We start from the raw sequence: 121,896 nt of genomic DNA, 5'->3' as shown, positions 1-121,896 counted from the left end.
ATCATGAATGAAAGAGGAGAGATCACAACTAACACCAAAGAAATACAAACAATTATAAGAACATGCTATGAGCAACTCTACGCCAACAAATTTAACAATCTGGAAGAAATGGATGCATTCCTAGAGACATAAAAACTACCACAACTGAACCAGGAAGAAATAGAAAGCCTGAACAGACCCATAACCACTAAGGAGATTGAAACAGTCATTAAAAATCTCCAAATAAACAAAAGCCCAGGGCCAGACGGCTTCCTGGGGGAATTCTAACAAACCTTTAAAGAAGAACTAATTCCTATTCTCCTGAAACCTTTCCAAAAAATAGAAATGGAAGGAAAACTTCCAAACTCATTTTATGAGGCCAGCATCACCTTGATCCCAAAACCAGACAAGGATCCCATCAAAAAAGAGAGCTATAGACCAATATCCTTGATGAACACAGACACGAAAATTCTCAACAAAATACTAGTCAATAGGATTCAACAGTACATTAAAAGGATTTTTCACCACGACCAAGTGGGATTTATTCCAGGGCTGCAAGGTTGGTTCAACATCCGCAAATCAATCAATGTGATACAACACATCAATAAAAGAAAGAACAAGAACCATATGATACTCTCAATAGATGCTGAAAAAGCATTTGACAAAGTAGAGCATCCCTTCCTGATCAAAACTCTTCAAAGTGTAGGGATAGAGGGCACATACCTCAATATTATCAAAGCCATTTATGAAAAACCCACCGCAAATATCATTCTCAATGGAGAAAAACAGAAAGCTTTTCCGCTAAGGTCAGGAACACAGCAGCGATGTCCATTATTACCAGTGCTATTCAACATAGTACTAGAAGTCCTAGCCTCAGCCATCAGACAACAAAAGGAAATTTAAGGGATCCAACTTGGCAAAGAAGAAGTCAAACTATCACTCTTCACAGATGATATGATACTATATGTGGAAAACCCAAAAGACTCCACTCCAAAACTGCTAGAACTTGCACAGGAATTCAGTAAACTGTCAGGATATAAAATCAATGCACAAAAATCAGTTGCATTTCTCTACACTAACAACAAGACAGAAGAAAGAGAAATTAAGGAGTCAATCCCATTTACAATTGCACCCCAAACCATAAGATACCTAGGAATAAACCTAACCGAAGAGGCACAGAATCTATGCTCAGAAAACTATAAAGTACTCATGAAAGAAATTGAGGAAGACACAAAAAAATGGAGAAATGACCCATGTTCCTGGATTGGAAGAATAAATATTGTGAAAATGTCTATGCTACCTAAAGCAATCTACACATATAATGCAATTCCTATCCAAGTACCATCCATCTTTTTTAAGGAAATGGAACAAATAATCCTAAAATTTATATGGAACCAGAAAAGACCTCGAATAGCCAAAGGAATATTGAAAAAAAAAAAAAAAAAAAAAAAGCCAAAGTTGGTGGCATCACAATTCTGGACTTCAAGTTCTATTACAAAGCTGTCATCATCAAGACAGCATGGTAATGGCACAAAAACAGACACATAGATCAATGGAACAGAATAGAGAGCCCAGAAATAGACCCTCAACTCTATGGTCAACTAATCTTCGACAAAGCAGGAAAGAATGTCCAGTGGAAAAAAGACAGCCTCTTCAATAAATGGTGTTGGGAAAATTGGACAGCCACATGCAGAAAAATGAAATTGGACCATTTCCTTACACCACACACAAAAATAGACTCAAAATGGATGAAGGATCTCAATGTGAGAAAGGAATCCATAAAAATCCTCTAGGAGAACACAGGCAGCAACCTCTTCGACCTCAGCCACAGCAACATCTTCCTAGGAACAACGCAAAAGGCAAGGGAAGCAAGGGAAAAAATGAACTATTGGGATTTCATCAAGATCAAAAGCTTTTGCACAGCAAAGGAAACAGTTAACAAAATCAAAAGACAACTGACAGAATGGGAGAAGATATTTGCAAACGACATATCAGATAAAGGACTAGTGTCCAAAATCTATAAGGAACTTAGCAAAGTCAACTCCCAAAGAACAAATAATCCAATCAAGAAATGGGCAGAGGACATGAACAGACATTTCTGCAAAGAAGACATCCAGATGGCCAACAGACACATGAAAAAGTGCTCCATATCACTCGGCATCAGGGAAATACAAATCAAAAGCACCATGAGATATCACCTCACACCTGTCAGAATGGCTAAAATTAACAAGTCAGGAAATGACAGATGCTCGCGAGGATGCGGAGAAAGGGGAACCCTCCTACACTGTTGGTGGGAATGCAAGCTGGTGCAACTACTCTGGAAAACAGCATGGAGGTTCCTCAAAATCTTGAAAATAGAACTGGCCTATGATCCAGCAATTGCACTACTGGGTATTTACCCTAAAGATACAAACGTAGTGACCCGAAGGGGCATGTGCACCCGAATGTTTATAGCAGCAATGTCCACAATGGCCAAACTATGGAAAGAACCTAGATGTCCATCAACAGATGAATGGATCAAGAAGATGTGGTATATATACACAATGGAATACTATGCAGCCATCAAAAGAAATGAAATCTTGTCATTTGCGACAACATGGTTAGAACTAGAGCGTATCATGCTTAGTGAAATAAGTCAAGCAGAGAAAGACAACTATCATATGATCTCCCTGATATGAGGAAGTGGTGATGCAACATGGGGGCTTAAGGGGGTAGGAGAAGAATCAATGAAACAAGATGGGATTGGGAGAGAGACAAACCATAAGTGACTCTTAATCTCACAAAACAAACTGAGGGTTGCTGGGGGGAGTGGGGTTCGGAGAAGGGGGGTGGGGTTATGGACATTGGGGAGGGTATGTGCTTTGGTGAGTGCTGTGAAGTGTGTAAACCTGGCGATTCACAGACTTGTACCCCTGGGGATAAAAATATATTATATGTTTATAAAAAATAAAAATTAAAAAAATAAATAAAAAAGAAAGAAAGAAAGAAAGAAAGCTGCCATGGAAGAAGGGCAGCTCTTTTGCTTTTGAAACTGTAGACTTTGTGGTCCAGAGCCCAAGGTTTGAAAAGTGGTCTTTGGACTCACTCACATAAAGAGTATGATGTATATGTGCACTTAAACCAGACTATAAGGTAAATGCAATAACTATTAGAGCACAAACATGATACATCATGAATAAATTCACAACGTGGATAAATACGGATCTAGGTAAGGGCACAGAGATGGATAGATATAAGGGTTGGAGAGCACTGTAGGACTTGATTTCCCCTTCTGCATGGGTATATAAAGGGATGGTACTTCCAAGATCCTGCTCTATTAAAAATCATGAGAGGGAGAATCCAAGTCTGTGTTCATTCAGTGCCTAGTACCACCCTCATTGCAATTAGGTGATTATTAGTGATTTTTCCTGATGACGATAATGTCGGGGAGAGGAATACAACCTTCTTATTAAGTCAGTACTCAGCAGTCATTACTATGATGGTGATAAAACCATGATGGGTGGTGGTTAAAAGAAGCAGGAAATCATGCGAATCCATGCCATTAATCAGAAGTTAGATCTGATTTTCCTGTCTGCTTCTAGTTTGGTGCATTTCCATCCTTCATAACACCTCATTTTCCTAAGGTTCCATAACTGATTTTATTCTAATAGTAAAACTGAACCTAAAACTGAACCTACTAGGCCTATACCCGACATTCATTTTATAATCTTACAACTAAGTCCACTTTCTATCATTAATTTATCAAAGTCTCTCTTAGTGCCTGATTTTATTAACAGGAAACCTTTGTGCTTGCTCGCATCAGATGACTGACTCTTACCAGGTTAGTTCTTAACAGAAAGTGCTTTGGGAAAAATACGGGCTTTGGAACCATCAGCTCTAAACTTGACTGTTTGCTTTGCCCCTTCCTTAGGGACAGCCTCAGCAAGACATTTAACTCCAGGTGCACACTTTCCTTATTGTAAAGTGACACTAATGTTTATTTTGTAGGACCACTGCAAGGAGTAGAGTTAGTGCATACGAAGTGACTAGCTCAGAATCTGACATACCTCAGGCACTCCTCAATCAGAGCTGTTAGTATGCTGATGACAATGACAATGCATCTGAAAAAAAGGCACATTTTAACCAAAACATTCCTGAATCACTGCCCTGTCTTTGCTGGGCAGGGAGCCCGGTGCTTGAAAAGAAATTCTTATTTATTTCGTCCTGTAGGTAAAAGATTGGATTGTCCATCTCATTGTGACTTGGTGCCCTAAGGTGGACAGTCCTGTCCTCAGTGCTTGCTCTCGGTAACAGACAGGAGCTTGGTGGAAATCAGTGCCCATGTGCGAACCCTCAGGTAATCTCTTCTCTCTGAGCACTGTCCCAGACCTCAGCACAGTGGTCACGTTGTTCTTTAAGACTGTGGCTTTGGTCTGTGTTTTTTCTTGATTTAAGTCACTGAAAAAACCAATACACACTTGTGGATGGATGAATTAGGAGCCAGAGTTCTGCCTGATATGTTTTTGTGTAGAGTGCAAAAGCCGGCATCATTCTCTGAAGAGACCTGACCCATCAACACTGACTGGAATGGAACAAAACAGAAAGGACTGGATGCACAGTTTGAGGAAGTGTGAGATTTGGTCTAATCAAAGGTTGTTTGAAGGGCAAATTTAGGGTAGGATTCCAACAACAGCACAGTGACCATTCTATATCCTTAACGGGCCTGTCTTAACAACAGCAGTAAATAGTTCTAACCTCTTCGTCCTTCTACCCTCAAATGTAAGCAAGAATGGCGATGGTGACAAGAGGTCAGGGGAAGGCAGAGCAGTCAGGCAAAATACCACCTATAACAGAAGTCCACTTAGCCAAGAGTGCTCACCAGGGAGAGGCACGGTGTTAAAGCTGATGCTGGAAAGGTCTGAGCCTCAGCACTGTGTGCTTAACTGATTCCCATCTCACGACCAGTTTCTTCACTTTCTTTTAACTGAGAATTCCACAGCTGCAAAGGACATGGAGGACAACCTCCTATCTTTATTTTATATGGTATTATTAGCCTTTCTTCCAGTTACCATTTCTGTATAATAACTGCCACTGGAATCAAGCGGTACAAAATAACCATTTTATTAGATTCCCAGATTCTTTGGTTTGTGTATGGAAATGATTGCTTATCTCTGTTCTATATGATGTCTGTTCTTCCCTAAACTGGGAAGACTGAAAGGGTCTAGAATAATCTCTCACTCACATGTTTGGCTTCTGGGTAGGAATGACTTGAACTCTGGACTGAACGGATACTGTCCTCCAAAGAGCTTATATATGGCCTTTCCCTATGGTTTGGCCTTCCTTCCTCATGGCATGGCTGCCCAGGACAGTGCAGCTTTCTACATGGAAGCTCATGGCTCTAGCAGGAGTACCTAGGAAGCAAGGAGGCAGCTGCATCCCTCTGTATGACGTAGCCTTGGAATTCATGTAGTATCATTTCCTCTGTGCTCCAGTGATACAAATAGATAATGAGTGTGCCCACTTTTATAGGGAAAGGCATATAGATCTCACCTCGCAGTTGGAGGACTGTCAAAAAGTTTTACGGTCATTAAAATAAAATGGCCATTCTATAGTTGAAGCACTTAAGGAAATATTAATAACTTATCATATAACATCTATGATAATTATAGATTTTGAATTTTTGTGCCAAAGAAAACCTTAAAGATTTCCCTAATCCAAACACTTCTTTAAATAACAAGGATAGTATCAAGACCCAGAGAGGGTGCTGTGACTTGCCCAAGCTCCCACGGCCGGGCAACGGCAGGACTGGGATCAGATCCCAGGTCATCTGACCACAAGTGCTCTCTCCATCAGAACGAATGAGTATTAGCAACTGAGCATCGCTCACTACAAACTGCTCTCTCTGACGAAAGAGAGCTTTGGAAGGGGTGATGACACCACCAGCAGGAACAGTTGCACTGAATAGGGACTGCCACTGCTACTGAAAACATGGGGGACAGAGGAAGAGCTGGGAAATCCAGCAATATGCCACCTCTTTAATAATACTGCCTTCCATCAGAGTAGCACTTTCACAGACACATACACTGACCGCCGTAATAACTAAATGATAAACAGCTACTCCCATTATTTTTTCCTCAAGGGAAACTGGGGTTTAAAGGAATTAAGTAACTTGTCCAGATTTGCATAATTAATGAATGGCACTGTGAGACTCCACACCAAGTCATCTGGCTGCACATCCTATGTCGTATTTTCCCCAATAGAAAGCTGGTTTTAATCTTTCATTTGCAACCTAAGTAGATAAGGATACCCTAATTTTATGGAAGTCTGCCTTGTGCGAGGGGAAGGCTTGAGTGTCATGGGATGCATCAGAGAACAAGGACACAAAACCAGCACTTTTGACTCCAGCTCCTGTACCTGTCTAGTGAGCCTTTCATTTCCTTTTTTTTTTTTTTTTTTTTTTTTTTTTTATTTATTTCTTTGACAGACAGAAATGACAAGCAGGCAGAGAGGCAGGCAGAAAGAGAGAAAGGGAAGCAGGCTCCCTGCTAAGCAGAGAGCCTGATGCAGGACTGGATCCCAGGACCCTGGGATCATGACCCCAGCCGAAGGCAGAGGCTTTAACCCACTGAGCCACCCAGGTGCCCCAAGCCTTTCATTTCTTAAGAATGTCCTATTTCCTTTAAAAGAGGGAAAAGGGAGTAAAAGGCAAACAATGCCATTCTTGCTGCTAGGGATGCACCCCTTTTTATGAGCATCTACTGCTGGCTTTCATGCAAATCAAGCAAAGGCATTCTGAAATGCTTGTTTGCTCCCTTGGAGAAGCCAGGCAGGGAACCTGTGGTGGTTTCTGGAAATAAGACTCTAGAAGAGAAGACCCTGGAAGTGATTTTTGTCTCATGAGCTTGAAGGGTTGTAAACTGACTCTCCAAGGTGACCTTTGACATTAAACAACAAAAAAAGAGATTAATAACAAAGAATATAAATAATACAGATAATAAAATGTTAAAATATAGTTACCGTCATATCTGAGTAGATGTTTATATTACAAGCCCTTCCCTGTTATGAAAGCTGAAGCTGTTCTTGCTCTTGCAAAAATTTGACAATGATTTTTCAAATACCTTTTGATTAGAAACCTCTTTATTCTATATCTTGATTTTGATACTTAAAAATACTTAAAAGAAAGCTGCAAAAACATTTGAGTTTTATTTGAACTCTGGTCATAGAAATCTTGCTTATATTATCTTTAATACTTTTCAAAATAACTCTCAAGATCAGATCAATCTATAAAATTCTAGGTTAAGACTAAACTTGTTTAAATACTTAGAGCTCATGATGGTTAACTAAATAGATGTAGGGGGCAGTGTAGACAGATCTCTATCTCTAGGAATATAAGACTTGGGCAAAGGACAATGTGATTTGAATTGCGTCGGTGTGTGCCTTCTTTGTAACAGCAAATTTCAGTGAAGTGTCCTTTCCTCTCAGAGACTCAGTTAAATATGACATTAATGTTTCCCCATATAGAAACACCAACTCTTTTTTTTTTAAGATTTTATTTATTTATTTGACAGATCACAAGTAGGCAGAGAGGCAGGCAGAGAGGCAAGGGGAGAGAGAGGAGAGAGCAAGCTCCCCGCAGAGCAGAGAGCCTGATGTGGGGCTCGATCCCAGGACCCTAAGATCATGACCCGAGCTGAAGGCAGAGGCTTAACCCACTGAGCCACCCAGGCACCCCTAGAAACAACAACTCTTGATCTGCTAGCTAGAAAAGGGGAAACTGAGTGTGCCCATTTATTTTATTTTTTTTAAAAAAAAATATATTTTTATTTATTTGTTTGACAGACAGAGATCACAAGTAGGCAGAGAGGCAGGCAGAGAGAGAAGGAGGGGAAGCAGGCTCCCTGCTGAGCAGAGAGCCCTTTGCAGGGCTTGATCCCAGGACCCTGGGATCATGACCCCAGCCAAAGGCAGAGGCTTTTAACCCACTGAGCCACCCAGGTGCCTCAAGTGTGCCCATTTATGAAAAGCCCCTACTAAATCCTTTTTACTTAAACTCTACAGGTATCCCGATGTGAGTGAAAACTGACAGATTACAATGCAGGAATCCCCGTGTTGGCAAGAAGCTGCCGCCAGCTCAAATATCTAGACCTCAGCTCTACAGGAATAAGCAGAAGAGGGTAGGGAAATGCAATTGTCCTCTTTTATCCAGTTGCTTTACAAAAATGAATCATGAGTTAATTATCCACTTCAGTTCGTCATTTTTTTTTTTAAAGATTTTATTTATTTATTTGAAAGAGAGACAGTGAAAGAGAACATGAGTGAGGAGAAGGTCAGAGGGAGAAGCAGACTTCCCATGGAGCTGGGAGCCTGATGTGGGACTCGATCCTGGAACTCCAGGATCATGACCTGAGCCGAAGGCAGTCGTCCAACCAACTGAGCCACCCAGGCGCCCTTCAGTTCGTCATTTTAAGGGCACCTTAAATGCAGCCCATAATGTAGACCATGAGATGGTAGGCCAAAAGGAATCTGAATTTGCTTATGGCATTCCTGGGCCCCAAGCAAGTTAAGGGATGTGACAAAATGCCTATTTCAGTGACTCTTAATATTTGATCACAGTTAATAATAGACGATATTCTATCATTGTGGTAGCGAGCTCCCAAACTAGCCCCCGAAGATTCCCAGCTCCTAGAATTCATGCCATGTGTAGGTCCTTCCAACACTGTATTAGCATTGGTCTCAGAGACCAACAGAACACAGCAGAAGTGATAGCATCTCACATCTGAGACAAGGTGATAAAAGACTGAGCCTTCCATCTAGGGCAGCTTTCTTCTCTCTCTCTCTCTCTCTCTCTCACTCATTATTTCTTGTGGGAGAGCCAGCAGTTACATCATAAGGACACTCGGGCAATCTGGGAAGAAGTCCACACTGTGAGGAACTAAATTCTCTGGGCAACAGCCAGAAAGGAACAATAACCATGTGAGTGAGCTTGGAAGGAAATCTTCCCACAGCCAAGCCTGTGGATGAGACTCAGCCCTCCCAACAGTCTGACTACAATCTCATGAGGCACCTTGAGCCAGAACCACTCAACTAAGTTGTACTTGGATTCCTGAGGCAGAGAAACAGAGATATTATGTGATATTATTTTAAGCTAAGTTTGGGAGTAACTTGGTATACACCATGTAATTAACACTCATGGAGAAGTGTTCAGAGCTGGCATTATTCCCACTTTCTGAGTAACACACTGATGACGGTTCTTGCCTAAGCCCATATATCACATCTGGTTGCTTTTATAGCTGTATATTTGAACAAAAATATTCTTGAGCTCTGAATGGGCCATCTCATCCAACAATGATTTTAAGGGATTAATTGTACTTCATTCCATCTCTCATAAACCTAATACATTTACTACACCACAGGGTCATTAGTGGGTTAGCTCCAAATCAGGGTTGATTACTTAAAAAATCTTCTTTGCCAAAGATACCTGAAAATATTTAAAAAATAAAAACAATAAAATAAACATAGAGGGGATATTGGTTTGGAATGTGAAGGGTCACACACACTTTAATAATTACTGTCTGAAGTTTTGCAACATTGCAAAGGATGCTTAAATTATTTTGTCTCATGAAAATTGAGATTTTATATCTATAAAATAATTTAGAATAATCAAACTTACAGAGAATCAACTTTTTAATGATTACAAGAAGTCAACAGATTCTCCAGCTTCTAGATATTATTACTATTACTATTTTTAGTTTTCAGGGAAGTCGGAGGACAGGGTTGTTGTGCCCAAGTTTTCACATCTGAGAGACCACCAAGGAGCCAATAGCAATGTAATCACATGAGGGTATATTTGACAAGCTTAAGCTTGGGCCCAAGTGTACCTGATGCAGCAGAGTAGGGACCTGTACCCTGAACCAGATTATAGTCAGGGTTTTTAAAGGCAGAGCAAGGGTGGACTCAGCAATGGGTGAGGACAAAGGGGGTGTTCAGAAGGGCTATCAGGATAAAGAAGACTGTCAGGATATTGGAGCCCTACTTATTATCAAGCCAAGGCCGTTTTTCCCTCTAATATGAAGACAGTTGGGAGTTTCCTGGTGGAATGTCACATTCCTCCTATCAAGCGTCCTTGTTAGTGAGATTTTGCATTGGGACATTTGTAAACCAAGGGAGACTCCTGTCTTGCAGGATTGTGATTTCTGCAAGTTAACTATTGGTTCATACATACTACTGAGGGGAGGGGAGCGAGTGGAGAAGGGGGTGCAAGGTGCCAGCTTTTGCTTTGTCAAGATGGCTGTACTTATGTCAGTGCTAGACTTGAGGTGAGTACAGCCTTGTTTTTCTTGGCCTCCACAAGGGAATGGTTTACTGGAAGCATTTTATTTTCCTGGAAACATCAAATAATGTTCTTGTACTTATTTTCTCTTACTGGTACATATCTTTAAAAATTTTCAGATAAAATATTGCTTTGTGGTTCAGCCTTAACTCCTTAGAATCACAAGAGCTGACTATTCTGGGAGTAGATGCAACAAACTCCTGCCATCGAGTTTAATCGGCATACTTTAAAAAGATCATAAATTCAAAATAATTAGGTGAGCTGTTTGCAGTAAGGGATAGAAAACAATATCCAGACAAGTACTTCCTTCAAGGTACTTACCACCTAATTTAAGAAAAGTATCTCTCTCTCACACACACACACACACACACGTAAAAATCTAAATAGCATATACATCTTTTAAGAGGGGGGGTGACTTCTGGAGAATGGTTTAACCTCAGATAATCCTTGAAGGATTGGTAGGATTCAGGTGGGCATTCACATTGTGAATGTGAATTCTTTTTTTTAAAAAAAAGAGCTTATATTTTCCAAAAGCTTTCTTACAAATCACTTAATGTACTTAAATATGAATCATCCCATAAATATAATCGTTTGTCACTTTTCCATCTAAACTTGTGCCATGTTCTCCTAATAAACCATTAATTTTCAAAAATATTATTCTGATGTTTGCTTGATATCCCATTACATAAATATGCTATACTTGATTTAAAAATTATCTTGGGCACCTGGGTGGCTCAGAGGGTTAAGCCTCTGCCTTCAGCTCAGGGTCTCAGGATCTCAGGGTCCTGGGATCGAGCCCCGCGTCCGGCTCTCGGCTCAGCAGGGAGCCTGCTTCCTCCTCTCTCTCTCTCTCTCTGCCTGCCTCTCTACCTGCTTGCGATCTCTGTCTGTCAAATAAATAAATAAAATCTTAAAAAAAATTATCTTAATGTTGGGTGTAGAGATTGCTTTTGATTTTCTTTATAAAAAATAACATACTAAAAAATATCCTCATATGCAAATATTTGCATCTTTTATTATTTCATTCATGGAAAGCCCTAAAAAATAGAATTACTAGTTCAAAAAATTAGGAAATTAACATTTCTAAGGCTTTGAAATTAATATTGCTGAAGTGCTCTCGGAAAGGCTGTACAGTGCATTCTTCCAACAGTGGTGTGTGGACCTGCCTGCCTTGCCAGTGGAGACCTCAGTGCTCTGGTACATACAGAGCCAATGTTATGGACAGCGTATTTTGCTGGTGCTTCTTTTTTTTTTTTTTTTTTTAAGATTATTTATTTATTTATTTGACAGACAGAGATCACAAGTAGGCAAGGGAAGCAGGTGGCAGAGAGAGAGGAGGAAGCAGGCTCCCTGCTGAGTTGAGAGCCGGACACAGGCCTCGATCCCAGGACTCTGGGATCATGACCCGAGCCGAAGGCAGTGGCTTAACTGACTGAGCTACCCAGGCGCCCCTTGCTGGTGCTTCTTGACATTCAATGCTTTTAATATATATATATTATTTAAGATTTTAATTTATTTATTTGAGAGAGAGGGAGACCACAAGCAGGGGGAGCATCAGAGGAAGAGGGAAAAGCAGGTTCCCCTTTTTTTAATATCCTTAATGGTATTTTGCTTTTATTTATTTCTGTGTTGTGGGGTTTCCCTTGTACTATTGAAACATATATCTTGGGGGGTGCCTGGGTGGCTCAGTCAGTTAAGTGGTTGCTTTCTGCTCAGGTTGTGATCTTGGGGACCTGGGACTGAGACCTGATTTAGGCTTCCTGCTCACCAGGGAGCCTGTTTCTACTTTTTACTCTGCCCCTCTCCCAATGCATGCTCTGTCTCTCTGTCTCTCTCTCTCAAAAAAATAAATCTTAAAAAAAAAAAAACATACATATGTGTAGCTTCATAGATTTATAAATATTCTTTATAGATATTATGGTATTAATGATCAATTTTTTAAAAATTTTGTTAAGTATTTGTTCCAGTATACCATTTCATGAAAAGTTTTCCAGGTGATTCTCAGGATTTCTTGATACACTGAATATAACTTAAAGTAGAATACCCAAATATGTATAAAATATACACACTTTACAATGTGTTACAATGATAAATACATACTGTCTTATTTTTCTAGAGCTAAGCTGCTTGATTTACTTATTTTTTATTGGAGTTTAACTGATAAATAACATTATATGAGTTTCAGGCATACAACATAAAAATTCAGTATTTGTATACTGCAAAATTATCACCACAATAAGTCTAGTTAACATCTGTTGAACTTAAAATCTCTGATTAAAGATAATATATGAGACAATCATTTATCAGTTTGGAAGAGTCACACAGCCCTTTTTATCAAATGCATTTGTTCTATGATGGTATTTTAGGGTGTGGCCCCCTGTTGGTCTACAAAAAATATAAAGGTTATACTTGGTTTCCTCCTGTGGAATTGCATCTATATACTAGATGCAGGGTCTGGAAATGGGTCTGAATGGAAATAAGAGGGGCATGTAAAATAGACATGAATTCAAACTACCCTGGTGTTTTCCATTCATTTACGACAGTATTTACCGCAGATCTATGCCCTTGGGTTAGCAGACCACTGGGCCCACACACACTTCTGCTGGATTTACAGAACCGACATGCTTCCTCTCCTCTTTGCAACTTCACCAATATCATCGCTCTTGCTCATCACGTCTGTCTATGATCGTCATAATGGATGCCGCAGTTGGTAGACAGAGGACGCTTGTCAGATCCTACAGATCTCTACATGGGAAAAATCAGTAGAATAGAATAGAAAGGAAGACATCATAAATGTACTTCATTATAGCCTTGAGGCCTGCTTTTCCTTCAGGCCCAGTTTTTATTTATGCTTAAGCCACGTTACAGATGGAAACTACACCCCCCCTCCGCCCGCTGACCTTTCTTTCATTTTGTCTTTTATCTGTGAGTATCTGGATAAAGACTGCGCTTATGATCCCGCTGATCATCTTACTATACGTGTTTGGATTTCACTTATAAATGTCTGACTGAAATATAACAAAATATAAAGTGAATATACAGTGTGCTGGGCTAATGATAAGCCACTGTTAGCTTTTACTGATTTTGTCTCTGAGACAAAAGTCACCCGTCTGGGTGATACAGAACTAACAAAAGTGTGACTTGACTGGAACCCAAGTCTTTCCTGTGTTACTGTTGGCGGGGGGCCTGCATGAATGATACACAGCTCAGGTCAGTCCCTAATTAGGAGACTACCTTCACGGTAGAAGGTTGCTGTGTCCCTAATTACACTGATATGTACCAGAGGCTTCACTTCAGAGAGGGTTTCATAAGGCTAGAACCTACTAACAGGCAGAATTAAAGACATTTTTTTTTTTTTTTTTCATTCTGGCTTGTCTCCAAAGGCTGGATCATACTAATTAAAGTACAGAGGAGAGAACAACCCCAGACTTGAGAGCTTATTTTGCTGGTTTTCACTATCTTACCGACATGGAGGTTGTAGGCTGTGTGTGTGTGTGTGTGTGTGTGTGTGTGTGTGTGTTTTTTTGGTAACTATGGCAACACCCCCATTTTTGTTGGCTCTCCTGGCACTCTTGCTGGATTATCTGCTTCATGCTGCCTCAGGATCTTCCTTTTCTATTTTACTTTGTCTCCAATAAAACATTCAGTTAATTCAAATGTGAATACAAAACCAGTTATGTTGCCTTGTTTACTGCCCCCAAGCCAGCCATTCAGTAGCTTAATTTAGAGAGAGGTGATCAAGTAGGCAAATATACGACATGAGTGGGTGTTTCATTGTTTTACTGCATCTCTCAGAGCAGGGGTACCTCTACAGCAGAGCCTATCTGAGCAGGATTTATTCGATTGTAAGAGAAAAGAATGTTCTATTCTGAAAGCAATGGGGACTTCCGGAAGTAGTTGAATAACCTGAGAGAAACATTTACAGCAATGTGAAACCTGTTCTTACATTGCCTTCCTCACGTTAGTGAACTTGTTTTCTTAGAGGAAAACATGAAACACTGTTCTCATGTTCATGAAAACATGCAACAGAAACCTGGGTCTGCATCCTGTGGTTTTTATATTATCATTGAGGTTTGGACCAGAAATGAACAGGAACAATTATCAAACAGAGTCTTGCCGACTCATTTACTGATAGACACTCAGGAATGAGAAGCAGATTACTTTTTTTTTCCTGTGAGGCGATAAGATCTCTAACTAAAATGTTCAGGAAAACACTCACATAATTCTTGTGCAAGTAGACTAAATCATTTGTTTCATTTGAGAGGCAAGATTGATTTAGCATGGACTTTGGGGCCCAATTCCCTGACCCAAACCCCAGCTCTTTTATTAGCTGGGTGACCTTGGATGAGATACTAAACCTCTCTGTGCCTCACTTTCCTCATCAGTAACATGAAGATGAAAATGATAGGTCCTGCCTCAGGGTCTTCGTGGGGACTAAGTGACTTAACTCAGGAAAAGATTTAAGGGCCTTAAATATGAAAAGCACTCTGTGTTAGGCATTATTATTTGTTTATAAATACCATTAAAATTGTTTTTGTTCAAATCATAAGTATTATTCACTATGCATACACTCATGCTACTTATTTAAGGTGGTTATTTCTTAGAAAGTAAAAATTATCATTACTCATTTTGAATAAATCCATTGTAAAGAACTTTGAATTTTCATAATTATTATAGGGAAGACTTGAGAGCACTGGTCTAATCATTCAGTGGAACCCCAAGAGATATCAGAATTTCAATATTTATGGATATTATCATGACATTTAAAGTCCTCTGATTTTTCTGTTATTAATTGAAAACTAGAGAAAGTGTCCATTTTCTTTTTTTAAAGATTTTACCTATTTATTTGAGAAAGAGACAGAGTGAGAAAGAGAGAGAGCATAAGTTGTGGGGGGAGGGGCAGAGGGAGAGGGAGAAGGAAACTCCTAGCCGAGCAGTGAAGCCCGATGTAGGACTTGATCCCAGGACCCTGGGATCATGACCTGAGCAGAAGGCAAGAGGCTTAACTGACTGAGCCACCCAGGTACCCTAAGAAAATGTCCATTTTAAAGATGAGGACATAAATTGTGGAATTTTTTGTATGTATAATGTTCTTTTAACATTGAAAAGCATAGATTTCTTATTATAGATAATGTGCTTTCACCAGTATGAAACATGGGGAACTATATCAGAGACTGTCTAAGGAAGCTTTTCCCCTTGCCCTTGTTAACATTAGGACACCTCTCCATGGTATGCTATGTAAAATATTCAAAATCCCCAAACAGATCATCTTTGATAGTGAGTACAGGCCACACATACTATCTGGGTCTATAACTGGATAGCAAAGATGATAATACTTAGCATTTAAGTTTGAAAGTTCCTTTGCTTTTAACGTTGGCATGGCTTTATTTCCATGGGACCATCTCATGTTTCTGACATTGATGACTGTCCCATTTCCCAACAGTTCTGGGGATAGTAAAAATATGTTTGCTACAGACCTACTTGCCCTAACTTTCTCCCCTTCTTGCTATTCCCCATTCTTACCTGCCTTCCCATAGTCCCCCAATTTTAGATGGAGACCTGGTAACTAGCCTAACAGAAGAGTCTGAAATGGACAGAAGAATTAATGCTTACAGAGGGCACAAATACTGAACATGGATTCTGTTAAAGCAGAATTACTATTTTTAGGAAGCCCAACTAGAAGGTCAGTAAAAACTCCTGCTTACCAGAGGTTTTTTACTTTAACCTATAGATTTATTTTCAGTAATCTGTTTCTCAGAAGTACAATTTGTTTAGATGGTAGAATCACTGACAATGATTCTCTAGCATCCATATTTGCTAATCATTGGATCCCAGGTGGATCTGCTGTGTGGCCAAGGCTGTGAACCATCGATAAGATCAGTAGTTCTCAATTTTTATGTACATCAGGATCACTCAGAAGACTTGTTAAAGCACAGGCTTGTGTGGGACCCTTAGGTGAGCATCCAACTCTTGATTTCAGCTCAGGTCATGATCTTGGGGTCATGAGATTGAGCCCCACCTCTGGCTCTGTGCTCAGAGCAGAGTCTGCTGGAGATGTTCTCCCTCTCCCTCTGTCCCTCCTTCCATGTGCTCCTGCTCTCTCTCTCTCCCTTTCTCTCTCAAATAAATATACAAAATCTTAAACAGAAATACACACACACAGACACACACACACACACACACCCCTATAGACACAGACTGGTGAGCCCCAACTCTATAGTTTCTGAGTTAGTGGATCAGGAGTGAAGCCAAATTTTCTAACAATTTCTTAGGTGATGCTGATGCTGCTGGTCCAGGAGTCATCCCGTGAGGACTAACAATTTAGGTTATACATGGATCCCTTGTCCTGGGAGTGGACATTTTACTCCCAAGATCTAGGTAGACTCTTCAACATTTCCAAAATTCCATCCTCATGATTCTGACAAATCCTGGGGTGGTGGGACTTAGACTCTCAGGTCCCCTCCTGTCTTGTGCTTCTTGGGGTCCTGCTCCCTCTCACATGCACAATGGTAACTCAGCCTCTTCTATCTCAATAGTGAGTGAAATAAACCTCAGTAGAAATGTTTCAGGGAACCCGAAGAAAGGCCTATATCACAACAAAGAGAATACCTTCTCACAGCCTCAAGTGTCCCGTCAACCTTTACCTTGCCAGCTCTGGCCTCGCCCCATTTTCTGCCTTCTGTCTCTCCCCACTCCACGGTCTTTATTTACCCAGCTGTCAGGAGGAAGAAAAACCCATCCCTGTCCATGAAGAGTGGCAGAACTATGACATGTTGTTCTGCAGGCCCTTTCCTCCTACAAACGTCTAGCACAGTATTAGCCCAAACAAAGACAGGTCCCTTCTGGGAGTAAGTCTGGTGCCAGATGTTAAGATAATGATCACTTTTACTTCATTATAACTAAATACCCATCAAAATGACAACACTGTAATAACCCTCTGGATCTATCTACTATTACCCTTTCTCTAAGTATCTCCAAGTAGAATCTGACATCTTTAGATCTTTGCCCCTGTCTTCTTTACTTTTTTTTGTTTTGTTTTTTGGTCTGGAAATTTTATTCGGTGTGTTCATTGCATGTGCTGCTGTTAGGGAACTATATTTGCAGTCTCTGTCTGGATGGGAGGGCAGGACTGGTAGGGGAGGAGGGATAGTGTGGGGTTAGTGAACATGCAAAGCCAAGGTAAATTTGGGGGCTGAGTTTTTGAAAACTTCATAAAAAAGTACACTTCACTATCTATTCTCATAACTTTTTGTTCTCTTTCTCCTTCCCAGAGTTTATTCATTGGCTAATTATTGTCACATTAGTTTGGAACATGTGAAACTCAGTTTCTGCAAGAATGTCACCCTGGACGTGGTTCAAAAACTTTGCGAAAACTGTAGTTGGTAAGAGAATGTTTATTTTTGTCCACTTGTTTCTCTTTCAGTCTTAAATGTCATCACAAAATGAAAACTTGATATCAGCTGTGCATTGGTTTGTTTAGTATTGAATATTTGTATTATTACTTATAAATCCTCAGTGTTGCTTCCATTTTATCAACACAGAATTCTAGCTATCATTAAATATTTCCCAGAAAGTAGCTTCTGGAACTTTATTTAAGACCAAACCAAGTTTTCATGACTTCTCATATAGCACAAGAAATATATTAGTTCGTTGGTACTTTGAAGTTCATTGAAAAGTTGAGGAAAAAATACTTGAGGGACATTAGATATTTTCCAGTTATGTTGGCCTCTGTCCTTGAGATACCATTTACCAGAACGATATACAAGCCAGGGGGGAGAAAAAAAAAACATTTGAGGAGTTTTTGGAGTTGAAACTACCATTTCAGATGTCCCATATTTCAAGAATTATTTGATTAATCCTAGTCTCCTCTGTGAAATCTGAACTTTTTGGAAGAAATCTGAGATTTCTATAATGAGTTAATCTTTCAGAAAATAGAGGAATCCATAGAACAAATACTTCTGCATAGAACCCCAGAACTTTTTAGGTTTCAAAACAAACAAAATAATGGAACCGTTTGAGGAAATTCAGTTTGCTGATCATCTATGTCTTATGAAAATTAACTAATAATTTGTTTATTACTAAAAATATGAATTGAGAACTCAGAAGACATAATGGAATTTACATTATTTTCCAAAATCCTAAAGGTAAGGCATTCCTCCACAAATGTGTTGGTGGGCAAAGAATTCTGTCTTCTTCCAATATCTCATTGCATGGTGCAAATGCGACCTCTTACTTTTTTTTTTCTTTTTAAGCTAGATTTCACTTTTTTCACCCATCTTCTTTAACATTAAAGAATACATGTAAGAGGGTTAGAAATCCTGATTCTGTATTTCCAATTACTACATCAGTAAAAAATTAGTGTCCTCGTTCATTGCTAAGCTGAGACTCCAGGGTATTGGTGGAAGAGACTTATTTGAATATCTCATCCTTTGAATACTGAATTATAGAATACTTTCTAGAGGAAAAGGAAGGGTTTTTGAATTTTATAGATATCTATCTGACTGATCTAGTTTTTCCCATTTTGTACTTCTGGTAACAGGAGCTTTAATCTTTCTTAGTCTAAAAAAAAAGATAAATATTTTACCATCTCCTATTATAGAATTGGGAACTTCCATGCCACATAGAAATGTACAATTCTCCATTATTTTCAATGAATATAAATGTGTCTCTGATCTAACAATGCACACATTGCATTCCCTGAGGCTAAAAGTAATTTTTGAGCATTTGAGATCAAATTCATAGGATTTCCTAAGAAGAAATCCATTGTGATCATAGAACATGATTTGTCTTTTGTTAGAATGTAAGTTTGGGAAAAAGTTGAGTGTGTCCTAGACAGTTCTAAAACAAGTAGTAGACTGAGGCACCTGTATGGCTCAGTCTGTTAAGTGTCTGCCTTTAGCTCAGGTCATGATCCTAGGGAACTGGGATCGAGTCCCATGTCCAGTTCCTTGCTCAGCAGGGAGTCTACTTCTCCCTCTCCCTCTCCCTCTGCCTGCTGCTCCCACACTTGTGTTTGCTCTCCCTCTCCTTCTCTGTGTCAAATAAATAAAAAAACTTAAAAAAAAAAAAAAAAAGTAGTAAACTAATAAGGGAATACTGGCATGATTATTGTTCCAGTACCATCAACATTAAAATGCACACAACTGCCTAATAGTTGTTTATAATTATTCCTAAATTTAAATCCTGCCTCCTTTCCAAAGGCTTTAGGACTTTTTTTTTTTTAATAGGTAAACACACAGACACATACACAAACACACAGCTGAGCAGTTTGAAATTATGGTAAAAAAAAAAAAAAAAAAAAAAAAAAAAAAAAAAGTTTGCTCAGAAACCAGGTAGAGAAACAGGAGAAATGGAACTGGGGTCAAGGTGAGTGAAGACTGAAGTTGGAACTACTGGCAGGGAAGGCAAAATGGGAAGCACCATAAAAATCATGGCCCTTTTCGCCTTCTGAAACTAGGCCTGGCAATTCTTTATCAAAGGCAAAATTAATACATCCTGAGAAGAATTTATTACTGGGTTTTTCTACAATACTGAGAAACGAAAAACCTTAACAGTCACACATATCAGCTGATTGCATAAGATTCTGCCTGGTCAGTATTTCCTTATTTTAAAAAAATGCTAAACGAGTCACCATTGATGGAGTTTCCGCATTCTTCCTTCATACTACCACTATTGCTGTGAGATGAATGCACTTCTTTCCCTGTAAGTTGAAATATTATTTTTTTATTGGATTTGAGGAATTTTCAGAAGCACGAGGTAGAGGATTAGTTTGAAAACAAGGAGATCCTTTGCTAGAGCATTTTGTCAACTTGTGCTATGAGAACATGTGAGACATGTCCTTCCCTCACTACTTCACATAAAGTAGGGTTGGAAAAATCCTTTTGTAAATGGCCAGAGAATGAATACTTTAGGTTTGACAGGTCAGATGTGCTTATTGCAACTACTCAGCTGTGCCCATCTAGCGTGAAAGTGAATGCACAGGACTGTGTTCCACTAAAACTTTTTTTATGGAGAGTGAGTGTTACAGTAGCACAGAACATACCCTTTCCTTCAGAATATAGCTGGTCTTCAACTTCAGATATTCTCACCATTCCTCACTAAGGCAACAGAATTTTATTTTTTTTTTAATTTTTTAAAAAATTTTATTTATTTATTTGACAGAGAGAGATGACAAGTAGGCAGAGAGGCAGGCAGAGAGTGAGGAGGAAGCAGGGTCCTTGCTGAGCAGAGAGCCTGATGTGGGGCTCGATCCCAGGACCCTGAGATCATGACCTGAGCCAAAGGCAAGCGGCTTAACCCACTGAGCCACCCAGGCGCCCCTAGGCGACAGAATTTTAAAATGTACTTGATGTTCTCAAGTTTGATGCTATCTTTCTCCTTGAGAAACATAAAGTACTTAACATAAATAATTTTCATACACTTACCATGCTTAGAATCTAGGCTCTACTGTCTCCACTCTACATAATTGGGGGTCTTGTCTCTTCACTTTTTTTTTAGGTTGAAGATTCTTCATCTATATGGCTGCATTGTAACTTCTGACATGTGCAAAATAAAAGAGACTTTCAAAAGAGACCAAGTATTATATGATGCTAATGTTTTCAGGAAAATAGAATTTCTAGTAATAAAGACATTAACAATATACTAAGTTAAATATGCCCAGAAATATTCCCAATTAAAGCAAGATATATATTATTTTTGACTTAAGAGGTAGACAATCAAGGAATAATTGCATGGTACTATGTTGAGATCTTATAAAAAATAATCCATTTTTGTATGTCAAACATCTCTACCCCCCCATAATAAAATAAAAATGATAAAATTTTAAATATTGGTATTTTCTTGCCAGTTTTTACTATTTGTTTATAATGAATTTAAACTTTTACCTGAGATTCCTAATTGGTAAATTGCAATCTACTTTTGAGTCACTCAGTGTGTTAAGAGAGAATCATATGTCAGTTAACTCTGGAAGGAATATTTTCCTTTTATATGCTATATATATTTAATTGTATGCACCATGGTTTATATGTAATACAGCAATGCCCAATATTTTATTTCTTTAGAACTTGTATCAGGGCATTGTAGTGACTTCTGGGAAGCCCATATATCCCACAGGGTCATGCCCTTTGACTTGAGTCTCTGTAGTGACTATTTCATGCCGAGGACGTAGGTGTACACTGTATGGCAGGTTACCCAGACACTGGGATGAGGATTCACATGGACATGGAAGGTAAGGGAAGTGGGGCAGGTAGAACAGTCAAGGGAAGGAGGATAAGCAACAGTGCACCACTGACATCAAATAACATCACCCAATGGGTAACTTTGTCTCTGTCCCAATGATGAAGATTTTACGGGTCAACTCAGAGTTGCTCTACAGTGAGCGCAAGGGGGCTTGACCACCACTACTTTCAGAGGAGATACAAATTGCTTGGTATCTACAGCTAACTAGACGTGCAGGCAAAGTAAACTCGAACAGCCTCAAGGCTGACTGTTGGGCAGAATGCATAGGGGATGGGGCCAAGCAAGAGAGCCTTTGGTACTTGTGCCATGTACAAGTGCCATGGAGCACTTGAATCGGGCAATCTGGTTTGAATCCTAGTTTGAGTAGCTGTGTGATTTTAGTCATAACACTCAATCTCAGATTTAGTTTTCTTATCTCCCAAATTGGGAAGCCTAACTTTGTGAAAGGATATTTAAAGGATGAAATATGATTGCATGGTGGCAAAATAGGGAAAGGATCCTGGGCAGAGGGAATATTGTAGATGAAGTACAGCGTCTTAAAAAGAACACTTAGGGGCACCTGGCTGGCTCAGTGGGTTAAGCCTCTGTCTTCAGTTCAGGTCATGGTCCTGGGGTCTTGGGATCAAGCCCCGCATCAGGCTCTCTGCTCAACAGGGAGCCTGCTTCCCCCTCTCTCTCTGCCTGCTTCTCTGCTTACTTGTGATCTCTGTCTGAAAAAAAAAAAAAAAAAAAAAAAAAAAAAAAAAGAATGCTTAATGTTTGGGAAAAAATATGGCTGGAGGACAGATCCGCATGTGCAGTAGGTATGGGGGTGCAAATGGGGTCCTATGGGGACACTTAGGAGGAAAGCATAATCTCTTTTTGGAAAGTCAGGGAAATGATACCTAAGTTGAGGTCTAAAACAGGTGAGGGGAATATCAGGTAAATATGGCAGCCAGAGCTGAAGTGAAAAATAGCCCATCCCACTTCAGACAGAGATATAGAAAACAAAAAGGATGAAATATAAAGCCCAACTCAAAACAAAAAAGGTGTAGTAGATTAAAGATGGTCAAAAATTCTTTACTACTCCTCACATTGAGTGATGGTGACAATTTACCATCCTTTTGAGTTGGCATTGGCCTTAGTGATTAGCTTGACCAATAGAAGGTGGCTGAACTAACACTGGAGACTTCTGAGGCTAGGTTGTAAGAAGCCTTGCAGCCTTGGCCCAAGACTCTCTGAAAACTCATGGTAGGAGCCCTGAGGCACCATGTAGGAAGTCTAACTGTCCTGAGGGAGGGGTCATGTGAGACCCCTGTGAGACCCCATGAAAGTAAAAGCTGGACTAAAATTTGAAAATTCATCAATAGAATTCATCATATTAACAGGATGATGGAGGGAAAAAACCACTATCCTCTAAATAGATGCTGAAAGCATCTAACAAAATCCAAAATCCATCCATGATAAATATTCTCAGCAATGAAGGAACAGAGGAGAAATTTCTAAACCCTATAAAAAGCATTTACAAAAACTCTATTGTTAACTTTACAATCAACAGTGGAAGAGTGAATGATTCCCCCGTGATTAGAAACAAAGCAAGGAGATCTGTTCTTACCACTGTAATTCTACATTGTAGTAGAAGTCCAAACCAGTGCAATAAAGCAAGAAAAAGAAAACACATACAGATGGGAAATGAAGAAGTAAAACTACCCTTTTCTTCCCACAGACGACATGACTGTGTAAGAAGAATATTCTAAGAATTCTACCAGATCACTAATAAGTGAGTTGATCAAAGTCTCAGAATATAAGTTTGTCAAAATTCCAAAATCAATTGAATTTTATGTGCTGGAAACAAATAAATGAGGGATACAACATGTTTATTGATAGGCAGACTTAATATTAAGATATCAATTCTCCTAAAATTGATCTACAAGATTCAACATGATCACAATGCCAGACATATAAGTATAAATTGAAAAACTGATCTTAAAATTTATATGGAAATACCTAAGACCAAGGAATATCCAAAACTATTGGAAAAAAGAAAAACAAAGCTGTAGAACTTATCCTACTTGATTTTGAGACTTACTATCAAGCAATGTGATCAAGACCATATAGTCTTGGTGAAAGGATAAATGTACAAGTCAAGGGCGCCTGGGTGGCTCAGTGGGTTAAGCCGCTGCCTTCGGCTCAGGTCGTGATCTCAGGGTCCTGGGATCAAGTCCCGCATCGGGCTCTCTGCTCAGCAGGGAGCCTGCTTCCCTCTCTCTCTCTGCCTGCCTCTCTATCTACTTGTGATTTCTGTCAAATAAATAACTAAAATCTTTTAAAAAAATGTACAAGTCAAGAAGACAGAATAAAAAGTCCAGAAATAGAGCCATACATGTATGGCCATTTGATTTCTGACAAAGGTAATTCAATAGAGAGAGAGGATCCTTTTTTCAATTTCAATCGAACCAACTCTATTGTGTTCTAAACAGTATAAACACCATTTCACAAACCAGAGCAGAGTTGACATTCCATACTAATTGTCTATAATTCATGATTTCCCAAAGTCTGATAACTGCCAACACGTACACACACACAACAAGGCTGTATATTGATTACAGAAACAATAGGCAATCAAAGAGGAAGTTCATCTAGATGGATCCATAATGCTGTATTTTCTAAAAAAAAAAAAAAAAAAATCTGACAAAATGTTCATATTTGCAATTTTGTAAATCAGTGTTACATTATTCTTTTCTCTTTTTTCCAGATTTACTTAACGATCAAGTAAATCACTATGATATAAATTTGTGGACACATTCTTTTTTTATAAAATCTTCAAAATTTTCTTGTAACTTCCTTAGAAACAGCAAGCCATGGCAGATATCCATGAGAGAACTAAGACTCAAGGTCTTGCAGAGGTGCCTATGTTTGAGAAATTTCTGAACCTCCTCATTGGTCCCTCAGTGATATGCCATTACTTGGTTATCTTGTCCCATCTTAACAGGCTCATTGGATCTCTCTGGGGCAGAGTAACTGGAATGTTAAGTGACTTTGAGGAAGGCTCTTGTACCTGAAAGAAATCCTATAGGGTAGATTACAACAGGCTTCCACTAAAAGCCTCTCCCATTTTACTGAGTAAAGAGGAAGTTAGGGGATCCTGCTAATTCCCTGTTATAAGAAATTGGGTCAATTTATGATATTGGGGCAAAGGAATAATTTCTCATGACTCATTACCCTGGTCACTGGTTTCCTGAAGAATGTTCTCAAGATCACTAACTTGGTGGAAAGCCCTCAGAAATTGAAACAAAAACCAAACCAAACCCCAAACCCTACTTTCATAGTCAAATACATTTAGGAAATTTTAGCTTAAGCAAGTATAAACTGCTTTCTTTATCTCATCCAAGAAGGGGCAGAATAGGATTCTTTTCCAAATTTATTTGTGTTTTAGAAGTGTATTAGATCACATAATATCTTTTCACTGTTTTGAGAAACACACTCTAACAAGATTATCTCTGATTTTTAAAATCCTTGGGTAGCCACAGAGCAAGCTGATCTTTCGCAAAGTCATGCTAATAAATACAGGCAAGCTCTCTTTACCTACCAATTCATTGGCTCTCAAAGGTTGCTCTGTTATCTCCAATTTCTCACTAGCTGTTTCTGGATGCTAGAACAGAAAAGAAATGCTTCCTATTTCTTTCTTTTCCCTCTTTCTTAAAAAAATTAGAGACAGATTACACAACCCTGGCCTTCCCCTGAGTATATTGCTGAAGATATTCAGAAGCATTCCTCAGTAACTTGTGAATGGCTTTGCAGAAGCATCTCATGTTTTAGATAAACTGGAGGTTCCTTACTCTTTCTATAAATCAATTATTTTCTCACTGATTTACATGACAATTTCAGATGGTTGTCAGTTTGTACTTGTGCCTAATGAATTAGTCTTATGCTTCATACCTCCTCTTCTGTTTCTCCTGATCTCCTCTGCCATATGCTTAATGCTGTATAAAAAACACTTAAAATATGAAAGGCAACCCACTAGGAACTTCAGGAATCTTTTTATAAGCCCAAGATTTCCTTCAAAATGTGATTCCTTAATAGAACTGACTAGAAAGTCCAGAAATAAACCCAAATACAGGGAGGAATTGAGTATATGTCAAAAGTGACATTTAAATCCATGGGGAAGGGACAGTTGAATAACCAGTGTTAGAACAACTAGAAAAATCACTGTAAAGTTAATTCTACAACTCATATCTGACCCAAACCAAATTCCAGACAGAATAGAACTTTAACTTGAAAAGTAAAACCATGAAAAAAAAAGGACATTCCTGAGCCTTGTTTACTTAAGCTGACATAATTCATACTAAGTAACGTCTTTGTGACAGGTCACAATGAAATTGTGGAAACTTTGGTAGGAACAGAAGGATCCAGCTCTTCCTCGAAAGCTGGGAAATGGTTTGGTTAGACAGAAGAGGGGAAAATTAAGTTTAATATTCACATTTTGTGACAATAATAAGGAGCTATTATGTTAATTACATAATCAAGGGGATAGTAGGAGCACTGATGTAATCTAAAGAGAGAGATATTGGGTATATGAAGTGGGACCAGAGGACTCTGAATGTCCAGATGAAGAGTTAACCCTTGGTTCTCTTTTTATTGGGGAACCTCTGGGAATTTATGAGCTAAGATGTAGGTTTTCTTAACCATTATTGCATTTTTGGCCAAATAACTCTTTGTCATGGGAAGCTAGCCCTGTGTATGTCAGCATGCTTTGCAGCATCTCTAGTGTTAACCTACTAGATGTTAGTAGCATCTTTCCGTTGACAAATTGTGACAACCAATAATGTCTCCAAACATTGCCAGATGTCTCCTGGGTAACAAAATTATCACAGATTGAGAATAACTGAGCTCTAGGTGACAGAATAATTGGTTTTTAAGAAGGACTGTCCAATTGTGGTTGTGTAGAATGAACAGAAAAAGGTCAGCAGGATAGGAACCTAAGAGAATGTCTTAGAGACTATCCCAGTACTTTAAGCATGATACATTGTTACAATAAGGGCCTCTAATAAAGTACAAGTCCCTCTCTCTGTGATCTTGTATGGTCCCCTCCCACACTGAGGGTATGTTGGCTTGCCTTGTTGGCCATGTTAGCTTTGCTGGCCATGTTGGCTTGCCTTGATCAATGGAATATCAGCAACCATGACATAAGCTGAGGCTTGAAATGCATTTGTGTGTTGGGACTTAGCCTCTTGGAACATTGTCCCATAAAGAAAGCCCATGCTAGCCTCTTGAAGACATATGGTCCCCCTAACAACCAACACCAACTTCAAGAAAGCACTTCTGTCTAAACAGTTAAAAATATTAACTCATCTATTTTGAAAACTACAGATATTTAGTAATTACTAACAGCATAATGATAATAATACTTCAAAGGTTGAGTTGAACCAGTCTATTTCTAAAGCTTTAAGGGCATTATCTAGCTAGCCACTTCTTCCCTTATATGGAAAAATCAATCTTTAGAATAAACAGGAAGGCACATGAACTCAAAATCAATAACAATTTATATTGTAATAATGATAAAATTCATTTTGATGTGTTAGCGTCCACTTGCATGGAACTATATTCACTTAGCAATTAGACTGCTAAGATCAGGGACTCTAATGGAATGCCTCTCATAATTTACCAGTTAAATTTATAGATTTTAATTATCAGTGATATTTATGAGCATTGACTCTGTTTATTGTACTATTCAAGAATTAACATTTCCTCAGATGGTTAGCACTTAGTCTTATGTTTAAGAACACCAGCCTGGGGACGCCTGGGTGGCTCAGTTGGTTGAGCAGCTGCCTTCGGCTCAGGTCATGATCCCAGCGTCCTGGGATCGAGTCCCATATCGGGCTCCTTGCTCCGCAGGGAGCCTGCTTCTCCGTCTGACTCTGCCTTCCACTCTGTCTGCCTGTGCTCGCTCTCGCTCGCTCTCTCTGACAAATAAATAAAAAATCTTAAAAAAAAAAAAAAAAAAAAAAAGAACACCAGCCTGGAGGGATGTCTGTCAAATCCCCTACTTTATTTTAATCATAATAAAAAAAATCAAAATAATAAGCAATGAAGAAAATCCAGAATAAGATAAAAATGGAAATACAGGGGTGCCTGGGTGGCTAAGTGGGTAAAAGCCTCTGCCTTCGGCTCCGGTCATGATCCCAGGGTCTGGGATCGAGCCCCGCATAGGGCTCTCTGCTCGCCAGGGAGCCTGTTTCCTCCTCTCTCTCTGCCTGCCTCTCTGCCTACTTGTGATCTCTGTCAAATAAATAAATTTTTTTAAAAAATGGAAATACAGAGTCATAACTAAAAGAAATGGCTGTACATAAAAGAAAGTCTAAAACGTGGAGGGAATGGATAAGTAAATAAAGTAAAAATAACCCAAATGCATTTTCACAGGCTATTAGAATCACTGGAGGGAACATCCGCATAAGTCACAAGACAGAGTAAGGAGGGTCTCTTGGAAACAGGGTAAGATTGAAAAAAAGAAAGATCAAAATGATCGAATTTTTAAGATCTAGTACTCATTAAGCAGTCAGTATTAAAGAAACAATAGCACTGCTGAAATAAGTGTTTAAAAACAAAGGGTAACATGCACGTGGACATAAGATTTCCCTAAGATTTATGTAAAAAAAAATTTAAAAATCACCCTAGTTTTTAACTATCGCTGCCTGCCAAAGAATTTTGATTACTAATTCTTTCTCAGGTTGTGGAGACAAGGACCGAGAAAAATTATTCGGATGCAGGGATCTGGAAGATCTATGTGATTTCTGATGTGTATTAACCGGTTGGAATTTAATGTTGGGAGGGCATGGATTAAGGAAAGCCAGTAAAATCGGAAAATGGGGTGTTCTGGTAAATCTCGTAGATTAGTTCGCAAGAAAACTTGTATATGCAGACGTTTACCAAAGTTCTGCAATTACAAGAGACTGAAATAACGCATAACGTTAACCAATTTGGGAGGCCTACCCCTATCCTCCTTTGCTCTTTTTGTCCAGGTAGCTTTGCACACTCCTGCTAGCCCTTTGCTTTACCTGAGCAACCAGTGTTTTACTCCAAAGAGCCTGGCAAACGCTACCGCTGAAGCCCCGGTTCTGGCCGGGTGTCCCAAGTCCAAGAGGCCCCAACCCGGGCTGGGCCGGCTGGAGCCTGGCACAGAAGAGAAATCAGACTCCGGAGGTGTGGGATCCCGAGCCACGCGCCCCTCCTACCTGGCTGGGCGGAGCCAGCCCGAGCGGAAAGTGAGGGCCGCTCCGCGGGGCGCTCAATCTCAATCTCAGGCGGCCGCTGCAGCGCTGTACGCGGAGTCCAGCTCCCGGGCCGTAAAGGGCCGCGCGGGACCAGCGTTGGAGCGCCCCGCCCCGCCCGGACATTCCTGCAAGCGGCCCAACCAGCTGGACGAGGTCCACTCCCCGCGGCTCCCGGCGGCAGCAGGTGGCCCCGGACTTTCCGCTGTCACCGCGGTCCGCGCGCCCCTTTGCGCCCCGGAGCCCTCTGCGCTACCCTCACAGGGCGGGATGGAGGCGGACGGGGACCGGGAGGAGCTGGCCCACCTGCGCTCGCTCTTCGCTGCCTGCGACGCGAACCGCTCGGGGCGCCTGGAGCGCGAGGAGTTCGGCGCGCTGTGCGCGGAGCTGCGTGTGCGGCCGGCCGACGCCGAGGCCGTGTTCCAGCGGCTAGACGCTGACCGCGACGGCGCCATCACCTTCCAGGAGTTCGCGCGCGGCTTCCGTGGGTCCTGCCGCGGGGGGCGGCACCGAGGCTGGGCTCCCTGGGAGCCCGCGTCCGCCTCAGCCCAGGTGGGACCCGACCCCGAGGACAGCCAAGAGGATGAGGGCGACGGGGACACGCTGGCAGCCCCCTGGGGTCGGGCGAGCGCCGGCCAGGCTTGGCAGGACTTCCAGGCGCGACTTGGAGACGAGGCCAAATTCATCCCCAGGTGCGTGTGTGGGTTGGCGGGCGGGAGGTGAGGACGGTGTTACCTGCACTCACCGGTGCGCTGGCGTCTCCCTCTTAACCCTTAAGATTGAGCAGACCTACTGGACCCAGCTCTTCTTTCTGAGTTGCTTTTCTCCATCCAACTATTCCGAGGGGGAGATCCCCTAGAGTTGAAGAAAGGGAGTGCGTTCAGAGTCAGGGTTTGGGAAGAAGGTTTTGCTTGCTCACTTTTGAGCCTTGCAAAAGTCACTTTATTAATTACCGGGCCCGCAGTGAAATACGCAGCATCAAGAGTTTGTTCCCAGACAGAGTTTAGCAGCGCTCTCCAGATCTCATCGCACCTTCTAGTAAGGACCCAAGAGCTGTGAGCTGCGGATTGTCAAATTGGTGCCCCTGATATGTAGTAGTTCTTGTATTTGTTGTTTTCCTACAACATAGAAGACGAAACATGTTGGTCATTTGCATTGCTGAACTTACATACTCATTGATACCTACCATGTATTAGGCATTTTACAGAAATCGTTCATTTAATTTTTGCAACAACCCCGGGATGTGGATTTTCTCATTTCTAATTGGAGAAACTTAGACCCAGAAATATAGACCCGGAAGACGTTAAGGAACTTGACTGATTAATGAAAGAGCAGGGATTTGATCCCATATGTTGTTGAACTGAAACTCTTTTATACAATGGAATAAAATGATAAATTATATAATAAATTCTCTATGACCCCGACAGAAATGATATCAAGTTACTAACTTAATTCTCAGGAGGGAAAGGAAATGCCTGCATGGCCAGGCATGGAAAGATGCTTAGGTTTTGTTCAAGAGTAATTTGTGTCCGTGCTTTCCTTCCTGTCATGGTGTGTCTTGAACTGCTGTATTCACTTCTTCCTCAGACACTCTAAACATGTTAGTGCTGTAAAATGTATTCCTGCTCTCTGTTTGGATTATGGTTGAAAGGCAGTTTGCATATCTTAGACATAAAACTCAAAACCACAGAGCCCTGGGAGGATCAGTGGTCTTGCTCACCCATCACAGCTTGAACCTGCTGGCTTGGGAGTCCCACCTCCTCCTCCCAGCTCCTCCCTCCTGTTTGGAGAGTAGGGCATGGAGAAGGACTCACTGCAAGTATGAGAAGGATGGTGGAGAGAAAGTGGGTGTGATACTCACCTTTTCTATTATTTACAAATGAGTTAAAATACAATCTCTCCATGAAGTTGTAAGTATCGCTATAAACTATACTCTTGGAATTATCTTTTATCTGTAACTTGGTTTAGGTCCAACTAATTACAAAAGGCAACAATTTTAAGAATCAGGGAAGGTGAACCCACGCGATGTTTTACACACGAACCTACACACCTATCTACTTTTCACAGTTGTTAAGTCTCAGCAGCAAATATTTGACACTTAACCTTGAAATGATTAGGATGGTCTTCTTAGTTTAAGTATAGAAACCAGATTTTAATATGACCTGGCTTCTTTATACTACCTGGTTTCATCATGACAATGACAATATCATGATATTGGTGATATTGTTATTATCATGATGCCTTTCCAAACTCTTCAAAGATTATTAAATTTAATGGGCACCAGTGTCACCTGGTAGACTTGTATTTTAAGCCACACCCCCTTGTGAGTGGAGATTAACAAGTACAATATTTGCCTTCCTGTGCTTGTTCAAGTGGAAAAGAACTAAACTGAGTTGTTTCATCTGATTGTTACCATGGCAGCCAGTAACTGTTTTTGGTAAATTCAGTTGCTTCTATTCCACTTCCTCCTACAGCTGTTCACCTTCCCTTCCTCTCATCTGAATGCGGTAAAAATTGTTTATTATCAATAATGCTGTTGGCATTATTTCAGCCAAATTAATTCTGCAGACATTCATGAGTGCTTATTTTGTGCCAGACACTGCCGTAGGTCCTGCCCTAGGTCTCTGGGGACAAAGAGAAGCATGAGATGTAGTTCATGCCTTCAAGAAGTTTATAGTGTGGGTGAAACATTTCTCAAAAATTTCATCAAAGAACATTTAAAGATAAGAGGGTTATTTGCAAGAAATTCCATTATTTTAAAAAGTTCATATGTTTGTTCATTTTAACTCCACGATATATTGGGACATATTTTAGTATAAAATATCATGTTTTCCTCCAGTGAGAAAACTTTTTCTCTAGGAATGTGTGTCATTTCATCGGGTGGCTTTTTTTCTCATCTGGCACCCCTGGTGGCTTCTTGTCCAATGCTTATCCAGGGAGTTTTGATGTCCAGGTTGAGAAGATTAACTATCAGATATTAGAATGTTTGGCTCCTATAAGGCAAAATGTGGTAGTGTTGACAGAATTTCCAGTTGTAAAACCAATCAAACCTGATTTAAAAATATTAAACACGTTTGGGTTAAACTCCCTAGTCATCAATATTGTGATCTTAGAGAAGAAATAAGGTTGCACTGTAAAAGGATGAAAATAGTCTCTGGGATGTGTGTCAACTGACTCTTCAGTTGGTTTTTTGGTAGAAGATTGAAAGACTCCTTCCCCTAAAGGGGAATGTCTTCAGTGGTCAAGTCACTGTTAGCCTGAGCTAGGGAGGTGTAAATCTTCTGCCGGGGCAGGATGGCCATCACCACTTCCTGGTGACCTGGAATTAGGTCAGCCAACAGGTGAAACTACAGTGGGCAAGGCAATGGGGTTATAGAAGAGAATTCAGGAAGGAAGATTGTGCAAGGCCAAGAACACTCCATGAAGTGGGGAGAAAATGTTGGGTCAGAGAGAACAGACTTGTAATAACCTAGTCTGGCCAATTTTTTGTGCTGGGGTGTTATGAAAGGGAGTTTTGTACCTAGTAGATACTTAATAAATGTGCTCAGTAAATGTTTGTAAAATGAACAGAATAAACTGATGTTCTTGGATTCCTTGATTCATATACTGAGAATGCAGTTCATGGTATGTGTATTTTATTTCTTTTGTTGATTCTCTCTCCCTCCCTCTCTCTCTCTTTTTTTTTTTTTTTTTTTTAAACATTCTGCTGTAACCTGGTCATGGTGTTCCAAGATTGGCAAGGAAGGAGGGAAAGAGAGGGTGTGTGTATGTGTGTGTGTGTGTGTGTGTGTAAACATTTTACCAGGGTAGTGGGATGGCAAAACTCCTTTACCTTTAGGTGGACCTGAAGTTTTTCAGAGTTTTTTCAACTCCATCTTTTGCAGTTGTAAGTATTATTTGTCAATTGATTTCACTTCAATAAATCAAGTTAGAACCGCATGTTTTTCACAAACAGAATCAAGGGGATCCAGCTGGCACGAGCACTGCCCTGGATTTGTGCATGGATATAGATATGGCCACAGTGGCCAGATCAGGGACAGACCCAGGCTGGTGCTTGTAATGTAACAGGCGTTAGTGTGATTGGTGACCTGCCAGGCAGGGCTAGGCTGCCACTGTTGTTCAGACACCAAAATCTATCCCCTCTGGTCTGCTGTATCTCTTAGTTTCTGATCCCTGCCCGCCCCTCCCCCACCACACACACACACACACACACACACACACACACACACACACACACACTGTTGAAGGGAAGGCTTTTCTTTTGATCATGTAGAAACTGAATTTAATTGAGAAGAACCAAAACTATCCACTTGTGAGCTGTGTATGGGTTGTCAAAAATAGTGTACTTCAGCATATTCATATAACTGTAGTGATGATTATAAAAATCAGGAGAAAGAACTCAGTGGCTGAACACCAATCCCACTTAAGCAGTACATTTTTAAAACAAGTAACTACAAGTAGACAGAAGGATATTTTCCACACTGGTCAGGGTTTCTTTTACATTTCCCCCTCTCGGGTTCCACGTTAGCCCTTTCCAGTCTGATTGCCTTTTTCCCTAATAACATGGTTGCTTCATGAAGCCCCTTCTTTTCCATGATGTGCTTCATAATATGGGAAGGCAGAAGGCAGATAGAGGCAGAGAAACAGAAACTCAGAAGGCTGGAGATGTGGAGTGGGAGAGGGAGACAGGTGAAGGGAAAGGAAAGACAGAGGTCAATAGACAGATGGACAGATTGGATAGTGCCTCGGTTTCCCCTCTTTTTCCACTGAACAAGTTCATTGCCATAAACCACCTTGAGATGGGGGAGGAAAATCAGCTCTTCTCTGTTTGATTTTAGCTCTTGAGTATCCTCAGAATGTGAGTACCTTGGTGCTTTGGATGGTTGTTGTAGTATTTGAAGATACATTTTTCACTCAAGTGGCCAGGAATATTATCTCCATCCAAGGAGGCACAGACTTTTTCCAGCCTTGAGGCACAGCAGTGGGTTGGAACCCCAGTCCTGGAAGAGGATTAAGCGTGTTTGTGCCAATGTGTGATATTTACCTCTGGCCCTGGCTTTGGGATCTCTCAGTGTTCTGACCACATTCTTTCCAGAATTCTCTGCTTTTCCTGGGTTCAGAAGGGGGTCTTTATAGATGTATATTTTCTAACTGTTGTTGGTCTGTTGCTTTTCCTTTTTTCCTCTTGAGTATATCCTCTACTATACTTCTATGTGTCATTACCCCACTGCTGAGTAGAAGAAGCCTGTCTGTTGAGAAGACCACAGCTCTTCTGTGGACCTTATGAGCCTTGCTCCTGGGCTTTGTGGGAGTCTGTACATGGCTTGGCTTTTACAAGCTCTACTTGCTGGTGGTCCCTCCTGGTTTTGATATTTGAATTTTATTTCAAGGAAATGACTTTATTTTGGCCTCCTGCCATCCCATCCTTGGAGGATTATGTGTCTTGCTGGATGGTTAGTGGCCCTGCTCAGACTGTGAGGTTCAGTGTTTTGATGTCAGGTTTTTGACAAGAGATTATTTATCCTGCCCTTATAGCATGGACACAAAGAAAAAGACTTACAGTGGGGTATCCTGGGAAGACTGCATTCCAGGAACCACTGTCTCTTAGCTGTCTTTTAAACTGAGGTTTTGATTGACTCCTCTTCTAAATCACTGATCAAACTCATGGTCCTAGTACTCCTGTCACTTTGAGAATGGAGACATTTTTGCCTGTTTCTTCATTTCTGTCTGGGTTACATAATCTTAACTTCATTTGGAAAATGGAAGTAGCTGTATCGCGCTGATCTGCCTTGAATGGAGGTTTGGAGGCTGCCAGCAGAAATGGGACCCTGTCGGGGATGAGAAAGAGATTCAAAAGCCTGGGGTTTTTTTCCTTCTAAAATGGTGTATAGAGTATACATTCTTGCTTCATGGGTAACTTGTTAAAGCGTGGGCAGCTCCCCATTGCAGTATGTAGTTGGACGGGAGAGATGGGAAGAGATCCCTCATCATGGATATTCAGGCTCCTTCTATCTGAGGATATTAGTCTTATGTCAGGTTGTAAAATAGAAAGCAAACACTATATTCCAGAGGAAAGTTGTCACGGGGGAATATATGTATGACACATGATCTCCTTATCAGTTCCTCAAAATGGAATTCCATTGCTTCAGCTTGTAAATATTTGGGATTTCCCAAATTATAATTGCTTTTTGTCAGAGCAGTTATAAAAGGAGCACAGTGAATTTTGACCCTTAAGGGCTTTGTATGTCTTATAAAAAGATCTACAGATGCAGTAGTTTGGACATGTTCCTTCAGTTCTTTCTCTCATGCACCCAATGTTCTTGCCAGCATCCTAGGCACTAGAGAGACTTTGTAGACCTGACCCTGACCTCCAATGAGTGTATTGTCTCAGTTTCTTAAGTAGATGGGAGTTGATACCTGAAGGACCTGGGATTGGAGTATAATCAATGAAACTATACCTCCTGGTGCATACCCCAGCCTATGCACATTTCTGAGTGGTTCTCAGATCAGGGGCTATAGACCTTTTGGGCTCTTTACACGTATACTTGGGAATCTTAGAATACTGTACGTTTTTGTTTTCATTTTGGCGAAATAAAATATAAACTAATTTGCACACATTTGGAATCATGTGGATGACTCGTAGCTTACAGAAACTCCTATGGTCATTGTAGCATTATTCACTGTAGCCAAGAGGTGGAAGCAATCTAAGTGCCCACTGACAGATGACTGGATGAAGAAGAAAACATATATACCTAGAATAGAATATCATTCAGCTTTAAGAAATAAGGAATTCCTACAATAGGCATCGTAGAGGTAATTCTTGAAGGATTATACTAAGTGAAATAAGCTAATCACAGAAGGACAAATAATGCATGATTCTATTTATATGAAGTATCCTTAGTAGTCAAACTCTTGGAAGGAGAAGTAGAAAGGTAGGTGTAGGGGCAAGGTGAGGGGAGAATGGGGAGTTGTTGTTTGATGGGTATAGCGTCTCAGTCATTCACGATGAAAGGAGATTTGCTTTACGAAAATGTGTCAACAGTAGTGTCCTGTAAAAGTTTTGTTAAGAAGGTGGATTTCTGGGGTGCCTGGGTGGCTCAGTGGGTTAAAACCTCTGCCTTCGGCTCAGGTCATGATCCCAGGGTTCTGGGATTGAGCCCTGAATCGGGCTCTCTGATTAGTGGAGAGCCTACTTCCTCCTCTCTCTCTCTGCCTGCTTGTGATCTCTGTCTGTCAAATAAATAAATAAAATCTTTAAAAATAAATAAATAAATACAAGAAGGTAGAGTTCCTGTATGTTTCTCACCACAAGAAAAAAACTTAAAAGAAATAGGAAATTTTTTTACAGAGATGAGAAATTGAGAAGGTACCAAAGTTCTATGTCTTAGCTTTTGTCTTTTGTTTTTGAGCTGTCCTAAGTACAGGTTCTTTCAAGTTTTGCCCCTTTAATGTACCCTTACTTGTTGTTTGTGGGTGAGCAGGCAGAAACACTTGAGATAATGACACACTCTTTTATTTATTCATTTAAAAGACTTTATTTATTTGGGAGAAAGAGCATGGGCGGGGGGAGGGGCAGAGGGAGCTGGAGAGGCCGACTCCCTACTGAGCAGAAAGCCTGATATGGATTCTGGGCTCAGTCCCAGGACCCAGGCACTCTGAGATATTGACACATTTTAAGGGCACCATCCCTACACACAGACAAACATATCAAGGGCAACCATTCCCTTCAAATTCAATTTTTTAGAATTTAGTTTTGGGACATTTTATGAGAAGGTTCAACCATGAAACCCCATTGTGATTATTTGCAATCATAAAATTATGGAGCATGTTGAAGTGGCTGTTTTGTTATAGTGATATCTTTGATGGAGAATATTTTTTAAATGTCTGGATATAAAGCAAAAAACACAAGTGAGTTATTCATTTGAAAACCCACGTGCCAGCGTGAAAGTGTCGCCTGCTGTCAGCGGTGTCAGCCACTTCGAAATTCTTGCCTCCACAGACCAGAGTCTCAGTCTGTTCTGGGCTGGGCTGGACGAATTCCAGAAGAGTCACCGGACATTTGCTTAGAATATCCATGCTTGAGGACATTCGTATGTCATGTTTTCTGACAGAAGTGTTATAAACCAGTGTTAGTGTTTGTGATGCAAAATACTTTTTCTTTCCCTCCTCAGGGATACATGGCACAGCACATACCTCTCTCTGGCAGATAGTGTTCGCTTGGGGATGTTAACAAATGAATTACAGTGCAGGCATTCTTGCTCGGACATGGTGCATGCATTCCCGAAAAACGCAATATTCTGCAAACACATAGGACATATGAAAAAAAAAAAAAAAAGGGTGAAGCTAACCACTCAGTATTGTACACCTTTGTAACCAGAGCACTCAAAAAAACAGTAACAATCCTAATAAGGTACTAGGACAATAAAAAAAGTCATGTTAGAGTCTTTTTTTTTTTTTTAAGATTTTATTTATTTATTTGACAGAGAGAGATCACAAGTAGGCAGAGAGGCAGGCAGAGAGAGAGAGTAGGAAGTAGGCTCCCTGCCGAGCAAGGAGCCCGATGCGGGACTTGATCCCTGAGATCATGACCTGAGCTGAAGGCAGCGACTTAACCCACTGAGCCACCCAGGCGCCCTCATGTTAGAGTCTTAATAGACATAGAGTATAACAGTCTAGGAATCCCTGTAGATAGTTTTAAAAATAAAAATACAGGATTTTGTAGTTAATTTTTTTGAAGATGAAGGAAGCTTGATGAGGAAGGTGTGTAGGTTGTGGCTACTGAGTTATGGGGCGAAGGACAAAATGTATAAAGCTCTGAGAGAACCAAGACAAAGCACGTGGACAGTCTGTGCCAACAGGAAGGCCCCAAGTAAAGTGGACGTTGTGTCCCACACTGTATTCACCTGCTGTCTGCTGCTTCAGCTTTGGGAATGAACTTGCATTTGGTGGCTGTTACTGGGCAAGAGGGGGAGGCACAGCATTAATATGTTGGGAAGTATAAGTTCTACTTTAGCATCACTCACCTATGAGCTAATTAATGCTCTAGGAACACAATTGTGGCAGAGCAGTCCTGGTCTTGAGTACAGATTCACAAGGGGCTAGAGCAAGGAACAAAGCCATGATCTTGAGTGAGGTTGGTTCTGTGTGTATAGATTTGGAGGCTTTGTACTGGTCTAAAGGGATAATGCATCACCTTGCTGCTAATAGATTACAGTGAATAAGCTGTCTCCAGGCCAGTGAAAATCTGTCAGTCTGCAAAAGTCTGCCTATCTTTCAGACAGATTGTTACAATCCTAATGAGCCCTGTCAACAATTAAAAATATTATGATCTAGCTGAGCATTTGGGCCTTAAAAAGTGACCTACTCTGCCGAATGACACTTAAAGTTGTTGCTCAGCAACTGAAAAGTAATTCAGTTCTTATTAAATTCAATTTATTCAATTGAGTAAGTTGAATAATCTTCTTTAACTCTTTTAGGCAGTGTTAGCTTGCATATTCTGTGAAGCTGGTAAATTTTTGTGAGTGTTTTTAGCACCAAAGTGTGATGATTCAAATTACCATGTTATTTAGGGTTCCCTAGAGAAACAGAAACAATAAAGTGTGTGTGTGTGTGTGTGTGTGTGTGTGTGAGAGAGAGAGAGAGAGAGAGAAGAAAATTACTTTAAGGAGTTGGCTTATTGATTGTGGAGGCAGGCGAGTCCCAGCTCTGCAGCGGGGTAGACCAGGAGGCTGGAGACCAGGGAAGAGTCAGTGTTGCCCCGGAGTGTGATGGCAGTCTGCTGGCAGAATGCCTTCTTCCTTGGCGGAGGTCAGTATTTATCTTACTGTCTTCAGGTAATGGAGTGAGCCGTGCCTGCATTATGGAGGGTAATGTACTTTACATAGAGTCTACTGATTTAAATGCTACTCTGATTTACAAAATACCTTCACAGCAATATCTGGACATGTATGACCAATATTTGAGTACAGTAGCCTCACCAAGTCGACACATAAGATGAACCACGGCCACTAAGAAACTTTTTCAGATATTCTCAGTTTTTGAGATTACCTGTGTCTTGGGAATTAGTTTTGAAAAGAGCAAAAAGCATTTTTTAAATGCTTCTAGGCTGTAAAATATGTACCAAAAATCTTTCAGTTATTTATCAGAATCTGGAAAGATCCCTGTACATCTCTTGTACCCCCTTCCAAATGCCGAAACACTCCAAAACAACATACCACATTTCTGTGGCAACTTTAATGTTATTATCATTTTTCTATCGGCCAAGAAAAGGCTTGCCCTCCATGTATTTATGGCTCTGATATGGACCCTGAAGAAATGACCTTATTTTTCTTTTCTTTTTAAAAAAGATTTATTCATTCATTTTGAAAGAGTGGGAGAGAGTGTATACATGATCGAGGGGAGGGACAGAGGGAGCTGAGGGTGAGAAGTAGACTCTGCGCTGTGTGGGGAGCCTGATGTGGGGCTCAATCCCAAGATTCTGAGATCCTGACCTGAGCTGAAAGTAAGGGTCAGACGCTTTATCTCCTGAGCCACCCAGCTACCCCCAAATGGGCTTATTTTTAAAGCTCGTCTCTACCCCCTCCCTCCTTACCCTGCAGTCCCACTCTTTATCTCAGTATCTCTAAGTCTGAACTGAGCAGCTGACAGAAGAGGCATTTTGGATTGAAGCCACCAGCATTGCACACTGCAGCCCTTGCCTGAGCAAACCATCGCTTGCTTGCTCACTTCTTTCTTCCTTCTCCTCCTTCTCCCTCATCCCCACCCTCCCTCTTGCAAATGCTGTGAGAAAGACATTATGCCAAGAAGTCCAAAGGCTGAAGTTTTAATGAGAAACAGTAGGAAATTCCTTAGAGCAGGTACATGTTCTTTCTTTACCATTTCCTACCACTAGTTTTGGTTCCTGAGTTGGTAGTTGCTACCAAGGATGCAATTTAAGAGGCATAGGGAAGCCTGGATGTGTTCCACCAGATAGAGGTCTTAAAATTCAGCCATAAGAATGCCAGTGGTTCCATGCTCATATTCTTAGAATGAGGCATTTTTTTAGTTCATCAGCAGACACTGCTTTTAAATCCCATCTTTTCTCAGGTATTGCTGTTCAAGGGCCTCAGACTGCAGCATTGGCAGCACCTGGTAGTGGTTCTAGAACTGCAGACTCCTAAGCCCCATCATAAACCTGCGGAAGGACCTGTATTTTAACAAGGTCCCTCGGTGATTTGTGCATGTTTTTAAGTCTGCCAGGGAAATGAGAAGTGACGGTGTGGGACATGGCCACGTTAGGCTGGGAATTCAGTATGAAAAGATAAAAAGGATCCAGAAAGAGCATGTTGAAGACGTAGAAGGTAGCAAAGCTGAACTTCACGTACTCCAGAATTCTGCCTTGGGTTGCCTTTGGTTGTTTGAAATCTGAGTTGTGAAGCATTCATGACTGAATTTACCCTGAAGATAATAACTGATAGTTCACCAAGGATATGGGTGTATTTTGTGAATGTAATCTTCAAAGTCAGATAGAGCACAGTGCACTGTATATAGAGGGGCTCAGTGTATTTACCCTCCGGTCCCCAACCATATGTTCATGAGCTTGGAGTTATACATCTGTCATTTCCATTGCTGTAGTGTATCCGTCTGTTGACCCATTTCTCTACTAATGGTCATTTGGGAAATTTCTGCATTGTGGCCATTACTCCTAAAATGAACAGCCTGTCCCATGTCTTTTGGTAAACGTATGGACACATACAGTGCATTGCCTTTAATAATTTCGGGCGCCTGGGTGGCTCAGTGGGTTAAGCTACTGCCTTCGTTCGGCTCGGGTCATGATCTCAGGGTCCTGGGATCGAGTCCCGCATCGGGCTCTCTGCTCAGCAGGGAGCCTGTTTCCTCTCTCTCTCTCTGCCTGCTTCTCCATCTACTTGTGATTTCTCTCTGTCAAATAAATAAATAAAAATCTTTAAAAAAATAATTTCAAAATAATTTAAGATTTCCTCGCTAACTCACGGTCATGATCGTGAAGCTTTCATCTTGGGCTGTAGTATAGTGATACCCCATGTTTGCAAAGATGGTCATTCAGCTTGGCTTTTTGGGTTCCTACATGTATTTTCTGTTCCTGCTGTAAGGTTGCTAAGTTTTATTTCATTATTGTCAGTTCTTCCTTCCTTCCTGGGTACCAAAGCACCTTCCTTGTCTGCCAAAGATACACAAAGCACATGATCCCATATTTTAGAATAGTGTTTTCAAACCCCTACAGGGTTATTCCTGTACCCACAGGTTATTCCTGTACTGAGCAGGGGTGTCTCAGAGGCTGCTTTTCATTTTTTTTGCTTTTTTCAGCCTTCTTTTGGATTCTCCATGGTGCCAGATCTCTGAATTTTAGGTGACTGGGGTACTGCTGCCATTTTGAAATCATTGTCATTATTTTTTTTTAGTCTTAATAATTTTTATTCCTGTGTTAGCCCCTTTTCCCCTCTGCTCATTTCAAAAGTTCCTCAAAGTAGACATGATAGTTCTAAATTATCTTTGTAGAAATTATGCCACTTAGATAAGCATGAACATTCAATTATATTATTATGAATACATGTGAGAAGTAGGTGTCTAGCCAAGAGTGGGTGTGGGCTTATGCTTGGATGAACCCATGGGAGTCTGGCAAGGTGTGAGCTTGCATCTGTCTCATTGGCCCCCAGCCCAACAGATGGTCACTGAAATTATTTGTAATGCTTTTTTTATGAGTCTTAAGGAAATGCTACAAAAACTATTCATGGAAGTAAACAGATACTACAGCTTTATGGGTTCTCCTTGTCCACTCAAATGAATTATTATAATAACTCTATTACGGCTCCTTCTTTAATATTTGGGTTGAAAGCAGCCATTCAACATTAATTTCTATTTTGTGTCTGGGTTTTGTACCAGTTGCACTGCCCAGAGGGGATGTTATCCACACAGATGAGAGCGGAGGTCAGTTCATGCCACAGGGAACCAGAACAGCAAACTAGGGGGGAATAAAGGTTTGGGATGAAAAATATAAACTGAGATAAATGTAAATACACAGCACATTGCAATTCCTTTTTTTCCTTTTTCTTTTTTTTTAATGTGATGAAGGGGTGAGTTAAATTGATGACTCAATTAAGAGACCAGTTTTCCTTTTCTCAGCTCTCAGAAAGGGTTGAAGTCAGATTCCTTCAGGAGATAGTGTTAGCGTATCTGAAGGTAGTTTGCTCTTTTAGTGGGCTGTGGCTCTGGGAACTCAACAGTGGATTAGTTTTCAGGGCAGCTGATCTTGGTATAAAGTGAGAAAGTCAGGTTTTAGTAGGATTTTTGGCTACCTCCTTTTTTAAAAAATTACATTCCAGAAAATCACCCTTCTGTTGTTGAGAAGATCAAATGAAAAAGTAATTAAACTTTCCTGCTGGGTACTGGGGAAGCAATGAAGTGGACAGTTGATGAGCAATGAAGTGTAGCCCGGGAAGCTTCTCCCTTGTGGAAAATATGCCCCAGGTGCCAGTGAATGAGACCAGGGGTCTCTCAGGTCTTAACTGTTGAAATGTCAAATTGATGATGTCAACAACATTTTACTTTCAAGCATTCTAGAAAATTTGTAAGGAAATCTCTATAGCTAATTTGACTTTAGTTTGGTCTTTTTGATCCAGCACTGCATAAAACAGAGACTGGAAAGCCATTATCGATTTATCTTTATGTTTGATGGTTAGGCAGGAAAGGAGATAGGTAAAAATCAATGATTCTTTTAAAAAAGTAGATTAAAAAATTCTTTGATATGCTTTTTGTGCAGGAACTCAACAAACACTACCATATGTACAAATAGTTTTAATTTAAGTTAGTTCGAGGATGCCGTGGAAAAACTCTCTCATTTAATTACATGATCTTTCAGAGCAAACTCTTGTAACCCGCAAGAGAGGTTTTTAAGAAGGCCAGAGCAGGCTGGTATGATCTGCAATAGTATCATCCACACTCCAGCATAAGGTCAAGATTCAGCTGTTGAAGAAAATGTGACTATAGCTTAGGCACCAAACAGTTATCTTTCCATGATATCTGTAATAATTTAGCATTAAATGCCAACCAATCAATAATTAGTAGTAGGTTTTTTCAATACCTATTATATACAAATTCAAAAAAATAGTTTGCTACAGAGTTCAGAGGTAGGTTGCACTTATATCCCAGAATATACTAATTTTAGTAGAGAAAAATGTGCTTCTTAGTGGTACTCATGATTCTGTGCAATATTAAGAAGTCTTTCGGGGATTTTTTAAAAAGACAGGCAAATCCTTATCTTTTATAGAAGCTGGTTGTGGGTTGTCTGTGTAACACAATATTTTAAATCTGCGTTGACCTACATAAAATCCTGCAATTTAATCTGTGCTTTAAGGACTCACATGTGTATCATAATGTTTAGAAACTTAAACGTACATAATCCTCTGTTACAAATGCATCCTTCTTTATTATTGAGGAAATATTTTCAGGATTCACAACATTAGTTCAACCATTCAGCTAGAGTTCCGAACATTAGTTCAACCATTCAGCAACCTCAGTGAACACTCTGGCCGGTAGAGTTCAGACATGCTTTCTGGAATGCCCTGCTTTCTCAGTGTTCAGAAGGGGATTGGCCCCTCTCAGCTTGGCTGTCAGATTTCCCACAGTTAGTCTTGTCCCCGACCCTGACCAACAAAGTTCATCTGCTCCGTCCTCACCACGGCCTTCCTTGGCCAGCCTCAGATCCAGCATAGAGCTCCACCCGTTCTGCTTCGGCTCCCACTGAGCCCTCCTTCCCTAGACTCTGTCCTCTTTCATTTATGCAGGATCCTGTCGGGTCAGATTTCTAGTGCTGCAAGGGATATGGAGGCTGATAGGTAACTGGGAAGGTAAGCATCTGCAGAACACTCAGTACACAGAGCTTCAGATTCAGTGTGGCAGGAGATCTGAGGGGTGAAGATTTCTTCTGGTTGGAACAGTCAGGGCAGGCTTCATGAAGGAGGCAGCTTTGGGGAGAGCCTTGACTGATGTGTAGGGTTTGGTTTCTGGACAGGAAATACAAGAAGCTGTGATTTTGATCAGAGACCAGTACTGAACTGTAATTCATCCAGGAGGGGTGAAGGTGTTTTCCCATGACATATTTGATCTGAACAATGTCTCCTTTGTTGAAAATATATGTATTATGTGTTGCACACTGTGCAAACTATTGGGGGACAGTGAGCACCTAAGAGTGCTTAGAATATGAGGAGGTTGAAGGAAATGATATAGGAAGTAGAGTGGTTGTAGAATTTATCCCCCAACCCAGAATTTTCTTGCAAATAAAATGAGGGGAATTAATATACTTAAAATTATGTAATTTATAGAACATTGTTTTTTTTGTCTGACAAATTGTGTTTTTATTTTACATGTGATCCTCTGACATAGTTTTATCAAAAAAGTTTTAAAAAGTTATTTCTAAAATGCATACATATTTTATATACATTAAGTCAAAGAAAATGTTGCGACCAATTATGTGAAGATTAAAAGAATTGTGTAAGTGGAATAGTTACTTTTGGAAAATACTTAAGTACTTTAATCGGTTTCTTATCTTTACTTGTACTTTCCTGAAGAATTTTTTTTTTTCATTGTGGTCTTCATGCTTTTTCTGCCCCATCAAATTGCTTGTAATGTTCTTTAGAAGATTTTGATTATTAATTTGAAATTATTGACATTGAACAATTGACTCTTCTCTGAAGGTCATCATGTTTTTAATGGAGAAAACATTCCCTGTCCAAGTGCTGACATACAGTCATAGGGAAAACTCTGCAATAAGCTTAGGGCAAATTCTGATAAATGGAGGATATTCTCAACTTAGTTTTGGTATTGAGAAGTGTTGATACTTACATATGTGAATATTTCTGCCCTTGATGGTCACAAGCTCTGTGTTTTCTGCCTCCCTTTGAAGAGCTTTCTTTGACACTTTGACAGATTTCTTTCTTAAGTTTTGCAAGATAAGACTTGTAGGATAAGTTTGTTTCTGTTTATGACTCTTACGAATGTTTTCCCATATTGAGATGCTTCAAAATTGTAGGCCTTTTCAATTTCATTTCATTTTGGTTCAGAGCATAAATGTAATCAAATAAAAATAGGAGGTTGAGATATTCCAAATCATAATTACGGAATTTTGGGATTGAATTTGTACAACATTTGAGCTCTCACTTCATCTGTTTAGTTCATCAGTGCCTTCCTGTTTTCAAGCTTATTTTTCAATTAATTCCAATCTGCTAACAGCTTCAAAAGCTGAAGACAGTTTTTATAAATTTGATAAAAGTTTTCCAACAGATTTTGAACAAAATGTAATGCCAACTTAGGGGGCAGGTTTACAACAAACATAGGATGATTTGCTAAGTAGTTCTTCAAAGGTTCAAATGTTTCCAAAACCTGAATGTGATAAGCCACAGAGAAAAAGCAACCACCACAAAAAATTTTAGATGCTGTAATTATATGTGTGAATATATTTGAAATTCTGATAGCAACAGCTTCTCTTTCAGTTGGTAGAATATCAAAGCCTGTCTGGATGCCATCAAATGCACCAGCACCATTTCCACTTCATAGATGGCTTAATTTAGTAAAAATTATGATAATTTTTAACCACAGTGCTTTACTTTTATATTTCACGAAATTTACAGTAACATTTGTAATAAGTTCGGAAGTTTTCTCTTCCGCAGAATGAATTTCTTAAAGCTTTACTGTGATGCCATGAAGTGGATGAAAAAAAAGAAATGAAACCATTATTGGAATGAACTCAACTGATTTTTTTTTTCGGCATTGATCAGAATGGTAACAAACTGGCCTCACTTACCTCTGCACAGTTTTTTTTTTTGGCTAATGGCACGTAAGCACCTGTCACTTCACCATGTGGATTTGTACAAGAAAACTTGAAGTGCAAATGCACAGAACCAATATAGAAGCAATGTCTTTTGATTGAAGGGAAAGGTCCTACTTTACATGCTCTCATTCTGCCAATGCATGAGTGACCTCATAGACCCTGAACAGTTTTCCTCAAAGACAGATGCTGATGCTTTTTCAGGAAATTTGTTGTCTTCTGGTTTTTGTGTGGTTAATGGTATCGTTCTGGTCCACCATGTTGGAGGCTAAATGTTGACAAACTTTAAAAAAATTCTTTTGTTTGGAATATTTTTAGATTTACAGAAAAATTGTGCAGACATTACAGAGTTCCCCTATTACGTGTACTCACTTTCCCCCATGATTTGCATCTTGTATTGGTGCTATACACTTGTCACAATCAGTGAACTGATATTGGTACATTAGTATTTATCACCATCATTCTCATAGAAAGGAAATTTGGTTCTTAACTTTTTTATTAAGCGTGCACCTTTGTTGTTCCTTGAGGTCATGGTTGCCAGAAGGGTTTATTGCAAAATAGTAAAGCCTTACCATTCAACAAAATAACTAGTTACATACATTTAAATTGTACTAACGTGGTCAAATTCTAGTAGCGGGAGCATTCCAGATACTTCCAATTGCTGTGTGGGAGGACAGTTCGACTTCTGTTTTCTGTACCCTATGCCTCTGATTTCCTTATTTCCCACTGATTTGGCCAAACAGCTGCCTGGCAGGGAGTAGCACAATGGATGGTCACCCAGGCAGCCAGCAGGGCAGCGGTCCCCAGGCTTTCTCCCGCACCCTCTGAGACCTGTGGACTTATCAGTCTCCAGCTTCTCTTATCCAAGTCTAATTTGTTTTATCAGTGAGTATTCTATTCCTGGCTCCTGAAAGCAAAAGCCTTGTTATGCTGTGTCTGAAAAGGGTCAGGAAAGGAGAGATGGGTTTATCACTGGTTGTCTTCCCATTTAGCCACGTGTTCATGAGAAGTTTCGCCACCGCAAGGGTGTGTCATACACTCCCGGGTAAAAGCTGGAGGTAAAAGGTGCAAATCCACGAGCTTCCTTTGGCTTATTGTAATGCAACTGTTAATAATTTAATGCATAATTAGTATGGAGTTCAATACCAGTTAACAGTTACCTACTCTAAATGTAGATTTTTCATGAGCATTTATCCAGAATTTTCCTTTTTTTTAGGCAAAGTGGACAAAATACAGGACAACCAAATGAGACAGATGTCATCTAAAGAAAAATTTTGTACAGGAACTGATGTGGCACTATTTTCTTCCCAACTAGTATATTTCTTACCAAAACAGAAATTTTCTGTGTAAATATACCAACTTGCACTGACATTACTAGATTGTGCCTACATTAAACTTGACTCCAGGTAAACTGATAGAAGAGAAATACTGGGAGATTGAATGTGCATTCTCAGTACTCTTAAGTAAAGGGGTACCTATTCTCACGTGTGTGTGTACACATACAGAGCACACTGACAGTGTGGTGTCCATATATAAATATAAATTGATGTGCATGTAGGGGCAGGATGTGACCAAAGCCCTGTTTCCTTGTATATAGAAGGCTAGACCTGCACTGCCCCATCCTCATTACTGTGCTCAGGGCCTTCCTTATGTTAAGACTATAACAGGGATCCAAGGAGGGCCCATTTGGCCCTCGGCCTGTTTGTGTAAATAATGTTTGATTGCAACACAGTTAAGCTTATTCATTTTGTGTGTTGTCTGTGTTTGTTTTCATGCTACAGTGGCAGTGTTGAGTATTTGCGACAGAAATTGTAAATATTTTCTGACTGGTGCTTTACCGAAAACTTTTACTGACCCCTTCTTTTGGACTACTTGGACCCAATTCCAATATGGGTGGGTGTGACACCCCCCCCCAAAAAAAAAAGCAATCCTTGGACACCAGCAAGGTGTTCAAGAATTCAGCTCAATTCTGACACTGTCTACTTGGAGAGAGCATGAGATTCCATAGGTCCTACAGCACTGACCCATCCCCCAGTTCAGACACCAGTCCCAAGCCCCAGGCTGTTATGTGTGCTTCCGACTGACTGGAGGTTCCAACACTCACCTCCTTAAGTTCAGTTAATTCACTAAGAGGCTCACAGAACTCAGGGAGACATCTACTTACATTTACCACTTTATTAAAGGGTAAGGCCAAGTATGGACCAATAGCCGTATGAAGAGATACACAGAATGAGGTCCTGACTAGAGGAGTTTCTGTCCTCGTGGAGTCTGGGGCCTGGCTCAGCGGCACATGAAGTGTTCTGGTTTCCCAACTATGGAAGCTCTCCCAAAAGGACCAAAAAGATATTCTCTTGGGTTTTATATGGAGGGTTCATTATGTAGTCATGATAAGCTAAGTTGTTGGCCTTTGGCTGATTCAACCTCCAGCCCCTCTCCCCTCCCTGAAGGTCAGGGTGTGGAGTAGGGGACTGAAAGTTTCAATCTTTAATCACACGGTTGGCCCTCCTAGCAACTATCCACCTCTTTGGGGTGGGGGGGTGTCTAAAAATCACCAGTTTAGCCCTATGGCTTTGGAAGTTTTTAGGAATTGTGGATGAAGACCAAATATGTCTAAGAAATGCATTTTGGGTCATCTGAATGACCAAATATGTATGTCTCATAAATCATGCTATCATACCCTTAAACTGTGAGCTTCGAGGACTGACCTCAGCCATGACCCAATTTTCATTTCTCAGTTTTTCCTGCACTAGCTCCTGTAAGACAACATTTCTGTCCATGAAGTTTTCACACTACATTGCTTTCTCCCTTTTGACTCTTTCCCCAAAACACAACCCAGAGATACACAGGAGATAAACACCTACATCTTTCTAACTGATTAGGGCAGAGGAGTCAAGAGCATTAACAGATTGTGATGATGGCCAACATTTATCAGTTCCCTACAGTGTGCCTGGATTGTGTGTGCTTCGGTCCAGGTGAATTACGTTATGTGGAAGCTTCTATCACTTTCCTCACTTTATGTCTGAGGAAACTGAATGAAGCGCAGGAGGCTAAGTGTTTGGCCTTGGTTCGCAAAACCAGGATGTGAGGAGGAAGCATTTGATCTAGCCAGGCCATTACACTTCCCCCAGGCATTATTCACTCCTGAATGAAGCAGCCCTCAGTGGTGCGCAGTGTGCCCTCCCCAAACCTCTAGCACCATGCCTCTTGCTGTTTCTGTCTTCCTTCCTCCATTGGCAAATTCCCAGTTACTAAATGTCAGTGATTTCAAATAGGAAGCAATTTGCAATTTGAAATGTTTCTAGACTTTGAATCATCTCCCAGGGAGTTTCCATTTTAAAATCTTGGCAGGAATGCTACCCATCTAAGTACTTCGGGAAGTAAAATACGTCTCAAGGCCATGGGAATCCCGAAAGAATGTTACCTGTGGGAGATGTATTTGGGCAGGGGGACTGGGTGCGGCACTGGTGGTTGAACACCTGGGCTGGACCATCTTCTGAGCAGCAGCATAGCAGAGCCAAGGAGGGCCCGGGCCACTGGACTGGCCTGTCTCTGTGGGATGGTGGAACCAAGCTGAAGAGACCATTATTTTCTCTAGAAGGGAGGGTCAGGTAATCACTTTAATGACAAGCAAGAGCTTTTGTGAGAACACAGACCAGAATCACTTCCAGTTAGAGGCGGCTGGCGTCAGGCCGATGGTGGGCAAAGAGGCACACACAGCACACCGTGTCTGGAGGGAAAGACATGAACTTCACAGAGAGCTACTGCCGCCCTGTTGTAGGGGCAGAGCTAGATTTAGTTGTTGGCAATTATTTTCTAGTTAGTTGGGGCTTGTTCTGAAAATATGTGTACTATGTAATAAAAGTATGTTTTGAAGTCAGTAACTTTTATCTAACGTGTGTGGGAGTAAAAGGATAAGCCTTTCCACTCACTGACAAATAACCATATGGTTGGCTCAGGGCGTCTAGAAAGAACAGCTGATGTCGCCTGAGTAGGAATATACCCATTTTTCTTACCACAAAAGAGAAATAAACTGTCAGATTAAAAAAAAAAAAAAAGAAAAAGATTTATTTTTTAGAGTAGTTTTAGGTTTGTAGAAGAATTAAGAGGAAGGTACAGAGATTTCCCATATCCCCCTGCCCCCACACCTTCAAAGCCTCCCCCATCATCAGCAAAACCTTATCAGAATCATATATTTGTTATAATTGATAAACCTACATTTACACATTATAACCATCCCAATTCCTTATTTTACATTAGGGTTCACTCATGTACATTATATGGGTTTAGGCAAAGGTACAGTGATACATACCCATTATCATATTATCTTACAGAGTATTTTCATTGTCCTAAAAATCCTCTGTGTTTCACCTATTCATCCTATCTCCTCCCCACCAGTCCCTGGCAACCAATGATCTCTTACTGTCCCCAAGTTTTGCATTTTCCAGAATGTCATAGAGTTGGAATTATGTCGTATGTAATCTTTTCAGATTGGTTTCTTTTGCATAGTAATATGCACTTAAAGTTCCTTTATGTCTTTTCATGGCTTGGTAGCTCATTTTTCAAGTGTTGTTTAGTATTTCCTCATCTGCATGTACCATAGTTTACCTACTCACCCCACTGAAGAACATCTTGGTTGCTGCCCAGTTTTGGCAGTTATGACGGAACTGGGTTGCATATGACCTGTTCATATGCAAGTTTTTGTGCTGACCTAAGTTTTCCACTCCTTTGGATAAATACCAAGAAGCACTGATTGCTGGACTATGTGGTTAAGAGCAAGTTGGTCTCTTAAGAAATTGTCACGCTGTCCTCCCAAGTGACTACCATTTTGCATTCCTGGCAGCAATGAATGAGAGTTCCTGTTGCTCCACATCCTCACCAGCATTTGATGTTGTCATGTTCTGGAATTTGGCCATTTTAATAGGTATGTCGTGCTATCTCATTGTTATAATTTTCATTTCCCTGAGACACCATATAATGTGGAGAATTTTTTCATATGCTTGTCATCTGTATATCTTCTTTGGTGAAATGTCCATTAAGGTCTTATTTTTTTTTTAAAGATTTTATTTATTTATTTGACAGAGAGAAATCACAAGTAGTGGGAGAGGCAGGAAGAGAGAGAGAGGGAAGCAGGCTCCCTGCTGAGCAGAGAGCCTGATGTGGGACTCGATCCCAGGACCCTGAGATCATGACCTGAGCCGAAGGCAGCGGCTTAACCCACTGAGCCACCGAGGCGCCCAAGGGGACCCATTTTTTAAATCAGGTTTTTTGTTATTGCTGAGTTTTAAGGGTTTCAGTGGTGTATTTTAGATGACCGTTGTGTCTTTTACAGATGTTTCCTCCAGTCTGTGGCTTATCCTTTCATTTTCTTGCCATTGTTGTTCAAAGAGCAGTTTCTAATTTTAGTGAAATCTAGCTTATCAGTTATTTTTCTCATGGATTATGCTTTTGGTGTTGTATCTAAGAAGTTGTCACCATACCCATGGCCATCTAGATTTCTCCTTATGTTCTAAAGTTTTATAGTTTTACATTTTATGTTTAGGTCTGTGATTGATTTTTACTTCATTTTGATGAATAATTTAATGTTTGTGTCTATATTTGTTCTTTTTCAAGAGGAAGCCCAGTTATTCAGCACCATTTGTTGAAAAAACTGTCTTTGCTCCTGTATTTCCTTTGCTCCTCTGTCAAATATCTGTTGACTGTATTCAGGTGGGTCTCTTTATGGGCTCTCTATTCTGTTAGGTGATCTGTTTGTATGATCGGATTCTAATTGTCTACAATTTTACATATTCTGTAACAAAGAAAAGTCGAAGTTCATGAAAACTTCTGAAGTTGTACATTTCTGGATTCAATGACACTGGACTTAGATTTAGTTTTATCTCCCAAGACTTGTTGCAAAATCCTGTGCTTATTTTTCTGCTTCAGCCAAAAGTTTATAAAGATGGGAGTAGTTAAGATGCAAACTTGATCAGGTCATTGCTTCCATGTAACACTCCCAGTGGCCTCCCACCCTCTCAATAACTGTCTCCTCCCATGTCTTTGCTGTGCCTTCTGGCTCCTGCTGACTTCTCACCCCACGTCCACATCTGATGCTGTTTCTGCCTCCCCTGCTCCTGGCTGTCCAGCCCCACCAGCTTCTTCTGGTTACAGGAGCAGCTGTCTTACCCCTGCCACCCGCCCCGTGTCCTGGCACTTCAGCCTGTGGTTATTGGTGCCTCAGATTGGCCACCACGCCCTCACCCCTTTCCCACTGGCTGCCTAATTGACATCTACTCATCCCTCAGTCTATCCCCCAAGTGCTGGTCATGTTCCCCTGTCTATACTGCCAGAATATCTTATACTTAATCTTCATGGTGGGTCTAATGGGGGAAAGGAACCCAGTCTGTATCTTAGCATTTTACTTCCAGGATCTAGCACCCGTGCCTTAGGTGGCATGGATGTTTTAATTTCCTGCATTCAGATGGTGGGGTCATAATGTCAGTTTTCTTATGCCAGATGCTGGTGTAGGATGGTGCGGATATTGGGACTTTATACTGTTAGCTTTTGTTCATAGAAAACTGTCTTGAGTTTTAGATCTAATTGACTTATGTTTGAATGACTATCTTAGCTCCCTGTTTTAATGTTTAATGCAGCGAAACTCGGGATCTAAGAGACAGTTTTCCTAACGATCTTACTGGGTCACCATGCTCCTTAGCATTTTCTGTGCTTGACTATTGCCCAGAGTGTCTGTAGAGCTGAGGTGTCCAGGCATTCTCAGTACACTACTCCTCCAGTGTATACACGTCGATGTAAATATATCTGTATATGGTAAGTGTCAATTCTGTGAAAATATGTCACCCTTTTATAATTTGGATACATCCTAAGTGGACCTGTTTTTCTTCTAAGTTCATGTAATAGCCTTTTCAGCCTCAGTGGGAAGATTTGTGACTTAAAATGCTTATTTCCCCCGGACCATTGTAAAATTCTAAGTTGTGAATTTTTCCTCAGTAATTATCCAACCCCACTGTCTTACTGTCTTTTTTTTTTTTAACAAATGGTCTTGTAATTTATCAATTGAGATGCATAGGCTCAGGTTTTTTTAATTTAAAATTTTTTTTATTTAAATGCAGTTAATTAACATATAATGTATTATTGTTTCAGAGGTAGGCCTGTGATTCATCAGTCTTATACAACACCCAGTGCTCATTACATCACATGTCCTCCTTAATGTCCAGCACCCTGTTACCCCAGCCCTCCAGCAATCCTCAGTTTGTTTTCTATGATTAAGAGTCTCTTATAGTTTTTCTCCCTCTCTGGTTTTGTCTTTTATTTTTTCTTCTCTTCCCCATGACCCTGTTTTGTTTCTTTTTTTTTTTTTTTTAAGATTTTATTTATTTATTTGACAGACAGAGATCACAAGTAGGCAAAGAGGCAGGCAGAGAGAGAGGAAGAGCAGGCCCAATGCGGGGCTCGATCCCAGGACCCCGGGATCATGACATGAGCCGAACGCAGAGGCTTTAACCCACTGAGCCACCCAGGTGCCCTGACCCTGTTTTGTTTCTTAAATTCCACATAGGAGTGAGATCATATGATAATTGTCTTTCTCTGATTGACTTATTTCGCTTAACACAATACCCTCTAGTTCCATCCACGTTGTTTCAAATGGATAGATTTCTTTCTTTCTTTTCTTTCTTTCTTTCTTTTTTTTTTTTTTTTTTTTTAATGGCTGTGTAATATTATAGGCCCAGGTTTTAAACATCTAAATCTAATTGGTAACTCAGGGTGTGTTTTTCTCTGATCTGTATTTCTCTGATGTCTTTCTCTGCCTTTCATTCATTCTCTTCCTTCAGACATAAATTAGATTATTTTTAGTATTAGAGACTTTCTTGGCACAGAAGGGTAGAGAATGTGTGTTGTCTTGATTGACTAAGACCTATGGCTTGACCCTTAATTTTTACCTAGTGTTTGTCAAATGTACCTGTAAGCCTCTCTGGGTGGTATTTGTGACCAAATGTAACTGCGTGAGATGAGGCCCCAGACTCAATGAATCAAAAGTGTTTTGGGCCTTGTCACCACAAGGCAGGATTCTCAGTCCTCACATGTGCCACCTAGGGTCAGGCCAGAAGGAAACAGAGCTGTGTCTGCGGCATTGTGCATTCTCTACTTGCTTAACCTTTGACGGGGGAAGCAGGGGACACCGGGGGGGGGCCATGCCTCCGGCACTCTTAGGAGCAAAACAAAGATTGTCTTGGCACCAAGTCTGTTGAGTGGAAGGACCGCGTGTGTTTAGCTGCTTGGGCGAGGCATAGCATTTAAAGTTCACAGAGAGGGACCAGGTATCCTCTTTTGCTACAGTAAGGTGTTTTTTTTTAAAAATTTTTGTTTTGTTTTCTCCATCAGATGTCAGAATAGCCAAGTGTGTTTTGTTGGCTGTCTCTTGGCATAATCCACATGGTTCTCTAGTTTCACAGAAACAGAAACAGACCAAATGAAATACACAGATAGATGGGGGCTGGGGAGGGTGGGAGGAAACCTTATTGTTTTCAATAGTGCTTTCCAAACAAATAGCTGTAGATAAACCAAATTTTACAAGATTACCTCATTTTAATCCTCATCATGCCATCATCCTTTAAAGGAGACCCTTTGTAATGTGGACAGTCCTTGCAGCAATAATGCATAGCCTCCTCCAAAGCAATTTTTAAAAAATCTTGTTATGTTAAGTTTTCTTTAGTGGAGACCTGCCCTTGGGGCCCCTTAAGACCGGTTCAGCATTTAGTTTCGGCACAAAGAGCTAGTTCTTCTGTGGGAAGCTGGACTCTGGAGCCAGATGGGCTGAGTTGGAATCCTGACTCTGCTACCAGGATAATACTTAGCTGTCTCTGCCTTAGTTTCCTCTTTGGTAAACAGGGTGCTGGTGATAACTTCTTTGTAGGGTTGCCATGAAGATTTAGTGACTAGTGGTGTAAATTCTGGATCACTGCCTGGACTACATATGTAAGGTGCCTAATAAGTGTCTGCCTCAGTATAGGATGCTTCTGAGTAGTCCTTTGTTCCCTGAAAGAGAGCGGGTGGTGGTGCTAAAGATTTACCCTGGTCATAGAAGCTTTTACGTAGTTAAGAAGCTATCAAGGAAAAAGCTGAAGAAGTAATTTAATCTGGAAGAGGATAATAAAAAAAAAAAAAAAAAAAAATAGGAAACTATTATGCCAACCTTTTAAGTTCAAACTGACTGTAACAAAGAAGTTCTAAGTCCTAGTGGCTTTACAAAATACAAACATTTCTTTCTAGCATGTCATTCAGATTGAGGTGATCAGACAGCCATGCTGAGCAGTTAAGCTCAGGGTGGTGATTCAGAAAGCCAAGCACATTCTCTCCCATGGCTTTGCCATATTGGAATTCTTCACTTCAGCTGTGGGGCTGAGGAAGAGAGATGCAGGGAGGTAGAGAAGGAGCGGGAAGGGGAATGGAGGGAGAGATGCTGAGAGAGAGAGAAAGAGGGAGAATATGAATGAATAGAAGCTTAGAATCTAATGAAGGATTTTAGGGAACAAGTGTGGAAGTGGCTAACATACCATTTCTCTTCCTGTTCCATTTACCAGAACTAGTCACATGACCCTCGTCTACCTGCCTGAGGTTCTGGGAAGTGTGCCCTGTAATAGGAAGCAGGATAGATAAGTATTCATGTAGTCTATAGAACAGTGATAAACCATATCACATATTTTCTGCTAACCATATCACATATTTCTGCTAAAATATCTGGCAGATATTTTTCATAATACCATTTCTGAAACTTTATAATATCAAGACCGGAAAAAGTTTTATAAATTATTGTGTTTCTTTCTTATTTTTGAAATTTGCAGAATGTCCTGAAATCTGGTGACCTGTACTTGTGAACATTTTGTTGTGCTGTTAGTCGAGAAGCAAGGACTCTAGGTGACAGTATCTTAATAGCCACCTCTGACAGGCAGGTTCCTATTAAGGAGAGAGTTTTTACGTTTTGTATCTTGCTGGTGATCAGTAACTGACAAAAGGCAAGAAGTTAATGATCCTGTTATGCATTGAAATTGCATGGGACAGTCCAAGAGTATTTTTGTTTTGTTTTGCTTACTGCTCCAGTAAATACAGCTCACTATTGCAACTAGTGTTTGTACTCAGCTCTGATGAGAAGGATGATGGCCGCTTCCTGCATCTTATATCAAATGAAGTGACTTAATCCTGCAGCTTTATTAATAATATTTCACTTGATCAGTTCTTTTATATCATAATTGGCCTCTGCACAGACGGAGAAGTTTATTTATAAGCATAAACCTGGGGAAGTTTATAGCTCACGGACACACCTTGAAGCCATGCTTAACTAAGCCTCTAGGTTAATATATACCTCACATTATTCAGGGTTTCGTAGTTCTGCGAATTAATTTTGGATCCCATTTCTTCTTCCACGGCTCAGATGCTTTAACACAATTGGGAAGCAAAACAACATTCTGGCAAATCATGTAGTCTTTAGCTTCAGATGGGGGGGTGGAATCCCAGCTCTGCCACTAAGTCACTCTGGGACCTTGGGCCTTTTGTTGTTTGCTGTGGTTGCCTAGAAATGTCTAGTAACAAATACCAGACTGGTGGTTTAAACAGCTGAAATTTATTTTCATACGGTTCTGGAGGCTAGAAGTCTCAGATCAAGGTGCCTGTGGGGTTTGTTCTTGATGAGGCCTGTCTCCTTGGCTTTTTTTTTTTTTTTAAAGATTTTATTTATTTGACAGAGAGAAATCACAAGTACACTGAGAGGCAGGCAGAGAGAGAGAGAGAAAGAAGCAGGCTCCCCGCTGAGCAGAGAGCCCGATGCGGAACTCGATCCCAGGACCCTGAGATCATGACCTGAGCCGAAGGCAGCGGCTTAACCCACTGAGCCACCCAGGCGCCCCTCTCCTTGGCTTTTTGATGGCCACCTTCCTGTGTCTTCACAGAGTCTTCTCTCTGTACCCTTAGGGTATCAGCCACTGAACTTGAATCAGGAGCACTGCTAGCCCCACTGACTCACTCCTTTTTCCTCCAGCAGCTGAGCTGCCCAGTTTTTCTTTTGAAACGACTCTGGAATATGTGTCTTTTAATAAAAGTTTATAATGACAGCTAGGATTGTCACATATAAATACATGTGAATTTATATGAAGTAATTTTTAACTGACTATAAAATAATAGATACATTCACTCTTATGATCATAAAGGCTGAGATTAGTGGAACATGTTATTCATCTGTTTAATGGTTACCTTTTTTTTTTTTTTTTTCCTGTACCTCTTATTACCTTTCTTTTTTCAAGTTTTATTTCTATTTCTACTTATTGATTATTCATTCATTCATTCATTCATTCATTCAAGTGGGGTCCAAGCCCAGTGTGGGGCTTGAACTTATGATCTTGAGATCAAGAGTCATACGCTATACCAGCTGAGCCAATCAGATGCCCCTATTTACCTTTCTGTTAAAAAAAATACCTGCAAGGGGCGCCTGGATGCCTCAGTCGTTAAGCGTCTGCCTTTGGCTCAGGTGGTGATTCCAGCGTCCTGGGATCGGGCACTGATTCGGGCTCTCTGCTCAGCAGGAAGCCTGCTTCTCCCCCTCCCACTCCCCTGCTCCTTTCCCCCCTCTCGCTGTGTCTCTGTCAAATAAATAAACAAAATCTTCAAAAAAAAAAAAAAAATAGCTGCAGTCATAACAAAAATTGCCCCTTCCTGTCAATCCCTCTCTATGCATTTCTCTTCCCTCACCCGTCTACATCTTTTAACACTAAATCATGACCGGGAAACCTAAATATGTACAGTTTTTATTTATCAGTCATACCTCAATACATCTAGGAAATAATGAACTTGCTGTTCCATTTTAAAAGTACGGAGAGGGCGCCTGGGTGGCTCAGTGGGTTAAAGCCTCTGCCTTCAGCTCAGGTCATGATCTCAGGATCCTGGGATCAAGCCCTGCATCGGGCTCTTTGCTCAGCGGGGAGCCTGCTTCCACCTCTCTCTGCCTGCCTCTCTGCGTGCTTGTGATCTCTCTCTCTCTCTCTTATCAGATAAATAAATAAATTCTTTAAAAAAAAAAGTAGTACGGAGGTTAGTGCCATAGCATCACTGTCTGCCTGCTCTTCTTTCCTTTCTGGTCCTTCTGTTATTGTTGCTTTGTTTGGTTCTTATGTGTCTCATTCATGAAAGTATTCTGAAAATTTGCCTTTTTATTTTTTATTTTGTTTAATTTAGCTCTTCTTTCTTTCTTTCTTTTTTTTTTTTTTTTTTTTTGGCAGAAAAGAGCAAGTTAGTACCTTGTATCTAAACATCAACCTTGTGGAGCCAAGACTAATTCAGTCGTACGAGCATGTTATAAGGAACTTTATCCGTGAGATCAAACTGCAGAGCACAGAAATGGAAAACCTGGCCATTGCAGTGAAGAGGTATTGAAGTCCTTCCTGTCTTTATTCCTCCTCCTCCTCCTCCTCTTCTTCTTCTTCTCCTTCTTCTTTTTTGTTAAAGATTTCTTCACTTGTTTGACAGAGAGAGCCAGTGAGAGAGGGAACACAAGGAGGAGTGGGAGAAGGAGAAGCCGACTTCTCACTGAGCAGGGAGCCTGACATGGGGCTCGACCCCAGGACCTTGGGATCCTGACTTGAGCTGAAGACAGATGCTTAATTCACTGAGTCACCCAGGCACCCCTCTTCTTTTTCTTTTTCTTTTTTTAAAGATTTTATTTATTGATTTGACAAATAGAGATCACAAGTAGGCAGAGAGGCAGGCAGAGAGAGAGGAAGGGAAGCAGGCTCTCTACCAAGCAGAGAGCCTGATGTGGGGCTCAATCTCAGGACCCTGGGATCATGACCTGAGCTGAAAGCAGAGGCTTTAACCCACTGAACCACTCAGGCACCCCATGTTAGGTTCTGTTGTCTACTTTTTATCAATGTCATGTCATTGACCCTCTAAATCCTGTGGCACCTCTTGTCATCTAGTTGAATAGGCAAGACTCATGAATGAGAAACTTAGATAATCGGACATACATCAGAGAGAGAGAATAAAAAATACATTTTTTAGGGTTTAATCTGAAGCCTTGACCATTGTAGAGTATGACAGATGTCTCCATACTAGCCAGTTGCTCAGGAAAACTATGCCACAACTCTCCTCAATGACATGTTCCCATTTCTAACTTTTTGGCAAATCAGTGTGCTCTTCATCTGTAGAGAGGTGATTTGGGGATTATTAAAGGAAACAGAATTTTTCTACAATGTAAAGACTATTTTTATTCTAGAACTTTAGGAAGCTGATTAGAAATAATTGTTGAGATTCCTTTTATCCCCTTCTAACTGTAGCATATAACATTGTGTGTTTTCTATAAAGCGTTGCAGAATTCTATCCAAAGATCTGTTTACTGTGTGGTTCTTTTTTTTTGGTCCAAGATTGTCACTCAGTCGTGGGAGCAGAAAGGATTTTCAGAATTTATCGAGAGCTTCCCAGTGATTTGATATCTTTAGCTGTTCTTCGCCACAATCTAGGTTAACACTATTTTGTCTAATTTATACCATTTACTAAATATCTAGTTTTAATGTTATTTTACACGCAAATGGTCAAAGTGCCAATCCTGTTTTATGATGTGGAAGAACAGGGAATATTCCTTAAAATAGTGTGTTTCTCCTCATCTGTAACATAGGGGTTGAAATAGACGAGGTTGAAGTTGTCTCTGCATGTTGCAGTGAAAAGGTGTGCACCCTCTTGAATTTCAGAGCCCAGGACAAGGCAGCCATGCAGCTGAGTGAGTTGGAAGAGGAAATGGATCAGAGGATTCAGGCAGCAGAACACAAGACGTGTAAAGATGTGAGTCTGTGGGATTGGCCCTTTCTTCCCACGATTCCTGATGGATCACCTTTTACAGACCGGGCACCGGGCAGGGTTTTCCATGAGGGCTATTTTTGGTAATGGTTTTGGGGGGAAAGTGAGGGGGGAGAGAGATAATAAGTAATCAAATAAAGTAGATAATTTCAGTAGCTACGAGTAAAGAGCAAGTGTGGTCAGCCACGATGGGGAGAAGCGGTCGGCGGGTCAGGGGCCTCTCTGTGGAGGTGCTGTGAGAGTGGAGGCCCGAGGAAGAAGGCAGCGCCCCCCTGGGGTAGAGAAGGGTGTTTCAGCTCTTATACCACAGTCTCCCAGACCATGCCCACTGCCAACTTTAAATCTAGATTGCAGGGAAATTAAAATTCTGTCTGAGAACTTCAGTGTTTTATAATAAAAAGTACTTTTATTCAGCACTGAGTAAACACTATAGTTGAAACTTGCTTACCTTCAATGATTTCCATAGAAGCAATGTTTGTCTTTTTTCCTTATAAACTACAGCTGGTGATGCATGTTTACTGGAAATAGAAAATAGACTTACCTGTAAGGCTAATGTTGGGTTGAACATTTTCTTTTCATTTGCCCTGTTAACTCCAAGAGGCAGCAGGATGGAGTGAGAAGGGCCTGAGTATTGGCATCTGATTGGCATTAATGTGCTTCCGGGCTCTGCCTTTGACCAGGCAGGTGGCCCTGGGGAAATAACCGGACCTCTGACCTCGGTGGTGCCATTTTTAGAATGGGGTAATGCACCAGCCTGCTTCACAGAGGCCCAGCCTGATGGTGGACGTGAGTGCCTAGCACCGGGCCTGAGACGTGCTGACTGCATCCTGGCTGTGGCCAGCCTACTTTTTCCCGTGGCTCTTCGTACTTTGTGTCCTTCCAGATCCTTTGCTTGGTCTGCTGTACCCCATATATGACTTCAGGTCTCTTCGTTGTCTTATCTCTTACTGGCAAGTTGAGTAACTGTTGGGATGTCATGTTCAACAGAGTCAGTGGCTCAGAGTCCGTGGGCCAGCTTTAGGGCAGTGGAGATCCCATTCTTCTGATAGCACTCCATTTGTTGTAGTCTAGAAACAGGAAAATCATATATTCTTTCTGCCTTTTTTCCCTCTCCGTGCATTTTATCTGGGTGCTCATTCCCTCATCGAACACTTAGGCTTCTTCTTAACCAGCAGACTTGTGCTTGGTGTTGGAGCTTACCAGGGCCCCCACACCCTGTAACTTCTTGTTTGGCTCAGCTCAGCTCCCTGTGGTTCTGCACCGCACAGCTCTGGTCCGGCGTGATCATCACTCTTCCTTCACTCCATCCGCTTTCTTTGCCCCTCCTTTCCATTTTCCCAAATTCAGCCAAGCTTAGAGAAAGTCTCCCCGTCTCCTTGATGTTCCCTCGCAGTCCTCTGGTCATATCCACCTCTTCCTGACCTTGACTCCTTTTGCCCCTACAGTGTTAGTCCATTGCTCCACGTAAGTATTTTAGGCTGTAATGGCTTTCTCGAAGTAGAATTGACACACAAGGAGCTGCATATTTACAGTACAGAACACGATAACACTGGGTGTGCCCATAGTTCAGGAATCCACCACCAACAGTCAAGATGATGGGTGTATCCGTCCACCATCTAAGTTTCCTCAGGCCCCTTTGTCATGCTTCCCTTCCTCCCTCCTCTGCCCTCCTTGCCAGGCAACCACTGTGTATCCTCTTCCATGAAATGTCTGTTAAAATCTTTTGTTCACTTTGAAAATTAGGTGGTTTTCTATTATGCAGAGTTTTATTTGTTTTTAAATACAGTTTTCTTTTAGACTGATTTATTTATTAGAGAGAGAGAGAGCACAAGCAAGAGGGGCAGAGGTAGAGGGAGAGAGAATTTCAGGCCGAATCAACACAGAGCCCGACCCCAGGACCTCGAGATCTGATCTGACCCGAAACCAAGAGTCAGACACTTCACTGACTGCATGACCCAAGCGCTCCTGTTACAGAGTTTTGAAAGCTCTTTATATATTCTGATTTTAAAATTCTTTCCCCACGGTGACTTGTCATTTCATTCTCCTAACAGTGTATTTTGAGGAGTAGAAATTTTTCATTTTGATGAGGTCTGATTTGTCAATTTTTCTTTAATCATGCTTTTGGCATCTAAGAAACTTTGCCTAACACAAGATCACAAAGATTATTCTGCTGTTTTCTTCTATAAGTTTTATTTGTTTTAGATTTTACATTTAGGATCCATTTTGCAAGATGTGGGTCAAAGTTCATATTTTTGTGGCAGGTGGATATCCAGTTGGTCCAGCACCATTTGTTGGAGATTCTTTGTTCTCCACTGAATTGCCTTTGTATTTGTCCCACGTTGGTTTACTGTATTTGTGTGGCTTTATTTCTGGGCTCTCTGGTGTGTTCCATTGGTTGCTTTATGCCAGTATGACATTGATTTGGTGACTATTGCTTTATAATAAGTCTTGAAATCAAGTAATATTAGTTCTTCAACTTTGTTCTTTTTCAAAAGTTGTCTTGGCTATTTTAGATCCTTTAATTTCCATAGCATCAGCTTGTCAATTTCTTAAAAACAAAAAAAAAAAACCCAAACCTTCTGGGGTTGATTTGATTTCATTTCATTTATAGATCAATATGGGGAGAATTGGCATCTTAACAATAATGAGTAATTTGATCCATAAACTGGATGTATTCTCCCCTTATTTAGGTCTTCTTTAAATTTTCTTAGCAATGTTTTGTACTATAGAACATACGGATCTTATAAGTCTTTCCTCAGATTCATTCCTAAGTATTTGGTATTTTAATGCTACTCTAAACTATGTTGTTAAAAATTTCAATTTCTGGTTTCCCATTGTGAATATATAGAAATACACTTGATTTTTACATACAGGTCTTATACTCTATCATATTTGTTTATATTGCTCACTCTCAGTAGCCTTTTGGGTGGATTCCATCAGATTTTCTAGGTAAATGGTATATAATCTATGAATAAAGACAGCTTTATGTCTCTCTTTCTGACGTGAATGATCACTTCATTTTTCTCTCTTTATTGCACTGGTTAGAATAAGATAATTGAGAGCAGACATCCTTATCTACATTCTCTCTCTTAACAAGAAGTATGATGTTAGTGGCATATTGTTCATGGATGCCCTTTATTCAATTTTGAGCATGTTCCTGGTTGGCTAAGAGTTGTTCTAATTAGAAATGGAATGTTGGATTTCATCGAATGCTTTTTCCGTAGCTATAGAAATGATCATGGCTTTTCTCTTTTTTCAATCATCAATGTGGTAATTACATGGATTTTCAAGTATTAAAACACACTTGTAGTCTGGGGATAAACCCCACTTAGTTATGATGTATTTTCATTTTTATATCTTGGTTAATTCATTTTGCTAAATTTTGTTTATTATTTTTACATCCATATTCATTAAAGATATTAGCTTGTGGGTTTCTCTTAATGTGTTTGATTTTTGTCTCAGGCCAGTGCTGGTCTCACAGAATGGGTTGGGAAGGCTTCCCTCCCTTTCAGTTTCCTGGAAGTTTGTGATGAGTTGGTCTGAAGCACCACCATTTCTACCTAAGTTACTGTAACGACCCCCCCATCCAATCTCTTGGTGTCTGCCCGTGACATGTTGGGAATGAGCTACATAGTGGTGATTTCCTTTATTAAGCTCTGAACCAAATATTTCCACACCATAAAAGTTGTTATGTTTAGCATCATGGTGCTGGTTTTAGCGAGAAGACTTGCCGAGATGCCAGGAAGGCTGTCCGAGGTAGATGCTCATTGGGAGGCTTCATGTCTTCGTCCGCCTGTGAAGGGGCAACACTTGCTTCCTCACCTGTAAAGCTCAATAAACTCAAGAGACTCGCTTAAAACAAGGTTACCAGGAGTGAAGATGTTGTTCTTCTCCAGATATCTCCTCCTAAGCATAGAAGATTTCATTTACATGGATTATTTAATTTATATGGCTTATTTAATTTACTTGGATAATTTAATATACTCCTCACATTAATCCAGTAAGGAAATGGAGGCTTCAAGTAATTTGTCTCAGCTAGACAGCCAAGTAAGTGGGATGTAAGACTGTGTAACTCCGGTAGGTGTTGAGACATGGGGTCATGTCTCCCCTGCAGAGAGGCCTTACCTTACCTCCCAGCTCACTTCCTGTCACATCTCATTGTTAGCTTCTTCTTGTATTGCTTCCTGAGATCACCTTTGCTTCCTGTCTTCTCCCACCAGGATGCCTGTTGGTCTTCATTGCTTCTGCTCTGTCCCTCGGTGCTCAGGACTGTTGGCATATAGGAGGCTATCAGTGCATATCTGAACACTCAATTTCACTGGCTATTATAAAACTTTATTTGAGTTCTAAACACAGGGCGTAAAGTTCCATGCTTTGTGAAGAGGGAAGGGAAACTTAAAGATATCTGAGCTCCTGGGAGCTACAGCCCTTGACCTCCTCGTGTGCTCCTTAGCATTCTCTGATCCAGGCAGGATACATCTGAGAAGAGCCAGCCCATGCAGAAGCACTTAGCGTAGAAATTTGCAGGTGATGTGATTTGAATCCAAGTAAGGTGTGAGCTCTTGGAAGCAGGATACACCCACTGGATCTTCCTGGGCCCTGATGCCATGATAGGGTGCAGGCAAGCACTTGGGCCCTTGGCTCTTGCTGTATCTTTTAATAAACAATAGCAGTAATTAATTAAACTAGTTAATAGATGCTCCCTGGCCTCCTGTCACAACATGAGTGATAGTCTTATATGCGTCTTTCCAGGTGATGTGTGCATGTCGGCTTTCACTTGCACAGAAGAGCTGTACCTCGAGAGTCATTTGGTTTACTTCCGCCATCACTTCTTGCCCTCCCTGTGTAGGAGACTTAGGATCAGCCTTAGTTTGACATAATACATTTCTCACTTAATGGGGTTTTGAAAAACCTATTTAAATCAGTAAAATCTTTTATTCTTTTTTTTAAAGGAAAAACGTAAGGCTGAGGAAGCCCTCAGTGATCTCAGACGTCAGTATGAAACAGAAGTAGGGGATCTACAGGTGACAATAAAGAAACTTAAAAAGGTAGGTTTGTGGCAGTGAGGCTTCTAGGAATAGCCTCAGTATATCCGGGTGTTTCAGTTTTTAGCAACTGAAAACATTGGGAATCATATTAAAGCAGCAGTTGGAATCAGATTTCAGAGTCAAACGGGGCTTCCTGAAAGATGGTTTTTTAAAGGTCCCTGATTTTCTGTTTCAAGGGCAGCCTTTCTTCTGCACAGGTCTAATAAGTATTTCTGACCCCTTGGACAGTTGTCCATCAAACCCCAGTTTTCCTTCCTTGGGTACCCTCAGGACCCACATGTTCAGTGGACTCTGCTCAGGACAGGAGGGATCCTGTCTTTACTGGTCACATATTCTCATATCCTTGCCCCCAGCTAACTGCAATGGCCAGTATTCAGTGAATATTTATTAAATAAAGTAAATATTCTTGTTCTGTGCAGAAAGTTCCACATGTAGGGCACCCCTGATCAGCAGGAGGTAGGAGGGAACTTGCTGAAATGTGAGCAAAGTTGTGATTGGGTTTGGCCTTTGCTGTGTTTGGTCTCTAATGAGTAAGGTATTCTTCACCCTGTGATATGCTGGTAGCTACTTAACAACAGGCTCTGGAGAGGGTAGGGGGTCAGGTACAAATCTGTAATATTTGCTGATTTCCATGGTGTTAAGGCTGCCATCATTACAATTTTAAGCTGCCAAGTTGACATCACTGAGAGCAGAGTTTGGGAAGAGGTACGTCCCATTGGCTCTCCGCTGCCAGCCCAGGCTGTCTGCAGCTTGGTACTGGATCCACCGCTTGGGTGTGGGTTGTCTCTGCAGCGAGCGGAAATACCTTGGCTAAAGTGAAAACAGATACTAGAAAAAGAATCATTCCTGAAAGTGGCACTGTGGCACTTTGCTTCTCTGGTTCTTCATGTGATAACATTTAATGCTCTTTCCAGTGTTTATAGTCAATGAGATTAAGTGACAGTTAGCTGTATTTTATAGTCTATTGCAGTTCAAACCTCTGGGATTATTAAAAATTCTCCCCAATAACCTTCTTGGGAAATTATGATCAATGTCAACCTTTTCTCTAGTTGACAGAGGCCATTAGACAGACATGAGATGCTTGAATTGCACAATTTGAACAGACCAATGTCTTGTTGATGCCAGAGTCACAGATCTCCTCACCCTGGTCCTTAGTTATTTTCCTGTCTTCTGACATCTTTAGGCTAAAAGCAAGTTATGCAGAAAAGACACACAATTTCTTGCCATGATGAGGCATATGATGAGGACCACATAGGCCCTGAATAGTAAGAGTCAGAAGTGATGGGACCAGAGTCCTCATCGTGGCTCTGCCACTTTCTCCCAGTACACCTGGGACAATTGACTTCGTTATCTTATCATTTCGTTTCTCATTTGTAAAATGGGATTAATAATTGACTGTCCTGCATCAACATAATAGCTGAGACGTTACTGACTTTATAGTTTAATAAGCTCTTTTTCACAATTTTTAAATTTAATTCTCAAGCTTTCTCTGAGGAGAGGTGAATATGCTGCTTTCACCGCTGAGGACATGGAGTGCTTGAGTCACAGCGCGCCAGTAAGCCGTGGAGTGGTCTCGCTACGCATTTTGCGCTTTCTCACTTGTACCAGACTTCCCACCTGCTGGGGAGGCTTTTTTATAAGATGGGGATTTACGTGAGGGAATGTTAAAGGCTTAAACTATGGAAAAGATTACAAATTGATTATGAGTGCCGTTACCCTAAGCCATGAATTCTGAGGAACCTAGTTTTTTTTTTTTTTTTCCCTTAGGATTTTTATTTACGCATTTGACAGAGATCACAAGTAGGCAGAGAGGCAGGCAGAGAGAGAGGAAGGGAAGCAGTCTCCCCACTGAGCAGAGAGCCCGATGCGGGGCCCATCCCAGGACCCTGGGATCACGACTTGCGCTGAAGGCAGAGGCTTTAACCCACTGAGCAACCCAGGTGCCCCAGGAACCTAGTCCCCCCCCCCCCCGCCATTTTTCTTCTCTGAAATTGGCATGCATCTGAAAAAATCAAGGGCTCTTCTCAGAGCTGGCCAGGGGAAAGAGTCGTCTTTTTTTTTTTTTTTTTTTTTTTTTTTTTTTGAAAGAGTCGTCTTGTGTGAAAACTTTTAATAGAAGCATCTGGTAAGATGAAGAAAGTCCAGCATCAGATTACTTAGGCTTTGACTTAGTGTGATGAAATTTAGCATTCATTTTGGTCACTGCGTAACTACTCAGTTAATGGAAACCCATGGATCCCCACCGTTTCCAGGGACTGTCGGCTCTTTGTAGGAGAGGCATTTTAGTTGTCCATGTTAGAGATGCTCCTGAGCTGGTTTAATCTGGTGATACTGACAAGTCACCCAGAAAGCAAGCTCAGGTATATATCCATAGAGTCTGGGTGCATATGTCACTAGCTTCCTATCACACTTACATGTTACTGATTTCAGTTATTCTAATAAGCACTTACTGGAATCACTGTGAAAAAAAAAGAAGTGAATCTGACGCTAATACTGCTGTTAAAAGTCTTGGACTCTGGTAGGAGAGGTAAGGCATTCGTAAATAATTATAATACAGGGTAGAAAGTGTTAAGTACAGATAAATTTCTAGGAGAATATAAAGGTCCAGACTCAGATGCAACGTAACTGAAAAGGTGAAGTTAGGTCGCTTAGTAGTTGAGTGGCTTCCCACAGTTGTTTCAAAGGAAATTCATTAAGCCAAAAGAAAAAAAAAAACAAAAAAACCCCTTTTTAAATGCTTAAATTATTGAAACCAAATTTTCAAATCCTCATGGATTATATGTAGCTTAATGATTTACAAAGTTGTATCATGTTGAAAATTGAAGACTTTTAGAATTCCTATAGCTATATATTCAAGGATACTAATAAACTTAACTGAATCTATCCAAAGTGAGTTTGTACATGAACAGCTTTCATTTGTTCTTTCAGCTAGAAGAACAATCAAAACACCTAAGTCAAAAAGAAGATGTAGCTGCCTTAAAAAAGCAAATTTATGATTTATCAATGGTAAGATTCATCTTTCATTCCCAGAAATACATTTCCTCCTCGACGACGACTAGACATGGTTGGGCTGTTTATCGGTGTTTCCGGGGATAGAGAGAAAATTAATACTGCAGTGAAAGAAAGCCTTTGATGTACCTTTGAACAAACATGTTATTCAGGCTATTATCCTCAATGATTCCCCACCTGTGGTGAATGCTTTTATTTATTTCTTATTCACAGCAATGGTGGCATGGCCCTTGCACTTCACATAGTTAACCCTGCATTCCTGCAACTTCAGCTCTGCTCTGTGGGGTGAGGGGATAATTGCCCTTTTCTTCCTCCAGAGTTCCTCTTTCTGTCCCTTTCCCACCTTCCTGACCCTGCCTTTGGTCTTTCTGTTGCCAAATTGACAGCCTTTGTGTATGTTTTATCATCATCATTAAGTTGTCTTTATTTTGTTTTTAGGTGGACTCTCGAAAAGTTAAAAGCCACTAGTGAACATTTCCTTTGTTAGGACTCTAAATATTCTCATTGCCGAGCCCAGAAGTGAGCCAGCTTGCTGCCAGTGCATTTGCATTTTTCTCTCCATTCATTATCCCCATACCACTCAGAAGAGAAGGCTCCTAGATTCATGGTCAAGTTGGAATGTGCCATCGGTTTCAAATTTTGCCACATCTTAGTTAGCTCTGTATTTGGATCATGACTTTCTTGTAGAGTTGCTAATTTTTCTTGCATTTCCTGGTTGAGTTTTTGGTTTCTTGTAAAAAGAAACTCTGGCATCTTCAGGATATCATTCACTGATGCCTTCCAACTTCTTATTTATTCTTCCTGATGCATGGAATTTGTTTTTTCTCTTGGAAAATGTTAATTTTGGAGTCTCCAAAATTTCAGTTCTTATTGGACTGATTGTTTTTTAAACTCACTACCCATACATCATCCTGGAGTTTCTGAACATTTTAGGTAGCTGGTGTAGGATTCCTGTGCAGCTAGGTAAATACATCTGTTTACCTGGGGACCTCCCCTGAGAGGGTGTCTTCCTAGGAGCTGTGTGTGTGAAGCTGGCTTTTGGAATGGGGGACGCTTATGACCGGAATTAGTGGGATATGGATAAGAGGACTTAGGACACTGTATAGGGGTCATTCAGTTCTTTTTCTTTTTAAAGATTTTATTTATTTGTTTGAAAGAGAGAGAGAACAAGTGGGGGCAGAAGGAGAGGCAGAGAATCTGAAACAGACTCCAGCTGAGCACCGAACGTGAGGCAGGACTCTATCTCATGTCCCTGAAATCAGGACTTGAGCCCAAACCAAGAGTTGGATGCTTAACTGACTGTGCCATGCAGGCACCCACTTCAGTTCTTTTCAAAAAGACAATCCCTGTCTTACTGCCTTGGGAATTGACTCTGACTATCTGCTATTCTTTGCTAGTGTAAGAGAGGATGGCCTGGGGGCTGCGGGCTGTGTGCCTTAATACACAAATTTAATCTGTTTTTAAGCTCCATTTCCACCTGTGGGGGAGCAGGTGCTGCCTAGCTAATTGCCTCTTCCTTTGCTCTGTAGCACAACCTTCCCCAAGCCTCTTCCAGACCTACTGTGCTCCTTCTCTCTTCTCTTCTGTCAGCACATTTCCATCCAGTTTCCATCTTCCAGGAATGTATTTAATTCACTTGAGTGTTGGGGGGCCCCTCTTGCATTCTTATAACCTGTATTAGTTTATTTCATGTTATTTGGTATTTCGTGGGAATGGGGTCTTCAAAGGGAAAGAAGAGTGTTCAGTCCATCATTTTGTACTGGAAGCCTCCAGTGTTTTTTTTCCTTCTTTTTTAAGAAAAACATAGACTTTTTTTAAAAAAACAAACTATTTTTAAGTGCAAAAATCACAAATGTTAGGTGATGAGATTTATTGTAAAAATTAGCCAGTCTGCCCGGTGATAAATACTGTTAATTCCTCAGCGTATTTGTCAGTAGATTCATAGCTCTCATTGAGTAAAACAGATGTTTACATGTTTGATCTGAGTTAATTTGCCAGTAACATGTTAAAGTACATCACAATCCCATCTTGACTGAGTTTTTTGGCACCAAATGTCAAACGTTTAAGAAAAAGAACAATTTCAAAGATTTAGCTTTTTGAGACTTTACTACCTTATGATATTTTCAAATCACCTTGAATTGGTAACTAGTTCTTCGAACACCCAAGATTTGAAGGACTGTGGAGGTGTGGGGGTGGGGTGTGAGGTTCCATTACTCTTGACTCTCCCGGGTGGAAGATGCCCAAAATCTAATGCTTGTGCTGTTCCTTTCCTTCAGGAAAATCAGAAAGTTAAGAAAGATCTTTTAGATATTTTAGAAGCACAGAAAAACATAGCCTTTCTTCAGAGTGAATTAGATGCTTTGAAAAGTGATTATGCCGATCAGACTCTGAATTCAGAAAGATATGAAACTTGGCATTTTATTCTTTAGTTTGAGTGGGTTGTTTGTCTAGATGGCCATCCATGTGAATGAAGTCAGCTATGTAATCATAAAGGGTTATTTATTAACCTTACTGGTATGTTCTTTGCTTTCCAAAGATTTCACTTTCAGTGTCCTATTTCCTGGTAATTTTTTGTGCTAAAATTTATTTTTTAACAAAAAGATTAATTAGTATAATTATTGACTGCTTTGGAGAGTGCAGGGCTTAATAGATGTTTGAATTACTGGGAAGAGAAGAGTATACCTAACATGTCAGCGGTCAGTGCTAATTGAAGTGCACACACATAGAGGTACATATACACATGTACATATACATATACACATATACATACATATGTGTGTGTATATATATGCAAATTCCTATGTAAGTATCCATATATATCCATATACCCATATATGTCCAAATATATGGATACTTATGTGGGTATTTGCATTCACAGATTTGCATACTAATGCATATATGGAGATATATCGACCCCAAATACATACATGTGTGTGCATGTGTCTATATAAACTTGTACACTTGGGGAAAATGTCATGCTTTTTGTTTTATTTGCTTGTAAACTTTAATCACAATTAAGGTCCTGTAATGGTCAGCAGTGAAACATTTAAGTACTTATTGTATACAGGTTCCTGACTTATAGAAGGAGTAATGAGTGTGGAATATATGAAAAAAAGAAAAGAAAAGATGTGGTCTCTGCTGTATGAGAAGTTCAGGTTCTTTGAGAAAGCCATGAAGCTGAAAGGTTATGGAGCTTTGTAGGAGCTGAGCAGTGTCAGAAACAATGCCAGCAGTGTTGCTGGTTGGGTCCATTGCCATGTGATGGTAGATAAAGTGTCCTTTTTATTCAGAAAAGGTGAAGAGATTTATTAGAGAGGAGACACTTGAGGTCAGCTTGGGAGGAGCTGGCCTGTGCTGATCGGGGTGGGGAGGTCAGGGGCAATGTCAGTGAGGTTACGCAGGTGGCCCTGCCATCTGGCAGGCACTGTGCATAGGACCTTCCTAGCATTGTCTTGCAATCCATAGAATGTCCTATGAGATACAGACTTTTAGTCTCTCCATTTCAGAGACTCTTAAGAGTCTCAGAGTTGCTCTAAGTGAGCAGTAAGCAAGGCAGAGGCACGAACAGAGGGACAGGTAAGACTGGCTTGGGGCACAGTGCTCACACATCTGGATAGGAAAAGGTATTTCAAATGGAAGAGTAAAAGTTAAACACAATCTAAAAATTTAAAAGCCAGTTTAAGGCTATGATGCAAGGGCCCAGCATTTTTGGCTAAGGAGCTTGAATTCCTATCGTCAATTGGGAACCTTTTATTTTATTTTATTTTTTTAAAGATCTTATTTATTTATTTATTTGATAGTAAGAGAGAGAACACAAGCAGGGGGAGTGGAAGAGGGAGAAGCAGGCTTCCCCAGCAGAACCGGGAACCTGAGGTGGGGCTCGATTCTAGGATCCTGGGATCATGACCTGAGCCTAAGGCAGATGCTTAATGACTGCCACCTAGGCACCCCAGGAACCTTCTCGCTTTATCACCAAGAGAGTGAGTGGACAGGTTATTGTGGATGACAGTTCAGGGCCTGAGAGTCTTTGAAAGCTAGTGATGGGGTTTGTCTGCTTAGACATGAGGCTGGGGCCAAATGGGGGCTGGTGGTGAGTGACTGAAGTTCTCAAGGGGCCTTAGCAAGAGGAGGCCAGAGCTTTGTAATAAAGCAACAGGAATCACTGAGCATGGTTTTATGACAGATGGAGAGATGGAGAGAGCCTGGTCCTATGGACTTCTCTTTGGTTTACGGTGAGGAGGGGAGAGCCAGGCAGGGAAAGGAGAAGGAAACACAAGGAGGGAGAAAAAACAGCTGGGCTGGGAATGTGTTAAAGCAGAGAAAGAGCAGGGGAGGGTCAAAGTAGAGAGAGCAGGCTGGGTTGAAGGGGCTGGTAATGAGTGCCTGGGGAGAGGGGGGTTAGCAGAAGGTGAAGGGTCGTGGTCCTGTGAGGAATGGAGCTGGCTTTGGGAGGGAGAACAAGACCTCGCACAGGAAGCAGAGGGGGATATGCAGGCGTGTGGGGCTGCTGACCACATGGAGGGACTGAACGATAGAAAACCATGGCCAAGGACACAGATCTTTGAGAAAGGTGAAGGGGGTTCTGGAGGATAGGTGTAAGGCAGGACTGCATACCTAATTCTGGTTCAAACATAAAATACGGTTTTACAGGCATCTGGAAATAATCTGAGAGTACACAGAAGATCTAAATACTCTTGAGAGGCAAATGGAAATACTCCAGTAAGTTCTCATATAAAACGCTCATTACATTTACATTTTCCTAATGTTTTGTGAATGAGACATGTGCCCCATGTCACACGAGTGGTCATATTCTCAAGACTGGGTTTGCAGGTCCAGGTGGGTTTCTTCTTGCTGTGGTGCATTCAGCACTTGGCCTTCGCCTGCTTTTAATCCTAAATAAACTATTCAAATCCAGGGACTAGAGTATAATTCTCTCTAAGTCCTCGCCAGTCAGGTGAGATTTGTTACACCTCTATAAAGACTCAGGGCTCAGACCTCAGCGGCTGTCTCTGCAGCTTAGCACACCGGGAGGCTGTCAGGAATCTCCTGTTTGCTCATGTCAGAGCACCGGACCCCTATGATCATTCTTGCCCAACATATTGTTCTTGGTGAGGCAGCTATTTTTCTTAGTTTTTTTTTTTTTTTAACCTACTGGAAATATTACACCTGCTTATCAACTTCACACCCAAGTTACCGTAATTCCAGCCTCTGAGGGCCTTCCCCACAAGAACCCCCCCCTCCTCCTCTACCCCAGCACTCTCTTCTACCCATGTAAATTCTGGTTTGTTTCCCCACATGAAGGAGGATCAGACTTGGCAAGTTTGTTTTCCCCATTTTGAATGATTGTGAGGTCTCACCTGTGGCAGATACAGAGTTGACATGTTACAGTGATCCTGCTCATTCATTTATTCATTCGTCCAGTAGACTTTATTCAACACCTTTTCCAGGTCAGGTATGCCAGGAACTGAGCATAGAATGGCAAGTGAAAAGAAAAGAAAAAAAAGTCTCTCTGTCTCTTTATGGGGCTCATCTAGGGGAAGAAGATGGATACTGATGGCTTATTATAGAAATAAACATTAAAATGCCAAAGAAGTGGGATGAGGGGAAGGGGTATGCCTACTGGGGGCATATAGTGTAGAGCTTCCTCCTAACCAGGAAGGCCCAGGAAGTGTTCTGGCGGATGCAGCAACCAAGCTGAGATCTGAAGATGGATCAGCTTTCAGTAGAGACAGAATGGCCACTCTCAGGCGAAGGCTCTGTTATTGTCCTCGGTTTTTAGCAGAGGTTGCCGCCGCTCTGACAGGCCAGATGACTCCCATCAATGATGTGGAAGGTACATGCCTGCACGGGATTTGAACCCAGAGTCAACATCAGAACATTTCATCGGTACCTGACAGTGCCCGGAGGGCAGCATCAGGCCACGGGGAAGACATGGGAGTAGCCGGGAGAAAGAAGTGTGACATAACACATTACATCTACGCCTGGCTGGGACACATGCACAGGGACAGAGAGCAGCACATGGGGCCACCCGGGTCCAGGCATTTAGGAAACAGAGAACTTCAAGAAACCTATTGACACTGCGGAGCTACCTGAGGGAACAGCGGGTTCCAACAGCATAGCTAATTCCTGAAATGCCTTGAGACCTTTAAAAGAGAGGTAATCCATTAATTAAGTTGTAGTTCTAGTAGTGAATTATGATCTCAGTTTAGGAGGTTTGAAGAGGAGTGGTAGAAATTTGCAAGAGGAGGTAAGTAACTCAGTATTCTGAACTTTGCAGCCTTTGAAGAGGGTGGCTTTTACCCCAACTTCCCTTATCTTTTTGTTTGTTTATTTGCTGTGTAGAACAGCTAACCAGAAGTTACATGACAGTAATCATGGCCTTAGGAACCCCCTTGAAAACAGTTACAGCAAGTTCAACAGATCTTTGGTAAGTAGTAGAATTTTATAATACATTCTTTTCTTTCTTATAGTAGAGTGTTTTGATGAAGATCATGTATTTTCTTATAGGGGGAACTTAGGAAATTGCAGAACTATTCCATTTAAAATAGAAGAGGCAACATTTTCCCAAATTAAAGAATATGCTATCCTTCTGCTGAGATAAATGCCTAGATGTTCACCAACTATCTGTTAGCTGTTCAAGGAAACCAGAGAAAGATCTATAAGGTGGGACCTAGGTCCTGGAAGAGTTTATAGTGTGGTAGGGAGTTCAGATGTGCACAGATAGCAATGATAGAAGAAAAAAATGGGAAATCTTATCGAAGTAAGAAGAAAATACTTCCCATTTCAGAGGAAGGAGAAGGTGCTTCTGGCTGAGGAGTATGGTTAGATACACTGAGTATTCTTTAGGTCGTGAGATGATCAGAGTGGGGGCCTTGGATTTAAAACCCCGCTACAGAAACAAGCTAAGCCCATCTTGGAATTTTGAGGAAATTTTCCTGACTGCATTTGTCAGAAATCCTCTTCTCCCACTTCTGGGGGTCAGGTTCAAGTTTAGGGTTCCTTTGCCTTAGCTTTAGGCTTTAGACTTTAGCTCAGTCACTGAGCCAAATTATGGTTTGAGAAGAGATAAACCTAAAGACGTTGGTATTCGGAGTCCTAGACAATGCAGGCAACCAGGATGCCCTTTATGGCTCATGCAGTGGGATTTGGATCTAAGACACAATGCAAAGAGAGTACTACAGGAGTTATCTTGGTGTTTGTGCTCACATTTACTCATGTAGGGTACCAAACTTTTAATGACATTGGAAGTTAATTAGTGTGTTATTTATATGTGTATATGTATTATGTGTTTATGGAATAACAAAATGTTGCTTATATATTTTATGTATTTCAGCACATAAGTAATATATCACGAGGGAATACAATTTCTAGGAGCAGTCCCGAATTTAATGGTCATTCTCCTCATCCTCTGAGCTTTGACAGGTATGGTAACACCTACTTACTTTTCATTTGATTTCTGGATCAGAGTAATAAGGAAAGTAAATTTCCTTAGAGGGGAGTTAAAATAGTAGAATCTACTTTGGGCACTAATTTCTATTTTCTGCTATCTTATTTAAAATTTCTGAAACCTATAAAGATGGAAAGTAGAAATGTCTCAGAGAGGGCAAAGTGATTTCCTTAAGACATTGTTATGACATGATTTTACGTATGCTTCCCCTGACCTCGTTCTCTCGTTACATCCTGTTCCTGAGAAGTGAACTCTGAAAACTTTTAGAGGGAAACAAGCAGAACTATAGTGTTGGATGTTGCCATATTCGTGGGATAGGATGTTGAGACTCTTGGCATGATCTGCAAATGTTTAATAGCTCAGCATAATATTATGTAAGCTGTGTTCGAGGAAACTTTCAAAACAAATAGAAACATGACTAGCAGACGTTTGTGAGCTGTTGTATTGAAAGAGTCAGAGAGATTTAACAGAAGTGAGAATTTAGCTCTATTTTGAATCCAATGAAGCGCTATATTGGTCCTATGTAACCTGAGATCTGGCGACAAGGACTGAAAGATTACATGTGTGTACTTGTGTGTATAAATATACATATGTCCATTGTTATTAGTTAAGTTAAATTTGGGGGGTATCAAACCTTGAAAGTAGAAGTTATGGCAAAGGCTATGGGCTTCTAGCTCTCCATTTCCAATGCAACTTTCCAATTTATATTCATTCCCTTTGCATTTGAGATCTTCTGTTCTAAAGAATAAAAATGTATTGAGAGTTAAGACGGCAGAGCAGTAGGGGCACCCTGTGCTTGCCTTGTCCCTCAAACACAACTAGATAAAATATCAGATCTTCCAAGAATATACTCAAGAATAGATCTGAATACTGAGAGAACAAAATGCAGAACTAGAGTGAGAAAACATTGTAATAGGTAGGAGGTGCAGAGGCATGGTTCTGCAGATCCTTCCATAGAAACCTGGCAGGCCAGTGGAGAGTGGCATGATCTATTCAACATGCTGGGAAAAATATGCAGCCAAGAATACTTTATCCAGCAAGGCTAGCATTCAAAGTAGAAGGAGAGATAAAAAGCTTCCCAGACAAACAAAAACCAAAGGAGTTCCTGACCACAAAATCAGCCCTGCAAGAAATACTAAAGGGGACCGTCTCTGTGGGACAGAAAGACCAAAAGCAACAAAGACGAGAAAGAAACAGAGAATCTCCAGAAGCAGTGACTTTATAGGAACACAATGGCACTAAATTCTTATCTACCAATAATAACTCTGAATGTAAATGAGTGAAATGCTCCAGTCAAAAGATATAGGGTATCAAAAGATAAAAAAACAAGACCCATGTATATGCTCCTAACAAGGACCACATTTTAGACTTAAAGTCCCCTCCAGAGTGAAAATGAGGGGATGGAGAACCATCTGTCATGCTAATGGACATCAAAAGAAAGCTGGAGTAGCCATACTTATATCAGATATGATAAATATTAAACCAAAGACTATAACAAGAGATGAAGAAGGGCACTCTATCATAATTAAGGGATCTATCCAACAAGAAGATCCAACAATTGTAAATATTTATGCCCCCAACTTGGGAGCACCCAAATATATGAATCAATTAATAACAAAGATAATGAAACTCAATGATAATAATACAGTAACAGTAGGGGATGCTAAAACAATCCTCATGCAGCAATGGGCAGATCATCTAAGCAGAAAATCAACATGGAACAGGTGGTTTTGAATGACACACTGGACCAGATGGACCTAACAGATATACTCAGAACAATTAATCATAAAGCAGGATAATATATATTCTTTTCAAGTGCCAATGGAACATTCTCCAGAATAGATCACATACTGGGTCACAAATCAGGCCTCAACAAGTACAGAAGGATTGAGATCATACCATTCATATTTTCAGACCACCATGCTATATCAACTTGAAGTCAACCACAAGAAAAAACCTGGAAAGATCAGGAATATCAGGGAATTAAAGAAGAAATTTAAAAATGCATGGAAGCAACTGAAATTGAAAACATGGTAGTCTAAAATCCTTTAAGATAAAGCAAAAGCAGTCATAAGAGGGAAGTAAATAGCAATACAGACCTACTTCAAGAAGCAAGAAAAGTTCCAAATGCACAATCCAATCTTACTTTTAAAGGAGCTAGAAAAGGAACAATAAATAAAGCCTAAAGCCAGAAGAAAAGGGGAAATAATAAAGATTAGAGCAGAAATAAACAATATGAAACAAACAAAAAACAATAGATCAATGAAACTAATAGCAAGTTCTTTGAAAGAATTAATAAAATTGATAAACTCTTATCCAGACTTATCAAAAAAAAGGAGAAAGGTTAAATTAAATCATGAAAGAAAGAGGAGAGATCACAACTAATACCACAGAAATAGAAATAATTATAAGACAATATTGTGTATTATATATTATATGCCAACAAATTGGGCAATCTCGAAGAAATGGATAAATTCCTAGAAACATACAAACTACCAAAACTGAAACAGGAAGAAATAGAAAATTTGAACAGACCCATAACCAGGAAAGAAATTGAACCAGTCATTAAAAACCTCCCAACAAAGAAAAGCCCAGGGCCAGATGGCTTCCCAGGGAAAGGGTTTGCCAGACGTTTAAAGAAGAGTTAATACCTATTCTTCTCAATGTTCCATAAAATAGAAATTGAAGAAAAACTTGAAACTAATTCTACAAGACCAGTATTACATTTATCCCAAAACTAGACAAGGACCCCCCCCAAAAGAGAAGAATTACAGGCCAATCAATATCCCTGATGAACGCAGATGTAAAAATTCTCAACAAGATACTAGCAAATTGAATACAACAGTACAGTAAAACAGTTTTCCACCATAATCAAGTGGGATTTATTCCTGGGCTGCAGAGGTGGTTCAATATTCACAAATCAACCAGTTGATAAAATAAAGGATAAGAATTATGGAATCCCCTCAATAGAAGCCAAAAAAGCATTTGATAAGATACAGCATACATTCTTGATGACAACCCTCAACAAAGTAGGCATAGATGGAACATACCTCAACATCATAAAGGTCATATATGAAAGACCCACAGCTGATATCATCTTCAAAGGGGAAAAAAAAACTGAGAACTTTCCCTCTATGGTCAGGTATAAGACAGGGATGCCTGCTCTCACAGTTGTTATTTAACATTGTACTGGAAGTCCTGGCCTTAGTAGTCCGACAACAAAAACAAAAGGCACCCAAATCAACAAGTAAGAAGTAAACTTTCACATTCACAGTTGACATGATACTTTAACCAAAAAAAATTACTAGAACCAGTAACATGAATTCAGCAAAGTCACAGGATATAAAATCAATGTACAGAAATCTGTTTCATTTCTATACACACCAATAATGAAGCAGCAGAAAAAGAAGTCAAGGGATAGATCCCATTTACAATTGTACCAAAACCGTAAGATACCTATGAATAAACCTAACCAAAGAGGTAAAAGATCTGTCCTCTGAACACTATAGAACACTTATGAAATATACTGAGGAAAGCACAAAGAAACGGAAAAACATTCCATGCTCATGGATTGGAAGAACAAATATTGTTAAAATGTCTATGCTACCCAAAGCAATCTACACATTCAGTTCAATCCCTATCAAAATACCACCAGCATTTTTCACAGAACTAGAACAAACAACCCTAAAATTTGTATGCAAAGAGAAAACACCTCAAAGAGTCAAAAGTCTTGAAAAAGAAAAGCAAAGGGGGCTCAATTAGTTAATTGTTTGCCTCAGCTCAGGTCACTGATCCCAGGATCCTGGGATTGAGGCCTGGGTTGGGTTTCCTGCTCAGTAGAGAGTCCACATGACCCCCTCCCTCTGCCCCTCCCCCACTATGCTCACATGATCTTTCCCACTTGTGCACTCTCTCTCAAATTAATAAAATCTTAAAAAAAAAATAAAAGAAGAAGAAAAAAACAAAAAAAGCTGAAGGCATCGAAATTCTGGACTTCAAGCTCTATTACAAAGTTGTCATCATCAAGACAGTATGGTGCTGGCACAAAAGCAGACCCATAGATCAATGGAAAAAATAGAAAATCCAGAAACAGACCCACAACTATGTGGAATCTAATCTCTTGACAAAGCAAGAAAGAATGTCCAATGGATAAAAGTCTCTTCAACCAATGATGTTGGGAAAACTGAACAGCCACATGCGGAAGAATAAAACTGGACCATTTCCTGACACCACACATAAAAATAGACTCAAAATGGATGAAAGACCTGAATGTGCAATAGGACCATCAAAATCCTAGAGGAGAACACAGGCAGAAACCTTTTAAACCTTAGCCATAGCACCTTCTAACTAGACACAGCTTCGGAGGCAAGAGAAACAAAAGCAAAATGAACTATTGGGACTTTATCAAGATAAAAAGCTTCTATACAGCAAAGGAAACAGTCAGTACAACTAAAAGGCAACTGACATAATGGGAGAAGATATTTGCAAATGACATATCTGATAAGGGATTCGTATCCAAAATCTATAAGGAACTTAATCAAAGTCAACACCCCCAAAATAAATAATCCAGTTTAGAAATGGGCAGAAGTCATGAAAAGACATTTTTCCAAAGAAGACATACCAAATGGCTAACAGACACATGAAAAGTTGCTCAAGATCATTTATTATCAAGGAATTACAAATCAAAACCATGATGAGATACCACCTCACACCTGTCAGAATGGCTGAAACTAACAACACAGGAAACAAATGTTGGTGAGGATGTGGAGAAAGGGGAACCGTCTTACACTGTTGCTGGGAATGCAAACTGGTATAGCCACTGTGGAAAACAGTATGGAGGCTCTTCAAAAAGTCACAACAGAATTACCCAGTGACCCAGCAATTACATTACTATGTATTTACCCAAAGGATACAAAAATACTGATTTGAACGGGTACATGCTCCCCAATGTTTATAGCAGCATTATCAATAATAGCCAAATTATAGAAAGAGCTCAAATGTCTGTCAACTGATGAATGGAAAAAGAAGAGGTGGTATATATATATACAATGAATTATTGGCCATCAGAAGGAATGGAATCTTGTCATTTGCTGCAATGGTGATGGAACTAGCGTGTATTGTGCTAAGCAAAATAGCTCAGAAAGACAATTACCGTATGATTTCACTCATATGTGGAATTTAAGAAACAAAACAGAAGAATATAGGGGAAGAAAAACAGTCAAAAGAGAGAGGAAAAGCAAATCATAAAAGACTGTTAACTACAGAGAGCAAACTGAGGGTTGTTGGAGGGAAAACAGTGGGGGATGAGTTAAATGGATGATGGGTGTTAAGGAAGGCACTTGCTGTAAATAGCACTGGGTATTACATGTAAGTCATGAATCATTAAATTCTACTGAAACCAATTTACCATATATGTTAACTAACTACAATTTAAGTAAAAACTAGAAATCAAGAACAACAACAACAAAATAATGTTCTTAACTATCCTGGCAATAGCAAAATGGTCAGGAAGGTTTATTACCAGGGCTTATTGGTGATCACTTTTAGGAAAATGCTATACAGGTATGAGATGTTTTTATTGTCACTGATTTGTGAAATAACAAATGTTGATGGTTTGTAGACATGTAGGCAGCTCAGTTGCTCTGTTATTAAGAAAAATACATTACTTTTAAAAACTGTGTGGATGCAGTGTGATTTTTCTGGACTGATATTTAAGACCAATTCTAAGCACATAGGGGAAAAGATACATTACTGAAAATTATTTCAGAAATTTTACCATGGTTCATTTTGGGAAAGGTTACACACCATGAATAAGGCTCTTGGTACTGGATTAAGAACTCCTCAAGAGTAGGTTCTAAGGGACAAAGTCATCACACCCAGTGGCTCAGAGGGACAGAAGTAGAGCACTCTTGTTCTCATCCCCGTGAATAATAACCAGTGGGCTACCAGGGTCTGGACTGATGTCCTCTTTGGAAGGTCATTGTTTTAATATCAGAAGTTTAGTATCAGAAGTTTTTGATGCTAATATAAAAACTTAAAAGCATATTTTAAATTTAATTGCTTTTGTGACTTTACTGGATTTTAACTTGTATACTTGTTTTAGTTTTGTGTTTTTCTAAGATTTGTAACAAAAAAATAGCTTGTTCTATATTTGTACTGTTGGGTCCATTATCAAAGGAATGAGACTGAGACAAAGTGAAAGTTATGCAAAGCCTTATTCTACGCTAAGCATTAGAAGTTAGACTGACTGGCCAGGGGCAGACTGACCGGCCAGGGCCACCTCTGAAGAGAGCAACTACCCCTTGGTCTTACAGGCTAGTTTTATAGGGCACAACTGCAGACATCTACATATGTGGCTTTGGCTGACTGGATGTATCCTACCTGTGTGTTTTAGTAACAGTTACCCGGAACCAGTACTAGTAACTGCTGAGGCATTTATTAAACAACAAAATGGCTACCTAGGCAACATGGAGTCACTATGGCTAAGTAGGCCCAGGCAGGCCCTAGGGGTTTAACAGGTTTTAATGTGGAATCAGCCCCAACAGTATATACTTACTTATGAAAATATTTTTTGGGAAGGTAAGAATAGTTTAATTTTTTAAAAGGTATATATATGTTGACTTTGAGAAAATCTGATGTGTACCTGTATTTTAAATTAGGAGTCTAGATATTCATGGAAGTGATTTCTCAATTCTGTATTTCACTTCTTCCCTTCTTATCAAAAATCTGAATGTTTTTAAAAACAGTTGTGATTAATAATGATATGGAGCTGAAGTAGTTTGTACTATGTTATAGTGAGAATGGTTTTCTTAGGTTCCTTATAGTGTGGCTAAAAGTTTTAGAACGATAATTTCATAAATGATGAAACAACAAAAAAATGTATGTATGCACACAGACACACAGAGCTAGCTTATAAACAATATGGTCTGAATATGTGCCCCCAGGATAAAGACTTTGTAATTAAGTAACATATTTAGGGAGTGTTTGGTGGTTCATACTTTTTAAGTTAATTTTAAGCATTGGCTAATGGTACTGAAATAGTGTTTTTAAAGATTTATTTATTTATTTTGGGGAGAGAGCACATGAGCAGGAGGGGAAGAGGGAGAGGGAGAGAGAGCTTCAAGCAGACTCAGAGCTGAGCACGGAGCCCAACATGGGAATCCATCTCACAACACTGAGATCATGACATGAGCCAAAACCAAAGAGGCCAACACTTAGCCGACTGCGCTACCCAGGCACCCCGGCACCAAAATATTTTTGACTTCTCAGACTTATGTCACTTATACTTATTTATATTGAGATCACCCTCTGTTTTCTGAACATATTCGTCTCTTTCTCTTTTTATCTCTGTGGACTATGTACTCTGCCATTTCCTCACTCTGATGAGACAGTGTTTGCCAAGGGACCCAAGATGTTGCTCCAGTGTAATGGAGGCTAAACAGGCTGTGGCCCTTGTTTTTCTTCTTTTCTTTTCTTTTTTCTTTCCTCTTATCTCCTCTCCCCTTCCCTCCTTCCTTCTTTCCTTCCTTCCTTCCTTCCTTCCTTCTTGTTCTTGTTGTTCCTCCTCCCCCCTTTCTTCTCCTCTTCCTCCTCCTTCTTCTTTAGGACTTACGATGCGGGGGGAGGTGCAGAGAGAGAGAGAGAATCTCAAGCAACCTCCACCCTGAGAACAGAGCCCGATGTGGGGCTCAATCTCAATGCCCATGAGATCATGACCTGAGCCAAAATCAAGAGTCTGACACTTAACTGACTGAGCCATGCCCGCACCCCACTATTTCAGTATAAACAGGTTTTTGGGAAAATCAAATGGAAAAGCAAAAGTAAATAGGGAAATAATACGGTTTCTTTTGATTCTTTTGTCGGATGTTAATTTCTCCCTCACTTATAAGATGTTAGAGAGTTTCACAAATGAAAACATCCATAGAAGCCAGAGGTTCCTGCCTTTATCCGGGAGACCTCCCTGTCAAACGTAGAAGCTTCTTACTAGCCTATGTATCAACACCTAGTGGCAGAAAACTCCCTGTGTCATATTCTGGTACCACACCTTTCTAATTTCCTGTCATTTTTATCATGTTGATTATAAATATGACTCCCGGGATGGCTGGGTGGCTCAATGGGTTAAAGCCTCTACCTTCAGCTCAGGTCATGAACCCAGGGTCCTGGGACTGAGCCCCGCATTGGGCTCTCTACTCAGCAGGGAGTCTGCTTCCCTTCCTCGTTCTCTGCCTGCCTCTCAGCCTACTTGTTATCTCTCTGTCTGTCAAATAAATAAATAAAATCTTTAAAAAAAAAGAAATACGACTTCTAGAAAAGTTTCTCATTTGGCCCTTATTTTGTCTTGTGCAACCTAAGAGAATGTATTCTTTATCTTCATATGTCAGCTTCTCTGAGGATTTGAAGAGGGACACCAATAAGACTGAAGTTGAGCTCATGGCACAGTTTCTTGTGTCTGAAGGTTTTGAGTCTCATGGTCATCATGGTTATGTTTCCCATCTAGGTTGTCAGCATCCCTTTTAAAAAGTAGAGCTGTTATCCGGAAATGGACGAGCTATTTGGAGTATGGTCTGACCACATTAGAGTAAAAGGGTTCACATGTCCTGCATACATTTTTCTTAACTTGCATTTATGCTCTGAACACTGCAATTCCTTTCTTGTTAGGAAATACAGAATGTGATTTTTTAAAATGGCTTCATTTTTATTAAATATGAGACTTGAGTGTCTTTATCTTAATTGGTTGTTGCGTAGAATGAGCTGGTGTTGCTCTGAACATTTTGTTTCCCCTGATGCATAGTCATGGAGTACATTGTGATTCTTGGCAAAATGGAGAGTTGTTAGTCTTCTTGAGTCCATTGCTGTGTAGTCCTGAGCTTTGTGAACTCTCGGGTAGAGCTATCTTCTTTATCACCAGGTCATCCCACTCCTCCTACGTGGATAAGGACTGTGACTTGTTGGCCCTCTGTGACCCTATGCAGACGATGAATTGTGAGGTGGACAGCCTTCCTGAGAGCTGCTTTGACAGCGGCTTGTCTACCCTGAGAGATTCCAACGAATATGACTCGGAGGTGGAATACAGGCACCAGAGGGCACCTCAGAGGTCACGCGACATGCAGGAAGGTCACACGACATGCAGGAGAGCTTTGGGGGTGATGCTTCAGACATAGACATAAGCCCCAGAAATCACTGTCTCCTGGGCCTTCGATGGAAATCTATCATTTCCATCTGTTACCAACAGGTAACAGATACCTGTTTGACTTGTATCTGTCATGGGAATACGACTTAAAGGTTATAAATATGAAACATAGTCAGTAGAATGTATTTTTCTTCATCAGGGTAGGGAGAAATTTTCACAGATTGCCATTTAGGGCTCCTCTGTTCCATAACAGAACTGACTATAGATTCATCTGCGTATTTTTCTTCTCTTTAATCCATAATATATATGTGTAATGAGAGACTTTGTTTTTTAATGGCTGACTAAAAAAAATAATAATAACAAAAACCAGGTTCCTGATATAAGGGATGAAGAGACGTTTGGTGCCGAAGGTGTGGCTGCCATCTTAGACTGGAAACCCCAGGGGTCCACTAGTGAGGGCAGCATCGTCAGTTCTTTAAGAAAGCCCATCTCAGCTCTGTCACCACAGGTAGGTAGTTTCTGGGATATTTTATTCACGAACACTGTGAATTTTTGGTACCTTATAACTTATTAGGAAGACAACTGGCCCAACCTTTGTCACCCATTGTGGCTTTGTCCCCCTAGACAGACATGGTGGATGGCGACCATAAATCTTCCAGCTCACAGAAGGTTTACAAGATTGTGCTTGCTGGGGATGCTGCAGTGGGAAAGTCTAGTTTCCTCATGAGGCTCTGCAAGAATGAATTTCGAGGAAATACAAGTGCCACCCTGGGTAGGGTTCCTTCTCCAGGTGGTAATGGGGAAATGACCTTCTTTTAGCTTGATTTTATTTTCCATAGAAAATATATACACAGATCTCTCTGTATACATATATAATATATAGGAATGTGTGTGTGTGTGTGTGTGTGTGTGTGTGTGTGTGTGTGTCCTTATCTACAGAACGGTCTTCTGTTTTGGTGAAGGCCCAACTTTAGGAAAAGAAGGCTGACAAAGGACAGAGGTATCCACTTAGCCAGTCAGAGCAGCCAGACCAAGCTTAGAGCCAGAGATGACGGATTCATTTATTCAGCAGACATTTCCTGAGCTCTCCTAGGAGCATGATACTGCTGTAAGTGCTCAGGACACACAATGAACAGAGGCAACCAAATCCCAGCCTGCAAGGAAACTTCACCCCAAAGGACAGCAATGGGTGAAAAAAAGATGAAGTTTGGAGAGAGGTGCAGTTCTACACAGGGTGACCGGGGAAAGCTTTTCTGATAAGCTGTCACTTGGCAAAGTGACATTGTTGGTGGCCACTTTGTCATGGTCAAAATCATAGCCGGGTGTATGATCCTTCCCCTCCTTTACAGCGGAATCCATGAGTAAGCCGTTCTGAGAACAAGAGAGGAAGTGTCCTGATTTCCCAAATTTGCATACTAATCAGTTAAAGGAGTTGAAGGTTTGCAAGTTATCGTTCACCTTTCTTCTTTATCTAAAGACTTCTTATTTTGATGATGAGAAATATTAGAACAGATTGATTATGCCCTCTTTACAATGGACGTCTTTGTAAATTCACAGTCCTTCATCATACCCCTGAAGATAACAAATTGCAAGTTCTCTTTTATTTGGTTCCTGAAAAGCCCACCACGTTTTGTTTGGTTGCTCAAGAGTATTGTGTATATGCACACCTCCCACATATCCTCACACAGATACATACACACGTACAAGTCCACATGCACACAAGCACACACATAAACACGCAGAGACATACCGACTTTGTATAATCACACAGACAAACAGAACGTAGATTTTCCTTTTGTCTGTATCATCTAAAAAAAAGGTTTCACATCCTGTAGAAAGTTACGTATAATGTAACTATGTTACGTTCTCAATTTAGATCTTGCAAGACAATTACCATCACGGCTGCTTTCATGCTGTCTCATGTCATAAAACATGAGCTAGACGAGTTTATGGATTTGCACTGTCTGAAACAGAATTCTGTTTTGAGGGGAGGCCATGGATGTTTGATTAACACCCTGAACTACTAGTATTGCTTTTTTCTAGAAACCTCTCAATCCCAGGAAAAGTGTTTCCTAGAAATGCAGTTTCCTCGCAGTGCTGACAGGACTTTTATCACAATCATTGTCCATTGGCAAGTGAGCTTGCCAGCATCAGAACCACAAGCTTTGTACATTTTGCAGTAGATTCAAGTTCCAAAGTGTTTAATTTATCAATGGTCTGAGATTTGGAAGAAAAAAAAAAAACAAACAAACCCACAAAAAGTGCTCAGGCTGATATTTCCATTCAGCCCAGGAGCTGAGCCTGTTGGGAGGAAATCTGCCAATGAGACAGAGTCACCTTACATGCACTTGCCAAGCATATGGTAGTTTTGGTGAGAAAGTGTAGTTTTCCCAGGCTTACGCCTATTGTAGGTGTTTGAAATATCTGATTTCCTTGAAGTGGGAGGGACATGCCTGGATTTATGGTGGATTAGAGAACCGAAAGGCCAGATGGACCATGTGGGTATGTATTTTTTCCTCCCTAATAGTTGCTTTCAGGTTCAATAAAATGTCTGCATTATTGTGAGCTCTCAGCCTGTGGAGGCCCCATACATGGTTCATTAGCGGTATCAAGGAAATGAATATTTGCAGGCCATGCAGTGTAATGAGAAGGGGGCACAAAAGAGAGAGAGAGAGAGAGAAAACATTTGACCAGACAGTCAGATGATTGTAGCTGGTAGAGGCTATTGGACTGCCTAGAAGTGAGAGACGTGAGTTGTCTTGTGAAGGCACTATGATTAGTATACCCATTGCACAGATAAGAAAGTGGAGGACTAGAATGCTTAATCAGCCTGCTCAAAGTGACACAGCTACTAAGTGGCAACACTGGGACTTGTTGCCACCACTCTGGCGCATCAGCTTGTTGCTTCCCTGTTGGCAATCTCAGGATTGCATTCCACATTCTCTTCTTCTTTACTCTCTCTCTGCCTAATGTCATCTCTCCCCAGGGCTTCTAGAACTGCCTCTAGCTGATGACTTCTCCAATTTCTGTATTTTTTACCTCCACCTCTTTTTAAAATTCCATAACCACATCCCCACCCACCACCTAGAGGAAATTCCAGAGGCATGACTGTATCCAACATGTGCAAACCCTCACAGCCTGGCCTCACCCACCTTTCTGGTTGCATTTCTTAATCTTACTTTCCAAAGGAATGATAATCTGTAGACACAGAAAACTTAATTCCACTTATGGCCAAGCTCTTTATGTCTCCTTGCCTTTATGCAGGCTGTCCCTTGCACCTAGAATCTCCTTTCCTCATTTAGCGAGGGTCAATTCCTGTTCTTTCAAGAGGTCCCTCCTGTGTCAAAGTGTCCATGCAGTCCCAGCTCCACAATGCCTTCTTTCCCCGCAAACCAGTACGACTGGTGTACCGTGCTTCTGTGTTAGCAGCTGTCTTGGGACCTGGAAATGATTTGTTTAGCCTTCTCTCCTTCAGTGCTCACTAATAGAGGGTCCCAGTGTTTGGCATAAATTGAGCATTTGTTGAATGACCAAATGTCTGAGATGATGCAGTTGGCAGTTGTATGAGTTCTCTGTTGTTGCTGTAACAAATTCCCACAAGTGTTGTTGCTTCAGCAATGCACGTGTATCACGTTCCAGTTCTGGAGGTCAGGAGTCTGAAACGAGTCTTATGGGGTGTTCTATGAGGGTGTACCTTCCTTCTTCTCCTGGGTCTTTGTTTCCTCGTCCGTGAAGTGAGGATAATAATTCTACCCTGTCACCTGTCAGGGTTGCATGTGTGTTTGTGTTGTGTGATTGTTTATGTGCATTAAATAAGAAAAATGTGAAAACATATAGTATAGCGTTTATTAGCTGGCCTTCAGCAAGAGTTAATTCCTTCCTCTTTTTTTTTTTTTTTTTCTCCTGAGATATCTTCTTTCCAACTCACAGTATAGAGGTTTTCAAAAGTTAGCACATATCAGCACATTCTGGAGTCCCGCTGACCAATTTGGCCTCCATGGGCCACCTGAATGTGGCAAACCCAAATTGAGATGTGCTATAGGTACTGAGTATGTACTAGATTTTTAAGACAGTATAAAATCATAAAATACTTCATTATTATTTTTATTGATAAAATGATAGAATGATATATTTGCCATATGGAGTTAAAATATATTAATAAAATTAAATTTACCTCTTTCTTTTTACATTTTTCAATATGGCTGCTAAAAAATTTAAGATTACATGTGGATTGCATTATATTTTGATTGAACAGTATTGCTGTACTAGGAATATGCCAGTTTTTAGTAGGTTCAGTTATCTGCTGCTCTGCAATAAACCAAACGTGGTTGCCTGAAACAACTACCACCTTTTAGTTTCTTGAAATTATCAGAATTGGCTAGATCTCAGCTGGAAGGTTTCTCTACTTGGAAGGTTCTTGCTTGGGGTGTCTCATGCATTTGCGGTCAGGCGGCCATGGGGGTAAAGCTGAGGCTAGGTGTCTGCCACCAAGGTCCTTGACCTTCTGGCCTCTCTGCTGGTCCTCTCCACTGAGGACCCTGGCAGCTGAGAGCAGCTAGGCCTTATTAACGCTTGGCTTGGAGTCCCAGCCCACCATTTCCCCTGCATTCTTTTGATATAAGCAGTCACAGAGCCAGTATTGTGAAGGGACAGCCCATAGTGGGAGCTCCCCAGGCTTGATGGGGAAGGTAGGATTGTTTGGAGGCCTCCTGGGGATGAGCTGTCAGAGTCAGGAGTGCCATTCAGGGTCTGCATGTTTCACAGGTATCCCTGGGAACACGCTTAGAAGAATACTATCCCTAGGAGGTTTTCACTTGTGAAAGTGAAGATCTTTTGTCATTGTACCCTCTAGTTGTTAATTCTAAAGGAAAGTTAGGAAGAGGTGGAAGGAAGATTTTTTTTTACTGGATTTTAAGCATTCATCATTATCTCCATGATCCTGTATAATTAAAGAGTGGTCTTGACGTCATCATTGCTCTTGTTAAGGTCAGCAAGTACTAGTCGGCGATGGAAGCCAGGTTCCAGAGTGCTAAGGAGTGAGCTGTGCGTGGGGCAGACTGTAAAGCATGTGAGACCACAGGAGAGAGCAATAGGGTGTGTGTGTGTGTACGCGCATGTGCGTGTGTGTGTGTTCCTGTGCATGTGTGTCTCGTGTGTGCCTGCCTCGTGCATGCGTGATTATGGCTGGTGCTCAGAGTTCAGGTGTGGTTCCAGGCCCGTTTCTGTGGCTTCTCCAGCCACATGACTGAAGGGAACTTCCTTCCCCTTTTTTTCTTTGCCTTTGCTTCTGCACATATAAAATGGGGCCCAACAAATTCACATGGTCCTCGCGAGAATGGTGTCTGGATGACATACAGCAAGTGCTCAGCCGTCTTGTTATTTCTACAGAACCATTTGTGGTTTAGTTTTGTACCTCAGTAATGCATTCTCTCTCTCTCTCTCCCTCTTTCTCCTGCCCCTTTCCCGCAGGGAAGTGAAAAAAAGGACCAATGAAGATGACAGCAAATCCATCACCAATCAGACCGGGACCAGATCCAAAAGGTCAACGCAGATGAAGAACTGTTGTAGTTAAATCCCAAACATCCTTGGCCTGTCAGGAGAATGTTCTGGAATATATACTTTGATAATGGCTGCTAACTTGGTAAAAACATGAAAGAACACTGAATTGTTAAAAGGGGAAAGGTTATGGGATGTGAATTATATCTCATTTAAAAAAACAACACACTACCACTTTAACATTTGCCCAAGGAAAATGTGCATGATTGTTTCAGACCTTCCCATGATTTACAAGCATAATCTCCAATATGGTACAAATCTCTGAACTCTGTCATGGCCAGCATTCACTACCTGAAATAATGAACAGTGAAAAAAATGTTACGTATAGTTTTGGAAATTCATCTCTTCACAAGAGGTACTGTCCTTAGGAATGGGAGATCAGAGTCTTTTGTTTAATATGACTAGTGACTCCTCACCAACAATGTGGTGGGTCTTGCTCTCCTTCTAGAACCTGCAGTGCCCCCCAGATTTCCCCACTGAAAGGTCTCTAACAGCTGAAGGAATCAACACTTGACCCTAGGGAAGCCTGGTTTTTGGTTTTTGGCTTTTGGTTCTCAGTGGCCTTGAACCAATTAAGTTATTCCCAACTAGAGGTTTGAACTTACCTTGGTTCATATAGTTCCAGCTTCCAAGTAGTCTGCTGGAAAAAAACTTAAATAATAACTTATTTATTGTATTACACAAGCTAATAACATTCCTTTTTGTTGAATTAAAACAATTCCGTGGAGCAGTTTTTCCCCCTGTTTATTTTTATGATCAAATCTTTTATTCCCCAGCTTCATTTTCTTTTAAGTGAAAACTGACCAGATATGTTACACACCAAGATTATAAAGAACCACAAAATCCTCAAGTTTGCAAAAGCATGCCTTCTCTCTATTGACATCTAGGTGTTTTTACCGCAAAGTTCGAGCTATCCCTGGCAACTCTACCATGGATTTCTGTTCAATGGCTTAGGTTGCACCAAGTATACATTTTTGACCAGAAAGAGCACCTCCCTGGTAGAATAGTGTCAAACTAAGCGGTGCCATCATGAGATGCACGTTTTGCCACTGCTGGTTGCCTCTGCGGCATCTTTCGAACCTGGATTAGAAAGGATCTGTGTGTTGACATATGGGACAGTTGTTCAGGTGTTTGGTGCAGTTGCACAAAACTCTGTGAGTATAGTTGTTACTGTGTTGCCTTTATTTCCCCCCAGGGTGTCTCTCTGTATTTGTCTGATGGTTTTTACTTAGAATGTATCTTTGATACAGAAGTATTGCCTTGGCTTTTGTGTCTGGCTTGTATGGCTAGTACACCCAAATTGACTTGGATGGAGATTACATAGACAAAAGCACTCATCTTTATTCAAACCTGGATAAATATTTTGGCAACAAAATCCAAATCACAGAGGTAGAGTTCTGGTGAGCAATCTTCTTTAAAGAAAAGCTACTTAGAAGCTCTCAGCTGCATTAGTGGGAAATCATCATTATCACCGACATTTCATTTCAGGAAGGTGTTTTCCAAGTGTATTTTTTGATTCAAAAATAATGTTTTTAGCCTAGAATTAATGTGGCACATTCATATAATCTTGAGCAACTAATTCATCTTGACTCAGTTTTTCCTTTAAGGGCTTTTAAAATCACAATTATACACTGCTCCTTTTTTTTTTTTTTTTTTAATGTATCCGGACACACTTGGTAATATTTTATTTTCATCATGGAAAAGAATGTTAGATAAGGAGACATTTTTCACTGTTAACTTTTAGCCTCATGCGTTTTCATACAAGACAGGAAACAACATGTGTTGGAGGGGATGTGGAGAAAGGGGAACCCTCTTACACTGTTGGTGGGAATGCAGGTTGGTGCAGCCTCTTTGGAGAACAGTGTGGAGATTCCTCAAGAAATTAAAAAATAGAACTTCCCTATGACCCTGCCATTGCACTCCTGGGTATTTACCCCAAAGATACAGATGTCGTGTAAAGAAGGACCATCTGTACCCCAATGTTTCTAGCAGCAATGACCACGGTCGCCAAACTATGGAAAGAACCAAGATGCCCTTCAACGGACGAATGGATAAGGAAAATGTGTTCCATATACACTATGGAGTATTATGCGTCTATCAGAAAGGATGAATACCCAACTTTTTGTAGCAACATGGACGGGACTGGAAGAGATTATGCTGAGTGAAATAAGTCAAGCAGAGAGAGTCAATTATCATATGGTTTCACTTATTTGTGGAGCATAACAAATAGCATGGAGGACATGGGGAGTTAGAGAGGAGAAGGGAGTTGGGGGAAATTGGAAGGGGAGGTGAATCATGAGAGACTATGGACTCTGAAAAACAATCTGAGGGGTTTGAAGTGGCAGGGGGTGGGAGGTCAGGGTACCAGGTGGTTGGTATTATAGAGGGCATGGATGGATTGCATGGAGCACTGGGTGGGGTGAAAAAATAATGAATACTGTTATGCTGAAAATAATTAAATTTAATTTAAAAAAAGATAAAAATTTATTTTCATATTTGTACAGTGATCGGCTTCAGAGTGAAGGCTTTTGTGGGCTTTTATTGTAAATGTGTGTAAGAAATTTCATACGTATATATTAAGTAGGCCTCTGAGTATAGAATAATTGTTTAGTGATTTTGATTTACATGGTTTACATTTTTGTAGTATTGGCCATATTTTGTTTATACTGTTTATTTCTCTTCAAACCATTAATAATTATACCATAAAGTATAATTTTTATAGCAATGCAAATGTCTAAGGAGCTACAAATATTTTCTGCATTGTAAATTCAATAAAGCATGCTTCCAAAAACAAAAACAAAAACACACAAACAAAAACATTCTTCCTTTGGTCTTTGGGCTGTTCCCTTCAGTTTCACCGCAGGCAACCCTGAAGTAACTTGATTTCTAGGGTGTGCCTGCATGAGACCATGGCTTTAAAACAGTTGTCTTTTTGGGCCTGGGCAGCTCCTGGTTGGAGAAAAGAATGAATATGTGGCATTTGGTACTGTGGCCCAGCCATGTCACCTTGGCCAGCGGGGCATCAGGTTGACCAGCTTGGTGTGTGACAGCTAGAAACAGTGAGGCTTTTGTAGAAAAATTTCAGGACGTGTCTTGGCCATCCTCAGGACCTCAGGGGTTAGTCCCTTTCTCTGCCACCCATCCTGCTCCTTCCATCCCCCACATGGCCCCAGCTCCTGCTCATCCCCCTGTTTTAGCTGAAACCTCACTTCCTTCAGGAAGTCTTCCCTCTCCGCCCCTATAAGCTAGGATGAGGCTGCCTGCTCTCACCTGTGCGGCACCCTCTTTAACTGAACAGCGTCCTTACTGCCCTTGTACTTACTGAACTAGACGTATACCTGGAGCCCTGAGCCCTTCATCCTCTGCCTCCCTTCGGCTTTATGCAGTGCTGAAATGGCTGAGCAAATAATTAACTTTAAATGAGGCAGGCTTTGCAGAGCCATGTGTTTCTGCAAACACACAGAGGCACATATGCAGTAGTCACGGATGGTGTAATAAGAGGCAGCATATTTTTAGTTGCCACAGGTCTGAGCTCTGCAGCCAGCCTGCCTGGGTATGAACCCAGCCTCATATCCCACTACTGGGGTAACAGTGAACGAGGGGCTTACCCTCTGTGTATCCCAGGGTTTTCTTTGGTAAAATAGAGATAAAAGTACCATTCTCATGGGGTGTATATGAAGGGTTTGGAATAGTACCTGGCACTTGGATCACCCTCAATTAAAAACGATGTTTTGGGGGCACCACAGTGTCCCAGTTGGTTCAGCATCTGCTTTCAGCTCAGGTCATGATCCCTGGGTCCTGGAATGAGAGCCACACTGGGAGTGGGGAGGGTCCCTGCTCAGCAGGGAGTATGCTTCTCCCTCTTCCTCTACCCTCCTCCCACTCATACTCTTTTTCTCTCTCAAATAAATAAATGAAAATTCCCTTCCTTTTTTAAAAGAGGTTTTGAAACACCATTGATTGCATTGGTTTTGGTCAAGACCTTAGGAGCCACCATGGATGAGTAGCAGAACTCAAATTTACCAGATTACCTGGGGGATGGGGCATTGTAGAAGATTCATTTTGACATAAGTTCATTGTCTACTTCCCATATATATTCTTGATATTTCGATGGCCGTGAAGTTGGGTATCACATAGCATAGGATATTGTATTGATGGATTGAAAGAGGAGGAAATCATTGAGAGAAGTGAATGTCTGAAAGTTAGAATTGGGAAATCGTGAAGGGATTCCTTTCAGGTGTAGGACCGCCATTTATTAAGGTCTAATTGGATCAAGTAGTTGAAAGGATGGAGAGAACACCAGAGCTCTGATTGAGAGTGTGAATGTAAATGACAATAGACATGGTAGTGGGTAAGAGGGCTCTTGAACTAAATAAAAAGTAACCTTTATGTTTATACCATGACAGGTAGCCTGTTGAGAAGGACCTCCAGTGGGTATATCCAACCATCCACAAGAGGGGAATTAATTCCCAGGAAAGCATAAGCTTTAAAGTAAAAATTACATCTTTTCTTTCCAGATCTAGATATTAAAATATGTTTTCATAGCTGAAAATGGAAAACAGGCAAAAATGCCTCAACTCAAAATTACAGGGTCAAGTGGATTTTCAAATGCAAAATTCTACGAATAGTTAACCAATTTCCTTTATTTTTTTTTCTGCATCTGTATCAGATTTATTTGTGAATTCATATTTCTTATATTTTAGTAGAATAGGGGTTTAGTTGTAGTGTCCTTTAACTTGTGACCTCTCAGGCTGGCAGTTCATGAGCCATATTTCATAGCATTTGACATATACATTTGTAGGGTTTCTCTGTACCTTTGGATTTTGGCTTTCTGAAAAATTTTCCATGCAGGTTTTCTGGGACTCCCATTGCTGTGCAGCAGGGCAGAACATATGGGCTGGATAAAGATCCCTACAGGGGGCATCTCATGAATAGTTCCAGTGTCATTTTAGGGGTTCTTTAATTCACCACAACTATTTTCTTTTCTTGATCAGTCATTCGAGAAACAGATGTTTTCCCTCTTAGATAAAATCCCCAAACTTGTCATGATCTCTAGGGCCCTCTGTGATCTGGCTCCTACCTGTTTGCTCACAATGTTTCTAGACACCGGGAATGGAGAGGGAATAAGGTAGACTCTCAAGCAGATTATATTCTGGTGGGTGTTGACAACAAATTTGTGAACAAATAAAGAAGGTCCACATTCTGCTTCCTCCTCCCCTTTCTCTACCTCAGAGTCTACATTTCGGCTTGGGGAACTCTGTTCTCAGACATGCCATACACTCTCTCCCCCACCCTTTCCTCAGGCTCTTCTTTCTGCCTGGAGCACCATGTGTCTGCTTGTGTCCATTTGCCGACCCAATTCCTGTCCACCCTGGGTGTCTCGGTTCCTCCCAGCAGGTTCCTCAGTCCCTGAAGTCTGAGCTAGAGCCTCTCCTCCATGATGTCTCCCTGTAGTGCCCATCATAACATTTCATCAGTGGTTGCAATGATCAGCTGACTTGTGTACTTGCCATACTAGATGATTTCTGCCTCCTGCAGCCCTTTAAACTTGACTGAGTGAAGTAAACTTTCTCTACCCTGCAGCATACTTCAGCAGGCTCATGACTCTTCTGAGTCCTCTGGGTCAGCTCTCAGCTTTCCTACACCACAGACTCCTCTGAAGCCCAGGATCCCCTCAGATTAATGTTTCTAATAAAGGAAACCAATGTTGTTGAAAGACTATTCTCAAGATATTTCCAAAATTTTGCAATAATGCAGCATTTGTATTGCTATATTGGCACAAGATCTGTTGATAGAGCTAATAAGCACCGTACTTATGATGTAGTCATGAATGTAAGCTGTATTTTGAGATGTCTACACCAATCTAGAGTAAATTATGAATAACCATGGTTTTGTTGGTCATAGAGTCACAGGTACCAGTGATATTACTACATTTTGTTGCATTTTATGTGAAATGAAATGCTAAATTTCAGTTAGAGTTTAGTTAGTGAAAATAAACATCTGCTTTTTGTCTCAAATTAGAAATATGGATTTCTACCCATAGTGGCAATGGGTCCATGACCCTGAGTAAGAACCTCTGGCCATGGGTGAGAAGGTATGCTCAGATGAGAATTCCCATAAAGTAATCAGAAGTCCAAGTTTGACTTAGTAGTGTTAGTCTTCTTTCTGCTCCAGCTCAGGCCTGCTTCATCCTGGAAAGTGGAAATGGGATAAGAGGCTTGGTTGCCCTGGTCTGTCCTGCATCCCTAATGTACTACTTACTACTGATACACTCTCCAAGGCTCCAGGCAAGGAAAGCATGGTGCTTACACCTTGGATACTGTTTTAAGCATTAGCATTAGCAAGATAATAAGCATTAGCAAGATAAATATCACAGAAGAAAAGGGATGTATGCGGCCAGCCATTCTTGACCATCATGTGCACTGAAGTTTAAGGAAAAAATAGGACCCTTGAAGAAATGTGTTGGAGCCCACCTCCTGCCTCAAAACTGCAGTTCTGAAACTAGCCTGATTTAATGATTCCTCGTATAGCCATGAATACTGCCTGAGGAAGTAAGGAAGGTATAAAGCCCTTAAACCCTCAAGAGCAAAAATAAAATAAGTTGATGACAAAACCTCCCCAGGGTGGCACATGGTGCATAAGATTGAGGATAAGATTGGGTTAAGAATCAGAAATATTTTAAAAAAAAGATTCAGAAATATTGAATGTTTTCTGGAGGAAGATAGCATTTAAATTTTCTTCTCTCTAAAATACCATTAAATCTAGAGTCATACAGATTTTCTTTTATATAATTAGACCAACAAGAACAGAAGACAATTACAACAAAATTGTGAAGCTGCAATAGAAGGAAAATTGGGAGCTGAATTAACAACATAAGGAAGCTGAATCCTAAACCAGGAATGGGAGAAGGCTGAGAATAATCTAGATTTACATTGAGAATTTCCCAAAAGGCTGAAGAACTAGGAAGCATGTGCCTCTGTAACTGGTGGGAGAAGGGAAGGTGAGGTAAAAGCAGTTTGAGAAGCAGTTCTATCTTTTCCTTATGTATTTTTCTCCCATGCTGTGCCACTACTATCCAGACCAAAGTCCAGAGACTTTGGAGTAAAACAGAGCTGCTAGATTAGGGGATGGATGCCAGACACAGTTGAGTGTTGGTACTATTCAAAAAAATGAGGGAATTAAGTGATACTACATATTCTGGGTACTTGGTGCCGAAAGCCAATATTTCCCACTCAGCTTTCAGGACAGTGACAACCTTTACCTTCCCAAGACTGAAAGGCTTTCCCCTGGAGTATGACCAGCCACAGGGGAAGACCTTAAAATACTGACCACAGACATAATTCCAAAAAATACAACCCTCCCCCCATCACCCTACAGTAAAGTTCAAATTTGGCAAGTCACACCACACACTTTCCATTAGGATTTTAGCTCCCCTGAGCAACCCAGAGATCCCTGGATATTTGTGGCAAGGCTCTAGCTTGGAAAGTGGAGAACAAATAAGACAGAAAAATAGCAACTTAGGGAAATGGAGCCCATGCAGAAAAAGAGAAAAAAAATCATGAATATATTTAGACAGACAAAACTATTTGCAGCCATAAAACAAGAATAAGTTACTATCAATAAGGAACATTTCAAGAACAAAAGTAAGCTCTTCAAAATTGAAAGCATGGGAGCAGAAGTATAAAAAAAAGTATGTTATAGGGTTTGGAAGATAAATTTGAGGAGTCATTCAGAAAGAAACACACAGAAACCAGGAGTGAAAGAAGTCCAATGTCCAAAAACAGCTGTTCCACAAGGAGACATCAGAGAAAACAAGTTGACATGGTCAAAAATTCAAGACAAATTTCCAGAACTGAAAGGCATGACTTACTAGATTGGAAAAGCCTATCTAAAGCCCAGAAGAATGCATGGACATAAAGCATGCTGTCATTAGGTTTCTTTGCCCAGTGAAAAAATTTTCCATGTTTGCAGAGAGGAAAAAAAAAAATAGGAAATAGGAATTAGAATGGTTATGCATTTTTCAACAAAAATACCAGAAGCAAAATGACAATGTAGCAATACCTATAAGTTTCCAAAGGAAAATTACTTCCAAACTGTAATTCTATACCTAGCTAAACTAGGTCAGTAATAATGACATTTTCAGGACATTCAAGGTCTCAAAAACCTTCTCACCTATACACTATATACCTTTTCAAAGATGCTTTAGGAGAATTTTCTCCAACCAAGGAAAAGTATGTGACACAGAATACAAGAATTAAGACATTCAGCATAGGATGGTATAAATTCCAATACCCAGAGAGACAGTGAAGGAAGATCCCTGTCTGAGAGACATCACCAGTAGTAGAAGATATTGGTCCCAATTGGAACAGTGTGACTTAAGAGAGCTGTCACCACAGAGGCTGTAATGGCAGATAAATCATCTTTTTATCTGAGGACAGAATGGCAGGGTAAATCTGGCCCTGATCCTGATCTGTGTACTCCTGACCTTGTCTTATGCTGATGAAGTTCCTGCTTGCTGCTTCATTCCCTGCTTCACAGCTGCCCATTCCTTAGGAGTGTTCTGTTTTTTTCCTCTCTTGGGACATGATGGGAAGCCATAGGTAGCTAGGCGAGAAAAAAAGGGAGGAGGGAGAGAGAGAGTGAGAGCGAGTGAGCGAGCGCACGAGCTGTACACCTTCCCTGTGTATATTTGCTGTAGACATCCGGTACCCAGATCACACTATATCCTCTCAGAATGCCAATGTTTGGTCAACCCTCTTTCCAGAAACCAACTCATTAAATTTTTAAATGATATGCCTAGAAGGTGGGAGGGATGGAGGTAAGAAGGATGGAAGGAGAGAGAAAAAGAGGAAAGAAGAATGTTACTGTAACACAATTTTAAACATTGAACATTGAACGTTAAATATTTCACATTGAACACAATTTTAAAACATTCTCTAATATAAATATTTGAATTTCATTAAAAAGTTTTCAGTTACTTATTTATGTTTTTATAACTACGGACAAAAGGGTCTTAGCAATACTATTTTAAATTTCTTGATTAAATCCTATGCTGGATAATTCAGACGATCAGAAGCAGTGTTAGACATTTGTCTTTTCCTTTCCTACCAGCATCTGAACACCCTTCTTTTGTACCAGGAATCCCATACCATGTGAATGTTAGTGAGAAACAAAACCCCATGGATCCTGAAAGAAGCTGAAAAGAACAAATGTTCCCTCTCCCCATCACCTAAAACCCAGGGTTTTAGACTTCTCCCTGTCTTCCCACCCAGCCCTGTGCTCTAAAGGAGTGACCTAGACCTGAGTGTGGTTAAGAAACTCCTCACACGACAGTAATGGATCCTAGACCCTCTAGGGTATGGCCTTGGCCACAGTAGCCAGGGCCTAGCTACCCTTGGTTTCTGCTTATCATCTATAATCTCCACTGAGTTCTCGAGCCTTTTTATTGATTCTGTGTTACCCATGACCTTTGGATAAGATCATTTCTGCTAAGTTTCAAAAATTAAAAAGAATATAAAATGCAATTAATTCATCAGTCTTTCTAGTTTGCTTACATGTGGCATCTCTAAATTTTGATCTCAAACTCAGAAATAGTTTGTTGTATACATATATTATGTCTTGTGTTCCTACTCCACCTGACAAATTACCACCAACTTTATGACTGAAAAGAACACTGATTTATTCTTATAGTTCTATAGGCCCTAAATATAAAAATAGGTGTCAGGGACTAAAATCAAGCTGTCAGTAGGATGTCATTCCTTCTAGTAGCTCTAGGGGATAATCCATTCATTGTCTTTTCCAGCTTTGCCAATAAGGTGACATATTTACAGGGTCTGGGGTTCAGTACTTTAGTGGACGAAATTCTATCTACTGCAACATCCACAATAATTTTATATCATTATCTTTTTCTTTTCACAGTTTGCAAGTATCAGGTGACTTAAAAAAAAAAAAAAGGAATGCTTGACTCCTGATAATTTGCCTTTTAATCTTTTAATTTGGAAAACGTAAATAAATAAGTACACAACCCAAATTTTCACTTTAAAAAATATATATATGTGGGTGATTTAAAAATTTCCAAAATGCTCTCTGAGAATAAGAGCATTTATCATTTTAAACATTACGTTTATGTAAATGGCCACAACTTGACATAGAGTTGGCCAATTAAACATTTATATAGCACTGCTTAGGGGGAGTACTCTCTCAAAGTCTGGGCAGAAAGAAAAAAAAAGGTATATTCCCTCTTCCTGAAGAATGTATCATTTAGTTGACAAGATCACAAAAGAGGCCATCCCCTCAGTACTGAAGAAAGTAGAGCCATTGGAAATTCCAGCTGTGTAGCAACGGAGAATGCGCATTCCCAAAGGTTTCTGCATCAGCTACTGAGCTGATGTGTACTCTCTTACCATTTTAGAGGCTATTCAAATGGCTGTAAACAGATACTGCCCTTTGAGGAGTTTAAAACTCCAAAGATTGTAGACTTGATGGAATTTCAGTGGAAGCACTGAGCAAGTACAAGATCAATTACTAAAAACATATATCATAGCATGAACTTGTGAAGATGGTCTATCCTAAGGGGTGTGAGATATTTACCAGAGCATACCAATAGAGCATAAACCAGACCTGTGGTCTGCTCAGATATGGGCAAGTCACAGAGAGGATGTATATTTCTTATTGTAGATAGGAAAACTTGTATTTCCCAAGTGTTTTCTTGCGTCCTACAAGCTTTGTACATGTTTTCTCTTGGCAGTAACTCCTGTTTTAGCAGATGAGGAAATGGGTGTAACTAAGCCCAGTGACTTAGCTAAATTGATCTAGGGCCTACGTGGTAGAGTTGGGCTTTTAACCCAGGTCAGTTTGAGTCTTTCCAAGATAGCGCCCTATCTCAGACATTGTACATATCAAATGTCACCCAAATTTATTGAGTTTAAATGGTCTTGGAGAAGAAAATATCTCACTTAAAAAAAAAAAAAGGCACAGGAATAGGAAACATCTTTTCTTTCTATTGTCTTGACTCACTGAGCCTGGAAGGAACAGATCACATTGTACTGGGGCTACTGTTCTGATTCAAATTCAAGAAGCCACCTGAATGCCTTTTTCCCTGAGGCAGGCCAGGACATTTAAAGTCTTGTTTTAGAATGAGGATGGTTTGTATAAGGTTTTTCTCCCTCAGTGTTGAGTATTGGAAGCCTTCAAATTCCTGTTAGAACTGGTTCTTGAATTCCCAACTAGATAGTGACCAGAAGAAACACTATCCTCTCTGTGGACCCATTCCATTGAGTGGATGTCCAGGATAGAATTAATGCCAGTGCTGAGAAGGATTTTAGAGCTTATCCATGCTAAGCACCTCTGTAACCAAACCAATGTGATTTCACTCCTTGGTGAGTAGGAAACTGTGCCAGGTTGAGTTGTTACACAAAGATTCTATTTGCAGCAAATAAGGAGATCACGGAGAATGAGAATGATTTCCAAATCTGTGATTCCCTGAGCAAGGGTGGATGGATTCCTTTTATTTAGGGTTAGGATGAATATTTAGATAGAGCAGCCTTGTCATCATATGGAGAGGCAGGAATAAGGTCATGCGTGAAACTTAAGGAAACATTCCTGCACACATAGTATGTTAACGAAAATGCGGCTTGTACTCCTCCTTGGGCAGAGATTTTAGCATTACAATGAGTTAAAGGTAGTTGTTGGTCGTTCTAGAGGTCACTCCATGGTCTACCTGCACAGGCATGAGTCAGAGGTTAAGCTCAGACTGGTCTGAGTGGTCTGGACCCGCTGGAGGTTCTGTCCTGGCCATTGCCTTCTCTCCAGGGGCAGTGTCACTTTATGTCTGCCTAAGAGATACACTAGAGAAATGAGCTTAAGGAAAAATGTGGGACCAAGGTCAATGAGTACTAGCAGGTGGGCAGTGAAGTTTGTGTGCGGGGTCTAGCTGGCGACACTTTGTTTTAATTGGTGAGGTAACTGGTGTTCAGGGATAGCCTGTGATTATCTGTGTGGATTCAGAGCAGGACACAGAGTCCAGGTCTCCTCTCTTCAGGCCAACAGTTCAAGATTCCACACTTCCTCCTGCTTTTTAGGAACGGGAACTGAGAAATTCTTTCTTCATGTCTTCCTCTCTCTTTCCTCCATCCCTTCTTTCCTTCCCTTCTCTCTTCTTTTCTTTTCTTCTTCTTTTTGTTGGGTGCAGAGATCAGGGTGTGAGGGTGTGGGGCTCTGCTTCAAGGCAAAGAGGAGAGAAGAACTGGAGACATATGGTCTGGTTATTAGTGACTCCCCTGTTAGGCACAGAAGTAAAATTCTTTCCCTCAAAAACAAACAAGTAAATAGGACCCTAACCTACCATACTCTGGGTATTTAAGGCAAAGTACTCACCATCAGGTAATTTTTTAATAGTAAGCCATGTAATGGCAAAGACTTAGGAAATGAACTACTGATCTTGGGGGAAAGGACTGTGCATGTGAACCTGTTCTATGGAGTACAAATCATGTAGTGACTCATCAGAAAACCTACTCCATGTGGCTTTTTCCCCACTCACATGATACTTCAAGTCTTAAGAAAAATCCAGATTTTCCCCGCTTTTTTCCTTCCATTCCTTTTTAATTTCCTTTCTACTCTTCTTTTTTCTATGAAATATGGGCTTACTTATTTTTTCTCATTAAGTCACTGTTGTGGGTTAAATTTTATCCCCCTAAAATATATGTTAAAATCCTAAGCTTTGGTTCCAGTGAATATGACCTTACTTGGAAATAGATTCTCTGCAGGGGTACTCAGATTAAAATGACATCATGCTTGGTGAGGCTGGTCCCTAATCCAATGTGCTTGGTGTCCTTAGAAGAATAGAAAGAGACACACAGGAAAAATGTAGTGTGATGATGCAGTCTGAGATTAGAGAAATGTGTCAACAAGCCAAGGAACACCAAACATTTCCAGCAACACCAGAAGTTAAGAAGAAAGTACAGGACAAATTCTCCCCTAGAAACTTTAGAGAAAACATGTTCCTACCAACACCTTGATTTTGGACTTCTGGTCTCCAGAACTGTAAGAGAATAAATTTATATAAGAGAATAAATTTATATTGTTTTAAGCCACCTAGTTTGTGGCAATTTATTACAGTTGCCCTAGGAAAATAATATAGTCACCAATCATTTCTAGAATTCCTGCTATAGCCAGTAGCATTGAGTGGGGTATGTGATGGGGAGGAGAGAAAGAAAGAGGTGAATATGATACAATTTTTTAGCCTCTAGGAACTCACAGTCTAGCAGCGAAGTTAGGAAGCTTTGTCATGGCCCCATCCTACCCACAGTGATATCCACTTTTCAGAAGACGCCATCAAGGACAGGTGATACCTATGGTGACATCTTTGTGTTACACTTTCAATGCAGGGGATTGATCCCAGGGAAAACTGTGAGGAGAGGAAATGTGAGTAAGTCTTTAGAATCAAGCAGTAATTTCAATGGCGTCAGAGAGCTGAATGCCAAAATTTTAAATTATTAAAAGAATGATGGTGATATTGAGTGTTCTGTTTTGGGTTATTCTGGGGTCCATGGCCAAGATGAATAAAACTGAATAAATCAAACAGAAGAAGGGAGGAAAGTTCTCTCTGAAATACTTCTAGTCAGGATTCAAGAGGAAAATATGGTGCAGAGATCATTGGCTCTCAAGGACCTGAATATACATACTCTTTGACGTGAAAGTTTCCCTTTTACAAATCTGTCCACACTCATGCAGAATGCCTACCATTGTGATGATATCTGCTGTAGCGAAGTTTGGAATGGGAACTAAATACACATTTTAAAAATGGGGAAATAAATTATGGAGTGCCTGTACAATGGAATATTATGTAGCCTTCTAGAAGAATGACCCAGCTCTGCATATACAAGCTATGAACCATTTCTAATACATCTTTAAGTGAAAAGGAAAGAGACTGATACATATAATATGATATGGTTTGTGATATAAAGGTTATAGGTACAGGCTACCTGTGGAAATATCCAGAAGAAAATCAGCAGAGGAAAATTGGGGAGCTAGGAGACATGGGTGAGAATGAGCTTACCCCTCAGTATACCCTTTGGAGCATTTTGAGGTTTGCTTCATGTGCATTACATTACCCATTAAAAAAAAATCACAAAGCAAAAAGAAAACTCATCCTAACAAAATACTGGTGGTCTTGGTGTTGGCAAAAATGGCCCTTCTGCCCATCAATTCCAATCTGCTTGGCTTATCTCCTTTCGCTTGTTGGCATTTTGGATCCTCACTCTGGCGCTCTTGACTCCCAATACCCACCACCAGCCTCCTTTGTCCTGACAACCCACTTTAGACAAACTCCTCTGGCTTCTATCTCTGGCACTTCTCTTGGTCATGGTGCCGTGAATGCTCTCTGGCTTGCTGGAGCTCAGCTTGCTGGAGCCCGCCAACTCCTGGTCAGGCCAGCCAGGTCACTAGACAGCATGTACCTGGCTGCAGACACTGCCTAGGTATGAGAAGGGAATGGTCTCCATGGTTGGTTGTCCATTGTCTGGGTGTAGCAGAGCAGCTGCCTCTAATGACATGTCACCCTTCGGTTGACCCAGAATATGTGGTTCCTTCATTCACTTATTTCCTCATTGGTTGATTTGTGGGTTCTTTTGTTCATTCTTTTGTTTATTCAAATAATATTAGGGGTGTGCCAGGGGTAAGATTTCATAGCCCTCTACTTTCCTTTCCTCCAACCCCATGGATAATTTAGATTTTATTATGTCTTGATAGCATGAGATTTAATATTTAAAGAAACATGTTCATTAAAGAACATGTTGTATGCAGACTGGCAGCTTTTGGGAATTACAATTAAATGACTTCCCTTTCACCCTCACCAGAAAGGATCTAAAAGGTACAACAAAGAGACATTTAGTTTAATGACATTTGCAGATGAGACCTATTTCCCTTGGATGAAAAAAAAATTTTTTTAACCAGAAAAATCATTTTTACTGAAGCTTGTCAGTGTTCCAGTTCTCCCAGAGGACATCTTAGGGAGAACAGTGAATGCCTGTAGGCAATTGACCACTTTCCATCTTCAGCCACCAGGGATCTTGGGTGAGGTTGGAAGTGCTGCCAGGAACTCCTTCGATATTGAAAACGCCTCTGGCTTGATTAAGCTTTGGAAATACCTTCATTGATCCTATTCAAGTATTTATTGAACATCTCCCTCAGACAGGGTATACTAATTGACCTCAGAAAAGTCACCTTTGCCCAAGGCCTGAGAGGGGAACGCACACGCGTACACGGGGCAGGAAAGGGAAATTCCCGGTGGGGTGACCGAAGAATGGGCTGGCTTAGCTCCAGGGAAGGATCCAGTGGTAAAAACCATTAGGTGCCCGGACACTGATAAGGCTTATCGCTCCTATTATCAGAGGTGTTCTGATCTGAATGGTCATCCAAGCAGTAAAGCTCCAGAGTAGCAGCCAGAATGGACCTCAGGAAGGCAATGGCTTTCATGAGTGGAGGAACCATGTTGAACAACCTCACAGAAAAAAGCAGCAGGTTTCTTGAGTTGTCTGCCCTATAGAAAGTGTTCTTTATTGAGTTAGTTTAATAGTATAATACAGACTCTGAGGACAGACCAACTACCTGGGTTTGTTTTCAGGCTCTCCCTGTAACTTTGCTTTACTTCTCAGGACCTCACTGTCTTCATTTGTAAAATGGGGATGTGAGAGTCCGCACCATGTAGGCTTGTTTGAGGACTAAATGAGTAAAGTGCTAAAATAGTAATGAAAGCATAAGTACTTGAAAATGGAAAGTTATTTTAACTGTGCCCTTCTGAAAACGACCATGTCTTCCAATGAGTGGAATTATTAATTCACCTAAATTTGAATTTTGTACTTGTAGGGGTAATAAGCTTTTGTGCTGCAAAATACATTTTCTCCCCTTTTGTGGCTTTTCTCTGTTGTCCTTTCGACATCACTTTTTGATCTCAGGCAGATGATGTAAATGACAACAGCCATGTGATCAGTCGTCCCCAGAATTAGAACATAGATGTGTCTCTTAAATTCTAAGAGGTGCCATCATTATTGGCTTAAAATGTCACAAAGGGGTTGCAGCTGAAAATTCGTGAGCTCTTGAATGATTGGTCTCAGTTTCTGCCCGTCTCATATGGAAAGTATCATTGAGGGGCACCTGGGCGGCTCAGTCAGTTTAATATCTGACCTCAGCTCACCTCATGATCCTGGGGTCCTGAGATGGAGCCCCAAGTTGGGCTCCCTGCTCAGCAAGGAGTCTGTTTCTCCCTCTCCCTCTGCCCCTCCCCTTGCTCTCTCAAGCTAATAAATAAAATCTTTAAAAAAAGAAAAAAGACAGTGTCATTAATAATATTGACTAAATCATTATCTTTCCCCAAACCTGCCTAAATGATTTTTTCCATTAACCTGTGTGTTCCTTGTATTAATCAGTTGAAAATAATTTTCTCACGTAATATATGTCCTTCGTGGTTATTCCACATTGTTTTGTATTGTATATAAGTTGACATTGCCTGAGGAGAAAGAATTTCCAGTTTGTCTTCAAAATCGTAACAATTAAGAATATTCCCGTCAAACTCTCATTTGCTGAATTTAGGCTGTCACCCTCAGCCTAAATTCAGCAAATGAATTCTTTCCATCCCCTCAGTACACCTCTTGGCTTCTGAGTCAAGCCTGAATAAGTTCTGAATAAATTTTATTTTTGCAATTGAATTGTAGTTTCGACCATATGGACCTATTCAGACTCTGTAACAATCCACTTCCGAATGACTTTCTGTCAATTCAGTTCAAGGTGCAAATCGAATGTAATCGTTGTGCTGAAAATAACTGGAAAGAAAAGCATTTCCCAAGTGCAAGTTGCATATATGACTTAAAGGGGCTCCCTCTTCAAGGCAGTAATTTTTCACTGAAAGCACGCAGGAGTCATGCTTCTCCCCCGCTGCCACCCAATAATGTATTTTGTTTCAGTTCCTTGAGCCAGCAGAGTGCAGTGGAGAAAGATCCCCTTTTCACAGCGGCCACAGGCCTTTCTGAATAGCAATGCGTCAGTTCTTCAGCGCAACCTCTAGGTGGCAGTGCAGCCCAAGACAATGTGCCTGGTCCCCTGCCTCCTCCCCTCCCCATTGCTCTGGGTTGGCAGCACAGGTTGGATTGGCAGGCAGGGAAAATAATCATTAAATATAAACGCAATCAAAAGAAGTAGGTTATTATAGTGGCACACTGGAACTGCTTTAGTTAGAAGTCTGTCGGCCCCCCGTTAGAAATGTCGTTTGGGAAGAGTGTACCACTGGCTGTGAAAATTTACTAGAGGTTAAAAGTGACATTCTCTAGGTCTCAAACTTGTGGCCTATTTAATCCTAAGAAGTCTGATTTCAGACGGTCGAGTGGCTTTGAAGTAGCACGCAAAGACACACAGATGGATTTGTTTTTCTTAAAGGCAATTCACAACTGTTTTTTTTTTTTTAAATTTGTTATTGAACCAATTATTATTTTTTTTAAATATTTTATTTATTCATTGGACAGACAGAGATCACAAGTAGGCAGAGAAGCAGGCAGAGAGAGGAGGAAGCAGGCTCCCCGCTGAGCAGAGAGCCCGATGTGGGGCTCAATCCCAGGACCCTGGGATCATGACCTGAGCCGAAAGCAGAGGCTTTAACCCACTGAGCCACCCAGGTGCCCCTCACAACTGTTTTTGTAGCCTTGATATGCACTATGACCCCATGACCTAATGTGGTTTTGTTGGCCAAATGAGGGTGTATGTCCTTAGTAGGATCTTAAGATTAAATTCTGAAAAATACTGAAGTGTGAGGAGGGAAAATATTAGAAAGTGCAGCTTAGTTACACATTTCGGTTGGTTTCATAACAACCCCCACCTCCCACTTTAGCTGAGGCCAATCCTTTCTCCGACTCCTTTTGACACCGTGGTTTCTTCCACTTTAAAATGTGGTATCATGCTCCGTGAACATTATCATCCTGAGTGCGTCAGGATGTTTGGGTTACGGTATGGTAACAAGCAGCTCCCCAGTCTGAGTGATGTACTACCACCAAAATGAATTCCCAGCTTGTACAGTGGTGTAACTTGGGTGACACATTATCCCGGAAAGTCTACCATCTTGTACCTGCACCAGGGGAATATGTGCCCTTAGGCTTTCTTTTCTATACTCTGTTCTGGAATGTTCACATCACTTCTGCCCCATTCATCGCTTACCACTAGTTTTGTGGATACACTCAACAGCAAGGGAGTGGGGAAAGTACTAGGACAGCATCTCAGCCTCCAGCCTATGTCCCTTTCAGCTCTGTATTTTCTGATTCTGTAATTCTGCTTGGATGTTAGCTTATTTATATTTTAGTGCCCTCAACCGTCAATACCAAGTGCATATTCATTCCTCAAAAACTAAATTGGATTGAATATCTTGATGACCTCCCAACTTCTCATCAAGGTAAATAAGACTATGGAATCTTTTCTGAGAACCCTATTCTCCTTTTCTAGGCAAAATCAATTGCTGCTTCTCTGTGCTTTTGTAGCACTTTGTTCATGCTGATGGTTTTGCATTTGCCACAGTCCATTTTGTTGCTATTCTATCTATTCTGATAGAATACAGTCTCCTTTTTCTTTTTAAGGTTTTTGATTTATTTAAAAATAAAAGAGTGATCGAGAGAGAGTCAGAGACAGAGAGAGAGAGAGAGAGCATGAGCAGGGTGGGGAGGAGGAGCAGAGGGAGAGGGAGAAGCAGGCTACCCGCTGAGCAGGGCACCTTCAGATGTGGGGTTTGATCCCTGGACTCTCGGATCATGACCTGAGCTGAAGGCAGGCAATCAACCACTGAGCCACCCAGGCACCCCTAGAATATAATCTCCTTGACATAGGCACTCATTTTTGTTTTTTTTAAGATTTATTTATTTATTTGTCTGTATATGTGTGTGTGTCTTAGAGAGAAAGAGAGCGAGCACAAGTGGGAGGGACAGAGGGAAAAGGACAGAGAATCTCAACTAATTCCACACTGAACATGGAGCTGGACGTGGGGCTTGATCTGAAGACCCTGAGATCATGACCCAAACTGAAACCGAGTCGGACACTTACCCAACTGTGCAACCCAGATACTCCCGCAGACACTCATTTTTATCCAAATTTGTATTGCTGATGTCTGAAAAGACACACACACACACACACACACACACACACACAAGGATAAAAAGTTAATCTATGAAAAAGCATGATAAAAATAATATTTTTGAGCTCTGTGTATTCAAAATAAGTTTTAAATGTATGGAATATGCATTGATACCTCATCTCTTTCAATTCCTATAATAATTCTATATAATGTAGATCGATGAGGAAACTGCATTTTGAATATTTATTTTTATTTTTTCTTAAAGAATTTATTTATTTATTTGATAGAGAGAGGGGGAGGAAAGCTTGAGCAGGGAGACCAGCAGGCAGGGGGAGAAACAGCCACCCTGCTGAACAGGGTGCCTGACTGAGGGCTTGATCCCAGAACCCTGGGATCATGACCCGAGCCAAAGGCAGACACTTAACCAACTGACCACCCAGGCACCCGGAGAAAACTGCATTTTAGAGTAGTCAAATTACTTTCCCAAGTTTATGAGGTAGAAAATGCTAAAGCTGAGATTCAAGTCAAGGTCTCTTTGATTACAGTGTAGTATTTCTGAAGCATTACGCTATATTTACTTATCTTCTGATTTGTACGTTTTAATATCTGTCCAGAGATCTGGATTCTGCTTCCATCTGAAGGAAGCCTGTTCCAGAGAGCTCACCCCCAGGGAGCTCTGGTGGGTTATCTACTTCTGTCCCAACAATCATAGGCATTGACCCCTCCAGCTTGTCAGTTTTAGACCTCCCTTGGTGGCAAACACATGCCAGAAACTTCTTCCCTTCAACCCTGGCTCCACGTGCTTTCCATCAAGAGTTTCTGGCCCTCCATTCTTCCAAGGCTTCTTCCAGGGGAGACCCTGCAGCCAACCTTGTAGAGCCTGGTACCCTCTCACTTCTCAGCCCTGATGCCCTTGGCACTTCTAGAGAAACAAGTCCAAAAGAGGAGTGACTTCCTCAGGTGGAAGGAAACAAAGCGTTCTTTTCCAAAACAAACAAGTGCTGATGAGCATGATTTGGCATCCTCCCTTCCTTTCTGGAGCAGCAAAGACCAATCAAAGGAGCTGCCTATGCAGCAGCAGCGCCCATATCCTGCAACCTTGGAGGAGGGCCAGTCACAGCAAACCCACATGCAGCTCTTCTGGGGTCTCACAACTCTGCATAGTGAGTCCTTGTTCTCTGCTGCAGATGTCTCAGATAATTGTTCCTCCATCTTTATTTTCAATAAAATCTCAAATGCCTCTACAGAAGAGGAATCCCCAGTAGTTCCCCATCCACTTCCCATCCATCCTTGCCTCAGAACCAACCTCAATGCCTGCCTCAAACCTAGTGCCAACCAATCCCTCAGGTCCAGCCTCAGGTCCAGCCCCAGGCCCACTTTCAATCCTCACTCCCAATCCTGCCATCTGGTCCTCTACCCCACATCAAGATCTGTGGAGACCTCAGAATGAATCAGAGAGTCTCAAATCAAATGAAATGCAACATCTGGAATGGAACGTGTTGCAGAAAGAGCAGGAACGTGTGTGGGGTTTACCACTATTGTCCAAAGATCCCAGGAGGAATTTTGTCCTTTAGCTCCTAACCATTCTCTCACACACCGGGCCTCCCAGGCCTAGGCTGCAATCTCTATCCCTCCTAGACAGCTTTCTATCAGTGTTGAGCTTCGGAAAAAACTAGAGAGTCATTTTCAAAAGAGGCTCATCCAACACCAGTGGGACCTGCCCCACAGGATCATTGAGTCTCTAACAATGCCGATGCGTCCAAGTACTCTTCCACAGCTACCTGAGTCACAGCGTTACCGTGGATGCTCATGGATCTCTAAGAAACAAAGAAAATTGAGTGACTATGAAAGTATTTATGAGGAGGACTCAGAAATGCTTCAGCTAGATAACAATGACCTGGAAAAGTACAAAGGTGACATGGAGAAGCATAACAATGACCTGGAGAAGTACAGTGATGACGTGGAGAAGAACAATGATTACCTGGAGAAGGATCAGGGACACAACCCAGAGAATGGCCCAAAAAATCTGTTGAGTGACCCAAAGAGCTCTTTAGATAATGATATGGGGTATGATTCTGAGAAAAAACTGAGGAGCCCATCAGAGAAAAACTCCATGGTGTCTGTGGAGACCATAGATCAGAGACAACTTGAAAATGTCCTGAAAATACATTTGTGCAAAAGGTCTGTGGAAATCACTGAGGGTCAGTTGTCTGGGACTGTGCTTAATTCATGGCATACAATGAAGCAAAGATCACTTCTTTTCTGAGAAATCCCAGGCTGAAGTAAAACAGAAAAAACTTGCCACTGTCAGAGGTTGAGGACTACTCCCTGAATACCTTCCAGGAGCTTCCCTTTGTTGAATCTAGTGCAGAACAGATGCTGGAAGCCCATATTAAAAGATTTCATTGGAGGATGCTATGGGGCCTTCCCTCCAGGGTTCTTGAATCCATAGAGATCTTTAAATTGAGAAAGGCCACATTCCCTTGAAGCTTTTCCTGTTCAACCAACCCCATTCCTGCAGCAAATTCTAAAGCTGAGGGCTTCATCTCCTATAGAGGAAGCTTGAAATCTCTCCATGGAGACAAAGCAGGAACAGCAAATTCAGCCCCCATTCCGGATGGTCCTCGCCCTGCCATCTCAACTGTGGGCAAAGAAGAACAGAGAATTCTGAGGGAATCACTCTCTATTATCAAACATCAGTTTGCAGAGGATGTCCGGAAAACTAAGGATGGCAGACAGACTCTTACACCTGTCTCACATGTCACCATTAGCAACGGACAGTCCTCAAAGCCACCTGTAAGCTGGGGCCAGACGTGAGCCAAAGGATAAAAGTGCAAATTCCAGTGGTAGAAGAGGAGGGCAACAAGGAAGAGATGAGGAATCCAGAACCTGTTGTTATGCCCACTGTGTCCAGGAAGATATCCAGGGCCAAGGAACTTGATGCAGGTCAACCACAATCTAGAATTTTGACAACCAGCAAGACAGTAAGGCCTCATATTATAAAGCAGAATGAGCATCAAGTCAAAACCACTATCCCATCAAACTTACCAGTTCCGCAGGATCCTGAATCATTGAATCTCAAAGAACAACTCTTGCCTGAGTTAAAGCTTATGCTGGAGAAGAGGGAGCATAGCTGGGTCAAAGCCCAATGCACTGGCCTACCCCCTGCATCAGATTCTTTGACTTAGAGGGCCTCACTGACTCCTGCCCAGGGTGTCTCCCCCAGGGACACGAGAGCTTCCCAGGTGCTGCATGTCCATCCAGAGGACACAGGAATTACTGTGGAACAATAGCAGGAGCCCTGGGTGCCTAACCATGTCTTAAGAAAGTGCCAGAATAAGAATCCCCCACCTGCTGCATAGACCATGAGGCCTCTGGTCCCAAGGCACAAGAGCATGGTGGAGGGGATGCAGGACTGGGAACATCCCAACCGAGAATGAACAGGTTCCCTACTGAAGATGTGGCATCAAAGAATAGGTTCCCTACTCAGGACACAGGTATGGAAGGTAAAGCTGGGGAATCCAGCCTTCCCAGACCCTATCACAGAAGGGTCAGCTGCCTCCTGAAAGCCTTTCCCGGAAGGGTCAGGCTCCTTCTATTTTCAGTAAAAAAAATGAAGGATTTTTTGCAATGACTTACTCTTGGGATAAAATGCAAAAGTCAAGGAAACTCCCAGGAGAAGCATAGTCCCCTATCTGTGGAAAGCAGAGGCCTGTTTAATGGTAGAGCTACCTTTACTGGGATACCTGAAGCTCAGAAAATCATGACAGCTGTTGGGAAGTTCCAAGAGGAGAAAATGGGGCGTTGGCATGCAATAGGCAGCACCTGCCCTCAGCAGCCCATTCCCTCCCCAACCAAGTTTGGAAAAACTCAGCAGAAAGCACAAGTGCAGGCCCAGGCACAGCCTGTCCCAGGGTTTCCTTTCAACTCCAGGCTTCCTGCCTGAAAGGAGGCAAATACCATATCTTGTAAGGAAAAAGCTGTCTCTGCTGGCCAAGGCCTTCCTGGAAGTAACAGACAGCTCAGAAACAAGGACACACAGCCCCAGAAAGTTGTGGCATTTAAGGAGCAGCTACCACATCAGAGGTATCCCCTCTCCATTCCCCTCAGGGAGCCTGCACCCCACCCAAAGGCCATTTGTGGGCATCAAGCTATGCAGTGGCCTCCAGCTACTCTCAAGATTCCTGAAGGCACTGTGTGCAGAGATGTGTGTCTACTATTTATTTAGACAGAAAACCCTTCTCCAGAATTTCCAGTGAGAGGGGTTTTTTTTGGGGGGGGGGATTTCCTACCCCAAAATAATGGCTTGTGAGGAATAAATATTTCTCTAATAACATGTTGTCTGTTCTGTGTACTGTCTTGGGAGCATGGGTTTGGGTAAATCAGTTCAGCTATTACTGATTGCTTCCTTCAGCTTCTAAAAGGTGACCAATCTCCTGGACCTCTTGAGAAATATGTATCATGTGCCCCCAAAAGCCCCCAAAAGCCCATTCCCTCTCTGATGAAGCCTGTCCCATGGCTTAGCCTTACTGAAAACGTATAGTAGCTCACACCTCTCCCCTCATTGAATGTTTTACACCCTCAGCAAGTCTTCTATATCTGAGGAAGATTAAAGACAGAAATAGTTTTCAGAAAATAATGATTAAGCCACTGTTGTTTCTTCACAGTTATTGTGTTACAATAGCTTAATCATTATTTAGAAGTCAGTGATCAGAGGTTCCCACAAGTGAGTGAACTCTGAATGGGAGTGTTTTTGGGGGGCGGAGTGTTGTTCGGGTTGATCTTGGGCTGGTTGGGGTAGCATCAAAGAATACCCTAGATGCTGCTGAAGAATCTGTCCTTTAAGTCAGGTTAAACTTGACATTGAGCTTTCCTACTGGAAGTGCTTCCCCTCCCTGGGTGTTTCTTCAGGCTGCTGGACTGAGGATGTTTTTTTGCAGAACAAAAGCATCACTTAGCTGTTAGTGGTAGGAATGTTGACAAGGCAGCTACCACCTTCCAGGATAAGACACCTTTGATGAAATGAAAAAGTGAAAGAGGTAGAACAAAAGTTTATGTCTAATCATCCCCTTCTCAGGACCCTGTCCCACTCCTCTCCGTCCTCAGTCTGATCCAGGCACCACCACTTTGAGGCAGACTGGAATCTGGCACAGCCTACCGATGCCTTATACCAAAAAGGCATGGCTCTGTTCCTTGAGTATGCAAGCAATACCTGCAGGCTGTCAGGCATGGCATCCCCTTACCACACTTGTAGCTTCTTGTCCAGGTTATCATTGACCCTACACTATCTGAATGTTGGGGTCTCAGAAAGAATGCAGATTTGATGCGGTGGAGGCCCTGAGGGGGACAATAGGTGGGATGGGGCCCCGGCCAAGAAACCTGGAGAGGTGAGGAGAGGGTGCAGGAGGCTCTAAATCTATGCGGACAGACCAGCCAGTAACGCAGCCTGCCGGTTCCTACATAATCTCATTTTAGAGTCCATTATGGCCAATCCAGTGCACTTCTTGCAACCCTGTAGAGCTCATTACCGGGAATACTTCTGGAATCAGAATCCTATAGTTTGACATTCTGTCCCTCTGCCTCATGCCCCTGTCCTTCCAGCTTCTATGTCCCTGTTAATTTTTCTACTCTACCTCATCCACTTTCCACTTCTTGCCTATCCCGCAAGGCCTTGTTCTTCCTTTCCTCACTGATGGATTGTTAGGTAACCAACATGTAAAAAGTGAAAGAGCCCTCTCCCCTTGCTAAAGGCTTGTTTAAGTAACCTGATGTCCCCAAAGCACCCCCTATCCCCTTGCTGAAGGCTTGATTGTTCCCATAGCCGGATGGCAACACATACCAGGATGTCTATTGTCTGTGATCACCCAGTCTGTCAAGAGAAAAGACAAATGAGGAATAGAGTGTACCTGGGACTTTCCAGAGTGCTGAGCCAAGGCCCACCAGAACAAACCGTTGTGTCCTTGCCTTAAACCCAGCGCCTGACAATGCTTGATTTAAGTTAACCAATCAGATCCCTGTAACCAAGCATCTGCTTCTGTAAGCTCGCTTCCCGCCACCCCAACCTTGCCCTATATAATCTGCTCCCCAACTTAGTCCGGCGCGCTCAGCCCACAAAGGCTGATGCGTCCGCAGGTGCCTGTGTAACCAATAAACCTCTTGCAATTTGCATCCAGTGGAGGCTTGGTGTCTGCTTCTTGGGTGCGGATCCAGGGTCTTTCAAAAGCACCAGTCCAGCAAAGGAGACAGAGTCCAATGTACTGTAACAGCGTAATCTGGTGACATGTGGTAGCCACAGTTGTGATGAGCACAGCAGAGCATAGAGTTGCATACCTGACACTAATGTGATATTGCATCAGCCATTCTTCAGTTAAAAAACAAAACAAAACAAAACAAAACAAAACAGGCTCTAGTACAAGTGAATGACCCCATCTAATCCCCTTCAGTCCTTCCTGTGTGGCAAAATCTTGTCTATCTGCCGTATTTAGAAATGCCTTTCTATATGTAAGTGATTATTGTTGGATTAAATCTCCCATGTCAAAACTGAGTCTACTCACAACAGAGTCGACTGATGCCACATGAAATTCAGCCCCAGCACTACCTGGAAATCATTCATTCATTCCACATATATTTATCCAAGACTTATTAACTTGAACAAAATAAATGGAGTTAGGTCACTATTTCCTTAGTACATTCTCTCCTCAGTGTACTCAGATCTAATTTATTTTATTTGACAGAGAGCAGGGGCACAATCAGAGGGAGTGACAGAGGTAGAGGGAGAAGCAGGCTTCCTACCAAGCAGGATCAGGACTCAATTCCAGGACACCCGGGTCATCACCGGAATCGAAGGCAGATTCTTAACCGACTGAGACACCCAGGTGGCCCTCAGATCTATTTCAGATTTCCTTTACTTTCCTCAAACTTAAGCCATCTTCACTTGCCCAGCGGATGTGCTGGATCAGAGCTCACAGAAGAGCAAGAAAGTAGTGATCGAGCCTCTCACAAAACAAAGCAAACCCAAATCCTTTCAAAAAAGTCTCCCCATTCTTCTTTTTCCTCTTCCTTCCTGTTATACGGAAAGAGGTTTCCTTCCCAATCTCAAAGGAAATATACTTTCTGAGATGTCTTTATTCAGAGAGCTAACTTCTGGTCTTGATGGACTGATCCACCCTTGCCAGGTCTCCTTCTGACCCCTCCTCCCTCTCCCTTTGAGGCACCCAACATCTTTGTTTTTTATTTATGGTTTTACTACATCTATTTTTTTCTTTTAATGGCTTTTACTACAGAAACATGTCCAAGAGCACATATAACAACATGACTTCGCACATATCTGCCACCCAATTTGTACTGTTATCATTGGGCGGGTGTGAGACACTGTGACTAAAGTGCAAAAGCCCCTTTAAAACACCTTGCCTAGGGAAGCAAGGGCAAAAATGAACTATTGGGATTTCATCAAGATCAAAAGCTTTTGCACAGCAAAGGAAACAGTTAACAAAATCAAAAGACAACCGACAGAATGGGAGAAGATATTTGCAAACGACATATCACATAAAGGACTAGTGTCCAAAATCTATAGAGAACATAGCAAACTCAACACCCAAAGAACACATAATCCAATCAAGAAATGGGCAGAGGACATGAACAGACATTTCTGCAAAGAAGACATCCAGATGGCCAACAGACACACATGAAAAAGTGCTCCATCTCACTCGGCATCAGGGAAATGCAAATCAAAACCACAATGTGATATCACCTCACACCAGTCAGAATGACTAAAATCAACAAGTCAGGAAATGACAGATGCTGGCGAGCATGCGGAGAAAGGGGAACCCTCCTACACTGTTGGTAGGAATGCAAGCTGGTGCAGCCACTCTGGAAAACAGCATGGAGGTTCCTCAGAATGTTGAAAATAGAACTGCCCTATGACCCAGCAATTGCACTACTGGGTCTAAGGATACAAACGTAGTGATCCAAAGGGGCACGTGCACCCGAATGTTTATAGCAGCAATGTCCACAATAGGCAAACTATGGAAAGAACCTAGATGTCCATCAACAGATGAATGGATCAAGAAGATGTGGTATATATACACAATGGAATACTATGCAGCCATCCAAAGAAATGAAATCTTGCCATTTGCGACAACATGGATGGAACTAGAGCGTATCATGCTTAGCGAAATAAGTCAAACAGAGAAAGACAACTATCATATGATCTCCCTGATATGAGGAAGTGGTGATGCAACATGGGGGCTTAAATGGGTAGGAGAAGAATCAATGAAACAAGATGGGATTGGGAGGGAGACAAACCATAAGTGACTCTTAATCTTACAAAACAAACTGAGGGTTGCTGGGGGGAGGGGGGGGGTGGGAGAAGGGGCGGTGGGGTTAGGGACATTGGCGAGGGTATATGCTTTGGTGAGTGCTGATTCACAGACCTGTAACCCTGGGGATAAAAAATACATGTTTATAAAAAATAAAAAAAATAAAAAAAAAAAAAAACCACCTTGCCTTCCATCTCTGAGACATATGCTATGCGTCCACGTCGAAGCCCTCAAATTTCTTTGATATTTATCACCTGTGCTACACACTTATTCACAACAGATGCATGGAACTTAGTGTTAAAAAGGCCCTGGGCTTTAGAGGCTTTGGCAATCAGTCTGCTCTGCCTTATAGTAAACGCTGAGGAGCCATCTGAGTGAATTCCTCAACCCCACAGAAGAAGTAATCTTACAGAGCAAATTAAGGGCAGAATTTCACTGTCCCTTAATCACTCGGTAACTGTAATATGTAAAAAGCATAGAAGAACACTTTATATGTTGTTAAAGGCTTGACATTGTGTGCTTTCAAATATTTAGAAGAAAAACTTGTCATGTTACTGTTTAAATAAGCTACTGTGTATCACCTTAAATGAAATAGACCAAACACTCCCCTCTTTCCAAAATTCCATTAAGAGTTAAAGGTTAGATGAAAACGGCTCAATATCATTAACCATCAGGAAAATGCAAATCAAAATCAATATTTACCAAAACTTCACACCTACAACGCTGGCTAAAATAAAAAAGAATACAAATGTTGGTGGGAATGTGGAGAAATTAGAACCCCCATGCAATGTCGGTGGGAATGAAAAACGGTGCAGCCAATTTGGAAACAGTGTGGCAGTTGATCAAAAAGTTCAACATAGAGTTAACATAAGACCCAGCAATTCCACTTCTCGGTATATACTCCCCAGAAATGAAAACATGGGTCTACACAAAAACTTGTAAACAAATGTTTATAGCTATCTTATTTATAAGGTCAAAAGATGGAAACAATTCAAACATCCATCAACTGAGAAATGGGTGAATTAAAGATAACATATTCCTATGATACAATATTTGGGGAATAATAAAAAAGACCAAGCCGTGCCACTACAGGGATGAACCTTGAAAACATGTTAAATGAAAGAAGCCATTCACTAATGGTCACATATGACTCTATTCACATGAGGTGTCCAGAATAGTAAAATCTACAACACAGAAAATAGAGTCATCTTAGAGCTTGAGGGAGGAGAGAAAGGAGAATGATAGCAAAAGGTTGCAGATTTGTTTCTCTTAAGTCATGACAATGTTTTAAAATTGACTGTGGTGATGCCTGTACTGAAAATCAAGGAATTATACGTGTTAATGGGTAAATTGTATGGTATGTGAACTGTATTTCAGTAAGGCTGTTAAAACAAGTAAAGGATTTAAAAATAAGTGCTTAAGGATGACAAGAAGGGGAGCATAAAAAGAACAAAAGCTGTCAACACATTTTTGGAAAATGGAAATCTGGTGGAGGAGTGGAAACTGACTCGCAGAGCAAACAAAGTGCTGGCAAATCAATTCACACTGCAAAACCCAGGAGAAGAGCAACGTGGTGGCACCAGAGAAAAATGAAATTAGGGGTTTTGTGTTAGTAAACATGTAGAATTTTTGTTCTTTGTTGTTTTTTTTTTTTTATATTGCATATAATTTCTAAATTTTTTTTTGAAAGGGGGCACTCTTTGCCAGTTTTGTAAAAAAACTTGCTGAAATGTTAGCATGTTCCAAATGTGCAGAGAGGATCCCAGGTTTCCTGCATAGGACAGAACCTGAGTCAACTGTTTTAAAGTTGGCATTGCACACATCTGGGGTCAGAGTATGGTGGAGGCACTAGCTTCTGGAATCAAAGTCAGAAATCTAAAAGGTTGGTTTAAAAAACATTTTTAAAATGTATTTGAAAATACAGTTGTGGAAAAGTTGCATAGATGGTAAAGCCATAGATGGTAAAGCCATATCCCCTTTATCCAGATGTTCCTATTATGATTTTGACCTGTTTACAATCTCTCTCTCCTTTCTTCCTTCCCCTTCTCTCTCTATAGGAAGACATGTATATGCCTAGGAAAACTATGCATACATTCTTGAGTATTTGAGAATACATTTCATGAATCATGCACTTTTTCCCTGAATATTTCCTTGTGTGTTTCTTAAGAAAAAGAATATTCTCTAACACCACAGTTATCTCCTTCGGTAAATTTCATATTGACATAAAATTTTTAACTAATCTCTCCATTTTTATCAATTTATCAAGTAACGCTTGTGTGTGTGTTTGTGTGTGTGTGTGTGTGTGTGTGTGTGTGTACCTCTTTACAAGATCTAGTCTAGGATGACCTACTACATCCAGTTCCTGTGCATCTTTAGTTTCCTTTAATATGGATCAGTTTCTCAGCCTCTTTTAGAACGAGGCCAGGTTTGAAAAATAAAATCATTGTGCCATATTTAAACCCCTTCTCACCTGGAAATGTTTTGGGGGTGAACTTATCTTGCTCAGACTTTAAAGGATGTTTTTTATAGTTGTGAGTCCTAGGGGCCTTAGGGACAGTTAAGACCACACTTTCTATTTGAAAACAATTCCAGAAACTCAAAGATATGTGGAGGGATTTTTTTTTTTTTTTTTTTTTTTTTTTTTTTATTTTATATTTATTTGATAGAGAGAGATCACAAGTAGGCAGAGAGGCAGGCAGAGAGAGAGAGAGAGAGAGAGAGGAGGAAGCAGGCTCCTTGCTGAGCAGAGAGCCGGATGGGGGACTCGATCCCGGGACCCTGAGATCACGACCCGAGCCGAAGGCAGCGGCTTAACCCACTGAGCCACCCAGGCGCCCCTGGAGGGATTTTTCTTAACCGACATCCGTCTGAAGTCAAGGAGGGTATGTGACGAGGGGTGGGCTTGAAGAGTACCTTCCTTTGGGTAGAGACAATGGTGAAGGAAGTACCTTCCCTTGGGTAGAGACAATGGTGAAACTGTGGATGCAGGATAAGAGAGGGGAAAAAAAGGAACTGTCATTATAGGCAAAACTTCTTCAAATGGCAGGGAAAGGATTGGGTGTCTAGGGCCAAGACTGATTCATCATCAGCAAGGGAATGTAGGCGAGTCAAGTAAGGAAATGATACAGGGCTTAATTTCAACAGTTTATAATCTAAATAATGAAGCTGTAAGAGTTCCAACAATGAAATGACTAGGTAGCATGGGGAGAAGAAATAAATACATATAACCATCAAAAAAATGAGATTATTGTTTAAAATCAGTAGAGATGACAATAAGGTATTTTGGTGAAAAGGTAGAAGGTATGTGGGAAAAAAAACTTTTCTTGGAAGAAATAAACATAGGTGTCATTCAAAAAACAACAACAACAAAAAAAAAAAAACTGTCAGCATTGAATAGAAAAAGTGGATACTATTTGTATCCACATGGCTGCTTTAATTTTAGGACTAAGGTGGCTTTTTAGGATATCACTTATTATTTAAAATAGAGGTGTTGAGAACATTGGGGATTTCATCGTCAGTGCTCTACGAGTTACAGCTGAGTGATCTAGAGAAGTCACTTACCCTCTCCGAGCTTCGGTTTTGTTCTTTCATAATAGAGGCACACTAATACCTGAGCTGCTTACACCATGGGGTGATTGTGAGGTTGCTCTCAGTAAACTTCTTGAAAAGGTAGCAAATCATTTACACTTGCTGTTAGTGTAGGAGGAGAAGTGCTGTGAACCTCCCTACTGAACCTCAGTGGAGGTTATTTTTGGTGAGATTCTATATATATATACCTTTCAGGTCTTGTTCCTGAAAATAGAACTGCCCTATGACCCAGCAATTGCACTATTGGGTATTTACCCTAAAGATACAAACGTAGTGATCCAAAGGGGCACGTGCACCCGAATGTTTATAGCAGCAATGTCCACAATAGGCAAACTATGGAAAGAACCTAGATGTCCATCAACAGATGAATGGATCAAGAAGATGTGGTATATATACACAATGGAATACTATGCAGCCATCCAAAGAAATGAAATCTTGCCATTTGCGACAACATGGATGGAACTAGAGCGTATCATGCTTAGCGAAATAAGTCAAGCAGAGAAAGACAACTATCATATGATCTCCCTGATATGAGGAAGTGGGGATGCAACATGGGGGCTTAAGTGGGTAGGAGAAGAATCAATGAAACAAGATGGGAATGGGAGGGAGACAAACCATAAGTTCCTTTAAATTTTGAAGGAACTTCTACCAGGTTCTGAGAAAAGATTTAACTCAAGGCACAGAAATGTACGTAAGGATATCGAGCCAACACATGCCCTTTTAAAAGAGAAAAAAACCATTCTTCGACTATCCTCTCAAAGAGCCATTAATCTGTATCACATAATCGCAGAGATTAGACATGCAGAGTTGCCTTTCTAAGGAGCATGGTGTGTGCGAGCATTTGTGACCCACAGTACCTGTCACTTTGTTCCTCTGTTCCAGAGATCACCTGGCAATTCCCAAATGCGGCAGGATACCTGTCCTGGGTCCTGTGTAACTCTGAGCCTGCACAGGGCTTTTCCCTAGAACAGCACCATGAGGTCCTTAAGGACGGAGACCAGGACTTAACAGGTGTTTGTGTCTCTTGGCTTCCAAAAGTAACTATTTATTAAATGAAAATGTGGCTGAGACTGCATGTCAGGATGAGGAAGAAGCGGTGCCTCTGGGCAGGTCTGATCTTCCAGGCAGGTGACCTGTTCCTGCAGAACCAAAAAGAGACTCTGCTGGGCCAGGGTGAAGGCTGTCCTACCCTTTCACAGATGACCAAGTTCATAATGCTAGGCCAGGGGTGTCAAATAAAGGGCATCCCAGTTTA

The 121,896-nt window shown here is 40.9% G+C and overlaps 1 protein-coding gene and 2 long non-coding RNA genes across 6 annotated transcripts; 2 read left to right on the top strand and 1 right to left on the bottom strand.

Moving 5' to 3' along the window:
• The first annotated feature begins 2,916 nt into the window (after positions 1–2,916).
• On the top strand, positions 2,917–22,100 carry LOC123389267. Of its 2 annotated transcripts, XR_006603847.1 has the most exons (5): positions 2,917–4,315; positions 8,017–8,132; positions 15,826–15,971; positions 17,560–17,670; positions 20,786–22,100. It is a non-coding gene; the product is annotated as an uncharacterized LOC123389267 (long non-coding RNA). The 2 variants fall into 2 exon arrangements; XR_006603846.1 differs by lacking the exon at positions 2,917–4,315 and having other exon boundaries at positions 6,540–8,132.
• On the bottom strand, positions 12,177–28,853 carry LOC123389266. 3 transcript variants are annotated; one of them, XR_006603844.1, is made up of 4 exons: positions 28,738–28,838; positions 22,224–22,236; positions 20,713–20,823; positions 12,177–13,033 (listed from the first exon to the last, which is right to left on the bottom strand). It is a non-coding gene; the product is annotated as an uncharacterized LOC123389266 (long non-coding RNA). The 3 variants fall into 3 exon arrangements; XR_006603843.1 differs by lacking the exon at positions 22,224–22,236 and having other exon boundaries at positions 28,738–28,853; XR_006603845.1 differs by lacking the exon at positions 22,224–22,236 and having other exon boundaries at positions 20,713–20,847.
• Positions 28,798–90,368, top strand: LOC123389263 (ras and EF-hand domain-containing protein-like). The gene is given in 14 exon segments (XM_045070397.1): positions 28,798–29,465; positions 57,874–58,020; positions 59,338–59,428; positions 64,396–64,491; positions 67,420–67,497; positions 69,777–69,928; positions 72,151–72,219; positions 73,843–73,927; positions 74,834–74,922; positions 83,856–84,057; positions 84,060–84,179; positions 84,448–84,585; positions 84,702–84,849; positions 89,547–90,368. Coding segments are annotated over 14 exon segments (1,845 nt in total). The 5' UTR covers positions 28,798–29,043; the 3' UTR covers positions 89,555–90,368.
• The last annotated feature ends 31,528 nt before the right edge of the window (positions 90,369–121,896 follow it).

This window comes from Mustela putorius, unplaced genomic scaffold (genome assembly GCF_011764305.1).
Source record: "Mustela putorius furo isolate JIRA1106 unplaced genomic scaffold, ASM1176430v1.1 tig00003964_pilon_pilon_pilon, whole genome shotgun sequence".
Classification (NCBI taxonomy): domain Eukaryota; kingdom Metazoa; phylum Chordata; class Mammalia; order Carnivora; family Mustelidae; genus Mustela; species Mustela putorius.
The sequence above is the reverse complement of the archived record's forward strand: the minus strand, read 5'-3'. Positions and strand labels throughout refer to the sequence as shown.